The 144,179-nt window shown below is 35.6% G+C and overlaps 1 protein-coding gene across 1 annotated transcript; it reads left to right on the forward strand.

The window, feature by feature from the left end:
- Positions 1 to 695: 695 nt before the first annotated feature.
- LOC150098704 (BSD domain-containing protein 1-like) lies at positions 696 to 104,439 on the forward strand. Its single transcript, XM_090405154.1, has 9 exons — positions 696 to 801; positions 13,791 to 13,842; positions 36,630 to 36,746; positions 49,255 to 49,410; positions 71,408 to 71,578; positions 77,438 to 77,579; positions 88,365 to 88,856; positions 91,063 to 91,181; positions 104,159 to 104,439. Exons 1-9 carry the CDS (start codon positions 782 to 784, stop codon positions 104,186 to 104,188), a joined length of 1,299 nt encoding a protein of 432 aa, XP_090261280.1. The 5' UTR covers positions 696 to 781; the 3' UTR covers positions 104,189 to 104,439.
- Positions 104,440 to 144,179: the final 39,740 nt, after the last annotated feature.

Raw genomic sequence — 144,179 nt, forward strand, 5'->3', positions numbered from 1 at the left:
TTGAACTGCCCACTCAATCTCCAAAAGTTAGATAGGGCTAAAATGGCCTCGCCTACTCCCCGTATATGGAAATAAAAAGTCGTTAGCTGATTTGATATATATTGCTTTTCCTTTTAGAGAAAGATGTTGGAAGTTTTTTTTCCGCTTGGTTAGACTATAATAAATTTAGCTTAATCCTTTATCCAAGTGTAAGCAAACAAAGTTTGTGCCTGAAGTAGAGTAATTTAATAATAAGGTGAGCCAGCTTTTGGCAACTCGTATAGGTAAATATGACTTCTCCATTGTTTCTTCCTTAGTATCACCACTTCTGGGTCTGGTCCCCACTTACGAGACCTGAATAAAGGTCGAAACTGGTCTGGGTAGTGGCCCTTCCCTTAATGCATAGCTTTAAGGGAAGGGCCACTACCACTACCAAAACATATCCTTGCGGACATGTGTCCGCAAGGATATGTTTTGCATTATGAGAGATACTAAGACAAGTAGTGATTAGAGCTTGGGCCACCTTTACCACGAGTTGCCTCAGTCCTGAAGATACTTCAGGCGCAAACTTTGTTTGCTTACACTTGGATAAAGGATTAAACTAAATTTTTTATTGCTTTTCTTTCCTTCCTTCTTCCCTATCTCAATATTATGTTATTGTACATAATTACGTAATATTTGAGAGTTTAAATAGCAATTGCCCTCTATCGGACACATAATGAAGTAGACAAGTTTGTTTCCGTTTGCCTGTTGATGGTTAAGTCGATGGAGTGGTTTTAATTTTGTTTGTGTGGTGGATGTTATGGCTGGTGTAAAATCCAGGTATGTCAATCCGAGAAATGTAAATACTCATACAGTAGGAGCTGCACATAAATTAAAGAAACTGGCCTTTGCCACGTTGGTATGCCTTGAGAATAAAACGTTTCTACTTCATGCACGTACAGTACAAACAAGGAAACATATGAAAACCTTATCAGATAACATGAAAATGACTGCCATACATTCGTTTTACTTAAATGCAGGCCTTGTGTACTTTTCTGTTTTTATCAAAAGGACAAACTGATTATTGGCAGAGTAGAAGGTATTATTTGCTACTTCAAATAATACCTTCATATTAATAATAATATATCAAATCAACAGACAAATATGTCTTGTGTAGATCGCAGTTGAAATCCACTAGAACCCAACCTTTCAGTTAGGGAACACGCGTAAATATGACGTTTTCCCTCCCTACGAACTTTCGGTTCCTCTCCCCGCACGTTACAAGTTAAAAAGTATGGAAACAGTTTATTGCTGTTGTTTAGATTCCTCTGTGGAGTCCTCGGATGTGTAGTCGGTAGCCCGCACTAGCTCATAAATGCCAGTTATATTTCTTACACTAATTCATTGTCCATGCACTCACTACCATGGCTGCAGAAATGCCAGTTATATTTTCTTCTTTCATTCATTCATTATCTATATGCTCGCAAATACACGGCAGAAAAATCCACACCTCACTCACTTGTCAGCCACACTTCTGTTAACTTTCTAGGATCATCTCTTATTTTTACACACACACAGTTTTTCCCCATTCCATTACAAATAGTGGACAGAGTTAAAATGTCCATTTTATTGTATGCAAAATGTTGACAATTTCTTTGATACAAGGAAATCATCAGTGTACTTTTTTTCTTTAATACTGCTTTTGCACCATTCAGAATTTGTATTTTGCAGACAGGCTGTGAAATACAAATTCTATGCCTATCTACTGCATCTCCCATTAATCCTTTCACTACTGAGAATATAGAAGCTAGTCAAACTCTACCTGTAGGCTTATTCTTTTATAATTTTAATTAAAAGATCACTTGTAAAACTTTAGTTTTTTTTCAATTCAAAGTTAACCAGAATTGTGACAAATAAATTGTTTTATTGAAAATTTTGCTCAATATTTTTATACAGTATTGATCATGCTGTATCATCTTCATCATACCAAAATTTAGCAAGTATATTTTTTGAAATGGGGGCAAGAGTAGATACTTAGGACATCCAAAATTTGACACACACACACAAACATCTGCTCTTTATCTTCCCACCCTCCATACACTTTCAGTGTATGTGTATGGAAGATTTGATAAATTTTTCTTATGAGCCATTTAAAAATCTGCATATATATATTATGTTTTTCACCTTATTTATTATTATTATGGGCTACTCTGAGGAGTCCTTAGACACATCGAGGGAAGCCCTAAATTTTTGAATGTCAAAAACTATCTAACATTTGTGCAGTATCTATCATACTTTGCTTTGAACTCATTCACAGTCATGGCATCCACAACAGACTCTGGCAACCTATTCCACTCATTCAAAAACATTGTTCCAACACCTTGCTAACATACTCTTACTCAGTTTCATGGATGGCCCCTAGTTCTCCCACCACCAGACCTGTTCTGAAAGCTTTTCACTGAATTAATCTTGTAAAAATCCCTCAACCATATCACCCTCTTCCACCTATCAACCAGTTTCTGTAACCCACAAATCGTCAACCTGTTCTGGTAAGATTCATTCCATAGACTGCTACCATCTTGGTCACTCACCTCTGGATCTTCTCCTCCTCATCACCAAGAAACCTTGGCACCCAGATCTGCATCCAGTAGTCAAGATGAGGTCTTATCAAGGCTCAACAAAGAGGAGCAATAATCTGCTTGTCTCTTCTCATCAAAATATTCTTCAGTAACCAAGTAATGTGATGAGCTGCTTTAGCCACTTTTGCTGTGTGACCCCAGCTAGTAATCTTTTTACTCCAAAATACATAACATTACACTTTGCTACATTAAACTGACATCCATTCTTCTTTTCCCAGTCTGCCAATCTAGCCAAATCATTCTACAAAATTTTGACATCATGTGTTAACTGTTATCGGCAAATAACTGAACAGTTCCTCTCAGATCCTTTCCTATATTGTTAATGTACGCCACTTAAACAGTAGCGGTTCTAGAATAGACCCTTGCAACACACCACTAGTCACAGTCTTTTTGGACTCTACTCCTGAATATTGCAATTTACTTGGTACAGTGTTTGAGACTTTAGAAACATGAAAGTGGAACTTTCTGTATCAGTTCAAGTTCTAACAGAAATATTCAGCAAAACTAATCATGCCTGACCTGCCAGTTGCTTGTACTATTCTTATGGTATTCTATTACATAATTGGTTTTCATTATTGGGTGGTTGATCTATGTCTCTTTCTTGATGATATCATTCAGTTTTTATGATTTATGGTCAGCATGCACTCTTCTCATTATTTTTACTATCCATGGGAAGACCATGTGGCATATTGACTGGGAAGTTTCTTCTGCTATAGGCAAAAGTGCAGATATTTTCCTCCTGCAGATAGACAGAGAATCACTGAGATTAAGTGAATTATATTCATAATAGATGCCTTCACATGTCCACAAAATTCAAACATACTTAAAAATTGTCTCAGTAGAGATTTTTTAAATGTAAAAGTTTTCTTAAGAATACTCGAGATGTAATGATGCCATTTTTAAAGTGCTCAAGATAACTCGAGCTTAGCAGTGAAAAGATTAGCAATACTATCTGCATTCTTTTTCTGTAGATTAGAAACAAGCTTACAGTATTTCTCCATCTGGAGCATTCACAGTAGTCTTCTTTCATAGAAATAATATAAAGAATGCTTCTTTGGTCCTGTGACTCTTGTCATGGTAAGAACCATAGACCTGAGGAAGATGTACAGATTAATTTTTTGATTCATGTTGATCTTCCTTATCATTGTAGCTTGATTTTTAGTCAGTGAAAGCATACACCACTATCCCAAGTGATGCTGTACACTATTATTCATGAAGAACATTACTGGAAGCATTATGTAGAGTAGCACACAAAGAAGTAGAATTCAGTAACTGCTATCAGGTACTTTGAACTATCAAGTACTTTGCCAGTGTAGAACATTAAAGCATTGGTATGAAAAATAAACATTAGTATCTTTAAAACTTTCAATGAAAGCAGTAATTTTTTTTGTCATCCTTAATTTATCATATTTTTTATGAAAGATTTTTTTTAATTTTTAAATGCTTTTTAAGATATTTAAAATGTTTAGGTAGTGTGAATACAATCTGAAAATTCAAAATTTTTCTGAGATGTTTTGACTTATTTTTTATTATTGTTATTATTTATTAGATTATTTATTACTATTATCCACTCTGTGGAGTAAAGTGATTCATCAGTCCACATTTCAAACTGCACCTTAAATTCATTTACACTCAAGTAATATATTCTGCTCACTCTCCCCCCCCCCCCTTCCAAAGAGCCTGGTTTTCACTTCCTCCCAGGATGACCGTTTGTTCTTTTCATTTCTTATTTCTGTGAAAAATCTCTGCATTGATCCGGTGCAAACCCTTCACCAATGTGCATATTTCAGTATCATTCATCCCCCTCCTCCTCCTGTCTCTCAGATCCTGCAGATGGCATTCCTTAATATGTCCCTATACCTAGCATTTTGGAATCTAGCATAGCACTTTAAACATTCTCCTCTGGAATCTTTCCAAAATTTATTCCTTCTCAAAAAAAAGATGACCAAATTAAGTATTGAGATGGTGAATTATGTAGTGGAGTTGTGTGTGTGTATACACGTGTATGTCCTTCCACGATGAACCTTTGGAGGTGTCCCGTAATAACAGTAATAAAATTTCTAGCCATTTCTGGAGTATTTGCATATGGACAGAAAAAATGAATTTAATGAAACAAGTTGTCATTTTCAAAGGTTATATTGTTTCTATAAATGTATTATAACTTTGACACACCATTTTTGTACAGAAGTACCAACAGTGTTTTGAATATGTAAATTTGTTATGATGGTTCTCTGATTCAAAAAATGAGAGGAAATAGGTCTAGGAGCAGAGCATTGGATAGAGGAAAAGTAGGAGAGGTGCCATTGAAAGAAGAAGAATGAAGTGAGTAGTGAGGGAGTGTATGGAAATTCAATGATTTGGGGTGTGCAGAGTAGAGTATTAAAGGAGTACTTGCCTAGAGTGTGTGACCATGGCAAGTAAGTGAAGTGAAAATGTGGACAATGATGGTTGGTAAATATGGTCTAAGAGATAGTGTGAATTGTGTAGCAAACAATTTGAAATTGATGTTAGGGGATTGTACAGTCGAAATGTATGAGAGGGAGATAGTGGATGTGTTACTACAGTATAATGCAGAGTGGAGGAGAAGAGTAGTGATAATGAGGTGATAAGAGATGGATTGCACTTGAACACAGAAGGATGCAGGCATTTGGAGAGACATGTTTTCTGGTCAAATTTTGAGTGTGTTAAGGCAGAGAAAAATTAGAGTTGCAAGGGTGGAAGATAATAGGGATGGTTTCTAGTGGCTTGAGAAATGAGAAGTATATGTTATATTGCACAGCCAAGTGGAGTCTATGGACAGTAATAATAGCTGTGTGAATACTGACAGTGCACTGATTTTTCTAAATATAAATGCCAAGAGCATTAGGAATAAAGGGAATGAGTTTGTGTCATTGATTGACTCAATCCCTCTGAAGATTGTTGGTATCAGCAAAACTTAGTTGACAGGAGGAGTAGGATGTCTTGAATGGGATAGAAATCAAAATATATTTTGGCAGAATATGGTAGATTAATGGGGTGGTGGAGCGCTACTTATTGTAAGAGATAAACTGTGCCTCTCATGATGGAGGATCAGAGGGAAAATGACACTAATGGCTTTAAGAGTATATGATGTGTGTTAGAAGTGGATAGGACAAGATATTTAGTGAGATGTTTTGCTTGGACCAGAAGGTATAGATGGTGATGAGCAGGAAATGTTCGAGAAAATTAGTTTGGCAAGTGCAAACCAAGTGATAATTATGGGTGACTTTAACTATAGTAGTATAAACTGGGCAGAGGAAGCATATAAGGAAATTGAAAATTTTTGTAACACTTCTTGAGGGACCACTCTCTTAGGCAGCATATGGTGAAGGAAACATGAGGATCAAGAATTTCAGACTTGATCATAGCAGAGAATATGATAGTGACTGAATGTCATACTTGCCCTTGTTGATGAGAGTGACCATGTAGTCCAGACTTGGAGAATCAATAGGCATTCAAGAATGTGAAGGTGGAAGGAATTTATGTGGAATTATGAGGCAGGCACTATAATATACTGATACCAGCTTGCAGCAGTACAGTGGATGAAAATGTTTGAATTTGGTTCAGTAGTGCTTGGAAGATAGTATAGAAAAATTTATTAATAGCAGTGGAAGATTATTTACCTGAAGTGAAGAAGATAAAGCAAATTGGAGTAAAATGGATAACTGGGGATATCAAAAAGGAACTGCATGTGAAAAGAGGTTATGAAAGGCATATAAAGAGAGAGGTGGAGAATAGTTATATTGTAATTATTTGATTATTTATTTAATTTGTATTGTAGACTTGCGCCATTTGTAATAGCCTTTATTTTCTAGTTTCTCTTATCTTTAATGAATCCCCCCCCCTACATTGACATCGGTATCTGCTTGAGTTTAGGTTAAATTCTCTCAGAGATGGTAACCTCTATTCTATGCCTCAAGTATTCTAATCTTAAAACTCGCATCTGATACTATAACTTGAACTTAGTCTGCTTGTAATTCCACTTAACTTACTCCCCCCCCTCTGAACTTCATAAGGTAAACTCTTATATGTGCTAGTGCCATAAATTAAGGAAAAAACCTCTAGTTAAGGGCAATCCTCAATTTAGATTGCTGTTGCTCATGCTTATTAGTCCTTGAAAATTTTATATTAGTCAACGACTGTGCCATCAAGGATTATGTAAATTTTTTATTTTTTGCAAACATGAGAATTTTTCTGCTAAGCACATATAAGAACCATTTTGTTCATTCATCTCAAGCAACTCTGAATTGTACTTTACTTGGCTGTCACTTTACCTTAGTCACACAGGTCCGATTAGTTTTTGTGAGACAGTGCATTGGTTAACAAAGATCAGGCAAGCTACTTACAAAACATATTTATTTTAACTAAGACAAATATTTTACAAACAGCAATGGGCATATCACGTGCTTGAATCACAATTTATGAAGTAAAGCTAATCACTTGAGACATTAAACAAAGAAATCTCACACTCATCATAAGATGAGTTATTTATCATGTGAAAGGTCTTTATCCCGTAAAGCCTTTCATTCAAATTTTATTAAATTTAAGACAAATTATATGTAATACTTCCTTTGTGTTAGTTAACACAAGCAACATACCAACTTATACCATTCATTTATGCACATGCAGACTAACGCTCTGCTCTCTAACCTCTTTGCTATATGTTACAATTGATTAAACAGGACTAGCATCAATTATCTATACAAACAATCTTGGACAGTAACATAGAGCAATCTACTTACTAGCTCTCAGTATCTTGTAAAGTCCTAGAGTTTTCGAGGGTTATGGGTGAGTTCTGCTGGCTCCTTCCTCATTCTAGTGAGACAGCAATTGGGTACTATTCGACAGTTGTCGTCTTGCAATTTCTCTCTCTTTGAAAAGTAATATAGTTCTTCGGTGACGTTAGGGACTACTCCGGTTTCAGCATGGCAGCTGTTACTTTCGTCGGAGAACATCGTGGAAGGTTTTTTTGAATACGCCGGCGTCCTTCCCAAAATCTCCCAAGGGACTCCCCTACTCTCTTCTCCCAAGACTCCAGAAAAATGCGAAAAAAAAAAGACTTTTTTGCCTGCCAATCACAGCCTTTTATATCATTCGACGTCCCTTGTCTTACCATCCAAACTTCCCAGATTTTCTGGAAGTGCCCTGTGTCACCTACGCTTACTTTAGGTTTTGGCAGCAAAACTGCTATATTTCAGTGACCTTGGAGATTATACCTTCAGTATACTAATATAATCCTGTCTAATCCTTTTGGTTACATATATTTGTAGTTCTACATTCAGATATTTTCACAATATAATACAAAGTTTAATACATTAAAGCAGGTTATATATGACCTATGTAAAATCGATATAGGTGAAAAAAAATTTTCTTTATTTTACCATAAGAGATTTTACAATATGAAGAATATAAGGTTCTGGCTAGGAAGATTTCTCTCCTTATATTAAGGAGAGAAAAATTAGAATATGAAAGGAGACTAGTGCTGCAATTCAAGAATAATCCCAAGGAGTTCATGGGCTATGTTGCCACTAAAGTAAAAAATGATTGTAGGTGGATTGATTACTTTGCTGGTGGAGATGGTAGAGGGATGAAGGATTAGAAGTGAATGAAGAGGATGTATTCTGAATACTCTAGATAAAATTTTGCCACATTTTAAGGTAAGGGAATGTGCTAAAGAACTGACCCTGTCATTAACCTGGCTGTTTAATGAAAGTTTTGACTTTAATAAACAGCAGAGCAAGTTCCTGAGCAGCAGGAGGGTAAGATAATACCATTGCATAAGGTGGTGGTAGAATGGAGGTCTCAAACTATACCCCAGTTTATATTTCTTCTGTGGATATTAAAGAGTTGGAAAAAATTCATTCATATAAAAGGCAACCAAATTTAGTGGTAAGGCATGCACTGTCTTTTATATATATACAGGGTGTTCGGGATAAATTTGACATATTTATAATTAATTATATTTTTCCGTAAGTTACATGTATTAACACACACTTCTCTTCATTTAAAAGTTTGGACCCTTCTTCATTCATATACAAGATGTCAGAAAGGATGGATAGCTGGAACCCACCTGAATCATGGAAGAGAATAACTTGTATCATGATGATTCGTGCCCGCCATCAAAATAAGGATATTACGACTGCTGCCCAATGCTCCCTGAATACAGTAAAAACAATCAGGCATGAACTAGAGACTTGCAATGGTGACTACGAGGATGTAGCAAGAAGAAAGATCCCTAGCAGACGATCTGATTGCGTTCGTACAGCAGAATTCCTCGCAAATCTGCAGGAACAGGTGTTGAAGAACCCTGGCATTGGAATTTGGGCTTTGTTCGTGGAGTTGCTAACTGTAGTCAAGCCCTGGATAACAAGGGTAGCCAATGGTAGGCCGTATGTATGGCAGCAGGATTCGGCCCCTTGCCACACCTCTGGGAAAAGTCAAAAATGGTTGTCTGAAAATTTCTACGACTTCACCAGTCCAAATGTTTGGCCTCCAAACTCCCCAGACCTTAACCCCATGGATTATTTTGTATGGGGCGCAGTTGAAAAAGACACCAATCGCACTTCCAGTAATACAAAAGCCCAGTTAATGGATAAAATTAAAACAGTTTTTGCGGCCCTTCCCAGGGAGACTGTAGCATCAGCTTGTTCGAGGTTCCGAAGCAGAATTGAAGCTGTGATCGATGCTAATGGTGGTTATTTTGAGTAAATCTTGTTGATAGTATTGTAATTAACTCTGCCTGTAATGTTTTTTTGTCAATTCATTAAATTTAATAGATACAAAGAAGATTTTCTTTTTCCTTACGAAACTGTCAAATTTATCCCGAACACCCTGTATATATATATATATACAGGGTGTCCCAAAATTCACACAAGAAGTAATTTTGATAGAAAACACAGGTTTTTAATTAAAAATTGTAATTTCTTATTGATTCATAAAATATACAGTATAGGGTTATGCATGGAATAGCATATCGGGTAAATGGCCTCCACGGCTTTGCTGGCACATATGCACTCTTTTGTCGAAATTTTCCATGCCCGTTTTGCATAAATGTGGCTGAATTTCGTTGATACAGTGCTCAATTTCCTCCTTCAAGGCGTGGGTGGTCATGGGCTTGTTGGCATAAACCTTAAACTTCAAAAAACCTCAAAGAAAAAAGTCCAACGGCATTAATTCACATGATCTGGGCGGCCAATTCTGATCAACAAAATGGGAAATTACACGACCAGGAAATGACTCATGCAGTAATTGAATTGTTTCTCGGGCTGTATGGCATGTGGCACCGTCTTGTTGAAACCACATGTCGTCCACATCCATATCTTGCAATTTAGGCACAAAAAAACTGGATTATCATGTCGTGATAGCGAGCACCATTAACTGTTATTGCCTTACCAGCCGCATTTTCGAAGAAGAATGGACTGATGATGCCTCCACCCCAAAATCCGCACCAAAGAGTGACACGTTGTGGATGCATTTGTTTCTCAACAATCACTCGTGGATTTTCTGAACCCCAAATATGACAATTTTGTCGATTAACGAAGCCATCAAGATGAAAATGAGCCTCATCGCTGAAGATGATTTTGTTCGAAAAATAAGCATCCACTTGTTGTTGTTCTATAATCCATTCAACAAACTCTCTTCGCTGTGTGTGATCATTTTTAATAATCCTGAACTGTCAGCTGTCACACTGTCTTTTTTTTCTCGTTGGCAACACTTTACCGCACAAATGGCGCTAAATTTAAATCTTGTGTGAATTTTAGGACACCCTGTATATATATATTGTGGAGATATTTTATAAGGTCATGGCCGGTTTTATCATTAGGCGAACCTAGACAATTGCCTAGGGGTGCTAATGCTATATATATATACCGGGTGATTATAAAATAACGTCAAGTGTTCAGAGCCCTCTAGCGAGTAATGTATCGGATGAAACACACCAATATTTGGTAAACGTACACAGTGGAACATGGGGATTCAATTTAATGGGAAAAAAAATAGTACCAAAAGTCGCTAACAGGGGAAATTTTTGCACTGTTTACAGAGTAAAATACATTAATTTGCATTGTTGCGTTTCTTGTGAGCGATCATGCAATAAAAGGAAAAGCCTGTGAGATTTCTTATCATTCGTACGCGAACTGTTTTTCGATGCCTCTTACCTTACGTGAGCATGCTTTGTTAGTCAAACTCTATTATCAGCAGAACAACAATGCCAGTGCTTGTCTTCGTGATTTTCGGCATATGAAAAATTTACGAAAAGGACCGATTAGCGTAACAAACTTCCGAAAACTGATTCAGCGATTTGAAACTAGAACTGGAACTCTAGCAGTGCAGGTAGGCAGGGGACACAAACCAATCATTCACCAACAAGTTGCAGCTGCTATTGTGGAACAGGAGATGACGAATGTGCAGAGTACCAGCAGTGCACGAGCAATATCCCGGCAAACGGATATCGCATACACTACGGTGTGGAAAATCCTACATCAGATGTTGAAGTTTTACCCCTATAAAATCGGTCATGTTCAAGAATTGCGCCCTGGTGATGCGACCACACGAATCGACTTATCTTTGAAATTCTTAGCGCGCATGGAAGTGGATGATGCATGGCCGTGGCAGATTTTATGGAGTGACAAAGCACACTTTTATTTGAACAGCGATATTAACACACGCAACTGTCGCATTTGGGCTGCAACTAATCCGCACGTGTGTCTGCAGATGCCTATCCACTCACCCAAAGTCACAGTGTGGTGCGGATTTACGGCATCTTTTATCATCAGTCCATAATTTTACAAGGAAAATTATCAAAATTGACCAGTGACCTGTTCCGTCAATGCGAATATGCTACAGAACTTTGTGGTTCCACAACTGCAGCAAAGAGGATGTCTTGATTCGACCATCTTCATGCAGGATGGTGCACCACCCCACATCGGACTTCAGGTACAACTTGTTTTGTGACAACATTTCTCTGACAGAAGAATCATTAGTCGTGCATTTCCCACTCCATGGCCACTGAGATCGCCTGATCTCAATCCTTGTGACTTTTGTCTGTGGGGATTTCTTAAAAGCATTGTGTATCAAGGACATGTACCCAATATTCCAACTTTGAAAAATTGAATAACGTTACACGTGAGGCAAATCAATTTTGATATGTTGCGAGCCACTGTGGAAAATGTCGTGCACCGTATGCAGTTCCTGGAACATCAGAATGGTGGTCATATTGAACCTCATTTGTAATTAACAATTAACATCATGAAATTGATGTGTGCTGTCTCTCATTTGCCATTTAATCATTCATTAGTCACACCTACTAAAATTAATTTGGCAGCACCAAAATTTCTCTTGTTGGCGACTTTTGGTGCTATTTTTTTTTTTCGTTAAATCGAATCTCCATGTTCCACTGTGTACATCTACCGAATATTGGTGTGTTTCGTCCAATACATTACTCGCTAGAGGGCTCTGAACACTTGACGTTATTTTATAATCACCCAGTATATAGACTTATATATAAGACTATATAAGGACGCTAAGACTATATATAGAGAGACAGTGTATAGGGGCGCTTAAATTTTCTTTGCCTAGGGGCATCAGATCCCTCGAACCGGCCCTGTATTGGGTACCACATGACAAGTTGGCATTTAAGTTGCAGCATATGGGTTTGGATATCAGGTTAGTGGATTGGATTGGTAACTGGCTTCATATATCAGGGAGAAGAAAGGTCACAGGTAGGGTTTAACAGGAATCATTTCAATACTGGGAACTTTATTGTTTTAACCTTTATGTCAGTTTCACTGGTGTGCAGTGAGATATTCAGTTGTTAGCATATGATGTGAAGCTTGGGAGGAGTGGATATCAGTAATAGTGCTAATATGATCCTTTAGGAGAATTTGAATAAGTTGGATAGCTTGACAAATGAGTGTGGATGTTGTTTAATGCAACCTGATATAAGGTCTTGAATGAAATACACCTATTAGAAGCTGCATACTCTTGGTGGAACTAGAGGAATTGGAGAAGGCAAGAGATCTTGGATCATTAGAAATTTTAAGTTTAGAGAACATAGTGAAAAGGTGGAAGCTAATTCAGAAGACTAGACGAGATAAAAGGGAGGTGTTTCCATTGTATAAAGCCCTGATCAGACTGGTTGTAGGATTTAAAGGGGATCATCTAACCTTGAAGAGGGTACAGAGGCAGATAATAAAAATAATATCAGGCCTGTACAATGTTGGTTATGAAGATAGACTGAGGATAGATACATAAACTGCAAAGTTTGCATACAAGATGAAGGTATGATGCAATTGAGACATTTAGTTAAGAGGTATATTCCAGATTGACACTGGGGAGATTTTTTGTATGGTAGAACAAGGGAAAGTAACAAGGACAAGGGAACCATTCCTAGAAGTTGCAAAAAGTGGTGAGTAAGAAGGCAAAAAGTTTTTCCCCTATTTGTATGGAGGGTGTTGGACCATAATTGCATTGCTTGATTGGGCAGTAAGAATGCAGACATTGAATGACAAACTTTCTGTTGCCTAAAATGGGCTTCCTTCCCTCAATAAATTGGATGACTCCATAGAGGTCCTGAATAATAATAATAATAATAATTATTTAAGTTAAGGGATATTACATCCCATATTGTTTCTTAGCCGAATAAGAAACTCAAAGAGTTTCATGCCGAATATAGAAACTATATAAAGTTCGGCGATTCCAAGCATAAGTAAATACCTGGATAATGCAGCAACTGACCCTTGAAGGTAGTGCAAGCTGAGGCAACTCATAGAAAGGGTGGAGCAAGCTCCGATCACTATTCTTGATATTTACCCATAATGTGAACTTAACTCCTAGGATCTGTATTATTGTTCAACATTATGAGAGAAGGTCACTACCCAGACCGGTTTCGACCTTTTTTGAGGTCTCATCAGTGAGTAGGTAGACCTAGTTAATACCAAGTTTGTAGCGAACAGAACTTGCATTCCTTCTATGAGAAGGAATATAAGTTCATGTCGTCGAATTGAAGCCTTTGGCTCTTCATTATAATTAATAATAATTATTATTAACAGACCTCTGTGGAGTTATTTGAAATGTGTTTTATTAAAATGATTAAAAAAATACACATTCTTTTTTTTTCTCCCTTTTAAATATGTGGTGACTATTTGTGTATACATATATAGTTTGTATTTTTAGTGAAGACCAAGGATCATGGTGGAGTTCCTGGATCCAGTCAGCCAAAGAACAGGTATTCAGTTTAAAATTCTATTTTTTTATGATGACGATTATAAAACTGTTTGGTATGTATCCAAGTATAATTTATATTATACAATAATTTGCATATCATGAATGCTCTGAACTCATGTAGAAAAGTTGATTGAATTGCCTGCAGTTTGATGTATTTAACTCAAAGGTAAGCTACCTAAAAGGGGGGAAAAGTATGAAAACATGGTAATAAAAAGTGTTCTTCAGCATATTGTCTACTTCTTGGAATCAGTGTAATTAATGAATGCTATGAATTTTTTTTTTTTTTTTAATATTTACAAGTACTTTTTATAGGAACTCTCTTTGGGAAAATCAAAATAAGTTTCCCCTGTATAAAATTCATTGGAAAATTATTTACTGTATGTAAGATAAGTATTTTGATGTTCCATGAATTCTTAAGGTTCTTTTATTAAAAAAAATATTACTCTAAAAACTATTCTGTTTTCACTGAAAAATGAGAAATTAAACAAAATAATAAATATCCACCAGATTACTGTAACTCTAATTATGTTAAATAATTGTGGTATTTTGTTTATTTTTGACTGTGTTAAGTGGTGTTGTTTAGTCTTGACTATTATTATGTGATATTCTTTCATAAACATTCTTTGTTATGGCATTGATATCGACTGATATCAATGCGCAAGATTTAGTGTGATGTAACGTGTTTAATATATTCATTGCTGAGAGTAAATGGTTTGTGGTATGAAAGTGAGAATGGAGAGAATATTAGAGAAGAATGAATTGACTGATGTTATGGATATAAGGCAGGATTGTGGAAATGTTATGATGAATGATAGTGCATGAAATACGAATGAGAATTTGAAGGAAGTGGTTGAAAGTAATAATGTTGATGATGAGATGCCAGTGCAGAAAGAAATTGCATATTTATGCAGACTCCTTTGCACGACCAAATGTGAAGTCGAGTGACTGGAGAAATTAATGACGTGTGGTATAGAAGGACAGAGAATGAAAGAAAGAGAAAATGGGAAAAGCATAAAAGTGCAAGAAACTGGGAGAAAAGAGATAGTATTGTATGGGGATTTGATGGTAAGAGTTATACTTAATGAGAAAGTGATGAAAGCATGTTTTCCAGGTGTGAAGATAAAGGATGTTAGTGAAGCTTTAACAATTTGAAAGGAGAGAAGATATGAGAGAGTTGTTAGAAGAAGCAAAAATGAAGAGTAAGAAAGTAACGATTGTGAATCTGTTGCCTTGGTATGAGAAGACAGACTCACAATCGTTACTTTCTTACTTATTTGTCCATTCCATGGACAAATAAGTAAGAAAGTAACGTGCAGGAGGAATGATGTGAAGTGAATTTAATGGATATAGGGACCTGCATATATCTGATGGACTGCACTTAAATAGTTTTGGGATTAGGTGCTTGGAGAAAGTGTTGTTTAGTAAGAGTTTTGAATTGTAAAATCGGTGAAACTAGAGATATTGGGGGGGGGGGAAGCAATCAAGATATGTCTAGTCATTCCATGGACAAATAAGTGTAAGTGCAAGAATGACTGTGTGGAAATAGTCACCCCCTGTGATAAATATGAGTGCAGAAATGATTGTGAAGAGCTCAGTGCAATTTCCCAGGTTTTGAATCTGAATGGACAGGTAATGTTAGTTTAACTACCTTGAGCCCACAGTTAAACTAACATTACGTTAGTTTAACTGTGGGCTCAAGGGGATGTTGAAATGCATATACATGAATGCTTGAAATATGAGAAATAAAGGAGAGGAGTTTTAGGCAGTGGTTAGCTCAACTTGGCCAAAAATTATTGGCATTAGTGAGACCTGGTTGTCAAAGAATGATGTAGTTACAGGGATAGAATGCAATGGATATTGTATTTTCAGAGAAGATAGAGGAAACAGGGCAGGAGGGGTATTAATGATAGCTGAAGAAATTCAACCAACAAAAATAGAAGTTAAGGAAAAATGTAGATCTGATGGAAATGGTTCATTTGAGGCTATCTGGTGTGAGATAGAGGCCAATAAAACAAAATATATTGTTGGTTGCTACTATAGACCTGGGGTTCAGAAGAAGATGCGGATGACATGCATGCAGCTTGGCCAGCACTAGTGCAGGCCAAGCAATTATCATGGGAGACTTCAGCTATGGTGATATAGATCAGAAGGAGGAAATGGCGCATGGTGAAATGGAATTTATACAATTACTTAGGGATAATTACCTGAAACAGCACATGATGGAAGAAGGGACCAGGGGTTAGCGTCTCGGATCTGGTAATAACATCAGAAGATCTAACTGCAGTAGCAATTCTACTTCCGATTGGGGGAAAGTGACCATGCAGTCTTGTCCTGGGAGGTTGCTCAACGTATTGAAATTTCAGTCAACAAAGGGTTTATGTTGAACTACAAAGCTGGCAATTATGACAAACTTAGGAGGCAACTTGCCACAATTCCATGTCATAAGAAACTACATTGATTGAATATCATTAGTACACTGGAAGCAGTCAAACAAGAATTGTTTGAACAAAGCAGTATCAGAGTGTGCATACCCAGGGTCAGGAGGATAAACCGAGTAGTGATTAGCAATATAATTCAGGAGCTGCAAAAAAAAAAAAAAGAAAAGACACTTGCTTGTGCTTTACACTGCTTATGGTCATGAGCAGTGTAAAGCACAAGCAAGAAGGATAAACTAATATGGTAAGAAGGCTAAATCAGATTTTGAAAGAAAATTAACTAAGCAGGTCAAAGTAAATACAAAAGGGTTTTTTCGCTATGTAGCAAGCAAGAGAAGATGTACAAGTGACATAAAAGCAAGAATAGCGATGGGAAGAGATGCCTTTAATAGAATATGGAATTTATTCAGAAGTAAAATGGATAGAAATTTAATGAAAAGAATAATAAAAGGTTATGTGTGGAGTGTTGTCTTATATGCAGCTTAAACCTGGACATTAAGGAAAGAAGAAATTAAAAGCTTCGAGATGTGGATTTGGAGAAGGATGGAAAAAATAAAATGGACAGATAAAATAAATAATGAAGAGGTCTTAAAAAGAGTAGAGGAAGAAAGGAATCTGTTAAAAAGGATAAAAAGAAGAAAGGGAAATTGGATTGGACATATCCTGAGAGGAAATGAAATAATCAGAGCCATTGAAGGAAAAAGACCTACAGGGAGAGTGAGGAAAACAATCCTAGATGACATGCTGAATGGAGACAGATACACAACCTTGAAAGAGAAGGTTCAGAACATAAGAAAGTGGAAGGGAAGTTTTTGCTACTAAAAGAAGAACCTGCTCAATTGCAGAATACTTAAGAAGAAGAAGCAAATAAGAGAAAAAAATGATTAAGGAAAGATAACTTTATTCAATGCTGATGGTAGGAAATGACAAGAGCAGAAGAAGAAATAGTTCAGTTACTAAGTGATCACTTTTCAAGGGTATATCATTCAAGTGGTGACTTTGCAATTACTGAGGTGACAGAGACTGATGTGAGCATTGAGGTTGATGAACTTGAGGTACTCAGTGTATTGAAAAATATCACTGTAAATACAGCAGTGGGCCTGAACACTGTGTCAGCTCGTGTGCTATGAGAATGTGTAAGTGAACTGGCAGTGCCTCTGATAAAGTTGTTTAAGTCTCAGCTCTGGCAAGGTTCCAAGGGAGTGGAAAAAGGGTAAGATAGTTCCATTACATAAAGGGAGGCCCAAGACAGAAGTAGCAAATTACAAACTAATTAGTATATCTGGAGTGGTGGTTAAAGTATTGGTAAAGTTGGTTAAAAGTAAAATTCATGATAGGGGTGGTGGCTGATAGACAGACAGACAGTCTTTAATCATCAGTCTCTTTAATTTGTACATTAATGATATAGCAGAAGGTTTGCAGGGGGATATTCAGTTGTTTGCTGATGATACAAAACTAGGGAGAGTGGTAGATGATAAAGGTGATGTAGATGTCTTGCAGGTTGATTTAAATAAATTGATAGTGTGAGCAAAGCACAATGGTTATTAGTTCAGTGTTGTAAAATGTAAGGTAAAAACAATAGATATTCTTATCATTTCCACAAACTCATTGTAAAACACCAACTCAATAGTTATATTTAAATTATATTTGACAATGCAATTTCAATGCACTTCAGAATGAAAAGATTACACACTTCGCATCATATTGATGAGGCTAGGGATTTGGGGGTGTTGGTGGATAGAGATTTGAAATTTAGAGGACTTATTGCAAAGGTTGGAAAAATAGCTCAGAGGATTATTTGGATGCTGAAGAGCACATTGACAAGTAAAGATAGGGAGGTTATTATTCCTCTTTATAAGACTGATTTGGCTGCATGTTGACTAATGTGCACAGATTTGTTCACCTGCATTTCTTGGGGGATCAGTAGGTGGTGGAGAGGATTCAGAGACGAGTGACCAAGCTGGTAACAGGTCTGGGGAATGTTCCCTATGAGGATAGATTGAGAATGTGTGGGTTGCAGAGTTAAGCTGATAGGTGGTGAGAGAGGGATATGATAGAAACTTATAAGTTACTAAGGGATTCTATAGAATTGACACAGAAGATGGGGAGTAAGGAGAAAACAAAGGGTCATACTTGGAAGTTGTCTAAGAGTGTGGTTAGTTAGGGTGTGCAGACTAGGTTCTTTACTTGGAGAGCAGTAAATGAGTGGAATGGATTGCCAGAGGATGTTGTGAGTATCTCAACAGTGAATAGGTTTAAGAAGATATATGATAGGTATTGTGTTAATGGATAGAGTGGGTCTCCTGTGATGACACTTCTGACTCCATGGAGTACTCATATAAATAATAAAAAATCATAATTATCCCTGTGACAAACCAGATGTTATGACATGCTCCCTAGGGGGATGGAGCAGTAATACTTCTTATTGGGTACCACTGATTTGAAGAAATTACAGACAGAAATTCAAAATATAAGAGAAGGTGATAGAGTGGGTCTCTTATCGTTTCCACAAACTCATTCTAAAACAACTCTATAGTTTGATTTAAATTATATTTGGCAATGCAATTCCCAGTCAATCTAAAACTGCTGCTGAATTTCAAGCTCCTGTCTTTATTTTGTGATCTGATGAGACATGCTCTTATTATTATTTTAAATTAATGGAAACATTAGTATCAACATCTGAATAGATGATTCAATTCTTAAAGGAGACAGACAGGAAAATATCACATTTACACCCAAAATAAATGAATTCAAAAGATGAAAACAAACTGCCATTTATATTTTCTTATAAGCAGATTCTTCTGTATTTGCTAATTGATTACTAAATTTTGCACTGCTGCAAACTTCATTCAGTGGTAATCACCAGTTGCGAATGCCATTCAAATCTCCAGAGTTGATATATAAAATGGTTGTAAATGTCACTTCTTTAGTCATATTATACCCTTTAACTGCTGTGCAACACATAAAAGAATAATGATGAAGGCATCATAAAACAAAAAAAAAAAAAAAACTCTTCAGGATAATTATGGCACCTCCTAGAGAGGGCTGAATTTGATTATATTTGCTGCTTCATTTCTCATAAGTATAATTGTTAATCACTGATTAATATTGCTTTTTTTTTTGTAGTGGTGAAGATAGAGAGTTGTACAGTGGGTGTCCTCCTGCAATGAGTCTCTGGACTCCTTGGAGGTGTCACGAATAATAATAATAATACATATGTCGGCCTGGTTGGCCGAGTGGTTAGTGTATCCGCACTCCAGCCAAAAGGCTGCGGGTTCGAATCCCGCCTTGGGATTGGATGTTTGTGATTGTCTGTGAAAATACTAGTGGTAGTGGTGGGCGGTAGATGCCGTTGGTGTAGCTGTGGTTCATTGTAGTTGGTGGATTGTGGGTGGTGGAGACAGAGTTGTAGAGTAGATGCCCTCCCTCGATGAGTCTTTGGACTCCCTGGAGGTGTCAAGTAATAATAATAATTATAATTATTATTATAAATTTAGTTTAATCCTTTATCCAAGTGTGAGCAAACAAAGTTTGTGCCTGAAAGTATCTTCAGGACTGGGGTAAGATGGTACAACCCTGGGCAACTCGTTGCAAAGGCGGAGCAAGCTAACATCACTCCTATCTCAGTATCTTCCATAATGCAAAACACATCTCCTTGGATATGTATAATGTTATGCATTAAGGGAAGGGCCGCTACCCAGACTAGTTTCGACCTTTATTGAGGTCTCTTCAGTGGGAGACCTAGTGGAGATACCAGGCAGATGCATTAGCAAGGTCATCTCTACCTATAGGAGTTGCCAAACGGTGTGCCACCTTTTTATTAAAATAAACTTACAATATAATTATTATTATTATTATTATGAGGATTAGTGCATATTACTGCATATGAGGATTTGCACAATAAGTGAAAAATAAACTTACAATATAATTATTATTATTATGAGGATTACTGCATATGTTACTCTTTAGTAATTTGGTATTTTCATAGTAATTAAATATTATTAAAGTTATTTTTAATGGTGTAAGCTGAAACTTTGTAACTTTGCCATGAACTTATTAAATGGGCAAAATAACCCAAGGCTCAATAGGATAAAAAAGTAAAGAAGTTTAAAAGGAAAAATTTAGTAAATTAAAAATTAAATTATACCATTTCCATAGAATTTGCATATAGAATACATGTCCAATTAATATGATTCACATAAAGTGAATATAAAAAGTGTATTTGAAAATAAAAAAGAAAAAAGTAAATCAAGTTATGAATAAGCAAGTTATGAATAAGCATATGTAAGGCATATATATTATACATTTTTCCCCTCCAAGCTGAGAAATCTGGTCTTGCAGAACATGGAGTTTCTACTATCTGCAGGATCCTTAGAACAAACACAAAAATTCTTACAAAAATCCTTTCAAATTTCAGAGGCCCTTCAAAAAATGCTGTAAACCTGGGAAATAGTGACTTCAAAATTCTCACTAATAATCTAACATTATCCATAATATGTATATGAATTTTTAATATGTGTGTCACACTAAAAAAATAAATAAAACAGGCATGTAGTTACTAATTTGTGAAAGATGCCAGAAACCTAATTACTACTGTTCCACAGTTCCTAATATTACGTGACTGTCTCAAGAGTGGAAAGTTTATTTTTCACTTGGTCAGACTATAATAAATTTGGTTTAATCCTTGATCCAAGTGTGTGCAAACAAAGTTTGCGCCTGAAAGTATCTTCAGGACTGAGGTAAGGTGGTACAACACCAGGCGACTCCTTGCAAAGGTGGAGCAAGCTATCAACACTCCTATCTCGGTATCTCCCATAATACAAAACACATCTCCTTGCGGATATGTATAACATTATATCAATGCATTAATTAATGCATAACATTATACATATCCGCAAGGAGATGTGTTTTGCATTATGGGAGATACTGAGATAGGAGTGTTGGTATCTTGCTCCACCTTTGCAAGGAGTCTTCCAGTGTTGTACCACCTTACCTCAGTCCTGAAGATACTTTCAGGCGCAAACTTTGTTTGCACACACTTGGATAAAGGATTAAACCAAATTTATTATATGTCTAGAGAGTGGTAGAAAGGTAGCACTTTGCAACCTCTATTGTCATTCCATTCCTGCTTAATATAACTATCTGTTCTTTTTATCTTCGCTTTTGATGAGATACACCTCATGAAATATGTGTTTTATATTAAATGCTTTATTTTTCTTTATGTAATTTACTTGTATAGCAAGTTCATCATGTCTATGAATTATGTTAGTATTAATAATCAAATTCACTTGTGAATCGCATTGGAACTATTCACATAATGAATATCTTAATACAAACTTTTCATTTGTATTCTTGATTTTATTGAACTTATCATTCTTTGCTATCATTACTTTCAGTTGCGATGAACTAGAGAAGATAATAATTTCAAATATAAATAAACACCATTAATATCACTCATTGATTATGTATACAATCAGTTGTTAGCAACTGCTTGAAAAATAACTGTCAGTATGAATATTCGTTTCAGCAATGGAATACCATGAAATGACATAGTTACAATAAATATAAAAATAGAGGAAAACTCATGTAAAAAACTTATTTCATGGAAAACGTTTGCCTAAGTGTCATAGGCATCCTCAGTAAAGGATCATAGAATGTCAAATAAACAATAGCAGATAATTCTAAAAAAAGTACCTAATTTTTTTTTTAGTAGCTAATGTAAGATAACTGGCTGCAATAATTTCCTAACTTTATTTATTGACTGGTTTTAGTTATCTTCCAATGGCTACTAAGGTGGTGCTACTTAGAATCATCAGCTATTATTTGTCCTTCTATGTTCCTGTATTGAAGATGCCTTATGACACCAGGCAAAAATGTTATATTTAACAGATGAGTTTTCCTCTGTTTTTATATTTATTCAATTTAAATATATTGACAATAAGCAGTAGGTAAAGAGATAAACAGCTATCCACATGCTCACAAGTGTCTCTATTATAATGATTACTTTATTCAACCAATCTAATGTTTTAAGAGGGTTTCAATTTTTACTGCCCCTAGGCATTGCCTTAGCTGCTTAGTAGGTTATGACAATACAACACTGACTATGCCAATTATCAATAAGAAAAATCATCAGAAGTGAGGCTGCAGTCACTTTTGCTTGAAGTTGCTGATTCCTGCAGTTGTTGAGGTTTAGGTTTGCTTTGGTGAATAGATATTCTCCAGATTTTGGAGAGTGAAAAGCAAAGTTTTTTTAAAGAAAAATCAGAAACTGAACAAGCTAAATAATATAACGATTATCTGTATTGCATTTGACTGAACTCAGTAAATAATAAAAAATAACTCATATTAAACAGTGAATATATGCTATATATACAAAATGTGGAAAAAGTGGACTAGCCTGCATAGAATACTTTTGGAATGAACTGGAATGTTTACTGCCATTTGATGATACATAAACTGGTCATAGAGAAGCAAGAATGATCCAAAACGCCTGACTCAACACAAATCAATGGAGAGAGTACCTAGAAGGATGAAGTTATGATAAAAGCCAAAAAAGGGCCAACTCATAACTGAAGTGCATGTAATTTAGGTTAAGTTTTTCTAAAATATGATTTTGAGAAAAAGGTTGGTGGCTAATTTGGCAGACCATGCAAATACATATGGAAAAGGCATTACACAATGTCTACAAGGTAGTGATTGGAGTGTGTCTGTGAGCAAGATATAATTTCTTAACTTGACTGTTCCTTTTCTAGATAATGTTAAACATTATTTGAAGAATGAATGAATGAATGAATGAATGAACGAATTTTAGATTTATATAGAATCAGGTGAGAATGTGTTATGAAGAAACAGGCAACATGAAAAATTCAAGTCTGCTTCCTACAGGCTTATGCTTTTCATATTGCTCTGAATGCCCATTTCCCAAATAAGTGGTTGAATAAAAAAAGACCATTTTTTTTGCTAGTCTGATCTTACATTCTTAAATTTTGTTCTATGTGGTATATACATAAATGATATATATATACATCTAAAGTATATATATATATATATATCAAAAGTAATTTCAATATAAGAGTTAAAAGAAAATTAGAAATGCTATAACCAGAGTTATTCTGGAAAGATTGGACTGCACAGGGCAAGGCATTGTTACAGGTGGTCATGTCAAGCTACACATGGAACATTTATTCTTACAGGCACTAAACTGGTTAACCACAAATTTATTTTTTGTTATTTATGATTATTATTTTGATAAATATTAGCAATTAAAATTTCAGCACTTTTTCTGAAATTTTAATTTCTAATTATTTGTAGAATGTATATATACAGTACTAAGGTACTATAGGTTGCTCAACTTATTGTGTATGGGATTATTTTAAAAAAAATAAAAATAAAAAATATATATATATATAGCATTGTATTCACTGTTTAATATGAGTTGTTTTTTTTTTTCAAGATGCATGGTCTGTCCCATAAAACTACTGCTTGGGAAGTATTGCATTATCTTGAAGTGTTGTGTAACAGTTTTATTTTTTTCTTCCAAGTACTACCTACAACTAAAGGTTCAAGCCAGTATCAGAAAAAAATAGACCATTATATATCCAAACTTTGTATTGAACTCACAATTAGGATTAATGCATTCATCCATTAGTCATAAACATGGATTAAAGTTACTTGGTCTATGTGACAATTACTCTGTACAGAGCAATTTAGTTATCCCACTGTGAAAAGATCCCTTTGAAGTTATGCACCGATGCCACTTCTGCTTTGTTTTCCCTTGCAGAGGAAAAGATCATCATCTATATAAATCACATTATGAAAGAAAGTGGTATCAAGCCTGATATTAGAATTGGAGATGTCAGACTTTGCTTTATACAGATGATGATGTACTCCTAAACACATCTAGTGCACTAAATTGATAACCATACCAAACACCCATAACAAATTTGGCATGAAAATCAGCCATAAAAAGACCAAAACTATAAAAATAGACAGAACATAGAAAATTTCAGCTGCATTCTGAATGGAGATCCTATAGAACAAGTAAAATATTTCAACTATTTAGGCACAGTTTTTGGTGAAGATCAGTGGGGGGGGGGGGGAATAACAACAGAATAAATAAAGGCTCATATGGTAGGTGCGAAGCAAATAAATTTATATGGAATAAGAGAGAAATTAGCCAAAACAACACCAAACTAGCAGTATACAAGACAGTGTTTAAACCAGTTTTAAGTTATGGATTTGAGAGTTGCGTTAGAAATAAAACACTTGATCAAAGATTAGAGACCGCAGATATGACGGTTCTGAGAAAAATTAGGGGAGTGAACCGATGGCAGAATCATATTAAAAATTGAAGATATTGGAAAGGAATTTGACATTATTAGTATTCAAGAATATCTAAGCAGAGCTAATCTAGGGTGGTATGGCCACTTAAATAGAATGGGTAAAGAAAGGTTAGCAAAGCAGTGTTTGATGCCAGGAAAGAGACCAGAGGAAGACCAAGGTCTTGTTGGATTGATTCGGTCAGAAGTGCAAAATGTTAGATATCACAATATTGGAGTGCTCACAAGTAATAGATTGATTTGGAGGAAAATTGTTAATAGGTAATTAATAATAATGTAAACTTAATCATGTAGCGCTGTCATAGTAACCTTAACACCCCTTGGGGATACATATCAGGAAATTGATGATGATGTGTTTGTCAAGTGCACACACCAACAGTTAGAACATCATTCATTGCCATTTTATGGTCTGCCTTCCTCCCTTTGTAATTTGGTTTGCTGGTATTCTCTCTTCAGTTTTTTTTACTAACAAATATTCCTCAGGGCTCTCTTATTTCATGACTTTTCACAAACCTCAACCTGTGTTCACAGTTTTTTATATTGTTCAATTTAACAATCAAGACTATAATTCTCCTTGCCTTTCCTGTCATGCACACCTCACTTCTGTAGCATGCCTTGCAAAAAACACTTGGTATTTTTTTTTTCACTCAAGATGTTACTTTTCTTTTCAACTACTCACTTTTTCATCGTCATCGTTTATTCATGTATGAATAGGGAAATATATACAGAAATATTCATATAAAAAAAAAAACTCATGGAGATAAAGTCATTTAAATAATTGAGCCAAGTTGCTCTATTTTATCACAAAATGGATATCCTCCAAACATCATCAAAAAATATCTATAGGTGACAACCCCAGACAAAAAGAATCAAGCTCCCAGCACATTTCTACTGTAGTGATCCCTTTCATCAGGTCAATTTTTTATCAAATAGCCAGAATACTAAGAGCCTACAACATCAGAGTTGTCTTCATACCAACCACCAGCATTAGACAGGTTTTAGGATCTCCAAAAGATAAGGTGCCATTCTACAAATATCCAGGAGTATATTACATTCCTTGCTCCTGTGATCTTGCCTACATCGGACAAACGTCACAAAGTTTAGAGATCAGACAAAAAGAACATGTTGGTGATGTAAACCACAACAGAAGTATTTCTTCCGGCTTAGCACATCATTTCTATACGTCTAACCACATGATAGAGTGGCAAAACAGCTCCATGCCATATTTGGATGACAACTACAGACATCGTTTATTCAAGGAAGCCACAATAGTGTTAATAACTGGCAGAAACCTCAACAGAAATCAGGGTACTATTCTGAGCAGTTCGTGGAAAAACCTGATCCTTTCTCTCTAAATCCATCTGAACTACAGCTAGCCAGTAATCACGTTGCGCATTTATAATAAACACACATGCGTGATAATGAATAAGAACAATAAGTCCTCTCAGTCTCTGTCACGCGAATATGTAACCTTAGTTACTAGATTGTTTACAACGTTTTTATATTCCTTTCAATTTGCATTTACTAGTTTTTTATGCTTTTCCGTCAATGCCTTGAAAAAGCTAGACAGTTTGCTAGCGAAACTGGTAGGCAAAGAATGTAAGATGTTTGTACGCATTACAATATGGTCAGTATTAAAACAATAAGTTTGTATGTTCATAAAGATGCATATTAAATGAAATAAAGAAAAGTAAAACATTACCATACAAACTAATAACTATATACAATATCTATAGTGAAGTTAAAAAAAAGAGGAAAAGATAAAATCAAGTATTATGATACATAAAACTATGAAGATAAATATACAGTTGTTTGCAGATGATGCAAAGTTGGGGAGAGTTGTGAGAAGTGAAGCAGATGTTGTGGCTTTGTGGGGGGGGGGACCTGGATCGACTGTCTGAGTGGACCAGTGCATGGGGATGTCAGCTTAGTGTTGCAAAGTATAGGGTTTAAGAATTTGGGCAGCGGAGATAAGATGCAGAGTATGGGATTGGTGGGATATTTTGGAAGGGGTAGAAGAGATGAGGGACTTGGGTATTGTAGTGGATACAGACTTGAAATTTCATGGATGTTTTGCTAAAGTTGTGAGGATGACACAGCTGATTATGGGAATGATGTGGAGAACACTAACATGTAGAAGTAAGAATGCTTTGATTCCATTGTACAGGACTTTGATTAGGCTGCATATGGATTACTGTGTACAGATTTGGTCACCAGGCTTTCAAAAGGATGATGAGATGTTGCAGAGGGTCTAGAGATGATTTAGTAAGTTGGTTTCTTGTTTCTGGAATGTGGAATATGAGGACAAATTAAGAGAATTCAAATTACAGAGCCTAGTGGATAGAAGAAAGAGGAGAGACATGATCGAGATGTGTAAGTTGGTAAGGGGTAATTACCAGGTTAACGTGGATGCGATTTTTCATAGAATATCTATAGAAGGGGAGAACAAGAAGCCATCTCTGGAAGCTATATAAAGTGAGTAGATTTTTTTCATTGAGAGTGGTGGGTGATTGGAGTGCATTACCTGAGAATGTGGTGAATGCAGGGACAGTGAATGCATTTAAGTCGAGGTATGATGAGCTGTGCATGTGAGAGTGGGACTATCCACGATGACTCTCTTGACTCCATGGAGGTCTGTTGATGATAATAATAATAATGTTATAACTTACTGGACTGAAAGACTAATAGAATTTTTGTCAAAACATTAAGAGGCTACATAACAGTAATTGGTCCTTATGCACCAGAAGAAAACAAACTCCTTTTATAAAGAATTATGGAATGATAGGTAAAACTAACCAAATGGACTGTTTATTATTATTATTGCATAGGCACTCCATGGAGTCCTAAGACTCATCGCAGGAGGCCCAAACAATCAACACAATATCTATCATGCCTTTCCTTCAAACCATTAACAGACAAAGCACTTACAGCTGACTTAGGCAAACCATTCACCATTTTCCAAGTGAAAAATCTAGTTCTCATGCCCTTGCTACTCACATTCTTATCCAACTTCCAGGGATAACCTCTTGCTCTGCATCCATTAGTTAAGTGCAGAAACATTTCCCCTTTATCAATCCTATAAAATCCACTTTCATCATCCTAGAAACCCAAGTGACCAGACTTGAGCAGAGTAATCCAGATGTGGTCATATCAAGGCTACATAAAGAGGAATGATAATTCTCTTACCTCTGCTTGTTGGTGTTCTTCAATAACCAAGTAATTGGAGGGCATAATTCTAAAGTAGCTACCTTGGCTACTTTAGAATTATGCCCTCCAAACTTCAGCTCTCTCTCTATTACTACTACCACTCCCCAGATCCCTGGCTTCATCAATTTCCTGGAGTACAGTTCCCTCAATGTGATTTGGGATACCAAAATTGTAATCTTTGTATCCCAAAATGCATAACTTTGCACTTTTCCACATTAAATTGACATTCATTATGTTTTGCCCATACTATCAGCCTATTCAAATCATCCTGCAAACTCTATATCACCTTGATACCTTACCCAACTTTGCATCATCGGCAAATAACTGAATATCTTCCTTCAAATTATTTCCTGGACCATTTATGTACAAATTAAACAGCAGTGGTCCAAGCAGAGCCCTGCAGCACACCACTAGTCACCTACCTGCTTTCCCCTGGATTCTGTTTCTCCATATATACTTTTTACTATCTGTCCATCAGCCACCCTTTTACCATTTTCATATAAATCCCCTATTTGTTGCAGTTTGCATAATATAGTTCCATGTGGTATCTTGTCAAATGCCTTTGCAAAGTCCAGCAGTATCATTGTAGCCATTCCCTTTATCCAATTCAGCTGTCACTCTATTATAAAAAGTTAGTAGATTACAAAGATAATCACCTGCTCTTCACAAAGTCATACTGCTTATAGAGTATCATATTCTTATTCAATTCCTGAATTCTCTTTCTGACCAACTTTTCCAGTCCACCACTCCTGTGATACTCTTGGTCTGTAATTTGCTACTAGTGACTTAGACCCTCCTTTATGCAAAGGAATCATTTTGCCCTTCTTCCACTCTCTTTTGACTTTGTCAGAGGTGTGACTTAAACAGCATAGTCAAATGCATCGCTAGTTCCTCTGCACATCTCTTAAAATGCAAGCAGATATCCCTGTCCCCAATCCCATGGTTCTATTTGCATTCAGATTCTGCAATATCCTAATTACCTCCAATTCATTAATATCTGTTCTCACATCAGTCCCTGGCACCTCTGTCATAACAATATTTCCACTTTGATCATATATCCTTGCAAAATTATCGCCAGTAGTTCAACAATTGCAAGTTATCCTTCTATAGTAATTCTTCCTCTTACTTGCCACATAGCAAAAAAATTCTTTGGAATTTTTGTTTGCCTGTTCCTATAATTTCTTCTCATAATCTGATTTTGCCTTTTTTTATCATGCTTTTTTTTTTTTTTGCCTATATATGGTAGTAATGTACTATAGGTTGAACCAACCTCTCATGCATGGGCTCAACATAAAAAAATTTCGAAGGTCACTTTTTTTTCCTGATCCTTGTACTGTTCATAATTTAGCTCCTAGTACTGTTAGTAAGTTATCCTCCACAACATTTTTTATGTTACTTTGTTTTGCAGCTCATGCTTAATGATACTACTTGTACTCATCCATCTAACTCCTATCTGATATACTCTCCTGACCTTGAGCATACAGTGTGATATTGCTTCCTCCAGATACCTCTTGACAATTCCCCATCCACGGTGAACATCCTTCCCTTGCAGATCTTTAAGCCATGGTGCTGCCTTCTAAGTGTATCATAATCACCTGCCTTTAGATCCACATATGCCCTTTCTTAACTGGAATTTACACATGCTTTGCTACCTCCTAAGTCAAGATCACATGATCATTTTCCCCAATTGAAGACAACATAGCCATCTTAGTTATGGACAGGTCTTCTGATCCTATAACAAGATCCAACATTCCCATAACCTGAGTCCCCTCCATCATATTCTCATTGAAACAATTATTTCTCAGCAAGTGTATAAATTCCATTTCCTTCTTGCCATGTTATCTTTCCTCCTTCCAGTTTCTGAAGTTGAAATCCCATAATAATTATTCAACTTGCACTTGTTATACTAATGCAAGTCTTCTACATTATCCTGGCACCGTTAGCCAATAGCAGCAACTGATTTTATATTTTGTCCCGTTGGACTCAATCTCACACCAGATTGACTCAAAAGAATTGCCACCTGTCCAACTGACTCCTAATCTTGTTGGCTGCAATTCATCTGCTATCATCAGAAATACTCTACCTCCTGTCCTGTCTATTTTATCTTCTCTGAAAATAATAATTCATCCTATTCTATCCCTGTAACTGTGTCATCTGCTGTTAGCCAAGTCTCACTAATGGCTATAACTTTTGGCAAGGTTTTGGCATTGCACTAACCAATGCCAAAAACTCCTCCCTCATGCTCCTGATACTTCTAGCATTAGTAAAATTAGAAACTTCAGCATCTCTTTAGGCCTCCAACCACCTTTACATCCTGATTTGACTACCCTATTCTATATTTTGCTTGAGAGACTAGATTCCACATTTTTGGTTAATTCACACACTCATTCACTTCATGTTCACACACACACACTCATCTGTATCTGCTCTAATTGCTTTAGTTCTCCTGAACTTTGTGCTTCCCAGTCTCAGTGAACAAAGTTCTCTTTACACACGTAACTCTGAATCCATTTAAGTGCAGTCCTTCAGCATTGTACAGATCTTTCCATCTATCAAACTAATCCATAAGTCCACATGCTCTACATGTGGACTTATGGATGAGTTTGTCCATATTGATTCATTAACTATCATTAACTTTTCAGTTCGCCTCTATCATAGCATGGTGGCAGACTCACAAATTTCTTCTTCTCACTCTTCTTTTTCACTTCTAACAATGTTTTCACATCCTCTCTCATACACTACTTCTCACCTTTCAGGTCATTGGTTCTAGTCAAAACAATAAATTCTTTCACTTTTTTTTTTTTTCCATTCTGACTAGATTACTAATATTATTAATTTTCACACCAGGGAAACAAGATCATAGAATTGGCATAAATAATTATTTGCTTATGCTCATTCTACTGATTATTATTACAATATTCTTTTTGGGCAGAAACAGTTTCGACTGATCTCCTGCTGTTTCTGCAATCATTCAGTCTCATGCTTTGTCCTGTGAAGGACTACATCCAAACGTGTAATTTCTTTATTTATCTTCTGTGTTCTATTGCATATCCACTACTGCAGTTTTAGTATGATCATTGATATTTACATTTTCTACTCTTGTATCATTGTTCTCAGAATAAACATAAATTTTACAGATATGGATGGAAACTATGAAATTTTTTCATTTATAATATGAGAATAACGAACTGTATTTTTGAACGTAAAGAAATGCATAGCCTGAGGATATAAATCAGTTATGTTATTGCAAATTTTAAACTATCTGAGTTAATTAACCCTAGATGTAAGAGTACATCAATGTTTTGAATTAAATTCTAATCGTTATATAGTAATGGTAAAAATCTGATTTAAATGTAGATGGCTAAAATCACAAATCATTGGTTCATGATTATAAAATGGAAAATGCAGCTATAGAAGAAATGTATTGATGAAAAAACAAACTAACACTCAAATATGACAGAGGAGGAATGGAGAAAATCTAAAACAAATCCTGACAAAAGCAGCAACAGAAACTTAGGAATAAGGAATAAATAGAATAGAAAAAGAGGACTATAACTGGAACAGAGAAATGAAAAATATAATAAAAACAAAAAAAAAAACAGTTACCAGAAATGATGTTATTGCAAAATAATAATAAATAAATAAAATGAAATGGTTTGATAATGGAACTAAAAGAGGATATATCAAAACCACAACAGAAAACATAATAAAATACATGAAAAAAATAAGTAAAAGAAACTAAAAGTAGAAACAAAGCCTTAGAAAAAGGGCAACATATTTTCAGCATCTCTGGACAAATAATTAAAAAGTTAAAAAAAATAAAAAAAAAATATATGTGTGTGTGCGCGTGCGCGTGTGTGTGTGTGTGTGTGTGCGTGTTAAAAATACCAAGCCATTTTAAACCTGGTTTTACTAAATTTCCCAAGTAAGCAAACAGACAAACAAGTCAAGTTTGCACCTGCACATATTGGAAGTCTAGCTGACCCTCAAAGTAGTGCAAGACCAAGGCAACTCTTGGTAAAAGTAGAATAAGCTCTGATCACTAATCTTAATATTTATCCTTAATGCAAAGCACATCTCCTGGAGGAGATGTATGATGTATTAAAGGTAAATATTAAGATTAGTGATCAGAGCTTATTCTACTTTTACCAAGAGTTGCCTTGGTCTTGCACTACTTTGAGGGTCAGTTAGACTTCCAATACGTGCAGGCGCAAACTTGACTTGTTTGTCTGTTTGCTTACTTGGGAAATGGACCACCAGGTTTAAAATGGCTTGGTATTTTTAACATTTATTATACCCAAAGTAAAATACTTTCTACATATATATATATATATATACAGGGTGTTCGGGATAAATTTGACAGTTTCGTAAGGAAAAAGAAAATCTTCTTTGTATCTATTAAATTTAATGAATTGACAAAAAAACATTACAGGCAGAGTTAATTACAATACTATCAACAAGATTTACTCAAAATAACCACCATTAGCATCGATCACAGCTTCAATTCTGCTTCGGAACCTCGAACAAGCTGATGCTACAGTCTCCCTGGGAAGGGCCGCAAAAATTGTTTTAATTTTATCCATTAACTGGGCTTTTGTATTACTGGAAGTGCGATTGGTGTCTTTTTCAACTGCGCCCCATACAAAATAATCCATGGGGTTAAGGTCTGGGGAGTTTGGAGGCCAAACATTTGGACTGGTGAAGTCGTAGAAATTTTCAGACAACCATTTTTGACTTTTCCCAGAGGTGTGGCAAGGGGCCGAATCCTGCTGCCATACATACGGCCTACCATTGGCTACCCTTGTTATCCAGGGCTTGACTACAGTTAGCAACTCCACGAACAAAGCCCGAATTCCAATGCCAGGGTTCTTCAACACCTGTTCCTGCAGATTTGCGAGGAATTCTGCTGTACGAACGCAATCAGATCGTCTGCTAGGGATCTTTCTTCTTGCTACATCCTCGTAGTCACCATTGCAAGTCTCTAGTTCATGCCTGATTGTTTTTACTGTATTCAGGGAGCATTGGGCAGCAGTCGTAATATCCTTATTTTGATGGCGGGCACGAATCATCATGATACAAGTTATTCTCTTCCATGATTCAGGTGGGTTCCAGCTATCCATCCTTTCTGACATCTTGTATATGAATGAAGAAGGGTCCAAACTTTTAAATGAAGAGAAGTGTGTGTTAATACATGTAACTTATGGAAAAATATAATTAATTATAAATATGTCAAATTTATCCCGAACACCCTGTATATATAAATAAAAGAATGACCTGAGAAAATATTACAATGTCAGAACTAAAAAAAAAAACAATGAATAAAATTAAAAATAGGAAAACATTGAAAGAAGACGATATAAATATGGAACTTGTGCAAAAATGCAAGTGAAAGATTTAAAGACTTGAAATTTTTAATATGGTTTGGATTTCTGGAAAAATTAATTGAAACAGTTGCTAGCTATTTCAATTTATAAAAAAAAAGGAAATAAAGATGACTGCAATGACTTTAAGGGAATTAGTTTACTGAATGCAGAGATATTAAAAGAGAAGCTAGACAAATTTTTAGAGGACAGACTACTAAAAGAATGGATTCTGAAAAGGCTGATGTTGCATAGGCTGAATTTTTGCTGTACAATTAATAATTGAAAAGAGAATTAAAAAAAAATAATCTTTATAAACTCAAGGAAACTATACAAGCTTGTCTCGAGCAGGCTTTTGCAAACATCCATACTCTGGTGGGATTTGAATCCACAACCTGTTGATTGAAGAAGAGCAGATATGCTATCCACTTGGCTAACCAGGCCAATTCAAAAAGCATCACTTAGCCTTTATTGATTACGTAAAAGCCTCTGGTGAAATTAATGGACAAAAATTATTTATAATATTGGTAGATTTAAATATACCAAATCAACTCTTACATATGGTCTATTCAAGAAATATATACAGGAAATAAATAGCAACAAATTAAATAAGAAAAGAAAGATTTGAAGAAGATTGCATGCAAGTATGTATTCTATCACCTTTTCTTTTTGATATATATATATATATAATTATAACAATTTAAAAACAACACAACAGCCCATTTGGTATACAAATAAACCAGCACACAAAGATATATAATTATTTGTAGATGATCAAATTGTATTAGCTGTATCAAATTTTAGTAAGAGAATATTTACTAAAAACAGAAATATGGCTTTCAAAGAAGAAGAAAACCCAGTAAAAGTAAAATAGTGATAGATTATCAAAAATTATGGAGACAACTACCGTGTTAGAGCAAAACTTTAGTTTAATATAAACCAAACTAAACACCTGCTCTTTACATCATACAAGTATGAAAGAAAATTTAAAGAAGCCTGTGAGATTCTGATTAACTACCCTAATCTCAACAATAATGGTGGCATAAAAATTCCAAGAATTTGTATTGCACATATTCAGCCTACTTAGTTTCCATCATACTTTAGGACTTTAAGCAATTTTCAGCTTTTATTGGAAACTGTTCCACACAAATTGATTGAAATTTATATGTATAATCACATAGTTTTATATATATATATATAAAAAAATATAAACATGTTGCTCTCCAGCCCAATTTAATTTTGTAACCTAATAGATAATAATAATAAGCCTCTAGCTTTGATGTAGTAAAGGTTTTTTTTTCCTTTCTCACCAGAGGTCAGACCAATAATTGTTGTAATGGTTGGGCAGTAACTTTAGCGAACCATGTAGATTGTAGTGCAGCTTGTTTCTTTGTATATATGTGTATGCTCCAGATACCTTGATATGAAGGTCGAAACATCGAGTGTTCATTTTGGTTTATATGAAACTAAAATTTTGCACTAACACGGTAGTTTTCTCCATGATTTTTGATAATGTATTCTGATCACCGTGTAAGCATGAAAGAAAGGATAAAATAGTGATAGATTTTTTTTTATTATTCATATGGGGTTCCCCCCCCCCAATCCTCGACCATCCCTTAGGACTGGTTGAGCCCTCCTAGTGAGGGATTAAGTATGTATTTTATGACTGTAGATTCGTGTGTGTGTGTTCATGGACCAGTTTGCCTGTTCTGAGGGATGAAAAACCCGAGTTTCTGGGTGAAAAATTCCTCTACCTCCATATGAGACCAGCTAACTCACCTTTAGTCGAAAAAGATCAGATAAAGGTTCCTCACTTCACTTGATGGAATTGAACCCAGGTCTTTCCGACCAAAGGGCTTCGTCTATACCGACTGAGCTACGGAGGCTCAATAGTGATAGATAATAAAATATTAGAAAATATTTTCAGATACTTGAGATATGATTTATCATGTGAAGATGAAAAAGATATAGACCTTAAAATATAAAGTTTTGTTAATGGCATAATAATATACTTAAGTCATTCATTTTAGAATCAGACTATATAACTTTATTCATATTTATGAATTTAGGGAGACAAAACATGTGTTGAAAAGATTATTTTACTGATTAATAATAAAATAATAACTTGACGTTTCAACCCCTGTATTGAAGTCATCATCAGAAGGATACATATGTATAAGAACCAAGCTACATGCTGTTTCACTCTATACAGATAGAGCAAATAGACAGAACACTACACAAACACAACATCTAAACCACCTTTAAACCCCCGACAAAATTAAGACACCTACTCAGTTTTTCCAAGGATCCTCTGCCACACCTAGTCCACCCAGGGGTTTACAAAATACAATGCACATGTAACATACCATACATAGGGGAAACAGGGCGAACCATCCCAATCAGGAAGATGAACACAAACAACACATAAAATACCTCCATTTTGGAAAAACCGGCCTTTCTGACCACGCACTCCAAACATACCACAGAATTGATTGGAAAGGTACCAAGTCCCTACACCACATCAAAACCTGGTTTGAGCAGAAATTCAAGGAAGCATGTGAAATGCTCAAACATGATCCGAATCTGAATAAAAACGATGGTCTAACTATTCCAAGAATGTGGAGGACCCATCTGCAACCTTCATAGTAACCACAAAGAAAAATCTCAATACAAGAAAACTTGTATTGAGATTTTTTGATGTCAATCAAAAAATTGAGATCAAATTTTTTCTCTTTTGTGAAAAAATTGTTTTTTTTTTTTTCCTGAACATTCAATAGGAAAAGATTAGTTAACAACGTAGATGTAATTTACCTGTATATAGAGTGCAACAGCATGTAGCTTGGTTCTTATACACATGTATCCTTCTGATGATGACCTCAATACAAGGATCGAAACGTCAAGTTATTATTTTATTATTAATCAGTAAAATAATCTTTTCAACACGTGTTTTGTGTAGCTAAATTCATAAATATGAATGCTGATCACCATGTAACCTTAAAAGAAAGAGTTATATAACTTTATTATATGAAAGCAAAATGCAGACCATAAAGAAAAGAAAGATGAATCAAACAGTAGAATTGAAATTTCTCAAAAAAATAGATACCATGTAGGACCATGAAACAAATGAAGAAATTTTACAGTCTCTGAATATAATGCCAACAAATTATTACATAAGTGAATATAAATAAAAATGAACCAAACATCTAAATCTAATGGACAATAGCAGATTACAAAAATTACTGTATAGATATAAAGTAAATGGAAATAAAACTGGAAGACTAAAAAAGTGATGGCATGATACTTATAATTGTACTTTGAATATTTTTTTAATGTCATGGTTTTACTATTTTGTGATAAATCTATAGTAAAAGTACAAATATGGTTTTCACCAGATTTCACATTTAAATATAACTTAAATGTTAAAATGTATTCATATTTCTCTTGCAGTCCAGCAGAACTCTAGAATTCATGAAACGAGATCTGAAGGAATTTACAGACACTGTACAGACTGATACTACTGCAGCAGTATATAATACCGCATCTGTTTTAAAAGAGAAGTTGCAGGTAAAAAAAAAAAATTCAGTGCAAACTGAATTTACAAGAAATTCAGTTTGCACTGAATTTCTTATAAATTATTTTTAATATCAGATTATCTGTATAAGTGGACATATGTTTATATGTTCTTTGTACATTTGTTTTAATTTTACACTTTGCACTGTTTGTCTTAGTACTATCAAAGCCAAATAACTGAGGAGACCTCCACATCAATTTTCAGGCATGCAGAGAACCCATTGTGGCTTTGATCTAATCCTCACTTTCATGTGGTGCATCCTGTTAGTAGGTATCTACTGGGTTCTGAACGAACAAGGATGGGCCAGCAATTTGGGACTTAGCCAACCAAATTGTACTCTGTTGGCTTAAACCACAAATGTATATGATAGTACCGTTGACTGTTTATACCTAAAATTTTATCCCCCTCCTCAGTGTAGCAATCTTGTTGCCAGTAACACAGTACTAATTTGTAATTAAGAGCTTTTGATTTTTGACATGAAATAGAACAATTCTTTCACTTTCCTTTAATCATGTGGGAACTAGGGCATCCACTGGTCAACATCTGCACACTATGCACACATGTTGAACTAACTTCGCATCCTCTTCCTCCATTCCATTTACTTCTTTTCTTCAGAACAGCCTTCTCCATATGGTTTTCTCTAATAAGCATTACCCTCAGCTTTTTTAAGAAACTTATTAATGGATTCTTTTTTCTCATTACCACTTGTCCACAAACCATACTGGTGTGTTATAGGCCTAGTGACCTCTCATGTGTGGGGTCAAAACATATGGATGAGAATGGAAGCTTCACATCGTTATGTGCTATTGGTTCTTATCGATCATTCTTGCAGTCCCATGGACTTCAAGAATAAACAAGCACTATGGGAATTCAAGCTTCAAATAGTCCTTGTTTATAGAACAGATCAAAACGACAAGGGCTTTTCTGCTGAAGATAAGTTAGCTGATTTCATACAGAAGTGGTAGAAATTTTCCCTCATAGGAACTAGGATTTTTCATCCTCCAGAATAGGCAAACCAGACAGAGAAAAGTTTTTGCACAAACTTAACAGACTATATAGATATGGTTAACCACTCTGTCACTATTGTGATTAACCCGGTCAACTGTTAATGATGCCTTTTGGGAAGACCTCGATTTGAATCTCATTTAGGATATAAGGAACCTTTACTATCTTACTGCATTTACCATGACAGGCAACTAAGTCTAACACAATATTATTATTTATATTTATTATTATTATATTGGCATCTCCATGGAGGCTGAAGACTCATCACAGGAGACACAATCTATCATACCTCTCCTTGAACCCGTTAACAGACAAAGCACTCACAGCTGACTGTAGCAACCCATTCCACTCATTCATAACTCTTCGAGCAAAAAATCTAGTCCTTGCACCCCTACTAACCCCACCTTTATTCAACTTCCAGGGATGACCCATTGTTCTGGTCTCTCCAGCCAAGAGCCAAAACATTTCCCTTGCATCAATCCTATAAAAACTTTTAAGCAACTTAAATTTTTCTATCTTATCTCCTCTTTTTCTTCTTCAACCAACTTCTGCAATTCACACACCTGTCTTCATAGGAAACATTCCACAGGCCACTCGCCATCTTGGTCACTCGCATCTGAATCCTCTCCACTGCTTCCTCATCCCCAAGAAACTCATGGTACCAGACTTGAGCACAGTAATCCAGATGTCGGTGTATCAAGGCCTTATAAAGAAGAACAACTTGCTTATCTCTACTTGTTCTTGTGTTCTTCAACAGCAAAGCAATCTTACGGGCTACCTTAGCAATATGTCCTCTTAACTTTAACTCTCTGTCTACCACCACTTCTAAATCTCTAGTTTCATCTATTTCCTGGAGTACAGTGCCATCAATGTGATACACAGCTTGTAATCTATTTTTCCCCAAATGCATAACTTTACATTTCTCCACATTAAACTGATACCCATTATCTTTTACCCATACTGACACCCTATAAATCGTCTACATCGCCTTGATTAACTATTACTCTACATAATTTCACATCATCAGCAAATGACTGAATATTTCCTTTCAGGTTATTTCCTATATCATTTATGTACAAATTAAACAGCAATGGTCCCAGCAATGAACCTTGCAGCACACCACTAGTCACTTGTTTTTGCCTCGATTCTGCCCCTCCATATACCACTTTTTGATATCTGTCCAGCAGCCACCCTCTTATCCACTTAACCAGTGTCATGTCCATCCCCATTTGTTCTAACTTGCATAACAGAATTCTATATAGTATTCTGTCAAATGCCTTTGCAAAATCCAACAAAATCATCATTCTTATAATAGAGTAACAGAAGTTAGTAAATTACTAAGGCATGACTGACCCTTCACAAAACCATGTTGATCCTCATATAGTATCATATTTTTATCTACCCATTCTTGAATTCTCTTTTTGACCAATTTTTCTGGTACTTTTACCACCACACCTGAGATGCTGATTGGTATGTATTTGCTACTGCAGTCTTAGAACTCCCTTATGCAAGGGAATTATTTTGCCCTCTTTCCTCTCTCTACCAGAGCTGAGACTTAAATTAAACAGCCTAGTCAGAGGCATTGCCATTTCTCTTGCACATTTCTCACAAAACCCCACAGCTGTATTTGCATTGAGATTCTGCAATATCCTAAGAACCTCCAGTTCATCCACCTCTGTTCCCATATCAGTGTCTGTCACATATGTTACATCAGTAACCTCACTAGGATAATATACCCTTGATATGTATCCTATACTCATCCATCTAATTCCTGTCTGATTAACCCAACTTACCTTAGGTATACAATTTAATATTGCTTCCTCTAGATGACCCTTAACTATATCCCATTCACTTCTAATATCCTTACCCTGCAGTGCTTTATGTCATGGCACCGATTTAAGCATCTTCCTAAGCTTGTCATAATTACCTCCCTTGTAGTTCCACATATACCTCCTCCTTCTTGACAGAATATTCCTCTTGTTTTACAATCTCCCAAGTCAAGACCGCATAGTCACCAGTTGGAGACATTGAGGGGAAGGTTAAGTGAAACATATGTAATAATAAGGAAATGTTACACAAATGTTCTTACTACATTCAAGATATTGGTTTTAAAACACTTAACATAACTTGTAATAAATGTTTGTTTTATTTACTTAGTTTTTTAATTAAAAATGCACTGAAGATGAAACATTATCTGGAGGATGAGTAGTAAACATATATATGATTAAAAATTCACGGTCTGTAAAATCATCATCATCATCAAATTCCTGAAATGTATCCTCCAGGGGTGTACAGGATATGATAGTACTACATGAAAAATTTACATCATTACTAAAACTTCCTATCTACAATTTTCTTCCAAATCAGTCTGTTACTTGTCAAGACTCCAACATTATCAGATCTTATATTTCTATCGTCTAAGGCACTTTGTACCGTATCAATCCACCTATATCTTGTTCTTCCTCTGGGTCGTTTTCCTACCAACCTGGCAGAGAACACTTGTTTTGCTAATCTTTCCTCACCCATTCTGTTTAAATGACCATACCACCTGAGATTAGCTCTGCTAACACATTCCTGGATGCTGACAATGTCAAGTTCTTTCCTAATATATTCATTTTTAATATGATATTGCCATTGATGCCATCTGTTCACGCCTCTGTGGTCTCTAGTCTTTGGTCAAGTGTTTTACTTGTGACCCAGCTCTCAGATCCATAAGTTAAAATTGGTTTGAACACTGTCTAGTATACAGCTAATTTAGTGTTCTGACTAATTTCTCTCTTATTCCATATGAATTTATTCAATTGACTGCCTACCATACCAGCTTTGCTGATTCTGTTGTCTATTTCCATATTAAATTTACCATCTTCAGTAAAAATCGTGCCTAAGTAGCTGAAATGTTTTACTTGTTCCACAGGTTCCCCTTTAACAACACAGTTGACATTTACAACAATTCTACCTATTTTCATGACCTTCATACCATATCTATTACAACAGTTATTCAGTTTAGTCAGGGAATCTTGCAAACTTGTAGCAGATTTATTTAGAAGTATAACATCACCCGCATAAAGCATAGAGCTGACATTAACATCTCAAATTCTGATATCATGTTTAATACCACTTTCCTTCATAATATGATCCATATAGATAATGAATAACAGAGGGGATGATGTACATCCTTGTCTCACACCAGATTTAACATTAAACCATCTTCCTGTACTTCCTTCAATTCTAATTGCTGACTTACAACTCAAATAAAGACTAAGTATTGCTTGATATAATGCCCCTTTGACACCATTTAACTATAGTGTATTGAATAGCTTCTCTGTTGGCACCTTGTCATATGCCTTTTCCAGATCGACAAAACTTAAATACAGATCTTTGTTATATTCCCATGCTTTCTCAACTGTTTGTCGTAAAGTGAAGATCTGACCCTGACAGCCTCTATTTGGCCTGAATCCAGCTTCTTCTTCACCAAGCTTTTTTTCCACAATTTTTCTCAACTGTTTCTCAAGTATACTTGCATAGATCTTGCCAGGAACACTCAGTAGGGAAATACCTCTGTAATTCTCACATTGTTTTATTTCCCTTTTTATATATGGGTACTATTAGAGCTCTACTCCAATCATCAGGAATTCGTCCCTCTGTCCAGGCTTTCTGAACTATGCAGTGCAGCCACTGTAGGACTTTTATACCACAATACTTCAGCATTTCTGGTCTAATATCATCTACTCCTGCTGCCTTTCCACATTTCAAGGCCTTTGATGGCTTTTTCTACTTCAAATATGTATATGTATTCCTGATTGTATGCCTGGTTGAGTGTTTTTTACCACTGTGCTATCACTGCTTGTTTCATTTAGCAATTTTTCGAAGTAATTACTCCATACTTCAAGGATATCTTTTTCTCCTGTTTTCATTTCACCTTTATCATCTCTAACTCCTTTTACAGCACTCTTTCCTCCATTTCTAAGCTTCTTCAACAACCTCCAGAATATCTTACCACCTTCTTGATATTTATTTTCTCTGTTCTTGCAAAGTTCTCCCATGACTTTTGTTTAGCTAGTTTTACACAGTGTTTAGCTTTCTTACATTTGTCTCTGTATTCTCTAAGAGCATAAGCCGACTTTTTTGCCAGGAACTTTTGATATGCTTTCTTCTTTATCTTCACTTCATCTTTTACTTCTTGTGTCCACCATGGAGTTCTGATTTTTCTATGCTTGCAGACAACCTCACCATGTGCCTCTCTGGCTGAATCAGAACTCCATTTTCTTCAAGGTTTGCCACTGAATTTCCAAAGGTTGGTTCATTTTCTCAAACTCTTTCATTTTTTCTTCAATAATCTTTGTGTATTTTAGTCTACAGTTCACATCTGTGAGCTGCTCAACTTTTATTCACTTTAAAACTTTCTTACATGTTATTCTTTTCAATATGAAATTCAATTTTATCCTGCTCAAAACTAAATAGTGATCGCTTACAATTTCAAATCCTCTGTACACTCTAGTGTCCTGCACCAGGGAGAAAACATCACTATCAACAATAACATAGTTAATGAGACTTTTCTTATTTCTTGCCTCTTCTCTCCATGTGAATTTGTGCACATTTTTTTGTTGGAACATGGTTTTAGTAATAACCAGTCCATGTCCTAAGCAGAAATCCAAGAGGTATTTGCATTATTATTAGCTTTGCTCTTTTCTCCAAATTTTCCCAAAATATTTTTGTATGTCTGACAATCATTTCCTACTCTTCTATTTAGATCCCCATCATGGACCAACTTTTCCTTTTTCATTGTGTCAGTTGCTTTTTCTAAAGCATCAAAAAATTCCTCCACTTCTACCTTAGTAGAACCTTTTGTGGGATCATAGGCACAAATAAGTCTCATTGTCCAATTCCCCTTTCTGATATTTTCCTACATCACTCTACTTGAGACTGCCTGCCATTCAAGAAGATTAGCCTCATATTTTGTGTTGAATACAATGGCTACTCCTTCTTTTCCTTGATTGTCATTTCCTGAATATAACATTTTGTACTTATTGCTCAGAAAGATCTCACCAGTTTTTTTCTTTTTTGATTCAGTCACCCCTTTTATGTCGATCTGGTACTAATTCTTCATCTAGCTCCATTTCTTTGCCATTCAGGCTTCTTATATTGATAGTACCAATCTTTAACTCTGGTGATGGTGAGTTGGGGTGTGCTTTCAGATTTGTTCCAGTAGCTAACTTTTTTGCTGTTCAACCCGGTTCCCTGGTGAAAAAACAATGGGTGCCTTGTTTAACCGAGAGACTCCCCATCCGACATGAAATTTTGTCATGTCGGATGGGGTACAATGTAGAATGTGGAAGGTATGGTACAATATAGAAAATGTTGTACCATCATTTTCTATATTGGTTTAAGCCAATAAGAATACAATTTGGTCAGCTAAATTCCAAATTGCCAGACCATCCTCGTTCGTTCAGTATCCAGGTAGATACCCAACAGGGTGCACCACGAGAAGGTGAGGATTGGACATTAGGTCAGAAGCCCTGGTCGGTTCTTCGCATTCCTTTAAAGGCTATGTGGAGGTCTCCTCTCAGTTATACAGCTTTGACCCTTAAGCACCCCTCTGTAAAATCACTAGTTTATTATTTATAAAAATAAACACAGGTGACATAGTTTCTATAACAGCAGCTATGTCACTAGTCACTAAATGGTACAAATCAGTATTACTTAAAAGAAAATTAGATAATGCCAAAATATTGTAAGGAAGCACCTTTGTTATGTGTTTATTTAGTCAGCTCTCACTATAACCAACTTGTAAGGGAGCCTCAGGAGCAGTTTGTTATAGCACATATTAGCTATAATGAATTTTCTTAGAATAGTGGGCCTATGGGGACTTGATCAATACCTTTCGTTGTTAGTTATACTGAATGCTTTTGTTATAATGATGTTTGCTATAGTTAGAATTGAATGTGTTATTATTATATGGGCATCTTCATGGGAGGCTGACAGTAACCATTCTTCATACATTACCTATCATTTTTTTTTTATATTAATCCCATACATGAGAGATCAAGAGACCTATAAACACATCAGTGTATCGTATGTGGGGGGTGCAAATGAGGACTGCAATAGAAGTTTTTTTGAAGAGTTGCAGGTTGTGGGAATACTTAATGAGGAAGACAGAGGTGATGGAATAAAAAGAGGAAGATGAGAAGCAGGTTCATTATGTTTGCAGCTGCACAGGAAAGGGATTCTGAGCAGCTGCTGCTGCTCTTATATTAACAATGCATCAGAAAGTGGAGGAATAATAGTGCCAACTTACTAGAGCAGTGATCATGCAAGTACCTGTAGAATAGACACATTGCTGAAATACTGCATCTGTGAGATAGAGGCTGAAGTGAATCCGTAATAGAGGGATCATCAGTGAGCCTAATTGCTCACCTCTGGACAACATCAAAGATTCAAGGGAAGTTTAGGTGCATCACTCTTTTTTTTTTTTTTGGAATAGGATGGATTTGGGATTGCTTCCATACATTGGGATAAGTACCAGATATGTATAATAGATTGTTGAGACGATGCAGGATGGGAGTTAACTCTGGAGCACAATGTTTAAGAACAGCCAGAGAGATGCTGTCAGGACCAGAAGACTTTTTAGTATCCAAGTTATTTAGTAGTTTTCTGATTTCTTTTTGTCAAGAAACTTAAGGAGGCATATGGTGCTTGGATTCTGGTATGGTAGAAGGTGATTTCCCTTGGTCGTCTAAGCAGGAGTTTGAGGGAAAGAGTAATGCCAGGAGGTCAGCTTTATTTTGGGGTGAAATAACAGTGATGACATCAGGATGAGAGAGGAAGCGCAGGAAAGTAGAAGTTGCATCCAATGACCTTAGCAAGGGACCAGAAGGCATGGCTTCCATTTGGACAGAAGACAAGTTTTTTGCTGTTGGCTTTTATGAGATGAGATCTGCTGATAACTGATTTGCACATGTTGTGTGCTTTGGAGTTCTTAAAGTAAGCCACATGCAGTAAGCTAAAGTTTTTCTTCGACTGCTTCAATACACTTTTGATTGAACTAGGGCTTGGAAAGCAGATGAAGTTATGGATTGAATTGGGGAAGATCTTCATGCCAGTGAAAATAATTTCTGTAACTCATTTGCAAAAGGTGTTAGGGTCAGATGAGTGGAAACAGTAGTCACACCAAGAAAATCATACTTCATGAACTCATTGACTAGCAACCTATTTCACTAATTTCTCACTCTTCCAGGAAAATGTCTAGTCCTCATGCCACTAACCGTACTCTTACAATTTTCAGAGGTTGTCCGTTGTTCTCTCTTTCTCTCTTAATCCCTTATATTGAAAAATTTATTCTGCATCAGTTACTAGCCCATTTCTCCAATACATTATAGATTTCATGCATTATCATGCTAAGTGCATTTGCAAAACCTAGCAATAACACTTGGTGTAGCCTTAGAAAGGCAACTATTACTTTATAAAGTCTATTGTATGAAATGAGCAAATTACTACTACAAGACCTTCCTTTCACAGAATCATGCTGCCCTACATAGGGTATCGTATTCCTGTTTATCCATTCTTAAATTCTCTCTTTAAGGAACTTTTCCAGTACCCTTAATTGTTACTTGATTCTGATTGGTCTTGGGTAGGGGGGGGATTCACTTTACATAATGGGAATGTCTTTCTTTCTTTCTATCCCCTTGAGATTCTGGTTAGGAATTGCCAATTCTCTTGCACTTTCTCATAATACAATGACCAATATTCCATCCAGTTCCATGGTTGTATCCACGTTGAAATTTCTTAATCTGTTGCCATTCTTGTATTGATCTCTGTCACATCAGTTCATTGCATTGTCTCCATCTGAAATATTCCCTTGGGCTGAACAGATACCTTTGCATCTTTTAATCACTGTCCCATTCAGACTTGGAGACCTGAGCAATTGCCTTCAGCAAGTTTTGATCTTTCTCATTTTCTCTCTCTCTCTATCACACACACACATTAGTATCCCTGATTTTGCATTTCTGTTCTTTTGCTAGCTAAAGTGAACTGCATCCACTCAACTGCAGTCCATTAGTCATATACAAGTCTTTCATCCATTAGATTAATTTCATACATCTAAAAATCAAGGTATTTCTCTTACACAACCTAGTTATTGATTCATTTGCAGTCATTGTCCTTAACTCTAGCTTGCCATACCCTTTCAATACATTTACAAACTTTATTCTTTCACTCTTCTTTTCACTTCTTGCAGTAACCCTTTTATATCATTTCGTATTCCATGTGAAAGGATATAAAATGCATGGGATCTTTTAAATCATTTGTATTTGCTCAAATCAACTTTCACTTTCTCTTTGCATTCTAAACTGCATCATTAACATATTTAACATTTGCACCAGGAAAGCACAATTTTGTCATGCCCCTAATCACCATGCAGTATTGTTTCTGTATTCCTTCTTTTTTTGCTCTTTCATACCTTCTTACCCCCCCCCGCTTCTCCTTTCTTATACTTTTCTGCTGTATGACTTGAAAGATGTTTCTCCGTTCATTCTAGCTCAGTTTATTCTGTGCAAGATTTTGCATAGGGCACTTTTTATCTCACTACAGCCAACCTCACCATTCTTCTCATCTTTCACCACTACGTTCATGTTATGTTTCTTGTGACTCATACATGTGCCTACATTTCTCTCTATATTCCATACAATACCCATTGTTACACCCTGATAACTTAAGAATGTGAAAATTTCAGTTATCATGATGTAACAAGAGAAGAAATAAAAACCCTGTATGAATAGCTAAGCAAGCATGCTTATTCCTAAGCAGATATCGTTAAGAGCCTTTGAAAGTAACGAATACATAAAATTAAAAGAAAGAAAAATATGCTTGCATCCAAGTAAAAAATATAGCTGAAATTGTTTGTTGAGCTAAATAAAAAAGGAATTTTATTACAGTTGTGATATGATAAAATAAGGTTAAGTAAAGCAAAGAAGATTAGTCATTGGATTTTGTATGTGAGAGGCTAGTTTTTACACTTGAAATAAGAGATTAAAGATTCGAGTTAATTCTTAGAAAATTTTGGAAGGGGGGTTAATTTGGTATAGATGACATAGAGGTTAGCTTAAACAAAGACTAAGCTCAAGCTCATAATTCCCGAATTGAGACTTCGTCACGTGTTAGTCGTGTGCACACGGACCGCAGGATGTTTTGACTGAAAAATGCCACTCTAATTGGTCAGTGAAATTGACTCCAGTAAAGGGGTGGAGAAAAGAAATTGAAGAAGGTGCCAGTAGGGTCATCGTATAAGAGGGTTAGGGAAACCCCCCCCAAAACTCTGAGGAAAAAAAGGGGCTTTTTTCCTCAGAGTTTTCTTCACGAGTCTTCGTATAGGTCTCACGAGGTTTTCCTGAGTGAGGTTAGGAGTTTTCTCCGTCCGACACAATAAGGAAACAAAGTGTGCGAGATTTCGATTCCGTGTTCCTATTGTAAGAAATGAGGGACGCCGTTTAGTTAAAATAAAGAAGATAATGTCAGTGTGTTTCATCATCCAGTGATAGTAATGAGAGAAAAAAATCTATACAAAAGTCAGTGCCCACATGGTGACTTTTACAGCCATAGAATAGATGATCCTATGTATGTCCTTGATTGAAGCATGTAAAGTAAAGATCGTGAAAGCCCATCTTAATGCCAAAGGAAGTTAGGAGTGATAAGTTATAGAAGAGTTCATTCTAGGAAGGTACAATCGGAAAAGGGTAGAAACCAGTGTAGAAGACCCAAGTAAAAAGGTACTGTAAGAATCTCGTGTCAATTCAAATCATATGTAACTGTAATCATTGTTCAATACCAACAGTTGAAGGGATTAATGAGAATTATACTAGGACTTTAGTACATGTCAGACTAGAATGAGAATAAGCTTGTTACCATTAATTAATAAGTATTCATGTGCCTAGAGATTTATGCATTACATTATATTTCATTTAAGAGAGTTTTAAAGGTCAAAAGTGTGTATTAGCTCAGCAAAAGGATAATTTTAATCCATATTGTCATAGTAAGAAAATTAGAGTAACTGATTATATAAGTCCTAGAAAGTACAGAATTATAGCGTGATCAGACCAGTAAGGGGTTAGATAAAGGGTCAACTTGTTCTAGGACTATATATGTTTGTTTATATAGAATCTGTCATGGCGGTATGATCACAATTCCCATATAGGATCTTAGCTTAATACTTGTGTTTAGCTAGTGTTAATTTGTATTATATATTTTTAGTATTGAATTGAGTTTTATTTGATAAAGAATGAATTGTACCATGTTTAAGAGTTCGATAAGCTTTTGTTCAATGAAAATACAGTTGTCTGAGATTGCCGCTCAATGCACCACTTGTAACAACGTACGAACCTAATCACGCGGGGGGGGGGGGGGATTTTGTTAAGTTACAAGATAACGGTCACGATTCCATGTTAGTATTCACACTCAGACATATTTTGGTAATTGCTCCTTGTTTTTGAATTTTATATCTTAAACTAAATGTCCTGAAAGGTGCAGTATAAAATAAATATTTAGGGACACTAAGGGGAGAAGAAGCTTGAATATTTGTATTTGAGTGATATCTCGTATATAGATAAGATTTGGATAAAGACAAGTAGAGTTTCACATGTAAGGATAGTTGAAAGCATAATAATCATAAATTGGGACACAACACCATTTTCATGCCTTTTGTTATAAACATAAAAATTATCTTAGTGATTACTCTTATGAAACTTTACAAATAACAAATTCAAAAAAGAACTTACTAATAGTTAAGTAGGAATTATTAAATTTAAAAACTTAATAAAATAGCAAAACTGATTTCTGAATGGGACTCGGGTTTGACCCAAACCCCATCCAGAAATTTCCAGTCCTCATCTTCATTCCATTAGCACTATCCACTTGGATACTGAATGTTATCAAGTAGGCAGCATTAACTAATGGGTCACTTTTTGTTTAATGTAGATGTGTTGGCAAGCACACAGCATATGTTAGCTTCATTGTATCTGCTTCTCCATCCTGTTGTATGAAACAACCAGGCAACTGATGAATTGATTTTTTAATAAGACTGAAGAAAAATTGTTGTGCACTTTTAATTTTTGTTAAAATCAGTTAATAACCACTGCTTTACATAAAGGCCAAAATGCACTTTTCACTCTGCTATTAATGTATATGTTGAAATTTCTTTTTGGGTGTCAGTGATTTTAGTTGCTCTTTCTGTGTATTTATCATTCTTGATTAATATAATTTTGCACTAATCTTCTTGCCTTTTGTTTATTGAGTAACAGTTGTTAAATAACATATCTTAGGAACCATTGGAACATAAGATGACAGCAGTTGTTTGATGTATTGTTAGAGCTGATGTCTTTAAATCATCAGTAGCTATTAACTCAACTTCAGAAAAAAATTCAAAAGATTTCACTTAAAATTTTTTAAATGAAATTTTAAATGTTAATTTTATCAGATTTTGCTCAGTTGATTTTACTTTTATTTTAGGTAGATAACACTGATTCATTAACAAATAGAGCTGCACATGGTATAACCACAATTTTGGGGACCATAGCTGAAGTATTTTCACCTACTCGAGAGCTAGATGAGGAAGAAGTTATGATTATACAGAATTCTGAGCCTGTTTTGTTGAATAGGTGGCAGGTATGTAGTTTTATTATTTTAACTTTTTTTTAATCATTTAGAAGAAATTGAATATAAGATTTATATTTTTGTCATGAAGCAAGCAACACACTGCTTTATTTTTATACGAAACTAATATTTTCATGTTACAGTAGCCATGGTTTAGGAGTTAATCTACCTTCAGCTCGCTTCTTTCACTGTACTAATTAAGAAATTATCATCATCAACATCATCATCAAATTCCTGCCATGTACCCTCAAGGGGTGTACAGGATATGTAAGTACTACATGAAAAAATTACATCATTACTAACTTCCTATCTACAATTTTCCTCCAAATCAGTCTGTTACTTGTCAAGACTCCAACATTATCAGATCTTATATTTCTATTGTCTAAGGCACTTTGTACCGTATCAATCCACCTATATCTTAGTCTTCTTCTGGGTCGTTTTCCTGCCAACCTGGCAGAGAACACTTGTTTTGCTAATCTTTCCTCTCCCATTCTATTTAAGTGACCATACCACCTGAGATTAGCTCTGCTAACGCATTCCTGGATGCTGACAATGTCAAGTTCTTTCCTAATATCCTCATTTTTAATATGATATTGCCATTGATGCCATCTGTTCACGCCTCTAATCTTTCTCAGGACTCTCATATCTGCGGTGTCTAGTCTTTGGTCAAGTGTTTTACTTCTGACCCAGCTCTCAGATCCATAAGTTAAAACTGGTTTGAACACCGTCTTGTATACAGCTAATTTAGTGTTCCGACTAATTTCTCTCTTATTCCATATGAATTTATTCAATTGACTTCCCACCATACCAGCTTTGCTGATTCTGTTGTCTATTTCCATATTTAATTTACCATCTTCAGCAAAAATCGTGCCTAAGTAGCTGAAATGTTTTACTTGTTCCACAGGTTCTCCATTCACAACACAGTTGACATTTTCAATGATTCTGCCTATTTTCATTATCTTTGTCTTTTTATTGCTGACCTTCATACCATATCTATTACAACAGCTATTCAATTTAGTCAGAGAATCTTGCAGACTTGTAGCGGATTTATTTAGAAGTATAACATCATCCGCATAAAGCAAAGAGCTGACATTAACATCTCCAATTTTGATATCAGGTTTATAACCACATTCCTTCATAATGTGATCCATATAGATAATGAATAACATAGAGGATAATGTACATCCTTGTCTCACACCAGATTTAACATTAAACCATCGTCCTGTACTTCCTTCAATTCTAACTGCTGACTTACAACTCAAATAAAGACTAAGTATTGCTTGATATAATGCCCCATTGACACCATATAACTGCAGCGTATTGAATAACTTCTCTCTTGGCACCTTGTCATATGCCTTTTCCAAATCGACAAAACTTAAATACAGATCTTTGTTGTATTCCCATGCTTTCTCGACTATTTGTCGTAAAGTGAAGATCTGATCCTGACAGCCTCTATTTGGCCTGAATCCAGCTTGTTCTTCACCAAGCTTTTCTTCCACAATTCTTCTCAACCGTTTCTCAAGTATACTTGCATAGATCTTGCCAGGAACACGCAGTAGGGAAATACCTCTGTAATTCTCACATTCAGTTTTATTTCCCTTTTTATATATGGGTACTATGAGAGCTCTACTCCAATCATCGGGAATTCGTCCCTCTGTCCAGGCTTTCTGATCTATGCAGTGCAGCCACTGTAAGAATTTTATACCACCATACTTCAGCATTTCTGGTCGAATATCATCTACTCCTGCTGCCTTTCCACATTTCAAGCCTTTGATGGCTTTTTCTACTTCAAGTATGGATATGTATTCTGATTGCACCTGGTCAGTGTTTTTTATCACTGTGCTGTCATTACTGCTTGTTTCATTTAGCAGTTTTTCAAAGTAATTACTCCATACTTCGAGGATATCTTTTTCTCCTGTTTTCATGTCACCTTTATCATCTCTAACTCCTTTTACAGCACTCTTTACTCCATTTCTAAGCTTCTTCAACAACCTCCAGAATATTTTGCCACCTTCTTGATATTTATTTTCTATATTCTTGCCAAAGTCCTCCCATGACTTTTGTTTAGCTAGTTTTACACACTGTTAGCTTTCTTACATTTGTCTCTGTATTCTGTAAGAGTAAAAACTGACTTATTTGCCAGGAACTTTTGATATGCTTTCTTCTTTTCCTTCATTGCCTCTTTAACTTCCTGTGTCCACCAGGGAGTTCTGATTTTTTTATCCTTGCACACAACCTCACCGCATGCCTCTCTAGCAGAATCAATCAATGTTTTCTTCAGAGTTTGCCACTGAATCTCCAAGGTTTGATTCCTGTTCTCCAACTCTTTCATTTTCTTTTCAATAATCTTTCTGTATTTTAGTCTACAGTTCACATCTGAGAGCTGCTCAACTTTTATTCGCTTTAAAACTTTCTTACATGTTATTCTTTTCAATATGAAATTCAATTTTATCCTGCTCAAGACTAAATAGTGATCACTTCCAATTTCAAATCCTCTGTACACTCTGGTGTCCTGCACCAGGGAGAAAACATCACTATCAACAATAACATAGTCAATGAGACTTTTTAGCCTCTTCTCTCCATGTGAATTTGTTCACATTTTTATGTTGGAACATGGTGTTAGTAATAACCAGTCCATGTCCTGAGCAGAAATCCAACAGATATTTGCCATTATTATTAGCTTTGCTCTATTCTCCAAATTTTCCCAAAATATTTTTGTATGTCTCACAATCATTTCCTACTCTGCTATTTAGATCCCCAACAAGGACCAACTTTTCCTTTTTCATTGTGTCAGTTGCTTTTTCTAAAGCCTCAAAAAATTCCTCCACTTCTACCTTAGTAGAACCTTCTGTGGGACCATAGGCACAAATAAGTCTCATTGTCCAGTTCCCCATTCTCATATTTGCCCACATGACTCTACTTGAGACTGACTGCCATTCAAGAAGATTAGCCTCGTATTTTGTGTTGAATACTATGGCTACTCCTTCTTTTCCTTGATTGTCATTGCCTGAATATAACATTTTGTATTTATTGCTCAGAAAGATCTCACCAGTTTTGGTCTTTTTTGTTTCAGTCACCCCTATTATTTCGATCTGGTACTTATCTAATTCCTCAGCTAGCTCCATTTCTTTGCCATTCAGGCTTCTTACGTTGATAGTACCGATCTTTAACTCTGGTGATGTTGAGTTGGGGTTTGTTTTCAGATTTGTTCCAGTAGCTGACTTTTCGCTGTTCGCCCTGGTTCCCTGGCGAAAACAACGGGGGCCTTGTTTAACCGGGCGACGCCCCAGCCGGCATGAAATTTTGTTGTGTTGTACCATCATTTTTTATTTTGGTTTAACCAATAAGAATACAATTTGGTCGGCTAAATCCCAAATTGCTAGCCCATCCTCGTTCGTTCAGTATCAAAGTAGATACCCAACAGGGTGCACCACGAGAAGGTGAGGATTGGACATTAGGTCAGAAGCCCTGGTCGGTTCTCCACATTCCTTTAAAGGCTATGTTGAGGTCTCCTCTCAGTTATACAGCTTTGACCCTTTAGCACCCCTATTAAGAAATTATTGAAAAATAATTTTGGCATTTGCAGTGTCAAAATTAATTTTTATTATAGGATATATTAGACTAGATCACTATTAAATTCATGTCATTCCTGGCAGCAGTCAGAAACCTCCCTTCTCTGAATCCTTTCAAAGATCACTCTACAATTCTCTTGTTATAATTATTGCAGTATTATAATCTAGTGTGGATAGATGATTGTCATTCGTATTTTAGTTTCATTAAACTCTTAAGGATAAAAACTTTTTATTTAATTTTGAAGTCAGTATTGGCTTTAATCATTAAATCAAGACATCTTCATAAACAAAAAAAGTAAGATTATGCACATGTATGCAGAGGCCCAGAATGATGCTAAACAGCAGGCTGAGTACTAAATGATGTAATCCTACAGTTCTAGTGAGCTATTTTATGGGTTTGGTAAGCAGACTGTGATTTTGCATAGTGTCATAATAATCTCCTAGAGTATTATGACACTATGTAGGTATTATTATGGTTGATAATATTTTTTGGTAGTATTATGGTTGATAATACTATCAAAAAATCGGTAGTATTATCAACCATATTTATTTAGGCTGGGAATGTTATAAAGCTGGATTCCAAAATCATCTGTGTAATAAAAAAAAATATTCCCCCACTCAGTGTGATGATATCAGTAGTATAGAGAAGCTGTGGTGATATTGAACTTTTTTTTATGTTCATGTGGACATTAGCAGTTTTTCCATTGTGGCCAGTTTTCAGGAGCAGGGAATTCTGTAGATAGAGGATGATCAAAATTGATGGAGAGGATTTTCTGGTGAGCATATAAGGCTATCTTATTTTTGGTAAAGCTTGGATGGAGTTTGAATGTTAGTTCTTTTAAGAACTGGTGTTACTTTTTATAGGTGACATATGGGATGATGATGGATTTTTGTGATTTTTTTTTTTTTTTTTTGGGAGGATGGGGAGGAAATTTAAATTTGAGGAGTATTGTTGAGTTTTGTTGATTCTTTGTAAGGTTAGTCATAGACTACGAAAGTGTCAGGGATGTGATTGATTTCACTATGGTCTGAACAGACAGTTCTTGCTCTGTTTGCTTTTTGGGGAAAGTGATGATGGTTGTGTGAAATATAAGGGATATTATTATTATTATTAGACCTCTAGGGAGTCAAGGACTCACTGAGTGAGGCTGTACATCACCCATGCCAACTGTCATACTTTCTCTTAAATTCATTCATGCTAGATGCACTCACTACTTCAACAGAAAAACTGTTCCACTCATTCATTCACAGTTCTGAGAGAAAAATCTAGCTCTCACCTCTCTGTTAACTGCACATAAATTTAACTTCCACAGATGTGCACTTGTTCTCTCCCTGCTTTCCATATAATGAAAAATTTTATCAACCAATATCCTATAACGCCCTCTCAAACGTTTGCAGACCTCTATCATATTGCCCTCTTTCTTCTGTCTACCAGTGTCTGCAGTTCACATGCTCTCAATCTCAATTATACCTACAGGTTTTAGTCAGTTTCCTGTAGACAGAGAAGGATAGGAAAGTCTGCCTCTCCTTGATACTCTAGGACAGGAGTGTTAAACTGGTTTGGCTTTGCAGGCTGGATTGAAGCATAAACTAGATCTTGCAGGCCAGATAAAGACAATTATTCCTATAAACCCTATTCATAGTATTGGTACGTAATAATAATTTGACAAAAAAAAATTCTTTAGATATTTTTTATGTAGACAAAAAGAAATGAAATAAAACTTTTTTTTATGTTAATTTTTGCTACAGCCTCCTGAAACTTGGCTTTACTTCTATTCTACCAGAATATTGAATTTGGAGAGAAGGACTTGGTGGTTGAGCCTTTCATTATCACGTTTTAAATGGTATCAGTTATTCTTCAACAATATTTTGATTTGTTCATGTGCATTCGAGAGAATGATGACTGCTTGCAAACATATGAACTTCTGAATATGGACATTATTCTTGCAGAAAATAGTTTGAATTCAGGATATTTATCTCCTAAATACTGCTAAATGCTTTTATGTCTACTTTTGAAACTCATCCTTAAGAGCTAAATCACACTTCATATATATCATTTCAAGTTAGAGTTCTTCAAGCACAATGTCTATGTCAACAGAAAATGTATCTAGGAAAATGGATAATTTTTGCTTCATTTCATGTAAATCTAAGAACGTTTTTTTTTTTTTTTTTTTTTTTGAAAGTCTCTTCTTAGATCAGAAATTATATAGCTGTACTTTTCATACGGAGAATATTCAACTGATTTCAAGGTAACAAAGTGAAATAAATTCCCTTTCAACATTTGATTGGCCCAAAACTCAAGCTTAATCTCAAATGCTTCAATGCATGAAGAAAGTTCAGTCACTAACTTAGTGCTTTCTTGCATTGTTAGGTTGAGATCATTCAAATGAGACCATAAAAGCTAAATCTTGAATCCATTCAGTTTCTGTTTCTTCAAATTCGGGCACGTTTTTTATTTCATTTCCATGAAAACTTTTATTTCACCAAACAATTCATAAAACCATTTCAATACAATACCCTTATTTAGCCAACGAATATTACTGTGATAGGGCAGTCGATGCGGAATATTGATCTCACTTAAAAAATTATCAAATTGTTGGTGATTTAAGCCACGTGCCCATATAAAATTAACTGTTTTTATGACAACATTAGTGACATGGTTCATTTCAAGAGCTTTGCAGCATAGCACTTTACAATGTATAATGCAAAGCACACCATACAGATGGTGATCTTTGTAGCCTGCAATTTCGATTTTAATCTGGAACTACACCTAAATCACTGCCATTTGCAGAGCTCCATCTGTGGTCAAACTCACCATCTGTTTCCAGTCTGTGTTTAATTTATCTAAAGAGATAACCAAAGATTGAAATGTATCGTCCCCTATTGTTTAGTCTTTCAGAGGTACAGGCTCCACAAATTCTTCTATGATGTTGTCGTGTCCCTACCCACGATTATTAAACTTTCTTTTATCCTTTCAATGAATCTCTACTTATTTTTATTCAAAACTTAACCATGTACGAGATATTACAAAATTCATATTTAAGCTTTTTCTCCCCTTAGTGTCCCTAATGTTTATATTATACTGTGCCTTTCAGGACATTTAGTTTAAGATATAGAATTCGAAAACAAGGAGCAATTACAAAAATATGTCTGAGTGTGAAACTATTATGCAGTCGTGACCCCTTATCTCGTAACTTAACACATTAATTTCCCGCGTGATTAAGTTCATACATTTTTTCAAGTGGTGCATTAGGCAGCAATTTGAGACAACTGTATTATCAATGAATAAAAGTTAATTAAAAATCTTAAAATGGTACAATTCAATTTCTATTATATAAAACACAATTCAATACTAAGAATAAAATTACAAAATTACACAAGCAAATTACAAGTACTAGGGCAAAATCCTATATGGGAATTTGCGATCATGCCATCATAACAGATTTTATACATATAAATATATACATATAATCCTGGAACAAATTTACACTTTACCTAACCTTATACTAGTCAGAATGCTCTATATTTACCTTGGTCATTTATATTTATATTCAGCTTACCTTATCTAAGTTACAAAACAAATCAGTATAGGTTAAACTATCCTTTCGCTATGCCCATACCTACATTTGACCTTTAAGACACTCTCATATGAAATAGCATGCACATACATAAATCTTTAGCACGTGAATGCTTATCAAATAATACAAACTAGTTTACTCTCATTCTACTTTGACGTGTACCAAAGTTCTAGTAAATCCCGTATAGTTGCAATGATTGCAACTATATGGGATTTCAATTGATACAAGATCTTACAGTACCTTTCTAGGATGAACCCTGGTTTTCACGATCTATTCCTTTCGTGCTTGAATTAAGGACACACATAGGATCTTCTATATTATCACTATGGAACTCATCACGTGGGCATGGACTTCTGTATGGATTTTCTTTCCCTTTTTTACGAGTAATGGATGATGAAATACATAGACAATTTCTTCCTTCTTGTAACTATACGGCGTTCTTCGTCTCTTGCAAGAATCGAATTCCCGCACACTTTGTTTCCTTGTTGTGTCAGATGGAGATAACTCCTATGCCGTCACTCAGGAAAACCACGTGTTACCTATACGAAAATTTTGCGAAGCAACTCTGAGGAAAAAAAAAGCCTCATGGGGGGGGGTCCTAACCCCTTTATCTGCATGGCCCCTATCGGCACCCTCTTCAATTTTTTTCTCCCCCCCCCCCCTTACTGGAGTCGATCCTACTCACCAATTAAAGTGGCATTTTTCTGCCAAAAACATGCTACGGTTCCTTTGCACGCGACTCTCACGTGACGACGTCTCACTTCAGGAATTGACCTAAAGCGATCGTCATTTGTTTTAAGCTAGCCTCTGTACTAAATTAATCCCCTTTTTAGAATTTACTTGAATATTTTAATCTCCTTTTTCCAAGTGTTAAACTAGCCTCTCACATACAAATTCTTATCACTAATCTTCTTTGTCTTACTTAACCTATTTTTTCCATATCCTTTTTTTTTTTTTTTTTTTGTAATAAGATTCCCTTTTTTATTATTTAGTTAAATAAACAATTTCTGCTATAATTATTTTACTTGGATGCAAGCATATTTTCTGTCTTTAAATATTTTGTATTAGCAACTTACATAGGACTTTATATTTTTATTTTCTTGTTACACCATGATAACTGAAATTTTTATATTCTTGGTTATCAGGGTTTAACAAAGGTTCCCCCCTTTAAATAAAATTTTTTTTTCTTAAAAATTTTTCTACAAAGTGTTTCTCTTCTCATATCCTGGGTTTCCCCCCTTTTAACATTTTTACAATGTATGCATTATCCATTTACTCATAACTGATGTACTTGGCTTCTCTGTTGTTTTTTTTTGTTTGTTTGTTTCTCCTTCCTCTTCTGACTTAAGGTTAAATCAGAAGTAATTACTTCTGATTTAACCTTAACTACCTCTGATTTCCTTTCAGTTATTGACTCCTCATTTGATGATTTCTTCACTTTATTCACGTGGGATTCATGGTTCCTTTCTTGAGGCTCATTTCCCTTTTCTTTACACAACTCATGAGTTTGCCCCCTTCTTGTAATCTGTCTCCTTCCCAATAGGTATAATTCCTTCCTCACATAATCACATTTAAAGTCATAACTAGACAGAAAATCCCTATCCAGGATCAGCTTGATGTGTGGAAGAGAGGATCCTGGTAGGATCAGAAACTCCTGCTAAGCATATAATTTGAACTCAGGCAGGTATAACTTAAGATTTACAGACTTAGAAGCACAAATCGTAGAAGTTGTGACACCTGATACTCTCCCTCGTTTTTTAAGGTGAATGATATTATCTTTGGCATAAGGCTCTATTATCTTAAAGTAATCCTCAGATATGATGGATGTTTGAGCCCCAGTGTCCAGCAAAGCATTGAAGTGTCTTCCATATACACTGGCCCACCTCCATCTCGTATAGATGCTCCTTTCTTCCTTGTCCCTTTTTCCATACTCTGTTTGTATAAGTATGTGAATCTAAATCTCTATCATAACCTCTACTAGAGTGCTTCTTGCTACTGTAACAATTTTGAGCAAAATGTCCCAGTTCGTTACAACTGAAACATCTTGTGGGCTCTCTACCACCTCTTTGGTCATTAGCTCTCCCTTGATTTTGAGGATTAGCTGTTGCTTGTTGTGGGGTGATTTCGGACAACCTCTGCATAACAGAATCCAATCGATCAAGAAGGAGTCTTTGTAGACGCTCAACTTCCTCTTTAACTAACTTAGTGGTTTCCTCAGCTCTGCTATAATTAGGATCTGGGGTCTTTACAGACAATGTTTCTAGTTGTCTCATCGCCTCGTTTAACCGATCTATAATGGGTTTTTGGAGTATTTCTATTTCTTGTTTCACAATAACCCTGATATTATCTGAATCAGTACATGACTCTGTCAACTTGTTTATTACCTGCCTATTGTCTTCCTCTGGTCTCTCTCTTGCCTTAGGTCTTTCTCTTCTTTCGCTACTCTCTTTATTATGTCCTTGCCCTTTTCTTCAGTTACGTTTATTGACCCTGGAACATGTGCGGAATGGAGGTCTCCAAGCAATTATCCACGATCCTTTAACGCATCGTAACATTCACTTAAACTGGACAATCTTTTATCGAATGCCGTCTCCTTTATCTCAGGTCTGACTCCCTCGCTGAATTTTTGAAAAATGGCCCAGTCCAAGTGAGGCTTTTCTTCACTAAGGACACTCAGGGTACTAGCTATCATTAGTAACCTGTTATGGAACTCAGCCACACTTTCCTTCTCCTTCTGGAAGCACCTCTGGAGCTTCCATAAGTTAGGTCCCAAGGTTTCCAGTTTTGAGAACTCAGAAATTAGGACTGTCTTAAATCGGGAGTAATCCAGGGTTTCCTTGAGAATGGGAGAGGAATACAGGAAAGCTTTAGCTTTTCCCACCAGTTTACTCCGGAGCAAGACTAGCAACTGAAAATCAGTCCATCTTCCAACTCTCCTAAGCTCTTCTATGTAACTAAAAAAATTTAGGGCGTCATCAGTCTCCTCACCCGAAAATTGTGGGAACACCTGCTGTGGGTTAATGTAACGAAAAAATTTGCTGTTATCCATGCCTAAACTACTATAGGGTTCAGTCATACTTGCATCCAATTTACACTAATTTACTCTTTAAAATTTTCAACAAAACTTAACTAAACTTTTGCCTCTCAGTTGTCTGACCTTGGTATCGAGGCTAGCTGGTGAAGAGACGTACTGTTGGAGAGCTCCTGAAAGATTTGTGATTTTTGTTGATTTATTAAATATTTTGTTAGATTTAATTGTGTAATTTTAGTATATTATATTTAGTATAGTATATTGTAGTTTTATTAGTGTAGTTAGTGTGCTAAAGTGTTTTATAACATAATCTATGTCGGGAAGTCGCCACTAGAGGGATTTGTAGTGTTCGTAAACGCTCCTGATAAGATAAGCATTATTTTCAGTTATCGTTGATAAATTTACTTAATATTGCGTAGTTTTGTTTGCCTTGTGTATCTTAGTGCATCTGTTTGTGTGTTTTTGGTGTTTATAATTTATAATTTGATAAAATACGTTACTAGTAAGTATGGCTCCAGTACGAAGGAAAATGGAGGCCAGTAATGATGGTTCGCCACCTTCTTTGAAGAACGGTAATGTAAAGGAGATGATTCAGTGTACTATCTGCGAAATGTACGCTTTGCAGAGTGTGGTTAGATGATAATAAAGGAGTGAATGTGTGTAGAAAATGTAGGGAGAATGAGGAATTGAAGTGTATTTCGGATCGTGAGTGTGATATTTTTGTCAAACTTCAGAATGAAGAAAATAGGGGTATGACAAGAAACGGCGAGGTTGTACCAGAGAATTGTGAGAGTGTGAATGATAGTATTAATGGTTTTACAGAGAATAAAAAAGATGAGATAGATGCAATGAGTGAGATCGCGTTGTTGAATGATGCGATACAAAGGGCAAAACAGCAGCTAGAGCATATGAGCAAAAGTCGACTGATTGAACCAGCCAATAATAAAAAGTATGACAGGAAAAATAGGCATATGAGTGTGAACATGAACAAAATGAAGGATAGAGTGCTGTATGGAGACTCGTTAGTACGAGGTGTGTTAGTAGAGGATTTGACAAAATCGTACCAACCTTGTGCGACCATAAAGGATGTAACTGAGTCTATTAGAGAGCAAAAGGAAAGGGTGAAAGAAATGATTGTTGCTGCAGGTACGAATGATTTGAAAGGAGATAAAATGGAAATGATAGAAGACCTGAATGAATTGTTTGAGGTAGCAAAAGAAAAGAGTGAGAGAGTTAGAATGATTAGTCTTTTGCCACGGTATGACAGTGAAATGTTTAAAAGGAGGGCCATAATTGCGAATGACTTTATGCGTGGGTTATGTACGACGAGTGGTGTGAAATTTGTGGATGTGTGGAGCGAGTTTGATGGGTGAAAGGATCTATATAAGATGGATGGCTTGCATTTGAATGGTTATCGTGTAAGGAGACTTGAGAAAGTGTTGCTGAATGTAGTGGATGTGCAAATTCAGGGAAACTAGATTTATTAAGCGGGGAGAGGGTAGATATACAGTCCTTAGGGAGGCAGTTGAATGCATGAATGAATATAATATGCCCGAGCGAATAAGGACAACAAATCAGAGTGGGATAGTTAATATAAGGCATCAAGGTAGGGTTGGGGCTAATGGGGGTCTTAAATTCATGTACACTAATGCTAGGAGTATTAGGAACAAGAAGAAAGAGTTTTTGGCCATGGTTGGCACTTACAGACCACAGGTTATTGGTATTAGTGAATCATGGCTGACTGTAGATGATATAGCTAGTGGGATTGAATGTGATGGATATAGTGTGTTTAGGAATGACAGGGAGAATAAAAAGGGGGGGGGAGTATTATTGATGATAGCTGATGAGCCACAGCCAAGGAGAATAGAAGTTGAATTGCAGGATAGAGAAAAGAGCACATTTGAGGCCATTTGGTGTGAGATTGTGGCTAGCAGAACTAAATATACAATTGGGTGCTGCTATAGACCAGGTGATGGAAAAGATGGTGGTGACAGTATGCACAAGCAAATAGAAGAAATGAGTGGAAGGAGGGTAATTATTATGGGAGATTTCAACTATGGTCACATTGATTGGAGTGAGGAGAGGACACACGGGAGGGAGGAAGGAATTGGATTTTATGCGGTTATTAAGGGATAACTATCTGCGACAGCATGTAATGGAAAATACTAGGGGTCAGAGAGTGCTTGACCTAGTAATTACATCTGAGGATTTGGCTGTAACAAATATGACCACATTGCCACCAATTGGTGAGAGTGATCATAGGGTCTTGACTTGGGAGGTGGCTAAAGGTGTGGAATTTTCAATTAAGACAGGGTACATGTGGAATTATCGGGCTGGAAAGTATGACAAGCTTAGGAGTTTGATTGGTTCAGTGCCATGGCATGTACAACTGCAAGGACTAGAAGTTGATAGTACATGGGAGGCAGTTAAGAAGTATTTGCATGAAGCAGTGGCTGACTGTATACCTAGAGTCCGAATAATAAATCAAGTAGGGGTTAAATGGATGAATAACACCATTAAGCTTGAGCTGCAAAAAAAGAAACAACTATGGAGGGAATTTAAGGAGAAAGGTGACCGGCAGGCACACGAACGGTATAAAGTGCAGGCCAGAAGGGTAACGAGTGTGGTAAGAAAAGCAAAAAAGGATTACGAAAGAACATTGGCCATGCAGGCTAAAGACAATCCTGAACAGTTTTTTCGATATGTTGCAAGTAGAAGAAAAAATGTATATGGCAGAATGATTTTAAAGAATGCCGATGGTAGGGAGGTAACTGAATCAGTTGATATAGTTGAATTACTGAGCGAGCACTTTGCAAGAGTATATCATCCAGGTGGTGACATTGCAGAAATGAATGAACCAAAAGTTTATACGGGAATTGTGGTGAATGAGGTGGAGGTGAGTTGTCTATTACAAAACCTCAATATCAATAGATCTTGTGGGATTGGATGGTATACCAGCTCGTGTCGTATGTGAAGCGGCTGAAGAATTGTCAGTACCCTTGACCATTCTGTTTAATCTGAGTCTCGGGTCTGGGTTAGTCCCGAGGGGGTGGAAAGAGGGGAAAATAGTTCCACTGCATAAAGGAGGTTCCAAGACTGCTGTTGTAAATTACCGACCGATTAGCATATCAGGAATCGTTGTCAAGGTCTTAGAGAAATCAGTCAAGAAAAGAATACAGGATTGGATAGATGAAAATGGGATATTGTATGGGGGACAACATGGTTTTGTGAAGGGTAGATCATGCCTCAGTAATTTGCTCACGTTTTATAACACAGTAATGACTGAACTGGATAAGGGTAATGGGTTTACAGTGATTCTACTGGACCTTGCCAAAGCCTTTAATAGGATACCACATGGAACTCTAATGAGTAAACTGGAGCAGATGGGGATGGATATAGGGTTGGTGAGATGGATAGGAGCGTGGTTTATTCAGGAGTGGAGTCCAAAAGACGGCTTGTGACTAGTGGTGTGCCACAGGATTCTGTTCTTGGACCACTACTTTTCAATTTGTTCATTAACGATATAGGAAAGGATCTGAGAGGAAGTGTTCACTTGTTTGCTGATGATGAAAAGTTGGGTAGAGCAATTGTGAGTGCACAGGATGTCAAAATTTTGCAGGATAATTTGGATAGTTTGGAGTACTGGGCTAAGGAAAATGGATGTCAATTTAATGTGGCAAAATGTAAGGTTATGCATTTTGAAGTGAAAAGATTAGCATTCTCTTTAGCCATGCAGGCTAAAGAGAATCCTAAACAGTTTTTTAGATATAACAAGTAAAAGGAAAAATGTACATGGCAGAATGATTTTAAAGAATGTCAATGGTAGGGCAGAGCAATTGTGATAGGGAGGTAACTGAATCAGTTGATATAGTTGAGTTACTGAGTGAGCACTTTGCAAGTATATATCAACCTGGTCATGACATTGCAGAAACGAATAAACCAGTAGATTATACGGGAATTGTGGTGAATGAAGTGGAGGTGAGTAGTCTATTGCATAACCTCAATGTCAATACATCCGTGGGATTGGATGGTATACCAGCTCGTGTCGTACGAGAAGCAGCTAAAGAATTGTCAGTACCCTTGACCATTTTGTTTAATTTGAGTCTCGGATCTGGGTTAGTCCCGAGGGGGTGGAAAGAGGGGAAAATAGTTCCACTGCATAAAGGTGATTCCAAGACTGCTGTTGTAAATTACCGACCGATTAGCATATCAGGAATCATTGTCAAGAGCCCTGCAGCACACCACTTGTGACTAGTGGTGTGCTGCAGGGCTCTGTTCTTGGACCACTGCTTTTCAATTTGTTCATCAATGATATAGGAAAGGATTTGAGAGGAAGTGTTCACTTGTTTGCTGATGATGCAAAGTTGGGTAGAGCAAATGTGAGTGCACAGGATGTCAAAATTTTACAGGATGATTTGGACAGTTTGGAGGACTGGGCTAGGAAAAATGGATGTCAATTTAATGTGGCAAAGTGTAAGGTTATGCACTTTGGGGTGAAAAGAATAGCAGCAGCATATCGCATTGGTGGAACCGTACTCCAGGAGATTGATGAGGCCAGGGATTTGGGAGTGTTGGTGGATAGGGAATTGAAGTTTTAGGGGGCACATTGCGAAAGTGACTAAATCAACTCATCAAATCACTTGGCTTCTGAAAAATACTTTAACATGCGGAGACAAACAAGTTGTTGTTCCTTTGTATCGAGCCTTGATAAGACCCCATCTGGACTACTGTGCCCAGTTATGGGCACCAGGGTTTCTTCGTGATGGGGAGGAAGTGGAGAGGATCCAGAGTCAAGTGACCAAGATAATAGCAGGTCTGTGGAATGAACCTTATGAGAATAGGTTGAAGATTTGTGGGTTGCAGAGATTGGACGATAGGCGAAGGATGGGTGATATGATTGAGACATTCAAATTATTGAAAGGTTTCTATAAGATTGATCCAGAAGATTTTTTTTGAAAATATGACTGGTGGTGGGAGGACTAGGGGCCATGCATGGAAGCTGGGCAAGAGCGTGGTTGACAAGGGTGTTAGAGCTAGGTTTTTTACTTGGAGAGTGGTGAATGAGTGGAATAAGCTTCCAGTCTGTTGTGGGTGCTACGACCGTGAATGAGTTCAAGGCAAGGTATGATAGATACTGTGTCAATGTCGAATAGTTGTTCTTGACATGATGTTAGGTTAGGGCTTCCCTCGATGAGTCTGTCGACTCCTTGGAGTTGCCCGGAATAATAATAATTTATGTTGTGTCCCTACCTACGATTAATAAACTTTCTTTTATCATTTCATGTGAATCTCTACTAATCTTTATTCAAAACTTAACCATGTACGAGATATTACAAAATTCAAATATTTAAGCTTTTTCTCCCCTTAGTATCCTTAATATTTATATCATACCGTGCCTTTCAGGACATTTAGTTTAAGATATATAATTCAAAAACAAGGAGCAATCACAAAAATATATCTGAGTGTGAAACTATTATGCAGTCGTGACCCTTTATCTCGTAACTTAACACATTAATTTCCCACATGATTAGGTTCATACGTTTTTTCAAGTGGCGCATTAGACAGAAATTTCAGACAACTGTGTTATCAATGAACAAATGTTTATTTAAAATCTTAAACATGGTACAATTCAATTTCTATTATATAAAACACAATTCAATACTAAGAATAAAATTACAAAATTACACAAGCAAAATACAAATACTAGGGCAAAATCTTATATGGGAATTTGTGATCATGCCATCATAACAGATTTTATACATATAAATATATACATATAATCCTGGAACAAATTTACACTTTACCTAACCTTATACTAGTCAGAATGCTCTATATTGCTATAATACCATGGTCATTTATATTTATATTCAGCTTACCTTATCTAAGTTACAAAACAAATCAGTATATGTTAAACTATCCTTTCGCTATGCCCATACCTACATTTGATCTTTAAGACGCTCTCATATGAAATACCATGCGCATACATAAATCTCTAGCACTTGAATGCTTATCAAATAAAACAAACTAGTTTACTCTCATTCTACTCTGACTTGTACCAAAGTTCTAGTTTATCTTCAACTGTTCAGTAATTAACAATGATTGCAACTATATGCGATTTCAATTGATACAAGATCTTACAGTACCTTTCTAGGACAAACCCTGGTTTTCATGATCTATTCCTTTTGTGCTTGAATTAAAGACACACATAGTATCTCCTATATTATCACTATGGAACTAATCATCTGGGCACGAACTTCTGTATGGATTTTCTTTCCCTTTTTTACGAGTACTGGATGATGAAATACATAGACAATTTCTTCCTTCTTGTAACTATACGGCTTCATCGTCTCTTGCAATAGGAATACGGAATTGAATTCCCGCACACACTGTGTTTCCTTGTTGTGTCAGATGGAAATAACTCCTACGCCTTCACTCAGGAAAACCGCGTGTGACCTATATGAAAATTTCGTGAAGAAACTCTGAGGGAAAAAAAAGCCTTGGGGGGGGGGGGGTTCCTAACCCCTTTATCTGCATGGCCCCTATCGGCACTCTCTTCAATTTTTTTCTCCCCCCCCCCTTACTGGAGTTGATCCTACTCACCAATTAAAGTGGCATTTTTCTGCCAAAAACATGCTACGGTTCCTGTGCACGCAACTCTCATGTAACGACATCTCACTTCGGGAATTGACCTTGAGCGATTGCCATTGTTTTAAGCTAGCCTCTATACTAAATTAATCCCCTTTTTAGAATTTACTTGAATATTTTAATCTCCTTTTTCCAAGTCTTAAACTAGTCTCTCGCATACAAATTCTTATCACTAATCTTCTTTGTCTTACTTAACCTATTTTTTCCATATCCTTTTTTTTTTTTTTTTTGTAATAAGATTCCCTTTTTTATTATTTAGTTAAATAAACAATTTCTGATATAATTATTTTACTTGGATGCAAGCATATTTTCTGTCTTTAAATATTTTGTATTAGCAACTTACATAGGATTTTATATTTTTATTTTTTTGTTACACCATGATAACTGAAATTTTTACATTCTTGGTTATCAGGGTGTAACAACGTGCATATCTTCATATGCACATCATAGAAGCTGCGTTAAACAAACGATTACCTTGAATAAAAATACAAAGCTCTGCCACATCAGCAATGTCAGTGCTTTCATCAATCATCATCATGATACGTATCAAAGATTTAGGCCTAGTATGGCCTGTTCCAGCCTTAGAAGTCATCGTTGAATCGTTTAAGAGGACGTCCTGGTTTTCTTTTTCCTAATGGCTTGTATTTTAAGGCTTGTTTTGGTAATCTTTCTGTTTTCATTCTTTGAACGTGTTCCATCCATCTATGTTTATATTTTTTAATTTTTTCAATTACTGGTTCTTGGTTTAATTCTTTCATAATATCTTCGTTTCTTTTGTGATCAAATAGGGTATGTATACTTTGCAGTTTTTCTCATAAACTTCATTTCTGCTGTTGTTAATCTTTGTTTGTCTTTTTGTTTTATTGTCCAGATTTCGCTTCCATACATTAAGACCGGTAGGGCTAATGTATTGTATACTTTTAGCCTGGTTTGTTTTTGAACTAGGTTTGGTTTAAATATAGAGTTAATTACTCCTGTTATTTTTAAATATTATGCAATTTTTATGTTTATATCTTTTTCATTTTCATAAGTGATCATACATCCTAGGTAGTTAAATGAATTCACCTGTTCTAAGATCTTGTTATCTAATACTATTTTAGTTCTTGCTGGATCTTGTCCTTTAAAGGCCATAGTTTTTGATTTTTCCGTTGATATTATCATACCATAATCTTTGGATATCTCATTTAGATTTAAAATAGCTTTCTGTAAGTTATCTTCAGAATTTGTAATTATTATTTGGTCGTCTGCAAAGAGGAGAGTGTTTAAGTTAACTGTAGGTGAAAGTTTAATTCCTTGATGTAAATTTTTACTCCATTTTATTATTATTTCATTTAAGTAGATATTAAAAAGAGTTGCTGAGAGGGGACATCCCTGTCGGACCCCTTGGTTTATCTCTCTTGTATATGATAGCTCATGATTTAATCTTATTTGTATTTGATTATTTTCATATATACTTGTGACAGCTTTTAGGATATTATTTGGTATTTGTCTTTCTTTTAATATGTTTCTTTTAACTTTGTCAAATGCTTTTTCAAAGTCAATAAATGCAATATGTGTTTCTAAATTATATTCTCTTCTTTTCTCTATTATTAATTTTAGGCAGAAGGCTGGGTCTATACATGATCGTCCTTTTCTAAATCCATTTTGTACCTCTAGAATAAAGTTTTCGGAATATTTCATTAGTTTGTTATTTAATATTCTGCTGTATATTTTGTAACATGAATTTAGTATACTGATACCTCTATAGTTTTTAGGGTCATCTCTATTACCTTTCTTAAAGATAGGAAGCTTTCATCAATGGCAATGGAAATGCAAGAAAAGAATGAGCTTTATTCTTAAGTTGCAAGTTTAAGTTTTCAGAGGTATCCATGATACGTTCTGAAGTAATATTCCTTGATAATGATATATCTGAAAATTATTGCCATTTTTCAGAACAAACTATCTCTAAAGCCTTTTAAAAACTGACTGATTCTCTTAATTGAGTGCATAGTTTAACAATTTTTTCTTTGCAAATCTTTCCACTATAATCTTTAAATTCCTTTTCATGATTAGTTTTATTATGTCATTACACATTGTACACTTTAGCAACAGAAATTTGCTTATTGCAAATCAAGCAGATCAGTTTATCATTCAATTCGACAAAAAATATAAATCTGTCCATATTTTTGACTATTCTACATTCAATATCAACTTTGCTTTGCTTTGGTATAATGGGGTTAGGTATATATAAAATTTTTACATAAAATAATTTGTAAAACTAAAATTATCTTTATACACACACACATATACTTTTTTAATGCAGCTTTGTTAGTGTGTTCATTCTGTGGCGTAAACAAAGCTCCGCAGCAAAAGGTTAAGCTTTAACAAGTTTATCTTTAACCCTTAACCATTAAGGGTTAAACATAAACTGTTTTATGACCTCTATAAGTATATATTAACAGAATAATTTAAAATTAAAAAATAATAATAATAAAATAATTTTTTTATATAAAATTGAGCCGCAGGCCATATCGAACATGACCGTGGATCGAATCTGGCCCTTAGGCCAAAACTGACACCCTTGGATCCAAAAGTGTCAGTTTTGATGTGCATTAAAATTGCTTCTACTATATCCATATCTATTCTAATATATCCATATTAGAATAGATAGAGAACATATCAACACAGTGATGACATTTTCAATGTCAAGTTCTTTCCTGATATCTTCATTTTTAATATGATATTGCCATTAATGCCATCTCTTCACTTCCCTAATCTTTCTCAGGACTCTCATATCTGTGGTCTCTAATCTTTGGTCAAATGTTTTATTTCTAACCCAGCTCTCAGGATCCATAAGTTAAAATTGGTTTGAACACCATTTTTAACTTATGGATCCTGATATACAGCTAATTTAATCTAATCTAATATTGTATACAGCTAATTTAGTGTTTTGACTAATTTCTCTTTTATTCCATATAAATTTATTCAGTTAACTTCCTACCATACTGGCTTTGTTGATTCTGTTGTCTATTTCTATATTTAATTTACCATCTTCATTAAAAATCATGCCTAAGTAGCTGAAATGTTTTACTTGTTCTATAGGTTCGCTATTCACGATGCAGTTGATATTTTCAATGTTTCTGCCTTTTTTCATTGTCTTTGTCTTGTTATTGCTGATTTTTATACCAAATTTATTACAACAGTTATTCAATTTAGTCAGGAAATTTTGCAGACTTGTACTGAACTTATTTAAAAGTATATCATCTGCATAAAGTAAAGAGCTGAGATTAACATCTTCAATTTTGATATCAGGTTTAATACTGCTTTCCTTCATAATGTGATATATATAGATGACAAATGACAATTGAGATAATGCACATCCTTGTCACACACCTGACTTAATGTCAAACCATCTTCCTGTACCTCCTTCAGTTCTAACTGCTGATTTACAACTCAAATAGAGAATTCGTATTGCTTGATGTAATGACTCATTTATATCATATAACTGGAGCATTTTGAAGAGCACCTTTTCTTGGCACCTTTTTCACATGCCTTTTCCAGATTTACAAAATGTAAATGCAGATGCTTGTTATATTCCCATGAGTTCTCAATTATTTGTCTTAAAACAAAAATCTGATCTTGACAACCTTTGTTTGGGCTGAATCCAGCTTGTTTTTCTTCAGTCTTCTCCTCCACAATTTTTCTTAGCAGTTTCTCAAGAATATTTGTATAAATCTTTCCAGGAAAACTCAGTAGAGAAATTCCTCTGTAATTTTCACATTCAGCTTTATTCCCTTTTTTTTATGGATGGGTACTATCAGCGCTCTACTCCAGTCATCTGGAATTCGACCCTCTGACCAGGCCTTCTGAATTCAGAAGGCCTGAATTTTAAAACCTCCATATATTAGCATTTCTGTCAAATATCTACTCTAGCTACCTTTCCACATATCAGATTTGTGATCAAGTACAGATATATATTCCAGATGACATTTCTGTTGAGTGTCATCTATCACCATGCTGTCACTGCTAGTTTCATTTAGTAATCTTTCAAATTAATTACTCTATACATCAAGAATATCTTTATCCTCAGTTTTCATGTCTCCTCTATCATCTCTAATTCCTTTTAAAGCTCTTTCCTCCATTTCTGAGCTTTACAATACCCCCCCCCAGAATATTTTACCACCTTCCTGATATTTATTTTCATTGTTCTTACCAAAGTCTTCCCATGACTTTTGTTTAACTAATTTTACACAATGCTTTGCTTTCTTACATTTTTCTCTGTATTCCCTAAGAGCACGAGGTGACTTTGCTTGCCAGGAGCTTTCGATGTGCTTTCTTCTTTTCCTTGACTACGTCTTTAACCTCCTGAGTCCACCATGGAGTTCTGATTTTTCTATTCTTGCAAATTACCTTACCACATGCCTCTCTGGCTCAATCAGTCAAAGTTTTCTTTAGGATTTTCCACCGAATCTTCAAGATTTGGTTCTAGTTTTCAAACTCTTTCAGTTTTTCTTGAATAATATTTGTGTATTTTAGTCTACAGTTTACATCCGATTGCTGTTCAACTTCAATTCATTTCAAAACTTTCTTACACGCTCTTCTTTTCAATATAAATTTAGTTATTTTTTATTTTTGAGTCAACAGCAAAGTTTTGATTTTTCTATCCTACCAGGGAAATATGATGAATCTGTTTAACTTCACCACATGCTTTCCTGGCTAAATCAAATCAATTTTTTCTTGTGTTTTGCCATTAGGATTATAAGGGTTGGCCATTTATTTATCCTTCCTTTAAAGTAATGTGAACGCACTAAATTAAAGCTGCCTTAAGATACTGTAGTTTATTCTTACTAGAGTGACCACTGTTATAACAAACTCACTAAACTCCCAACCAAATTCCTGAGGCATGACTAAAGAAAATTCACTATAGCAAACTGTTCCTGAGTTGCCTACACATTTCCGTGTAATAAGAGTGAGCTGCATGGGTAATTATTCTAATGATATTATTCAAATATCATTATATTTAAATATACTACTGTATTAAAGTAGAATATTAATACAAGATATTAATCATGATATTATAAGTGTTACACATGTGTGTTGAAAGAAACTTTAGGAGCGCTAGTATAAAAAAGTGTCAAAAAATAAGAATACTATTTGAATATTAAAGAAATTTTCTTCCCTCTCATTCTTTCTTCAATTATTAGAAACAGATACATACCATCTGTACAGATCCCAAAACTTTCTCACATGAGCCTCAAGCACCTCCTGAAGAGTATGAATCATGGCTTGAAAATTTTAGTTTAGAATATTGTGAAGATGAGATAACAAGGGTAATGACAGATTACAGTGATGTAAGGTTGTTATATTCAAAGCTGGTAAGTTCATTTAAGTCTGGTATATTATTTTTAATCATGTAATTTTTTATATGACAAAGTGGTAAGCTTGAATGGTTGGTGAACATGGAAATTTGGAATAATTTTACAAAATATGAGTGAACTCACAAACAGGTTTCGTAGCGATAATATTAATGTAATGGATAACAATGGTAGGTTTTGACAAAGATTGTTTATTCAGCCATAAGTTATAGTTGAATGAAATAATTTTAATGTAATTTGCCAATGCGATTATCTGCCACTTTCCCTCACAACCTGATCTGTGTGGGTGATGAACAGCAGTGGAGATAGCGTGCCCCCTAGTCTTACACCTGATTTTACATCAAACCATCCTACTACCTCCTTAATTCTAACTGCTGACTTGCAACTCAAATATAGACTATGTATTGCACAATACAGTGTCTCATTTTACACCATGTAATTATAATTTTTGAACAGCTTTTCTCTTGGTACATTATCATATTTCTTATCCATATCAAATTTATATACAGAATCTTGTTATATGTCCATTGTCAACTATATGCCTTAAAGTGAAAATGCTATCCCATCAACCTCTATTTGGCTGGAATCCAGCTTGTTCTTTGCAAAGTTTCCCTACCACAATTTCTGACCTGGAATACTGAGTAATGAAATTCACCTGTAGTTCTCACGTTTGGTTTTATTTCTCTTTTTATAGATGGATAGTATAAGCTTTATTTTAATCGTCTAGAATTCAATCCTCAGACCAGGCCTTCTGAATTATGCAGTGCTGCCACTGTAAAACTTTTAAACCTTTATATTTGAGCATTTCTGGATGCATATCATCTACTCCAGCTTTCTATCAAGAGCATTTCAGTTTCTTGATTTTTTTTTTTTTTTTTTTTACTTCATGTACTGATATGTCCTTCTTGTTGCATTTTTCTGGAGTATTTTCAACAAGTGATTCTCCCTTATTTAACACACTTGTTACCTTATCATAAAATGCAAGTAAATTGCTAAAAACAGGACCTACCCTGTACAAATCCATGCTGACCATCATAAAGAATGCTATATCCATCAACCCAATCCTGTATTCTATTCCTTACCATTCTCTCCAACACCTTGACCACAACTGCAGTTATACAGACTGGTCTATAGTTGGAGACTTCTGCCCTAGAACCATGCCTGTGGAGTGATACTATTTTGGTTTCTTTCCACTCCTTAGGAACCCTACCCACTGCAAGACTTTCATTAAATAACCAGCTCAAGGGTATAGCCAACTGTGGTGCACTTTCCTTAAGAATATGTGGTGATATATCATCCATTCCCACAGCCTTATTCTGTGGGAATATCTAACCCAACCAACAACTGATGCGCCTCCAATTCTCCTAATGCTTGCCTCTTTTATTTATATTGCACAGCATCATTTACACCAGTATAATATATGCTGATAAAGTGCTTATTCAGTAATTCCACTATATCCTTTGCAGCTGTTATTCTGCTGCCATGACTATCCACCATTGTTAACCTACCATAATTATTTCTTTCTCTTTCTTGCCATATAGCAGAATATGGCATATGTAATCTTGAGTTAACCTTGGCCTTACCAGCCAATATCCTGTCATACTGCACCTTTTCTTTCTTACCATGCTCGTCACCTTTCTAGCCTGCACTTTATGCTCTCATGGATCCGATCACCACCAACTGTCTTGTACCTCCTCCATAACATTTTCTTTTCCAGTACAGCTTGCTTAATTTCACTGTTCATCCATTTCAGTCCTCTATTTATCGCTTAATCCTTGGTTTGCAGTTATACATACCAAGGATTATTCCAACTTCCCTTCAAATTCACTCCACAGATTTACAAATTGAACCCTCTTTGCCTCACATAATTCAGCCATCTTACTATTCATTATCTCTGCTCTCCTTCTCAGTTCACTGTTGTCATATCTGGGTAACAATACGCCTATGACTATGACACTTTCATAGTATATCAAAGAACACCAGAATTTAGTCTCCTTTTTCTATTTAACTCATACCATTTTTTTCCTCAGTAGAATATTTGCAGTTGATCAGCTTTTGGTCACATTCAACAGGAAGTTTATGACACGACATGAATGTTTGATGCTTTAATGCTTTACATGACACGTTTGATGCTCTTCATGACACATAAATCAACTACCCAAATCTCTCATTGTTTGAAATTTCTTACATCCGTTCCAAGGAATTTGGAAATTTCTCTTGCCTGCATTTGCATTGCTTGGGATGTAATAGGCAATACTTTTGCTCATGTTTCAGTAACAATGTAATATGGCTTCATCTACTTATATCTTCCTTTCTTAGGTCCCATAGAATACTTAGCTTTTCTTTGCAAAAGAATATGAAACTACCATTATTTCTCCATCAATGTACATGTATAAATGCTTTAGCAATACCAAATTTATGGCTCACAGATCTGTTTCCATATTTTTCTCCATACATAATGTTTCTTTGCAGTGGCATCATAGTGTAGTATTTTAATGATATTTCAAATGGCAATTGAGGATCCAAATGTTAGTTAAACTCAACATGTGACACTCAGCTGAAGTGAGAACAGGATAAACAGATGTGTGTGTGTGTGTGTGTGTGTGTGTGTGTGTGTGTGTGTGTGTGCGCGTGTGTGCGTGTGTGTGTGTGTGTGTGTGTGTGTGTGCGCGTGTGTGCGTGTTCTGCTCATTATAACAACTATTGCATGACAGCCCCTCCTCCCCAACAATCACTCCTCCTCCTCCTTCCCACATGATGATTTACCATGTTGATCCTGCTCTACAGCTGTTATTTTACTTTGCATTGTTTTGCATAGAAAGTAACTTTGGATATGTTCATTCCGTGTCAGGACAAAATTACACAAACAAAAAATTGCACATAGATAAAAATACACTAAGAAAAAAATTAAAAGGAAAAAATACACAAGTAAGAAATTACTTGTGTATTTACACAAGTAATTTCGAAATTAAGAAATTAAACAAAATATTACACATAGATAAAAATACACTAAGAAAAAAATTAAAAGGAAAAATAGGAAAATATTTACACATGTAATTTCGAAATTATGAAATTAAGAAATTACACAGGGAAGAAAAAACAAAGAAAAAATTACACAAACAAAAAATTGCACATATATAAAAATATACTAAGAAAAAAATTAAAAGGAAAAAATACACAAGTAAGAAATTACAAATAAAATAAAATTTACCAAAAATTGTACAAAATTTATAACCAGCAAGGGTTAAATCACGATTGTAGATTTGGGCAAGGGGATTAGGGAGGTGGTTGAGTTGGAAACTCAAAATGATGTAGTGATTAGCAACTCTAATTAGTACTTACCTCAGATTTACAAGGAATAATTTCCTAAGGTAAAAACCAATCGACAATTGTTAATCACCATGAACTGCTGAAGAATTTCTAAGAATTGTTTGGGTGAAGGTATATAAGTAAATTTTTGTCTTACATTCTTCAATGACTCGTAATACAACTAGTGTATAATGTACGACTTAATAAATTTCGTGATTAATTTTTTAAAATTAATTTTTAATTTACTTATGGCTGATTTTGAGTACAGCGTTAGTAATAAAGATGGTCAAATTATAATTTACAAAGGATTTGAGTTTGTTCTTCACCGTGAAACTGCTATCGGAACTATTCATTGGCGTTGTGCAAAGTTTAGAACTTTACATTGTCGATCGCTGCTCCATACCAGAGACAACAAGATTATCTGTGAGTCTTCAGACCACTGTCATGTTAACAACACTTTTGAATCTGAAGCTCATCAACTTGCAAATCAAATGAAAAGAAAAATGTCGAATCCAGGCGCAATGGCTCGTGCAATTATAACTAACAGTTTATTGACTGTATCAGACGGATTAAAAGTGTGCCTACCGAAGAAGAGCTCCATGACGAGGCGATTAAATAGATCCAAAGCTAAAACAATCAGAAACGTTCCATCAAATCCAGATAACAAAAATTTTGAAATACCAGAGAAGTACTCTAAATGGATTATTCATGATTCCGGGGCAGAAGATCCAGAACGTATAATACTAATTGGTCACAAGACTCTTCTAGATCAACTTGTAATTAACGATTTTTTGCTAGCAGATGGTACATTTTAAAGTGGTTCCAGAAATATATTATCAGTTATACAGTATCCATGTCCAATATGATCCAGGCATCGCTTTTCCTTGTCTACCGGCTCTTCTACCAGGGAAAAAGGAAGAAATATACGTGAAGATGCTGAACATGTTACTGGAGAAAATTCCTCAAGCTTGACCATAAAAAATTTTGACCGATTTTGAAACAGCAGCAATGAATGATTTCCGTACCGTGTTTGAAAACATCGAAATTGGTGGCTGCTTTTTCCACTTATCACAATCTTTTATACGCAAAGTAAATGAATGTGGACTAAAATTTCTGTATGAATCCAATTAGTCATTTGCAGTACACATTAAAATGTTACAATCACTTGCACTTTTACCAGTAGAAGTGTTAGAAACATTTTTAGAAGTTGCTGATCTGTTTTCTAATTTAGATGAATATAATGAACAAATCGAGCAAGTTCTCCTTTACTTCGAACATACATATGTTTGTGGTTGACAGCTCAGGAACGGCACTTATAGCTCTATTCAATATTTCTACTTGGAACCATAGATACCCTGCAGCCAACTGTATAACTAGAACTACAAATTGTATCGAAGAATGGCACTATGGACTTCAGTCGCTCTTTCAGTGTTCCCATCCAACTGTTTGGAAATTTTTGGATAACATTGTTAAAGAATTTTCTTTACAATATACAAACTATTTGCAACGAAACCCAGGATGTTGTAGGTACATTTCATTAAAATAACGTATTTCAAATATTGTACAAAATTACAACTCTAATAGACGATTGAATTTTTTACGTTGTATAGCTTATATGACTTAAGTGTTTCTTGTTTATTATATTTTAAAATAAAAGTAATTTTTGCAATATTAAGAAAGTTTATGTGTTTAATTTGACAACAAAATACCAATAATATTTTAATCAAATTAAAGTCAACAGGTGGGTCTTATAAAGTATTACAAAATTAACGGAACTCTTATCTGAAAATAAATATAAAATTCATCATAAAAATTTTAAAACTCTAAAGTAAAAAACTTCGGTGTGAATATTCAAATTTGTGTAATTTTTTCTTAGTGTATTTTTATCTATATGTAATTTTTTCCCTGTGTAATTTTGGCAGTGTAATTTTAACATGTAACCATTCATTCATGGAGGATCATAGGTCTCAAGTGTTACAAAATTTAAATATCTGACGATTTTATCTCCTGATTAATTGGTTTCACTTAATGTTTTTCTGAAAATTGATCTGTCTTAAACAGATATGACAGTTTTTATCCCTGCTCAGGTTTTTCCTATCAGATAAACCAGTCTGTGAACACTTTAGCAAACTATTAGCACATAGAGCTACCACCTACTTAGTCCTGTTGTGATTGGGTTTCAGTGTTAATGAAAGTATAAGGATTTAAATATGATGATAACTATTCTTGTTTTAATACATCTGATTATCAAGCTAGAGAAATCCTTAAATAACCAAGGTTTTAACTACAGTTTCTGATTTAAAAAAAAAAAAAGAAAAAAAAAAAGATATGCCTGATTGAAAAATTGTGCAAACAACTTATCATGTATTTACACAATATCCCACAGTTAAATAATAATTTGTTAATCACATTAATATTTCTTATCAGCTGCAGGTATAGCATGCATCATTTTCATAATATTAGCAAAATTTCTATTATAGTAGTTTACCCACAAATAAATAGTAAAATAAAATAAAAAATAAAAATTATCTATTTTCCCTACCCTTGAAGGTTCCTCTGTCAGTATCTCACCTGGAATTTTGGCAGCGGTACTTTTTTAGAGTTCACCAGCTCAAACAAAAAGAAGATAAAATAACTGAAATCTTACACAGAGTAGACAAATTTTCAGAAAATGAAATATCCTGGGATGAAGGTGAGGATCTTAATACAGTAGAATTTTAAAAACAAATCAATTAGATGTGTGAATTATTCAGTTAATTACTTCTGTAGTGGTAATATAGTTTCTTTAATTCATATCAGATCATATCATAATATTACTTGTTGTATATCACAAACTGTATATCAAATATAATATATTTATTATGTTTTTGTTTTTCATTTTATTTGCATTGCTCTCCGTTCCTTAAATTGCAGTCTTAAGAAATTTATGTTGTATTTGAAATGCAGCATAAACTATTAAAATATATCGCATTAGCAAGCTGGTCAAGATTCTTTCAAAAGAATGAACCCATCTTTGAGTACATTCCAATTTTATCATGAGGCTAATATATTTAGACTAAATAAGCTCTCATACTTTCTTGTCTAAATTTATCAACATAAAAATGTTCAATATATATTGGACTATTACACGTACAGTCATTCAATGTCTGTAAAGACAATCAGAACCAAAAAAGTAAAAATTAAATAAAATAAATTGATTGATGAATCCACATATTAAAGAAATCAGTTTTTTGTGGAAAGGTATTTGTCAGACATACTTTGTCTTGCATAACACTAAACCAAGAAAAGATATTCTTCACAGCATGCAGAAGAATCATTGTAGAATAGTGTGAAACAAAATTCCCAGAACATGTAAATATTTCCTCACAAGAGATTCCGTTATAGGGAAGACAGTGCTGTTCATGCAGATTAATAATGCATATTTGTAGAATTATTCAGGTTAGCTTAGAAATGTTTATAACTAACATATTAGAAATATTGCTCAAGAATTTACCAAAATTATATAGAATATTCATGGCACACAGCAAGTCATAGTTTTCACAATTCTTTCAGGAAAATAATCCATAAAACAAATTTATATATATATATATTTTTTCTTGTATGTTTCTCCCATCCTAACGGTTATTTGAACTAATATATGTGCAACCAGTTGATAAAGGGGTATTCTGAGTGAAATCATGGAGGGGGGGGGTATTTTATCATCCTGTCCTTTAGATGGGAAATTTTTTTTTAGGTTTTTACTTGCATTCAGTAAATTATCAGTGGTTGTTTTTACTTGTCAGATCCACAAAATTTTTCCAATCTCTGCTTTTTAACTGGGGTGCTTAAAGGTCAAAGCTGTATAACTGAGAGGAGACCTCCACATAGCCTTTAAAGGAATACGGAGAACCGACAAGACTTCTGACTTAATGTCCAATCCTCACCTTCTCGTGGTGCACTGTGTTGGGTATCTACCTGGATGCTGAACGAATGAGGATGGGCTGGCAATTTGAGATTTAGCCGACCAAATTGTATTCTTATTGGCTTAAACCGAAATACAAAATCATGGTACAACATGACAAAATTTCATGCCGCTTGAGTCTCGCCCGATTAAACAAGGCACCCGTTCTTTTCGCCAGGGAACCAGGGCAAACAGCAAAAAGTCAGCTACTGGAACAAACCCTAAAACACACCCCAACTCAATATCACCAGAGTTGAAGATTGGTACTATCAACATAAGAAGCCTGAATGGGCAAAGAAATGGAGCTAGCTGAAGAATTAGATAAGTACCAGATTGATATAATAGGGGTGACTGAAACAAAAAAGACAAAAACTGGTGAGACCTTTCTGAGCAATAAATACAAAATGTTATATTCAGGCAATGACAATCAAGGAAAAGGAGTAGCCATAGTATTCAACACTAAATACGAAGCTAATCTTCTTGAATAGCAAATAGTCTCAAGTAGAGTGATATGGGCAAATATCAGAATGTGGAACTGGACAATGAGACTTATTTGTGCCTATGGTCCCACAGAAAGCTCTACTAAGGTAGAAGTGCAAGAATTTTTTGAGGCTCTAGAGGAAGCTATTGACACAGTGAAAAAAGAAAAGTTGGTCTTTGTTGGAGATCTAAATAGCAGAGTAGGAAGTGTTTGTAAGACATACAAAAATATTTTGGGAAAATTTGGAGAAAAGAGCGAAGCTATATAATAATTGCAAATACCTGTTGGATTTCTGCTCAGGACATGCACTTTTTTATTACTAACACTGTTCCAACATAAAAATGTGCACAAATTCACATGGAGAGAAGAGACAAGGAATAAGAAAAGTCTCATTGACTATGTTATTGTTGATAGTAATGTTTTCTCCAAGGTGCAGGACACCAGAGTGTACAGAGGATTTGAAATTGGAACTGATCACTATTTAGTCTTGAGTAGGATAAAATTGAATTTCATATTGAAAAGAATAGCATGTAAGAAAGTTTTAAAGTGAATAAAAGTTGAGCAGCTCTCAGATGTGAGCTGTAGACTAAAATACACAAAGATTATTGAAGAAAAAAGGAAAGAGTTTGAGAAAAGGAACCAACCTTTGGAAATTCAGTGGCAAACCTTGAAGAAAACCATGATTGATTCAGCCAGAGAGGCACGTGAGGTTGTCTGCAAGCATAGAAAAATCAGAACTCCATGGTGGACACAAGAAGTAAAAGATGCAGTGAAGATAAAGAAGATCGCATATCAAAAGTTCCTGGCAAATAAGTCAGCTTGTGCTCTTAGAGAATACAGAGACAAATGTAAGAAAGCTAAACACTGTGTAAAACTAGCTAAACAAAAGTCATTGGAGGACTTTGGCAATAACATAGAAAATAAATATCAAGAAGTTGGCAAAATATTCTAGAGGTTGTTGAAGAAGCTCAGAAATGGAGGAAAGAGTGCTGTAAAAGGAATTAGAGATGATAAAGGTGACATGAAAACAGGAGAAAAAGATATTCTTGAAGTATGGAGTAATTACTTCGAAAAATTGCTAAATGAAACAAGCAGTGATAGCACAGTGGTAAAAAATACTCAACCAGGCATACAGTCAGGAATACATATTCATATTTGATGTAGAAAAAGCCATCAAAGGCTTCAAATGTGGAAATCTTATAGTGGCTGCACTGTATAGTTCAGAAAGCCTGGCCAGAGGGACGAATTCCCGATGATTGGAGTAGAGCTCTTATAGTACCCATATATAAAAAGGGAAATAAAACTGAATGTGAGAATTACAGAGGTATTTCCCTACTGAGTGTTCCTAGCAAGATCTATGCAAGTATACTTGAGAAACGGTTGAGAAGAATTGTGGAAGAAAAGCTTGGTGAAGAACAAGCTGGATTCAGGCCAAATAGAAGCTGTCAGGATCAGATCTTCACTTTACGACAAATAGTCGAGAAAGCATGGGAATATAACAAAGATCTGTATTTAAGTTTTGTCGATTTGGGAAAGGCATATGACAAGGTGCCAAGAGAGAAGCTATTCAATACGCTGCGGTTATATGGTGTCAATGGGGCATTATATCAAGCAATACTTAGTCTTTATTTGAGTTGTAAGTCAGCAGTTAGAATTGAAGGAAGTACAGGAAGATGGTTTAATGTTAAATCTGGTGTGAGACAAGGATGTACATTATCCTCTCTGTTATTCATTATCTATATGGATCACATTATGAAGGAATGTGGTATTAAACCTGATATCAAAATTGGAGATGTTAATGTCAGCTCTTTGCTTTATGCGGAATTATGTTATACTTCTAAATAAATCCGCTACAAGTCTGCAAGATTCTCTGACTAAATTGAATAGCTGTTGTAATAGATATGGTATGAAGGTCAGCAATAAAAAGACAAAGACAATGAAAATAGGCAGAATCATTGAAAATGTCAACTGTGTTGTGAATGGAGAACCTGTGGAACAAGTAAAACATTTCAGCTACTTAGGCATGATTTTTACTGAAGATGGTAAATTAAATATAGAAATAGACAACAGAATCAGCAAAGCTGGTATGGTGGGAAGTCAATTGAATAATTCATATGGAATAAGAGAGAAATTAGTCGGAACACTAAATTAGCTGTATACAAGACAGTGTTCAAACCAGTTTTAACTTATGGATCTGAGAGCTGGGTCAGAAGGAAAAAATACTTGACCAAAGACTAGACACCGCAGATATGAGAGTCCTGAGAAAGATTAGAGGCGTGAACAGATGGCATCAATGGCAATATCATATTAAAAATGAGGATATTAGGAAAGAACTTGACATTGTCAGCATCCAGGAATGCGTTAGCAGAGCTAATCTCAGGTGGTATGGTCACTTAAATAGAATGGGAAAAGAAAGATTAGCAAAACAAGTGTTCTCTGCCAGGTTGGCAGGAAAACGACCCAGAGGAAGACCAAGATATAGGTGGATTGATACGGTACAAAGTGCCTTAGACGATAGAAATATAAGATCTGATAATGTTGGAGTCTTGACAAGTAACAGACTGATTTGGAGGAAAATTGTAGATAGGAAGTTAGTAATGATGTAATTTTTCATGTAGTACTGTCATATCCTGTACACCCCTTGAGGGTACATGGCAGGAATTTGATGATGATGATGTTGTTATACTTCTAAATAAATCTACTATAAGTCTGCAAGATTCCCTGACTAAATTGAATAACTGTTGTAATAGATAAGGTATGAAGGTTAGCAATAAAAAGACAAAGACAATGAAAATAGGCAGTATCATTGGAAATGTCAACTGCGTTGTGAATGGAGAACTTGTGGAACAAGTAAAACATTTCAGCTACTTAGGCACGATTTTTAGTGAAGGTGGTAAATTAAATATGGAAATAGACAACAGAATCAACAAAGCTGATATGGTAGGAAATTAATTGATTGGATTCATATGCAATAAGAGAAAAATTAGTCTGATCACTAAATTAGTTGTATACAAGACAGTATTCAAACCAGTTTTAACTTATGGATCTGAGAGCTGGGTCAGAAGTAAAACACTTGACCAAAGACTGGAGACCACAGATAGGAGAGTTCTGAGAAAGATTAGAGGCGTGAACAGATGGCATCAATGGCAATATCATATTAAAAACGAGTATATTAGGAAAGAACTTGACATTGTCAGCATCCAGGAATGCATTAGCAGAGCTAATCTCAGATGGTATGGTCACTTAAACAGAATGGGCGATGAAAGATTAGCAAAACAAGTGTTCTCCACCAGGTTGGCAGGAAAATATCCCAGAGGAAGACCAAGATATAGATGGGTTAATACGGTACAAAGTGCCTTAGAAGATAGAAATATAAGATCTGATAATGTTGGAGTCTTGGCAAGTAACAGACTGATTTGGAGCAAAACTGTAGATAGGGAGTTAGTAATGATTTAAATTTTTCATATAGTACTATCATATCCTGTACACCCCTTGAGGTTACAATACAGGAATTTGATGATGATGATTTTTAACTGCGATTTGAATTCTCAATGTGTGTACTTTTTGATTTCTTATATGCATTTTCAGACAAAAACATTTTTCTTCTAGAGCTGACAACTAATATGGAGGAGAACTGTTGATAGGAGATTATTAATAATGTAAACTTAATCATTTAGTATACTAATATATTATCTCAGTATAAACATGAATTCTATAAAACACTAAAATTCTCATATCAAAACTTATATGAATTGCTATTAAAATTGACAAAATCATATCCTTGGGGAAAATAAATTCCATTTAATTGGCATGTTCCAGTTATTTTTATTACCCAGCTAAGTAAATTGGTTAACATAAAACAAAATTGAAAACTTTATAACCACTTCAAAGTGACATATGAAAATTTGTGCACTTTGAAGTGGTTATAAAATTTCGTTCCATTTTAACCAATTTACTTAGCTGGGGGCGGGGGAACTAGTGCCTCACCTCTTAAATATATCCATTTTATTTTTCCAAAGGATAATGATCTTGTTAATCTTAATGAGAATATTAGTGTTTTATACAATTTCAGTTCATAACTCTTTTCTTGATTAAATTGTTGTCATGTTATAGTGGGACAGTACTACGATTTAGTTTATTACTAATCTCCTATCAACAGTTTTCCTCAAAATTAGTCTATTAATCTTTCTGATTATATTGCATCATATCTAATTTTAAAATTGGACAAGGTCCATATAACCCATAATGAACATATTAGTTTTTGCTTTAGTTATCAAAATGCTGTTCTCTTTTGAAAGTTAAATGTGACTCGCATGAAATGAAGGCCATATAACTTGCTTTCATCAAAATACAAAATTATGCAGCTTCAATTTAATTTTTAAATTGATTTCGTTTGAAATGCCTCAAAGGTGCACAGAATAAGTTAGCAGCACATTACTCAGGTCTCATCATGCAGGAGTTATATTTTCCCCAAAAAACTTGCATCTGCATTAATTCAACCTTTGTAACTTCCTGGGTCTGGCTCCTACTGATAAGACCTCAATGAAGATCAAAATGAGTCTCTGTATTGGCCCTTCCTATAATGGTAAGCAGTATACACTTCTGAAAGGAAGTGTGCCCTTTCCAATATCATTAATGTATAGATTAAACAACAATGGCCCCAGCATTAAAATCTTGGGCCCACCACTAGTCACCTTAAATCTTAAATCAGATTCACACCTACCATATGCCACTTTTTGATATGTCTGTCAGTTCTCCACGTATCCAAGTCAAGAGTATATTCCAAATCCATTTTCTCCAGTTTATGCAACAGCTTTTCATGTCATATCCTATCAGATTCCTTTGCAAAATCCAACAGTATCATAGTGTATTCATTCCCTTTATCCAACTTGGCCTTAACATTATTATAAAATATGAGCGAATTGCTAAAACATGACCTTCCTTTAGTAAACCCATACTGTTCCTTACCGAGCTTGTCTGTCTACCCATTTCTGTATGAGAGTGCTTACTAACTTCTCTAAAATCTTCACCACCATACCTGAAATATTGATAGTTTGAGAGTTATACTTGCAGTCTTTGCACTACCGGTAATGGAATTATCACACATTCTTTCCATTCCTGTGGCATCTTTCCTGCCCTAAAACTCAAATTATACAAACATGCCATGGTCTAGCCAGTTTCGCTGAACATTCCTTTAGCACACATGCTGATATCCCATCTGTTCCAATTGTTGAATTCTTATCTAGGTTATGCAACAGATCTAGAACCTTCTCCTCATCCACCTCTATCTCTTCAGCAGTACAATAGATCAGACCAGACCAGGTATGATAGAATAGATCTTGGTGAAGTGAGCACTCATTATTTGAACTACTTCATCTACTTCTGATACTAAGATACCATTTGCTTTCAGAAGTTATTCATCCACAGTCATTCTTTCTTTTACTTGTGGCATAACGGTAAAATTCTTTTGGATTGCCTTTAGCAGCCAATTTCTTTTCATACTCCAACTTGGCTTTCTGTACAATACTGGTAACTTTTCTGGCCTGAGCTTTATATATTTCCTACTCCTCTCTTATGCTCACGATATTCCTTCCACACCACCTTCTTATCTATCTCTTGTTTAATCTGAAGTGAAATAGATTGCATATTTATTTCACTCCCATTCTGTTTGTTCTTTGAACTCTAGGAACACATTCAGATATCACATCATTTAAGTATCTTTTCATCTTCCCATGCAGTTGTCAAGAATTCTGACAAAACATTGTGACAATCAAGGCTCTCTTGCCAAAGTATAAATCAATATGCTTCTGCTTGCAGGAAACATATCTGAAGCCCAGTGATGATTCTGCACTATGAAACGTAACTATCATCTGTAAGAATGGACCTACCTGTGAAGAAATTGCCATCATAGTGGGGAGCAACACTTCCTTTCACCAAGTCTCGCTTAATACTATCTTAGAGGTAGTTGCCATCTGATCCTCAGTCAGAACTCTTATAACAGCATGCTACATCAACAATTCCCCTGCAACAGATATCTCTCTGTATGACTTAGATAATCAACTTTTGACATATTGCAGTTTCACCCCCTTACTTTTAATGGGGGATTTAAAAGGAACACCACTATGGAATAGTGCCCAAACAAGCATCAGAGGAAAAGTTGTTGAGCAGTTGCTTAACAATATCTCCTTCTTGAACATCAGAAGCAGCACCTTCTGCATGCCTATTGAACATGCACTGGCTTAATTGTCGGCTTGCTGTCTGTTCAAGTGGGAAACTGAAGACAACTTATGTGGGAGTGACTATTTCCCTGTGATATCAACCCTCTTACATAGTCAACCATGTACTACTTCTCAGATATCACAATGGAAAATTGAGCAAGGTGACTGACTCACTTTGTCTATTCTATCTTATAGAATTCGTTTCTGCAACAGTCAGCTTATTTCCTGTCAGTGATGTGGTGAACCACATGACAGAATGTATTACACAAGCTGCATAACTACAATTCCTAGAACATCTAGTCAGTTTCCATGTCTCCCTAAGCCATGGTGGAATGATGATTGCACAGCAGCCAGGGTAGCGCAGAAGAAAGTACCTGTCTTCCACAGATACACCACAGAAACAAACCCCATTGCTTCTGAATGTGCTTGAGCATGAGCAAGATGCATCTGTTGTCAGAGCCATAAGCCTGAATCATCCAGTATACATTTTCTGTAACAATATCAACCAAGAGCAAAGAAGTGTGGGATAAAATCTAGAAACAAAAGGCAGATACACCACTCACCACATTTGGGGAAATTGCTAGTAGTACATAGAGGCAAATGAATCACCTTTGTCACTTCAACATCAACAGATGTTTCTATTATACACTACAAAAATAAAATCCATGCTAGACCATCCCATTTGGCTGTCTGTTTTTTGCCCATGGCTTGCGAATCAAAGCTCTCAATATTGAGGTAGCAGAGATGCCACTGAATACACATGAATGCTGTCATGGCATTCATATGTACCACTGTGCAGTTTATCTTTCTGCAAGCTACCCAAACATTCTATCCCTTCTGTTGACTACCAGCAGCTCTTTCAAACACATGGAAGGGAATACTCTGCTTTTGTGACTGCTTACATTGATAGTTCAAAGTCAAGGCCCCTAGTGGGATCTTCTGCTCCCTTCCCAGATAATATTTTAATGCAAGAAATGGAGACTTAAAGACCATTAAAGACTGCATTGCTACCAAAGGTGCATAATATATTCAGACTCATGAAGTTCTCTCTGGCAATAAGATGTCTAGAGCTGCAGAAACATTCAGCGTTTTCTTGAATCCAACATGTCCTCTATCAGTTATGAAAGCTGTATTTGGATGTATACATCTGTTGAATTCCAAGCTACATTGGGATTAGAGGAAACGAGGTTGCAGATACTGCTAGATCAAGTAATTTCTTGCCATCTGCCTGTTCCATACAATTACTTGCAGATTGTGAGACAAACTTTTATTCCATTTACAGTCATCATGGAATAGAGAATAAGCTCCATCAAGTCAAATTTGAAATCATATTGTGACAGTCTGGTCTATGCATGGATTGTAAAGAGGAAGTTGTCCTTGCTTGCTTCCTCATACAGTGTAGTCATCTTACACACTCCTTCCTATTGAGGGGTGATGACCTACCTGTCTGTGAGTTCTGTGGTGACAGACTAACCATCAGCCATATTTCAATTTACTTCTCCCATTTCATCAATGAGGTGCTATTTTAGCTGTCTTCCTAATCTGTCTGCACTCTATACACCCAAGCAGATTTTTTTAGATTCACCTTTTGTGTTTTTTTTGTGTTTAAATCTTTACAGTAAATCAATATTTTTCACTGTATATAGACTGTTTACATTATTTTTATTTATGCAATGTTGTTTTTGTATATAGGTTTTTAATCCTGGTGTTTTTATCTATGTTTTACTAACTTTTTTTGCACTTGTTTTTCATACTTTTTACACTTATTTCTGTACACATTTTACACCTACATTTTTACACACTCTTATCCATACCTATTTATGTTTCTGTTTGTTTATCATGTTATTTTTACCTTGTCTACTGCTTTGACTTTTATTGACACAGTATCACCATAGTTGTTCTTGCTCCATAAAACTCTAAACAAACAAATTACTTACCCTCACCAATGCTACGGTGCTGATCTTACTTCTTTTTGAACACATTCACTGAAGATGCACTCAAAACATCCAACAGTAGCACTTTCCACATACTCGCCACTCACCATGAAAAGAATTTCGACCTCACATGCTTCTTAGCTACACCCTTAGTCAATTTCCAGGAATGACTCCCAAGTTCTGCCTGCACCAGCCATAAGCTGCATTATATCATTTATTAGCAAAGCAGTTTAATGCCAGGGTGACAAGAAAAGGATTAAGAGGAAGACATTGTCTAGGTGGATTAACACAGAAGTACCTTAGAAGGCTGAAATATAAGATCTGACAATTTTTGGTGTCCTGACAGATAACAAACTAATTTGAAGGAAATTTTCATTCTTCGATTTCCAACAGTAATGTGTAGACATAATGCTAAAAAATGTGTATATATGAAAAGCACCTGAAGGCCAACTGGTGTGTTTGTGAGACTGCCATTGTCACACTCTTTTTAGTGCCACTTTTTCTACTATGTATCCTCTTGGAAATTACCCTTAAAAAGCATTGAAACAGTGCTATGCATATTCTAGATATTTCAAGAAAGAAATATAATCTGTTCTAAAAATCAAGTGGATATTAGATCCAGCATTATTTCAAAGCTGAATGTAGAAAATATGAACGTTTCATAAAATGACCAGAGAGCTTATGGCAATACACCTGCCGGCATTTATGACTTGTCCTAGTGCGGACCATTTAGAAAACATGAACATGATTTTTATAATTTTGCATCGCCAAACTGATGCCTTTTGGCTCTTTATTTTAATAAATAATCTGTTGTTATTCTTTTCTTTACATTTGTATTACTTCTCTGTATATTAAAATAAATTTAACATTTTGTATTCCCTTGTTTCTGATTTTTTCAATATAGATGAAGAAATGTATGAATCTTTATCAAAGAATTATTCATCAAGCTCTTCCGCTTCTGAATCTCTTAAGCCTATTGAAAGAGTAAACACCATGAGGATAGGAGAAGATGAAGAATCATCACCAACCAATGCAATGAGTATTGGAAATTCATCTGTTTCTTCTGAGTCTTTACAGTCAAAATTATCCACAAATCTTGAAATGTCTTCAGGTTTAGCTGATACTGAATTGAACAAGTCATTAAATTACCAAAGTGCATTACATGATGTGGCCTTAACTGGGAGTGAATCAAAAAATAAACAGGAAACATATCATATAAAGAACCTAACACATACACAGGGATTCACCGATTCAGCCAATGATTCTGTATTGCCAAAGAAATGTGACAGTATTAAATCTCTTGAATCCCAAATAGGCGGTGAAGCAGAAGCTGACTTGGCAGCTAATGTATCTTCTCCTGATATATCTCCAGTTTCCAGTGATTTAACCAGCCGAGGTAAGGCATATAAGTGAAAATAGTTTGTTTTTATTTGAGTAAAAATATTTTTTCATATCATAAATTTAAAAATTGTAATGGTAGAGCTCAGACAATAAAAAAATAATAATAAAATAAAATAAAACCTTACTTATAAAGGATTCAGTAATATTGGTGAGAATTCAGTAAAAATAATTCTACCAGCTGCACAGAAGCAATCTCTATCCCACGCAGATATTTTTTCTTTATTCTTTTTTCTTTTTCTTTTTTTTTTTTTTAGTTAAGAAAAGTTTATCATGACTACTGATATGTTACATAAAGAACTTTTATATACACTGGTGTCCAAAAGCTAAGGACAAACTGTATTTTTAGCTGTATATGAAAAAATTTTCATGACTACATCTTAAATGTAGACATAAATTTATTGCCAGCATACTGATAAATTATGTTACACAACAACTGTGTTATAAATTTTGTGTAAATTAAATTACAATACATTTTTGGCAAAAGATTCCCCTCCAGAAAACATGTTTGTTTTCTGGAGGGGAGTTTTGAGCAGCAATGTTTCTCTATTGCATCCTAAATCTGTTCTATGGGGGTTGAGATCTGGGGGAGCATGCTGTCCACTCAAGTCAGTTAATATCCTTTTTCTCCAGAAGTAACTCCACTACTCATGTACATTGTGGTGTGGCATTGTCATTCATAAAAGTGAATTCTTCATCCGCATCACCATGGAACAATCAAACATGACATTGAAGAAATTTTTTGCAATATCATTCACCGACACCAGCACTTGTAGCTTGGTGTGTCCATTAAGCATAATATGGTGTCATAGAGGATATGACACCAGCACCGCCACATCCTCTATCCCTTTCAAGAACATTCTCGCAATTGTAAGCAGTACCACTTTCATGCCAGATCAAGTGTCATCTAAAATAGGTGGAAAGATTAAAACGACTCTCATCTGGAAAGAGTACATTAGGCCACTGGTGTCTTGCAATTTTTATGGATACAACACTGAAAATGTGCTCTACAAAGAGCTTTGGATTAAAGGACACCGACTACAGGTCTTCAGTATATAGCCCTACTTGTCGCAGAATTCTTACCACAGTTTGTCGAGATATACTTATATCTGTGCTTGAATAGAGCCGACTTACAATCTGACCTGCGCTAGTGTGCCAGTTACATTTTGCTATTATAACCAAAAATCTGTCTTCATGCTCCATGGTAGAGCGAGGGTGACCTCTTAGCAAACATCTAGAACACATTCCATTCTGTCTGGATACAATGCTATGTGAGATTCCAAACTTCTGGCAATATCAGTAATTCTGTGGCCTTCTTCAAGCTTTCCAATAATTCTTTCCTGTGTGAAATCTAGATAATGTTTTTGAGACATTACAAGACATCCAAGTTGCAACTTTATTCCTTCACAAAAAGAGCTTCCTTCAAACACAGTTCGCTTAGCACAGCCTTTTTCCTTTTATCCTGTTGAGTGGTACCATGTGATCCCTTTGCATACCATTCAAAATTTGGATGTGTACCCTGCTTTCTACTCATAATTGTCAGTTATACAAATTGCCACAAGCTGATTCATCTGAATTTGCAGTTGTAATCTTCAGAAATAGTATTCATCTTTTGGACACCAGTGCATATATACTGTGTGTGTGTGTGTGTGTGTGTGTGAGAGAGAGAGGAGGGATCGGGAAGCAGAGTAAGCTGTTGATATTCTTAAACTGCTAGAGGTTTAAAAATGCTTTTTGTGTGGGGGGGGGACTATTCAACAGAATTATGTATTACATCAATTTACTGCTTTTTTTTTTAACCATAGTTTATATCGCAATTGATTCCAAATAATTTATATTGGGCTTTTATACATTTTAACAGCACACTTAATGCATATAGTTAAATTAATTCATTCTTTAAAGAAAACTTTTAGTATGAGGATGCTTTCTTAAATAAAAGATGAAAAACAAATGTTAAAAGATTAATAAATTCAATAATATATGCTTTTAATATCTGCACATTGAACAAAATTAGAAAAATGCAGAAATTCATGATGTTTCTGATATCGATAGTGTTAGAAACTGCATTGCTAAATACTGAAAAGAACAGTAAACAGAACTTGTTGAATTTTCAAATTAAAAAAATACAACTGCACTCACTTTTATTAATATAAATATATACTAAAAAAATATATTTTAAGTCTGAATAATTTTTGGTTTTTTAGATGGTAGCATTGGAGATGACTGGGAAAAGGATTTTGACTTTGAAGTAAGTGAATCAGACCTTGTAAAAATGGAAGCAGCAACAAAATCTATAATCAAGGATCCTACAGAAGCAAATGAGGTACTGAGATCTTAAGTCATACTGCTTTCATCTCAATAATTTCAATAATGCTTATTTTTAAAGAGTAGTAGGCAAACATTCTATACCTCCCTTTTAACTAATTTTAGAGTAAGGTGAATATTATGGACTTTTGTTTGTTCTACTTTAGCTTATCCATCTCCCAGAAAAGACAGAACTTTATTCAAATTATTATAATAATTTATATGATGTTATATACGATATCATCATCAGCCATTGTCGATCCACTGCTGGATGAAGGCCTTTCCAAGATTAATCCAAAACTGTCTTTCGATGGCTCTCCTTTCCCATGTCACTCCTGCAAATTTGATGATATCGTCAATCCACCGTGATTTAGGTCAGCGTCATGGCAGTTTTTCCTCTCGTGGAATCCAATCCAGTACTTCTTGTGTTCGAGTAACATGACCAGCCTATTGCCACTTCAGATGTTTCATTCTTCTACGATGTCAGAGACTTTGGTTTGATTTTTTATCCATGTATTCCTTTTGTGATCCAATTTTGCAATACCAAGCATAATTCTTTCCATACTAAATTGTGTTGTTCTTAATTTTTGATTATATAGGATATAATTTTATATAAATACAGTACAGTTCTGCAGAATTCCTTAACTAAATTGTATAATTACTTAGCAGATATGTCATTGAAATCCAGTAATAAAAATACATACTATGAAAAGTATGTATTTTTATTGGGCACTTTAGTGAAATTCTGATGTCAGTTAAGTGCCTAAATCGACATTAGATTTAACACAGCTGGTATGGTAAGAAGTCAATTGAATACATTTATATGGAATAAGAGAGAAATTAGTCAAAACAGTAAACTGGCTCTACACAAGACCGTGCTCAAACCAATTTTAACTTATCTGAGACCTGGGTTAGATATAAACTACTTGATCAGACTAGAGAACACAGACATGAGGGTTATTACAAAATTTAGGGGAATGAACAGATCATCGATTGCAGAATCCTTCTAATATCTTCATTTTTAATATGATTCTGCAATCGATGATCTGTTCGCTCCCCTAAATTTTGTAATAACTCTCATGTCTGTGTTCTCTAGTCTGATCAAGTAGTTTATAATTGACAGCAAGAAAAGACACCAGAGGAAGATTGAGATCCAGGTGGTTTGATGCAATTAGAACTGCCTTAAAAGGCTGAAATGTAAGTGTTAACACTATGAAGTGCTGACAAATAACACTCATTTTGAGGAAAATTGTCACTAGGAAGTTAGTAATAATGTAAATTTATAATTGTAGTACTTACTACTTACTTATCCTCTTCGTGCCTCATGGCACATAAGGCTGAGATCCATTTCTTCCAGATACCGCTCTCTCCTGAGCCACCAGTTTGGTTTCTCTCTAGCTCTTCCAGCCAGCCAGTCCTTTTTAATTTTCAGTTATTCTCTGCCAAGTCAATTTAGGCCTTCCCCTTTTTTGTTTTCCTTCTCGGATCCATGTCAAAGTCAATTTAGGAATCTCTCTGCTGTCCATTCTCAATACGTATCCATTTCTATCTCTTTTTTTTTTTATTTCATCAGTGATGCTTTCTTGCGCAGTCAGCTTATATAAGTAATAATTTGTTATATGTTGGGGCCAAAATATTTTAATATTTTTTAACTGTTTAATAATTGTAGTACTATCAATATATTCTCTATACCCACTTTGAGGGTATGTATCAGGAATTTGGTATCATAACTTAAATCATAGTGCTACAGAAAACAGGCAGAACAAAATACTTTGACAAAAAGAATACATTCAAATTTTGTACTCAATATAGCATAACACAGCTGGATTTGGGAGTTGCTGAAGGAGGTGGAAGAATTCTTTTTAAGATCCAAGATAGAATTCATGATTTTGCAGTGCCTAACTTGGCAATGCAAATCATGCATTCACTTTAGAAGAAGTTTAAAATAGTGATGGAAGAACTAATATTCGGGATCATTGTATGGAGATATTGGGATGACTTAGGAATATTTGCCTATGTTAGTTCACTACTGTAAGTTCCTCCCATATAGTGATTTAATGATGTCCACTTGAATGTGCCCACAGATTTTGAGATACAGCATCCATCCTCTCCCCTCACAGGATAGACCAAATTTCTATGGCATTAGATGATGGATAAGGTTTGAGAAACACCACTTTTTGCTTGTTGAAGACTTGAACAGTAAAGTCCTGTATTGTTTTCTTCATTTTTTCCATCAAGCAATATTTTTTTAATTTGTCAGACATTGCAAAGACCCAGATTTTCATTTGTGAATAGTGCAGCTTTAATATGGTTATTTCTGCAAACCAGCTAATAGGTATACTATCCTTAACCTTTTTAGGAGGCTTCTAGAGGCAGCAGGTGAATAATTTTAAAACATCAGTTCTACCAGGTATGCCTGGCATGAGAACAAATAGCTTTTATAGAAGGTGAATAAATCTGTAGTACCTTATTACTATGGATTTTTACTACTGTGAGCTAAGGATTTTTTTATTTTATTTATTTATTTTTTTATTTATTTTATTTATTTATTTTTTTTTTTTTTGCATAATCCAGGATCCCTGCTTGGAACTTTATCAAGCCACTTCAGCATTCAGTAAACAGAGCAGTTATTTCATGCCATGTGATAAAATTAATATTCTATTCTGCCTAAAGAACAATATGTGTTAGTTTTTCTTATATAGTAAAACCTGTGGAGTATTCATAAGTATAAAATAACAATTCATTTCTTTGCCGAAATGAAGCTTATTAGCTCTTTATACTTAAATAAAATAACAATTTTCATCTTACGTATCATAGGGCATCTGATGATGCCTTATGATACCTATCAAACAACAATAGGAACTAAATTCAGAAAAACATTAGTGCTCATTATTAAATTGAAATCCCTCTCCGTATACAGTCACATATTTATGGATTGAAATGATTGGGATATTAAAAAAAAAAAAAAAATTAAATATAACAGATAATTTATTTTGGGAAATTGTTATCATGAGGATAACAATTTTCCAAACTTTTGGAATAGTGAGACAGTCGTTCTGATTAAGATTGGATCTATGACATAAGGCTTCAGCACTTTATATAAACGTTCATGTTTATATATGGATCTATGTAATAGTTTAGTATTTTGCCATTGAATCCTGTGATTAACACTTTCAATTCCATGTTGTGCAAGGCCAGATTTGTTAGGTTTGATGAGATGGATGTTGTCATGATGTTCTTTTATAGATCTTCCTGTTTGTCCATAGTAAGATAAAATTGCACTCAGTATGTTGATAAAACTCTTCAGTATTATGATTTAAAAGGTGGAATATAGTATACAATGATAAAAAGAATTAACAATGCAAATTTGGTTGAAGGTATAAATAAAAATTAACATTGGTGATTAATGGTGAATAATATTTCTTCGCACAATAAGCATAGTCCGTCAAATTTGGATAATGTAGCAATTCTTCAAAATTGTTCTTACACCTGCTCTCGTGTTGTTGTTATTATTATTATCTGAGACCTCCAGGGAGTCAAGGGAGGCTATAAATCACCCAAACCAGCTATCATACCTTCCCTTAAATTTATTCACACTAGATGCACTCACTACCCCTGAGGGCAAATTATTTCACTCACTCTCTGGGAGAAAACCCCTAGCTCTTACCCATTTCTTGACTCCAAATAAATTTAACTTCTATGGATGCCCCCATGTTCTCTCCCCACCTTCCATATAACGAAAAAAAAATTTCATCAGTTGATACCCTATAACACCCATTCAAAAGTTTAAAGACCTCTATCATATCACCCCTCTTTCTCCTGTTAACCAGCGTCTGCAATCCACATACTTGCAATCTGTCCTCATAATCTAAATCCCATAATCCAGATATAATCTTTGTAACTCTTCTTTGCCATTTCCACAGCTTCTTTATCCACTTGGAACCTAAGAAACCAAATTTTCATTCAATAATCCAGGTGTGGTCTTATCAAAGCCTTATAAAGAGGCACTTTGGACTTAAGTTATTTACCAAACTTGTTACCTTCTCCAAAAGACAAACTTACACCAATGATACTACCTGGCATATATGAAATACCATGTTCTTGTAACTTATCTTACTATGGACAAACAGGAAGATCTATAAATAAATGTATCTCTGAACATCAAGACCACATCCGTTTCATCAAACCTCACAAATCTGGCCTTGCACAACATGAAATTGAAAATGTTAATCACAGGCAGGATCCAATGGCAAAACACTGAACTATTTTTGAATGCAGTAAATATTTTCATTAGTTATCTCTGTTTTCATAATTTTTGTCTTTATATTTGATTTTCATGCCAAATTTTTAGTTTTTTTTACTTTTAAGTAAACCTGCAGATTTGTACTGGATTTATTTAGGCATATAAGATCTGCATAAAGTAAATCGCTGAGATTAACCACTATAACATAGAAATGCTTTTATTCTTATATTAACATCTCCAAGCTTGATAACAGGTTTAATTCCACTTTCCTTCACACTGAAATCCATATAGATGATGAATAACAATGGAGATAGTATACACCCTTGTCTTAAACTTCATTTTATATCTCACCCATCTTCCTGAATCTCCTTCAATATTAATTGCTAATTTACATTTATATAGATTGAGTTTTGCTCAATATAATGTCCCATTTACCCCATATAATTATAAGATTTTGAATAACTTGTCATATGCTTTTTCCAGATCTACAAAATTTAAATACAAATCATTTTATATTTCATTGATTTTCAGCTGTCTTAAAGTGAAAATTAGATCCTCACCACCCCTTTGACCTGAACTCAGCTTGTTCTTCAAATTTGTCTTCCACAGTTTTTCTTAGCCCCTTCTCAAATATGCTTGCATAGATGTATCTGTAAGTCTCAGTAGGAAAATTTTCTCTGTAATTCTCACATTTAGTGTTGCTTCTCTTTTTTATAGATGAGTACCATAACAGCTGTACATCCCACTATCGAGAATTCAACTTTCTGACCATGCCTTCTAAATTATGCAGCGCAGCCACTGTAAAATTTTTGTACCTTCATATTTGAGCATGTCCAGCTGCTTTTCCAGATTACAGGTTTTTGATATGTATTCCTAATAGCATTTCCTTGGAATATTTTCTACCACCATTCTGTCTCTCTCTCTCTCTCTCTCTCTCTTTCTTTCTTTCTTTCTTTCTTTCTTTCTGCTCCCTCCCCATAGGGCACATGTTTATGGTGGAGGAGTCCTCCCAATGATAGTACTGGCCCTTTTCATTCTTCCTCTTTTTCATTACTTTTCTTCCCATATTCTCTGCTCTACTTCTGAGTCTTTTTTTTTACTATCCTTTATTCCAGACCACACCATCACTAAAATCCAACGCCCTGCTGCTGTGTTGCAATGCGGTGTGACCTGTAGTCATCTGGAAAGTGGGGGATTGCACTACTAATTTGGCCTCTGTTTCAGCAAGACAGGCAGTACTGGATGGCCTGGCCAGGATCAGTCAGCTAGTAGGCTTGCCTACATAGTTCAATGGTTGTAGTAAGTCTCTCACTCCATGGTTTGAGGTTGGCATCCAAGGCTTACTATTGTGCTGGTATATCATCCGGGGTTGCCCTGACATCCCATTCCCAAGCGCAGTCATTGCTTGCTGGTCAGTGGACATCCATGTATGACTCCATGGTGGATAAGGAGTTCTGGTGCTGAACCAAAAACTCCATGAATTCTTCATCCTCAAACAATTTAGGGGCTTAACCAAGTACTGATCCAAATGCTGTACAACCAAGTACAGCATTTTTTACTTCTGTTGCCAAATGCTATACAACCAAGTACAGCAAAGGGTTTAGAAGGACTGGCAGGAACTGTTAACCAAAACTGTTAAGAAATTACATTCTGGTGATATCCTTATAGAAATATCATGTCAGCAACATTCCAAAAAACTGCTGGAAACAACATAGTAACACCTCATAAAACATTCAATTCTTGTAAAGGAGTGATATCAGAATGAGATCTCCTTGATGTTCCTGATGAGGAGATACGTTCAGAGCTAAAAGATCAAGGAGTGACAGGTGTGAGATGCATCCTGATACATAGGGATGGTCACCTTGTTCCAACCAGGAACATCATTCTTTCTTTTGATACACCTAAGCTTCCAACATCTGTAAATGCTGGGTATCTCAACTGTCCTGTTAGAGCAAAGATCCTTAATCCACTAAGATGCTTTAAATTTCAGAAATATGAGCTTGTCCAAACTGCCTGTTGTGGCTCTACCACCCATGCCTGATGTAGTAGTAAAGAGCGTGATAACAAATCTTACTCTGCAAAAAATAAAAAAAAAATAAAATAAAATAAAAAAAATCTAAATGTGTCACCTGTCAGGGAGATCATCCAGCTTACTCTCATGCACGTCAGAAGTGGAAAGATGAAAAAGAAATACAAAAAATTAAAATAGAACAAAACATATCATATCAGGATGCAAAAAGAAAGTTAGACATCACCACCACCACTCAGAGATCCTCCCTCATATGCTGAGAAGGCAACAGTTAAGAAAATGTCAAGCGACTCAAACTCGTATGTCTATTCCACCATCTGATAATTTCACCATAGCTGAACGTTACGATCGTGAGTGCTTCTCTGTTGAGCACATCGATCACATGACCTACGGTCTTACTCCAGAGACAACTCCACAACTGGTTCCATTCGATGAGAACCCGCATGTCAAAAAAAATTATGGCAAAGATATCACTTAAAGATAAACTACCAGAGAACCCGACAGAAAAAATGGATACTTTGGTATCCACTGAAAGTAAATTAAACTTGCCAACTGAACCTGACACATCCAGATGTATTGAATATTTTATCAGAGGAAGAAATGGACACTGGCCGTCCATACTTCCCAAAAACAATTGATAAATATTAACCTGACAAAGGTAAGTCCTCAACCTCCTGAAAACCACACAAGTCTATAAAGCCAAAGCAATAGGAAAATTTTTACAATGTAACTGTTGTATCAATGATGTTTACTTCTATTACCCTCCCCTAATATTTCTTCCATTTCGCCTTGATCATTTACTAATTTTACGCTTGATATGTGGTAGGGCTCAGATTGACTGTTCCTTTCGGATGTTGAAGCTATTGAAGAATTAGTCTGGTTATTTCGATATTCTTCATTGCCTCTTTCAGTCAGTTTGGTCGGCCCGACTTTATTTTCATTTTGCATTCTCTCTTCACGTGATTTCTCATCTCATTTCTAGAGAAGTCGCAAGAGAACTTGTACTTCTCAAGAAAGTTAGTTCCTAAAATAATCTACCATCTCGGGCAAGATGTCCTAGGGAGGACCAGTAACTCTTGCCAAACACACAAATTAAACTCTGTTAAGTATATTTTAACTCTAACTTTCTTGGTCGCATAAATCTCGGATGTCAAAATCCCTGATAATTTGATCAGTTTCTTTAGTTTATAAATGCCTCTCCATATATGGGATTTTATTCCTTGAAAATAATCTCCAGTTATGACAGAGGCCTGGGACCCAGTATCAAGTAATATGTCACAAGGTGATCCTCGTACCTTTCCTTTTATGATCATAGTAGACTTCCTTTGGAGTTCACGATTCTTGTGCCTCTCTCCTCCATGGTTTATTTGCATAATATGAGGAGTGTGTACAAGATTTGACTCATATCTAACATTTCCATTGGAGGGTCTTTTTTCTAAAACAGTTGCAAGCTATGTGCCCATATTTATTGCAAACAAAGCATTTGGGAGGCTCCCTTCTGTCTTTTACCTCATTATTCCTCTCTGTTTGAGGTAGAGTTGCTTTCACTCTTTGCTGTCATTGCCACCAACTGCTGTATAACAGTATCAAGTCGGTCCATCATAGGCTGTTGTAGCCTTTCTACCTCCTGTCTTATTATGGTACGTAATTCCTCCATGTTTGTTGGTCCTACTTCTTTCGGGATGTTCATTGTATTGTCAGTCACTTGATTAATGCTGACTGATTTTTCTCTTTCTCCCTCTCTTTCACTTTGATCCTTATTAGACTTGCCCTTACATGTGCTTGAGCCCTTTTCACTCTTGCTTTCGCAAGAGGATTCATTAGCCTCTTTGATAACATTAATGTGTCTGCTAGTAGAAGCAGGACAAATGTCTCCAAGCCTCTCTTCCTTTTCCTTCACAGTGATGAAACATTCCTCAAGATTTGTGATTTTCTTTTTATAGGTGGTCTCTTTCAGTTCTTCTTTGATGCCTAACCTAAATTGATGAAACACTGCCTAGTCGAGGTGAGGTTTATCCTGTATTGGAACACTTAGACTGTTGGCAATTGTCAGTAACTTATTATAATACTCTGTCACATTCTCCTTTTTCTCTTGAGCACATCTCTGCAATTTCCAGAGATTAGGGCCCAGACTTCTTACTCTGGAGAACTGGGAAATCAAGGTTTCCTTAAACTTCGAGTATTCTAAAGTATCCGTAAATATTGGGGATGAAAAAGAAGCTTTTGGCCTTACCGACCAGTTTTCTCCTGAGCAGAATAAGTAGTTGGAAGTCTGACCACCTTCCAACCTTTCTCAGCTCTTGGACGAAGCTAAAAAAAGCTAAAACGTCATTTTCTTCTCCAGAAAATTGCAGAATGACAAGTTGAGGATTTTTGGTTATGGGAGTGAAATGGACAGCTGTTGGATGAAAGAAAATGTAGAATTTAAAAGTTTATTAATTCTGGGTCATGCTCCAGGTCATCGACCTTACATTGGTGATCTTATCCCAAGATCAAGGTCATGTTTCTCCCTCCAAACACTACTTCATTGATCCAAACTGATGGATCAGGGAGTTCTTGCAGTGTTTAAGGCTTATTATCCACGGAGAACTTTTTCACAAGCCATTTCTGCCACAAGGTAATGATCAGACTCGTGCAATTCTGGAAAGCATCCAACATTTATTATGCTATTTAAAATATTGCTGGGAGGCTTGCTGGAAGCTATTAAAAATATTGCTGGGTCACTTAAGGCTCCCAAAAATTTTTGGGAGGCTTAAGTGACCTCTTAATGTATGAGTAGCATATGGAAAAATATATTAAAAAAGGTTTATGCATGATTTTGGAAGTTTTGAAAAAAATGAAGATCTTTGTAAATTGAGTGACGAAATAGTGGACCTAGCAAACAATCTGAATCTCGAAGTGAATGATGACAACATAGTTCAACTCATAGAAAGGGCCTCCCCCGAAGAGTTGACCAACGAAGAATTGGTTGAACCGGAGGAACAACGTGTTGCAGAAGAGGGAGAACGAGAAAAGGAAGAGGGAAAAGATAAACAAGATGTAGTTAAACAATTTACAGTGAAGGGTCTTGCAGAAATGTTCTCAAAATGGCTGAAGACATGGACCCCCAATGTTGAACGCTACTTATTAGTTAAAACGAAGGTATATGATGTGTTTGCTTGCTATAAACAAATTTTTGATGAAAAGAAGAAGAGGAATAACAAAGCACATTGGACATTTTAAAAAAAGAATTTAAAAAAAAAGAAAGAAAGATTACACCAGACACATAGGGAAGGTAATGAAGATGTGATTGTGAAGGAAAATTTGGGTGATTATTCTCCTATTTTATTGTGGCAGTAATGCTAGTACAGTTTTATAAGGTTTAAAAATTAAAATGACAGTATACTTATTATGGTTAAGTCCCTAACCCCTATAAACTCTGTTGATTTAATGTATCGACTTACGTCCTGCTGGATGGAACGGAACCCGGACATAAGTCGAGGGATGACTGTATTGGCATTCTAGTCAATGTAGAAAGAGAAGAGAGGCAGTTGTTCTTGCTAGGCTCTGCATAGGTGCAGTCATCTTACACATTCTTATTTACTGAGGGCTGATGATTTTCCCATGGGTGAAAAATGCAATACACGTCTTACTGTTTGTCATATTGTGGTGGAGTCCCAGCACTTTACTCGAAAGAGGAATGAAATTTTTACTTATATTCTAGCAGATGTTATCAAACTTAGGCAGCTTGTATGACATTTTTAACCTTCTACAAAAAATTAATTTGTACAAACACATTTGACTGTAATTTTGTTTATATGTAGATACTGCATTGCTTAACTTAATTTTTGTACTTGCATATTATTTACTAGTTTATTTTTGACTATTTATGTAATGTTGTAGCCTTTGACCTTGTGCATTGCTGCAACCTTTGCAGTAATTTTATTTATATGCAAATACTCCATTGTTAAACTTAATTTGTCTGCATGCATATTGTTTACTAATTTCTCTTTGTCTATTTATGTACTGCTGTAACCTTTGCTACACCGTAGTATGACCTTTGCTGTTCCTGCGCCAATAAATCAGCCAATCTATCATTTCTTATTTTACTCTAGACATCCAGAATACCTTTATCTTCAGTTTTCATGTCACTTTTATTATTCCTTTTACAATACTGTGTGATATCCATTTCTGACATTCTTAAATATCAGAACATTTTGCTACCGTCCTGTTATTTATCTTCTTACCAAAGTCTTCCCATGATTTTTGTTTAGTTCTTTTACTCGCTTACATAATTTTTTTTCTATATTCTTTCAGAGCACATATGTGATTTACTTGCTAGAAACTTTTGATGCTGCTTTAACTTGCAGACAACTACAGTAGCTACCTCTCTTGCTGAAGCAATGTTTTCTTCAGAATTTGCCACCAAAATAAAATTGAATATCATTCTAAAAGCTGCTGAACTTTGATTTGTTTTAAAATTTTCTTAAACACTTTTCTTTTCAGTATGGCATTCAATTTTATCCTGCTGAAAACTAAATAGTGATTGCTTTCGATTTTAAATCCTCTGCATACTTGTATAACTAGCATGAAGATATTTCTATCAACAATAACATACTCGATGAACCTTTCTTATTCATCATCTCTTCTCTTCGTGTAAATTTATGCACATTTTTACATTGAATATATGGTATTAGTAATGATTAGCAGGTACATATTATTATTAGCTTGCTCTTTTCCTCAAATTTTCTGTTTCATTTCCTTCCAACTTTGCCATTTATATCTCCAACAAAACCTTTTCTTTCAGCTGCCTTCTCTAATAACATGAAATATTTTTCCACTTCTTTCTTACTAGAATCTTCTGTGGAACCATAGGCACAAATAAGTCATTATCTGGTTCCGATTTTGAATTTTGCCCATCCCTCTGTTTCAATATTTTTGCCCCATTCCTCTGCCTACCATTCAAGCAACTTATTTTTGTGTTTAGTGTTGAATTCTATGGCTACTCCTTCCTTTCCCTAATGTTTATTGTTATTCTGGATATAACATCTTGTAGTTGATAATTCAGAAGTATCTCACCTGTTTTTGTCTTGTTTCACTAACACCAATGATGTCAGATATGATACTTCTCTAATCCATCTGCCAGTTCCACTTCTTTTTTGTCAATGCTTATGTTGTTCTTACAGAATTTTGCTGATTGTTGGCTTAAGTTTATTCCAATAGCTGACTTTTCACTGTTTGCCCTGGTTGCATGATGAAAATGGCAAGGGCTTTGCTTACCAAGATTTGGCATGGCTTTTTTTTTTTTCTGTACTGTCATTATCTTTTGGTTTAAGCCGATACAGAATACAATTTGGTCAGCTATATCCGAAATTGGCAGCCCGTCTTCATTTGTTCGTTGTGCAGGTAGATACTTATTGATGAGGTGCACTATGAGAAAAGTATTGGACATTATCTTGTAACATTTCACCTTAACACGGGCTTTCTGTTGTTATCTCAAACATGCATCACCTTCTTTGAATGGTTTGTCAATTGTTAAATTTTCTTACCTGTTTAATTTGTAGTCTTGGTTTCACTAAATATGTATTGAGCAGTTTAGTTCAAAAATATTTAATGTGTTAATGCATTTGTTAGAAACTTTTCTCACTTTAATTCTTTCTAAAGTAATGGAGAAGCCCAATAAAGGTGGACTTCTGCACTATCTGTTACTCTCTTAACTAATAAAAAATTGAAGTATGGATTTGATGATTAACAGATCTTTTTACTTGTGTTACCTACATTTACAAAATAGCTATTTCATGTCTTCAAAGAAAGAACTCTTTGAACACCTTCATTCAGTTTGGGTTGCTAACACAGACGTATGGATAATCTGATATGATCACTATAGTTTGCATACATAGTTTTATTTATTTTTTTAGTGAAGAACATTCATGTTTAGTAAACCTTTGATTATTTTCATCATCATTGATTTCTTGATAATGTGCCCTCAAAGAGAGTTCAGGCTACTATGACAGTGTTACATTATTAATAATCTCCTATTAACAATTTTCCTTCAAATTAGTCTGTTACTTGTCAGCACTCCAGTATTGTCGTATCTAACATTCCATTCTTCTTCTTCTAAGGTACTTCTGACTGAATCAATCCACCTAAGCCTTGGTCTTCCTCTGGGTCTTTTTCCTACCATCTTGGCTGTTTTGCTTACCATTACTCTCCAATTCTATTTAAATGACCATACCACCATACAATTAGCCCTACTCACACATTCTTGAATGCAAATATTGTCAAGTCCTGATGTCTTCATTTTTAATATGATTCTGCTATTGATGTTATCTATTCAGCCCCTAATTTTTCTAAGAACTCCCATATCAGTGGTCTCTAATCTTTGATCAAGTTTATTTCTAACCCAATTCTCAGATCCATAACTTAAAACTGGTTTGAATATTGTCTTGAATACTACTAGTTTGATGTTTTGGCTACTTTCTCTTTTATTCCATATAAATTTATTCAACTTACTCTCCACCATACCAGCTTTGCTTATTCTGTTGTCTGTTTCCAGATTTAAATTGGCATCTTCATTAAAAACTGTGCCTAAATAGCTGAAATATTTTACTTATTCTATAGGCTTTCCACTTAGAATACACCTAAAGTTTTCTATGTTCTTGCCTATTTTCATAGTTTTGGTATATTTTCATAGAGTTTTTTATTCAAAATAAAACTTACTTTTTTCTTATTGTTACCTTTCTAGGGAGAAGAGGAATGGGAAAGTTGGGAATAAATTATCAGGTTGTGGTAACTGAAATGAAATTCACACACCCTTATGTATACATGTATTATATACATATTCAGAATTTATAATAATCTGTTACTTTTGGCAGGTAGTAAATAAAAAAATTTTGAAAATATATGTGTTACCAAAAAGATGTTTCATATACTATAGATGAAGCCAGATATTGTTATATATTAAAATGTTATTTTTATTATATTGCTTTTTCGTTTGTTTAGAATAAATTTTCTAGTATTGCCATATGTAGAAGTTAGCTTTAATTCTTCTTTCAAAAAAATTATTTTTAAATCTGCAGAATTTAAAAATCCTTATACATGTGCAATACATACTAAATACCTTAAAATTTTTATTTATTACATCAACTTACCTAATCTAACAAGTAAATGTCACTTAATATATGAGTTCTCTCATACTATATATTAAGCACACTACATAATATATGGCATGCTGCAGTTATCTCTTGAAGTAATAATTGCAGCAAGGATTTTCAGAGGGATCCATTAATTTTATCTTATTATCGATTAAAATATAATCTCTGAAAAAATTATGATTAAGATTGTACTTTTATATAAAAGAAAAAATAAATCTTTTTCTGGAAGGTTGATATCATGACATTATTGTCAATCCTGGGTATCCAGTTTACTGTGAATATAGTGTGCTTGTCATGTTGAAAAGTTTATCATTAGAATATTTAATAATTGTTTTAATATTTCATTTCCTGAATCAAATTATATTTCAAAATATAGAAATGTAAATGGAAGATGAATAAATTATGAAATTTACTTATGTGGAAGTAAATATTTGTTATTCTGTTGTATTTTGTCTCTTTAACTGTTCACATTGAAAATGGTCTTGAAACTAGACCGAAAATTTAGCTCTTAATAAATATTTATTTCCAACATTAAATGAATTCCATAATTTATTTACATAGAATAAACCAACTTTATATTAGGAGACATTTTTGAAATTATGGATTCTACAACCGTGTTAAAATAACTCTTTTTATTATCCTGACGTTTCGATCTTCATATCAAGATCATCATCTGGAGCATACATAAATAAACATACAAGACAAGCTGCATTACATTTCAAAACCGCAAGCTAGAGAAACAATGATTTGATCACATGCTATTCACTGACATGTCCTCTAGTGGGGGAAAAAAAAAAAATTTACATCAAGCTAGATTTAATTTATGATTACATGAATAAACATTCTTTGCTTACAGATGGTTTTCCTTCCAGTAACAGTGATGTCCTATTTCTATTATTACAATTGTTATTTTTGATTTAAAAAAAAAAAAAATTATAAATTACAACATGAATAAACATTCTTTCTTACAGATTTTTTCTTTAACAGTGATGTCATATTTTTTTAGTATTAAAGTTATTTTAGATTTAGGATCCTGGATTTTCTACAGTCCTGTTTATAGTTGTTCTTAGAGAGGAAGGATTCGTGGGACGAATATATGGCTTCCATATGTATGGGATTTTTAGACCATCATTGTTGTTTAGATTGGGGTGGTTGATAGTGATCTCACAAGCTTCCTTAAATTTGCATTCATACCATGTTTTGGTGTGATGTAGACAACTAGTGCTTTCCCAGTCAATTCTATGTAAGGTGTTCAGGGTATGATCAGAAAGGCCAGCTTCACCATAATTATTATATTTGATGTGTCGTTTATGTTCTTTTTATCTGATCAGAATTGTGCGCCCTGTTTCTCCTATGTATGGTATATTGCAGGTGCAGTAAATACGGTGTACTCCAGGGTGAGCCAGTAGAGGGAGTGGGTCTTTGGACGAGTTGAGTAAGCTTTTTAATTTTGCAGGAGGTTTAAAGGTGGCTTTGAGGTTGTATTTTTGTAGTACTCTGTTTATTTTGTCTGATGTCCCTTTAATGTAGGGAATGGTTATAGTTTTACTGTAGTCTGGTTTGTCTTTGTTTTTTATTGCCTTTTTTTCAGTGCCTGTTCACTGGAGCAGATCTTCAGAGCCCTGTTTTTTAGGGTATTGATGACACCTAGTTTTTGTGTTGGGTGGTGGTAGGAGTTTATGTGTATATATTGGCCGGTATGTGTCAGTTTCCGGTAAACAGTGAAGGAAAGATGCCCGAGGAAGACGTGTGACAAGTGTATCTAGAAACGCCACTAAAAGAAAGGATTATATTAGGAGAGATTTATATTTGTTATATTAATGAATTCATTAAGTAATGTATAAGGCAGTGGCTATAATGTGTAAGCATTAACCAGTGAAGTCATCCTAATTAGGATATAATGTCTGAAACCCAGATCTCCAAACATAATTAGATTTCTCCTCTTGAAAAAAGTGTAATACTTTCCTAGCTTTCACCACAAATACATCACACCTAAAACCTATTCAGCTCCCAAAACACTTAGTGTTCTTTTTCTGCTTAAGACATATCACCTGTACAACCTTTAACACTACATAAATCCCAAATCCATCCAGCCTCATATTACTCACACATTTGATCTGGTACACCAAAAAAATTTCCTAAAAATGCTTCTTGGAGCAATCTAGCTAATTGACGATTTCTCTCACAGATTCATACTAATTATTCCATCACTGATTTTTTTTATTTCTGTCTTATGAATCTTCAAGAAGTATTTTCATATCCATAAAAATCTTCTAGAGGATCAGTTTTATTCACTGGCTACCATCATTTCCCCACCTTCGTCTAAGAATGTAAAAAGTATGAGCAACTGTTGATCAACATCCTCTTTTTGCTTCAAACCTACCACGCTAACTTTTCTTTCTTCTTTTTCATTTTGATTCCATCTTTCTCTGCTGTTTGAACATCATCGTTATCATCATGAAATTCCTGCGATGTACCCTCAAGGGGTATACAGGATATGATAGTACTACATGAAGAACTTACATCATTACTAACTTCCTATCAACAATTTTCCTTCACTGCCTCTAACTTTCTGTGTTCACCATGGGGTTCTGATTTTTCTATCTTTGCAGACAACCTCACCACATGCCTCTCTGGCTGAATCAATCAATGTTTTCTCAAGGATTTGCCACTGACTCTCCAAGGTTTGGTTCCTGTTCTCAAACTCTTTCTTTTTTTTTTTTCTTGAATAATGTTTGTGTATTTTAATCTACAGTTTACATCTGAGAGCTGCTCAACTATTATTTACTTTAAAACTTTCTTACATGTTCTTATTTTCAGTATGAAATTCAATTTTATCTTGCTCAAGACTAAATGGTGATCACTTCCAATTTCAAATCCTCTGTACATTGTAGTGTCCTGCACCAGTGGGAAAACATCACTATCAACAATAACATAGTCAGTGAGACTTTTCTTATTCCTTGCATCTTTTCTCCATGTAAATTTGTCATTTTTATGTTGCAACATTGTGTTAATAATAACTAGCCCATGTCCTGAGCAGAAATCCAACAGGTATTTGCCATTATTATTATTTGGAGAAAAGAGTTTTGCTCTTTTCTCCAAATTTTCCCAAAATATTTTTTGTATGTCTGACAATCATTTCCTACTCTGCTATTTAGATCCCCAACAAGGACCAACTTTTCCTTTTTCATGGTGTCAGTTGCTTTCTCTAAAGCCTCAAAAAATTCCTCCACTTCTACCTTAGTAGAACCTTCTGTGGGACCATAGTCACAAATAAGTCTCATTGTCCAGTTCTCCCATTCTGATATTTGCCCTCATCACTCTATTTGATATTGCTTGCCATGCAAGAAGATTAACCTCGTATTTTGTGTTCAGTACTATAGCTAAACCTTCTTTTTCCTGATTCATTGTCTGAATATAACATTTTGTATTTATTGCTCAGAAAAATCTCACCAGTTTTTGTCTTTTTTATTTTAGTCACCCCTATTATGTCTAGTATTTATCCAATTCCTCAGCACTCCATTTCTTTGCCATTCAGGCTTCTTATGTTGATAGTACCGATCTTGTACTCTGGTGATGTTGAGTTGGGGTGTTTCAGGATTTGTTTCAGTAGATGTTTGAACAGCCTCCCTCAAAGACTACAACCTCCAGTTGCTCAAGAAACATATCAACAGATGCCTGCTTTCTTGCTAAACCTCTTACCTATATATGGCACTAGTAATAAATTTAGTTTAATCCTTTATCCAAGTGTGTGCAAATAAAGTTTGCGCCTGAAAGTATCTTCAGGAGTGGGGTAAAGTGGTACAATACCGGGCGACTCCTTGCAAAGGTGGAGCAAGCTACCAACACTCCTATTTCAGTATCTCCCATAATGCAAAACCCATCTCCTTGCGGATATGTATAATGTTATGCATTAAGGGAAGGGCCACTAACCTTTGCAAGGAGTCGCCTGGTGTTGTACCACTTTACCCCAGTCCTGAAGATACTTTCAGGCACAAACTTTGTTTGCACACACTTGGATAAAGGATTAAACTAAATTTATTATAGTCTGACCAAGTGAAAAATAAACTTTCAATATGGCACTAGTGTGTAATAGATTTTGCAGGGTGTTTTTGTATGAAGGTGATTTTTTTTATTTTTTTTTTTTTTATTTAAATAATTAAATAAATAAATAATGAAGATAATCTCAAAGTATCTTGAGTGAAACAGTTGCTAAATTTTCTGGAAACTTCATAAATTTTCAAACCATATATTATCCATCTACATGAAAATATAACTATTTTCTCATAACTTCCATATAAAAAAAAAAAAAAAAGTCTTCCAGCCCTGATATCATTTTCTCAGTTGCAGTGGTGGCTGGTAGCTTGAAATCGTGGGGGTGCTGCAACTTTCGAAATATATATGCACATTGTAAGTACAGTGTATACGTGTTTGGATAAAATATCAAAATTATGGTAAAAAAAAAATGTATTTTTTTTTTTTTAAATGAAAAAATATTGTTTATTATCGATAAAATTATACAGCTTGATATAATTCAAAATTACTTAAAAATAAAATATATTCTTGTTTTGTTTCATGAAAAAATATTGTTTATTATCAATAAAATTATACAGTTTAGTATAATTCAAAATTACTTGAAAATAAAATCCATTCCTTTAATTGTAATTAAAGGAATGGATTTACAATTTTTGGACATTACAATTAAAGGATTTAATTGTAATGTCCAAATATTTAAAGAGACGGAGTAAACACGATAAGCACTACGAACACTCTACTACTGGCACAAACTGCATATAAACAACAGTGGAACTGCATGACAGACACTGTCGCATTACGCTAATAGCTCGCACTCACTATGATGTGCATATACTTGCACGCATAGCAATATGACACTGTGGTAAACACAGTGCTGCTAGTGTCCTTCGCCCCTCTACGATGGATTTTTATTATTTTTTATACAAAATAATGGAATTGTATAGGATTATTGATGATAAAATTAAATATTACAAGCAAAAGATTGAGAAAAATTGGGGGTTCTGCAGTGCCTATGCACAAGCCGCCCCTGCTCAGTTGTACTGCAAAGATTACCAGCCCTGTGTTCTTTATCTTCTTTTATTGTCCACTGGCATTTATTCAGCAGCATGGAAATAACTCTAATATATTCTTAAAATAAATAAAATCCACTAACACCTTTTATTTCCCAAAGGGAATAGACCTAAATGGGCAAGACCATTTAGCCTTAACCTTTGAAGACTAGTGATCAGTTAGCCTCCATCCTTAGTTGACCCCAGGCTATTTGTGAATGTAAATGGCACCTAGGAATATATTCAACCTATTAAAAATAAAAAAAAGATTAGATAAAAGTTTGCCAGTGGGCCATTGATCCATTGTCCTCACTTTACCTTCTCAAAAATAAATAACTTGAAAATAAAGCAAATTATGTAAGAAATAAATACTTAAGAGGACATTATTAACAGTCAGCTTAATTATTTTAGTAGGGAATCTTTTACTCTCAATATACTGCAAATCTGCTGTGCATCGCCAATTTCTGGATATATGTCTTACAGAAGTTTGGAGAAATCCACACTTTACAAACCTGGTTGGCTGAGTGATTAGCATATCCACTCTAACTATCAGGCTGTAGATTCAAATCTTCCTGAAGACATTTGGTGATTATCTTTAGGCAGGAAATTAATTTCTTTCCTGGTGTTAGCTACCACCACCATCTCACTTATTAGAGCTTGAAAAGTTCCATGTTTGGTCTCCAGAGCAGTGTTTCCAGACTATTTAAAAATAAATAAGTATATCTACTCTATACTGTAAAATGATGAGCTCAAATTGGAAATGGATGTAGGCTGTAACGTTTTTGTCGCGTTATTTAAAACATTTTGAAACTCAGGGGCCACCCTGAGTGTCGAGTCATCAGAATTCAAGGAGAACCAGTCTGGAACACGAGAGTTTGGGTGCCGTAGGCGGAGCCCCCTAGTATATATATACAAATTGATGAAACTGGGGGGGGGGGGGGTTCCTTACTCACCCACACTACAAATGTCTGTAGGTTTACAAATAACCTCTTGTGGATGGGAGCCATACATATATATATATATTAAAAGCATTATTGAGAACAACACAATTTAGTATGGAAAGAAGTAAGCTTGGTATCACAGAATTGGATCACAAAAGGAATACATGGATAAGAAATCAAACCAAAGTCTCTGACATCATAGGAAGTGCGAAACATCTGAAGTGACAATGGGCTGGGCATATTGCTCGAAGACAAGATCAATGATATACACAAGAAGTACTGCATTGGATTCCACAAGAGAAAAAACTACCATGACGGCGTCCTAAATCACGTTGGATTGATGATGTCATCAGATTTGCAGGAGTCACGTGGGAAAGGAGAGCTATGGACAGACAGTTTAGGAGTAATCTTGGAAAGGCCTTCATCCAGCAGTGGATCGACAATGGCTGCTGCTGATGATATATATATATGTATCAGTGGTATCGTGTACTACTCATTTCGGTTGGGTGTGCTGTCATGTGGGTTATGCTACCCACGCTACAAAATTCATGTCAATTTGACAGTGTGCATAGGCTGTGTCCGCAGAAAATTTTCTGGGGGGGGGGGGGGGGAGGCAAAGCTTGGAGACATAATTACATCAATAAATTTTTATAATTATTGATTTATTCAAATAATTACATCAATAAACGTATTTTAGCTTTTTTTTCCTTTTTGATGTAATTATTTGTCGATGTAAACTATAAATACATTATTTTCATTTTGTATCGATTTTAATGAACTTTAATTCTTGGGGGGGAAAAAGGTATTCAGAATTATATAGTTTTTAGCACAATTTCATATATAAAAAAATAAAAATCAACTAATTAATCCTAAATTAAATTATTTCAGTTTAAAAGCAAAAAAATCATAAAACAGGTAAAATAATATTAAATTACATACACTTACCTTTTAAAAATGTAAGTGTATGTAATTTTTCTGTTTAAATTTGTTTCACTAGAAATTTACAATTCACACTTCACTCAGTAACTCACTAGACACAAACTAACCACTCACTGTTCACAAATCAGAAAAAGATGAACCAAAAACAGTAACAGGCGTTTTATTGCTGCAATAAAATACATGTTCTATGGTTACCCCGCCATGGGTTGAAACAGGCCAACTCATATACCGTTAAAAAACTTTGCAACCTCAACAGATGCTATACTGCACAAGCAAAAGAAAAAAAACAATTAGCATTTTTCTCCTAACATCCACTTTCAAATTTTCAATTCCAGAAAACATGCGTAACAACTGTTTGTAATATACATTGGATATGAAAAGCGCTCAACTCATGGCAAGTGAAAATAACCAATCACAGATGCTAGGTGTTGAGTGAGCTCAAAATTTTAGCTCACCCGGCCCTGCCTTCTCAGTGCTTTAAAAATATTAGAAAGCTAAGAATTTGACCCGCTGCGCCCTCTTTACATCTTTTCAAATGGCTCAAAGGTATATGCATTTCGAAAGCACACCCAGGCTATTAACGTGAATGTGATGCAATGTTTACACCTGAAAAGTTCCTACTTCTTGAAGCACTAAAGCTTTATTATCCTCCTGAAGAGGACAATGAAGCATTAGTCCAGTATATTGTGTTCAATTTTAGGAATCACACAAAGTCTGCAAACAATTGGGGGAGTCTTTAATGGGAATAAATGCAAAAATATAATATGGGTGATACTGATATTTTATGGATGAGCACCGCACACCCGGAATATTCACCCCTGATATGTGTAATATTTTTTTCTATCCTGTCGCTACTGCACTATTGTAATAATATGTTATTATTTATTACTTGTAATGTCTTTTGCTCAATACTTTCTATATTATCTATATCTTTATATGTCATTATTCTAATTTATTTATCTTTATACTTTATTCTAATTAGCTGTGTGCGCTTTCTCATTTACTCTACTACATACTATGATTATCCATCCTTCGCACTACGAGTCATGCCTAAGATACTAGAAAATTTATTTAATTTAGACTGCTCCACTAATATCATTTAATTAGCATAAAACTCAATAATACGACTGGCAGATTTCTCTCTCTCTAACACAAATTCCCTCAATAAAACTTTACACAAACAGTCGTCTATTCTTTTGCTTAACTTTATGCTTCAGCTATCTCACTTAGTTTCCCACTCACAAGTCCAGTTTATTTAGAAACAGTGCAGTTGTAAATAAACAATCAGCAACACTCTTTTAACAAAAAAATCAAAACACATTTTTATTTACATTACTATGAAATATACACGAATTTAAACATTAGGGAGATTGCTTTCTCTATCCATGTATAAAAATTCTTTAGCATAAATCAGAACCTTTTTACTTCAACATTAATTAATCTCTTTAACTCAAAAACTTATTTACTCTCTGCTTACAATTTTCACTTATTAAACTTCTAGTTTACTTGCAAAGTGGTTAGCTACCTCTGTTAAGTTACCTTTACAAGCTTTATATCAGTTTCAAATATGCCAATAGATTCTGTTAATGACACTTCTTGTTACTGTTAATCTAAATCTTAAGTGTCCAATTAAAAGACATAAGAGGAATTGTACAAAGGTATATAACTTACAAAGGCTCTGTATTGCACATTCAGTCAAAAGCCTTTCACTAAAAGTTCTATGGCAATTCTTTTAATTCAGATCTCGAGCTTCCTCAGGCATCAGCAGTGTCTCATCGGGAACATACCGGGCTGCAGACTCATACAGCTCCGCAAAAATGTTGCTCTCCCACAGTGAAAAGAATAAAAACTTCAGAGCGAAAGTGCTTTGGGTAATTTGCCTCGCCTTTTCTCCTCTGTTTGGGCTCACCAAAAATGCCTGGACGACTGCCTCCTCCACTAACTCGAACTGCTGCCAATTTTCAATCAGGATTCCTCTCTTTAGCATCTGGAAACCTTCTCTTCTACGGCATTTGGGACTTCTCCTGTTGGCAATTCTGAGCCCTCTCTCTGGCCTGGAAGCTCTGTCTCTGCAACTGCCGGAGGCCATTTCTCTGGCGACATCTGGAATCGGGCAGCCTACTCTCTCTAGCGATTTCTGGATCCGGGAAGCCCTCTGTCTCTCTGGCGACGTCTGGAACCGCGTACCCTACTCTCTAGCGACTTCTGGATCTGGGAGGCCCCATATGCTTCGCTCTGTCCCTTTTTATTATGCCTTCTCTGAGACCTTGCACTAAGTTTGTAACCCCCGAAGAATTCGGCATAATTCTTTCATCTTAAGTTTCAAGTTCGGCCCGCTCTTTGTTCTCTTCTGTGCCTTCTTTTGATTGTAAGTTGCCGGCCATCAGAAAGTTGTTTGAACCTTTCTGACTGACTTTGGAGGTGTTTATGTGCAGAGCTTGTAAGCCTTTCTCATAAACACAAAGTTTATAAACAACCTTTCTTATGCTGCCATGTAGATCTATTACATACAGCTCCAGCGGCAAAAACATTGCCTTTTTTTTTTTAACACTCTAACATATTCTTATTAAAGGAGTATATACAGTTAATTTCCAAAGGGCTATTTACAAAACATCTAGTACAAAATATACAGAAACAAACAAGGTTTAATTTTACATCATTCTTATGGGACTTGACCTAAGTAAAAAATCGATGTAATGTGCTTTGGAATATTTAAGCTACAATCGAGTTTTTACATATGTATATATATGTGTGTGTATATATATATATATATATGGCTCCCATCCAAAGTATGCAATAAAACTGTTTGCACTACATTTTCAGAGCATTTGATCAGGTTTGACATTCTACACAATAGATAAGCCAGACAGAATACACAATACATTATTATTATTATTACAGGCAACTCCAAAGAGTCCTTAGACTCATCGAGGGAGGCCCTAAACATCGTGTCCATCACAACTATTCGACATTCACACAGTATCTATCATACCTTGCCTTGAACTCATTCACTGTCAATGCACCCACAACAGACTCTGGCAGCTTATTCCACTCATTCACCACTCTAAAAGTAAAAACCCAGCTCTAACACCCTTACTAACAACACTCTTGTCCAGCTTCCATGGATGTCCCCTAGTCCTCCCACCACCAGTCCTGTTCTCAAAAATATCCTCTGAATTAATCCTATAGAAACCCTTCAGCAATTTGAATGTTTCAATCATATCTCCCCTTTTCTGCCTATCAACCAATTTCTGCAACCCACAAATCTTCAACCTGTTTTCATAAGGTTCATTCCATAGACCTGCTATCATCTTGGTCACTCACCTCTGGATCCTCTCAACCACCTCCCCCATCAAGAAGAAATCTAGATGACCAGATCTGGGCACAGTAATCAAGATGGGGTCTTATCAAGCTCGATACAGAGGAACAATAACATTAAAATAATTTTAATGTTATTGTTCTTTAAAGTATTCTTCAGCATCCAAGTGATTTGATGAGCTGATTTAGCCACTTTTGCGATGTGCCCCCTAAACTTCAACTCCCTATCCACCAACACTCCCAAGTCCCTGGCCTCGTCATTCTCCTGGAGTACAGTTCCACCAATGTGATATACTGCTGCTAATCTTTTCACCCCAAAATGAATACCCTTACATTTTGCTGCATTAAATTGGCATCCATTCTCCTTAGCCCATACCTCCAATCTATCTAAATCATCCTGCAAAATTTTGACATCTTCTGCATTCACTACTGCACTACCCAACTTAGCATCATCAGCGAACAAATGAACCGTTCCTCTCAGATCCTTCCCTATATCGTTAATGAACAAATTAACGATACAGGCCTGTGACTAATGGCACACCACTAGTCACAGGCCGTCTTTTGGACTCTACTCCTGAGTAAACTACTCTCTGGTATCTCTCCATCAACCACCCTAGTATCCATCTCACCAACCCTATATCCATTCCCATATGTTGCAGGTTACAGATTAGACTTCCATGTGGTATCCTGTCAAAGGCCTTAGCCAGGTCCAGCAGTATCACTATAAACCCATTACCCTTATCCAGTTCAGCTGTCACTGTGTTATAAAACCTGAGCAAGTTACTGAGACATGATCTACCCTTCACAAAACCATGCTGTCCCCCATACAGTATCTCATTTTCATCAATCCATTCCTGTATTTTACCCTTGACTACTTTCTCCAAGACCTGATCGGTAGGTAATTTGCAACAGTAGTCTCGAATCCTCCTTTATGCAGTGGAACTATTTCCCCCTCTTTCCACCCCCTTCGGGACTAAACCAGACCCAAGACTCAGATTAAACAATAAGATCAAGGGCACTGACAATTATTTAGCCACTTCACGTAAGACCCGTGCTGATATACCATCCAATCCCACAGATGTATTCACATTAAGGTTCTGTAATAGACTATTCACCTCCACTTCATTTATCACAATTCCCATATAAACTAATGGTTCCTTCAACGTCACCACCTGGATGATATACTCTTGCAAAGTGCTTGCTCAGTAATTCCACTACATCGACTGATTCAGTGACCTCCTTACCATCGTCATTCCTTAAAATTATTCTGCTGTATACAGTTTTTTTTTTTTGCTTGCAGCATATTGAAAGAACTGTTTGAGATTCTCTTTAGCTTGCATAGCTAGTTTCCTTTCATAATCCACTTTTGCTTTTCTTACCACTCGTTACCCTTCTGGCCTGTGCTTTATACCATTCGTGTGCCTGCAGGTCACCTTTCTCTTTAAATTCCTTCCACAGTTGTTTATTTTTTTGCAACTCAAGTTTAATGGTGTTATTCATCCATTTTACCCCTACTTGATTTACTATTCAGACTCTAGGTATACAGTCCACCATAACCTCCTGCAAATGCTCCTTGACCACTTCCCATGCCCTATCAACATCTCCTAAGCTTGTCATACTTGCCAGCACGGTAATTCCACATGTACCCTGTCTTAACCGAAAATTTCACACATTTAGTCACCTCCCAGGTAAAGACCCTATGATCACTCTCATCAACATGGTCATATTCATTACAGTCGAATTCTCAGATGCTATTACTAGGTCAAGCACCGTCGAATCCCTAGTATTTTCCATTACATGCTGTCGCAGATAGTTATCCCTCAGTAACTGAATAAAATCCAGTTCCTTCCTCACATGTGTCCTCTCCTCCTTCCAATCAATGTTACTATAGTTGAAATCCCTCCATAATAATTACCCTCCTTCCACTCATTTCATCAATTTGCCTATGCATACTATCACCACCATCTATTTCATCACCTGGTCTATAGCAGCACCCAATTGTATATTTTGTTCTGCTAGCCACAATCTCACACCAAATGGCCTCAAATGTGTTCTTTTCTCTATCCTGCAATGCAACTTCTATTCTCCTTGGCTGCAGCTCAACAGCTATCATCAACAATACTCCTCCCCCTATTTTATTCTCCCTGTCATTCCTGAACACACTATACCCCTACACATTCTATCCCACTAACTATATCATCTTCTGTCAGCCATTTTTCACTAATGCCAATAACCTGTGGCCAAGAAGAGCCAACCAAGGCCAAAAATTCTTCCTTCTTGTTCCTAATACTTCTGGCATTAGTATACATGAAATGCAGAGGTCCATTTGTCCCACCCCTATCTTAATGCGTTATACTAACTATCCCATTCTGATTTCTTGTCCTTCGTACTGGCTCAGGCACATTATAAACATTCTTACACTCAATTGCCTCACTGATGTCTGCATATCCACTTCTTCCCCTCCTTAATAGTTCTAGTTTCCCTGATTTTGCACATCCACTCTCACTTCACTCAGCAACACTTTTTCCAGTCTTCGCACACGAAATCCATTCAAATGTAAGCCATCCATCTTGTACAAATCCTTTCGCCAATCAAACTCACTCCACACATCCACAAACTCCACACCATACTGTCTGCATCATCTGTGCATAAAGTCATTTGCGATTATGGCCCTCCTTCTAAACTCTTCTCTGTCATACCGTGACAACAGACTCACTATCCTAACTCCGTCACTCTTTTCTTATGCTACATCTAAAAATTCCTTCACGTCCTCTCTCATATTAAATTTATCTCCTTTCAAATCATTCGTTCCCGCTACAACTATCATTTCTTTCACCTTCAGCTTCTGTGCACTAATACTCTCACTTACATTCTTAATTTTCGCACCAGGTAAGTACGATTTAGTCAAATTCTCATCTATCACACCTCTTACTAACGAGTCACCGTACAACACTCTTTCCTTCATTTCTGAAACACTCCCAATCATAACGCTTATTATTCCTTTTATACACTTGTTTGTTTCTGTTTGCCGAGGCACTCGGGAAAGAGTTTTGCAGTCTCTCCAACTGCTGCTTCGCCCTATGTATTACTCCCCGTAACCGTGCGATCTCACTCATTACAGCTAATTTCTCTTTTTTTTTTCATCATTCAAACCATTTTCTCTCTCTATATAATTACTTCCACCCTCTCTTTCATCACCGCTCTCATTGCTATCTTCTACAACATCGCAATTTCCTGTCAAACCACTATTTCCTCTCACATTCTGGCTTTCTTCTACAACTATCTCACGACATGACCCACACTTCAATTCCTCACTTTCCTTACAAATAATAATACATAATCGTATCCTTAGTTGCTTTGGCCATAATTCCAAATGATAGCATCAATGTCTCAGCAAATTACTACCATTAATCTACCTTTCATAGCCCGATACCCTCTTAAATTTGGTATCGGGCTTTCTCTCTGGTCAGCACCAGGTATCATGGTGAATAGCTTCCTCTCTTCAAACTTCTCTGCTAGTGCAGGAGAATCCAGTACAATGTTCTATTACCAAATCTTTTTCTCCTATATGTAAGTGACTACTGACAAATAATCTTATCCATAGTTTTGTGATAATAGTACACTATTCGTTCTACTTATTTGACTTGACACTTTGCAGTATGCTAACATTCCAGGCTTCAGGATCTCCTGTAACCAATGCCTTAAAGACAGATCTTCATGAGTGATGTTTGTGTTGTCTGGCAAGGTAATTTCTTACTAAAAAAAAAGTTGCATTGCAAATTTACATCATTACTAACTTCCTATTTACAATTTTCCTCCAAATCAGTCTGTTACTTGCTAAGACTCCTACATTATCAGATCTTATATTTCTATTCTCTAAGGCACTTTGTACCGTATCAATCCACCTATACCTTGGTCTTCCTCTGGGTCGTTTTCCTGCAAACCTGGCAGAGAACACTTGTTTTGCTAATCTTTCCTCACTCATTCTGTTTAAGTGACCATACCACCTGAGATTAGCTCTGCTAACACATTCCTGGATGCTGACAATGTCAAGTTCTTTCCTAATATCCTTGTTTTTTATATGATATTGCCATTGATGCCATCTGTTCATGCCTCAAATCTTTCTCAGGACTCTCATATCTGCAAGCTCTAGTCTTTGGTCAAGTGTTTTACTTCTGACCCAGCTCTCAGATCCATAAGTTAAAACTGGTTTGAACACTGTCTTGTATACAGCTAATTTAGTGTTCCGACTAATTTCTCTCTTATTCCATATGAATTTATTCAATTGCTTCCTACCATACCAGCTTTGTTGATTCTGTTGTCTATTTCCATATTTAATTTGCCGTCTTCACTAAAAATCGTGCCTAAATAGCTGAAATGTTTTACTTGATCCACAGGTTCTCTGTTGAAAATGTAGTTGATATTTTCAACGATTCTGCCTATTTTCATTGTTTTTGTCTTTTTATTGCTGACCTTCATACCATATCTATTACAACAGTTATACAATTTAGTTAGGGAATTTTGCAGACTTGTAACGGATTTATTTAGAAATATAACATCATCTGCATAAAGCAAAGAGCTAACATTAACATCTCCAATTTTGATATCATGTTTAATACCACTTTCCTTCATAATGTGATCCATATATTATTATTATTATTATTCCTGACACCTCCAAGGAGTCTAAAGACTCATCGTGGGAGGACACCTACAACTGTCTCAACCACTACACCGAACCTCTACTACGAATCATCTCCAGCAATGCCATCTACCGCCCGCCTCCACCACTACTACAACTGGTATTCTATGTCTGTAAATTGTGTGTGTTCTGAAGGGCTCATTTGTCTGTATGCGGGATGAAAAATCTGAGTTTCTGGGAGAAAAAACCCTGCTACCTCCGTATGAGATCGTCTAACTCACCTTCGATTGAAAATCGTCCAGATAAAGATTCCTCCCGTCGCGACTAGAATCGAACTTAGGCCTATTCCAATCCAGATAATGAATCCTATTCCAATATAGATAATGAATAACTGAGGGGATAGTGTACATCCTTGTCTCACACCAGATTTAACATTAAACCATCTTCCTTCAATCTAATTGCTGACTTACAACTCAAATAAAGACTAAGTATTGCTTGATATAATGCCCTATTGATACCATATAACTGTAGCATATTGAATAGCTTCTCTCTTGGCATCTTGTCATATGCCTTTTCCAGATCGACAAAACTTAAGTATAGATCTTTGTTATATTCCCATGCTTTCTCAACTATTATCGTAAAGTAAAGATCTGATCCTGACAGCCTCTATTTGACCTGAAACCAGCTTGTTCTTTACCAAGTTTCCACAATTCTTCTCAACCGTTTCTCAAGTATACTTGTATATATCTTACCAGGAACACTCACTAATGAAATGCCTCTGTAATTTTCACATTCAGTTTTATTTCCCTTTTTATATATGGGTACTATGAGAGCTCAACTCCAATCATCGGTAATTCTTCACTCTGTCCGGGCAGAGTGAAGAATTACCGATGCAGTGTAGCCGCTGTAAGACTTTTATACCACTATACTTCAGCATTTCTGGCCGAATATCATCTACTTTCCTTTCCACATTTCAGGCCTTTGATGGCTTTTTCTACTTCAAGTATGGATATGTATTCCTGACTGTATGCCTGTTGAGTGTTTTTTACCACCGTGCTATCACTGCTTGTTTCATTTAGCAATTTTTCGAAGTAATTACTCCATACTTCAAGGATATCTTTTTCTCCTTTTTTTCATGTCACCTTTATCATCTCTAACTCCTTTTACAGCACTCTTTACTCCATTTCTAAGCTTCTTCAACAACCTCCAGAATATCTTGCCATCTTCTTGATATTTATTTTCTATGTTATTGCCAAAGTCCTCCAATGACTTTTGTTTAGCTAGTTTTACACAGTGTTTAGCTTTCTTACATTTGTCTCTGTATTCTCTAAGAGCATAAGCCGACTTTTTTGCCAGGAACTTTTGATATGCTTTCTTCTTTTCCTTTACAGCCTCTTTAACTTCCTGTGTCCACATTGGAGTTCTGATTTTTCTATCCTTGCTGACAACCTCACCACATGCCTCTCTGGCTGAATCAATCAGTGTTTTCTTCAACGCTTGCCACTGAATCTCCAAGGTTTGGTTCCTGTTCTCAAACTCTTTCATTTTTTCTTCAATAATTTTTGTGTATTTTAGTCTACAGTTCACATCTGAGAGCTGCTCAACTTTTATTCGCTTTAAAACTTTCTTACATGTTATTCTTTTCGATATGAAATTCAATTTTATGTCCTGAGCCGAAATCCAATAGGTATTTGCCATTATTATTAGCTTCGTTCTTTTCTCCAAATTTTCCCAAAATATTTTTGTATGTCTGACAATCATTTCCTATTCTGCTATTTAGATCCCCAACAAGGACCAACTTTTTCTTTTTCGTTGTGTCAGTTGCTTTCTCTAAAGCAACTGAAAAAATTCCTTCACTTCTACCTTAGTAGAACCTTCTGTGGAACCATAGTCACAAATAAGTCTCATTGTCCAGTTCCCCATTCTGATATTTGCCCACATCACTCTACTCGAGACTGCCTGCCATTCAAGAAGATTAGCCTCGTATTTAGTGTTGAATACTATGGCTACTCCTTCTTTTCCGTGATTGTCATTGCCTGAATATAACATTTTGTATTTATTGCTCAGAAAGATCTCACCAGTTTTTTTTTTTTTATTTCAGTCATCCCAATTATGTCGATCTGGTACTTATCTAATTCCTCAGCTAGCTCCATTTCTTTGCAATTCAGGCTGATTATGTTGATAGTACCGATCTTTAACTCTGGTGATGTTGAGTTGGAGTGTGTTTTCAGATTTGTTCCAGTAGCAGACTTTTCGCTATTCGCCCAGGTTCCCTGGAGAAAACAACGGGGGCCTTGTTTAACCGGGCGACGCACCATCCGGCATGAAATTTTGTCATGATGTACCATCATTTTGTATTTTGGTTTAAGCCGATAAGAATACAATTTGGTCAGCTAAATCACAAATTGTCAGCCCATCCTCGTTCGTTCAGTATCCAGGTAGATACCCAACAGGGTGCACCACGAGAAGGTGAGGATTGGACATTAGGCCAGAAGCCCTGGTCGGTTCTCTGCATTCCTTTAAAGGCTATGTGGAGATCTCCTCTCAGTTATATAGATTTGACCCTTGAGCACCACCTTAATTTATAGATATGCATAATATTTTTCAGTAGTGTAATCATCTTCAGTCTTGTATTCTTTCTTAAAATTTGGGAGGAATGCTGAGGATGTGTATGTAAGTTCAGCTAGGATGTGTAGATGTAATAGTGATAAGAATGTCAGTGAGCGCTGTTATGAATATGCTTGAATGGATGGGATACACTTTGGGTTTGCTTATTTTGAGTGGGATGGGGGAGAAAGTTGTCCATTTGGACCAAGAAGACTGTAGATTTAAATATAAGAAAAAATGAGGAGGTAATGTTAAACTATACACAAATGCCAAAAGTATTAGATGAAAGTGGTTGAGTTTGTTGAATATCTTGTGACCTAAAATTATTGGCATTAGTGAAACCTAGGTCTTGGTTTTAACCAGAATTGCAAAGGATGATGTGGTATTTTTAGGAATTACACAAGAAATAGGAGAGGGAGTACTACCAATGATATCATGTGACTTGAGTCCAGTTATGATAAAAACACATGAAAGCAATAATGGTAATAATTGCCTCTGTAGCATCGAATTTTGAGGCCAAGGATGAAATATATGGTGGGGTGTTGCTATAGACCTGGCAGTTGGGTTGCTGGGAATGAAGAAATGCATCACCAAATTATCCTGATGAGTACTAAATGAGTAATTTTCCCTGGCCTACCCTGGAGTGTACTGTATTCAGTGAATATGGTATAGGATAAGAATTGTGCATCCAGTTTCTCCTATATAAAGCAAGCTGAAACTAGATGCACAATTCCTACCCAGAAAATTAACATAAATGACACATTAAATTTAATAACTATAGTAAATCTGGCCTTTCAGATCATATCCTGAATACTCTACATAGATTATTCAGGGTATGATAATCTATGTAGATTATGAGTTTAAATTTGCACTCATACTATGTTTTAGTGTCAGTGCAAATTTAAAGAGGCCTGTGAAATTATGTTAAAGTATTGATTATGCCACCACTATTGCTATATTTAAAGTATTAAACAATAATACAAATTGTTTTCTGACCTTGTTTATAAAATATATAGGATATAGCTTTGCAGATTTTATTTACCCCTTGCTAGAGGTCAGGCCAGTAGAACAACAGCTAATCAAATCATTGTTACTGCAGCATACTGCATACTGTTTGAATTGTAATGTAGTTGTCTCTGTGTATATATATATATATATATATATAATGTGTGTGTGTGTGTGTGTGTGTGTGTGTACTCCAGATGATCTTAATATAAAAGTTGAAACATCAGAAAATTAAACTAATTATTCTTAACAGGGTAGTAGTCTCCATAATTTATCAAAATGAATCTAGCTCACTCCCATCAGGATCAATTGCCACAATAAAGGAGTTCATTTCTCCTACATTATTTGTAAATAAGGCCAAATCATTAGCATAACTCAAATCAGATATTCTAAGATTCTTAGACTTTAATCAGTCCTCCTCTTACTTCGGTTATTATTTTAAACCATTCACCATGTACTTTATCAACACAAGCCTCACTGTTATCATATAAAGCAGTCATAATGCTAATAAGTTTATCAGGTTTGATATTTTAAGGATACTTGTGACATAAAGATTGTATAATATAAGCACGTACACACGAGAAAGATATTTATTAGCCAAATATTTCGGTCTGAAAATTGCAGACCATCTTCAGTGGCAATACAAGAACAGTTTTAAAATACAACGTGGAATACTAACAATAGATCATTTATAAATAGAACAAGCTGCGTGATGTTATATCACTAAGTATTAAAGAGAAATATTTTTAAACAGAGACATGATTGAATTAAAAATATTAATTAATAATTTCAATAATATAACATAAAATTAATATGAATTAATGAATTATCCTGATTAGACTTTCCCAGATTTTTGATACAGATATACAGTCATTCCGATTCAGGTTAGGACGATGGAGTAAGGCCTCTACGCTTTCTTTGAATAAACGTTCAAATTTATAGCGAGATCTATGTAAGAGGCGAGTTTTTGACCAAAGGATGTTGTGGTTAGTTTCTATCCCGTGCTGAGCCAATCCAGAATTTTCGGGTTTGTTGTGATGAATGGAGGATTGATGTTCTTGGATTCTTTTTTCTAGAGAGCATCCAGTTTGTCCAAAATAGGAGAGATCACAGTTGCAGGGAATTTGATAAACTCCAGGAAGATGTTGAAGCCCTTTTCCTTAATGTGCCGTCCATCTGTGGACTGAAAATTACTATTTTCAGTCCACAGATGGACGTCAGATCATATATGTGCTTGTAGGTTTGACTGATCTCAACTAATACTAGTGGCATTGGAGTCCTGTCTCTCCTGGTCATTCTGCTGACCTTTATGGGTGGTAAATCTTGCTGGTGTAGATCTGCAGTGATTTCTTCTGTGGAAACATCTTCAGACATCTCTATTATCAGAAAAAAACCTCACTACCTTGAGGTTTTTTTCTGATCCTAGTGAAAAAGTGTGGTACTGAATACCTCTGGTATTCAATTCGGAGATTAACCGTCGATAATCCATCACTGTCCTGGGTTGGATTTTAATACCGTCTGTGACATTTTTCACTTGGCTGTATGAGATCTGTTGATTGTACATTGTAGTCCTTAGCGACATCCATTTATTCTTTTCACGCAGAATAATTGGGGATATCTTTTCCCTTGAGGAGGTAGGAGAGTCCGGGACAGGACCATCTTCCATTCCATCAGCATTGGGTGGTTCAGAGGCTGCAGTTTTGCGTTTTTGGTGAGCATGAACTTCCTGATAATCAGTGTGATCTGAAATGGGATTATCCTCAGCAGTTGTTGCTATTTCGCTGGCGCTGTCTTGAAGAAGTTCTAAGAGTTGAGAGTCATCTGTATCAACTTCTTTTATTTCATGAACTACAACTTTTCCTGGCCATTTTGTGTGAAGCAGATTGCCTACATGTTTAAATATTGCCAGAAGCTGTTTAAAATTTAGTTCTTCGTACGGTGCATCCATGGTTAGACCCAAGCCTTGTTCTGTAGAGCAGGACATGTCTTTCCCTTTCCACAATAATAAGTAAACAGTTTCTAATGAAGTGAATGAAGCAATGAAAGAATGGCAATACTAATGGCGGTAGGCCTAGTGTATCGCCTTTGTTTTGAAATTTGTTGACTTACCTACGTAGCTGATTCTTTGGTGTATTAAAAAAGACCTCTTTGAAAAATAAACCAATTGTTTATAGTAGTAAACTAGTCAAAATTCCTTAAATCACATTTTATATCGACTATCAAAATCCAAACTCGATCGATACTGCCATCTTGAAACCAATCGAGATCTTTTTTTTAAAAAAAAAAAAAAAATCAAATGTGTTCTGTTTTATGTTTAAAATATTGATTTCTTAATTTTGGGTTCGTCTTATACATGGAAAAATACAGTATATATAGATTTCATAGATTAGGTTTTCACAGCCACTGGAGATGTTTTAAAAATAACTTATATAACTATATACACGTATGGTAAAACAGAAAATAAATTATTTATTTCTAAAGATACTACTAGTTTTGTGCATTATGCAGAAGTGAAAAAACAGATATACATAAAAACATTGAGCACGTCTACCAAAGTTTTCAATTATCAGCAGATTGTTCTTATTTGATTTTATATATATAAAAATTGATGGTAGTTCTTGATGGAACTAACAATTTAGTGACAAATATAGTATGTGAGGGAATATGAAAAATTTGTTGAAAGCAAGAAAGAAAAGTGAGAGTAATAAAAACTGTTGATTTGCTACTAAGATACAACAGTACCGAGCTAAGGATGGCATAAATGAGGCAGTATCTGAATGTATCCCTAGAGTTAGCAGATAAGTATGGTGGGACAGAAATGGATGTGCAAGCAAGAAATCCATAAGAAGAAAATCATGTGGAAGGAATATCGCAAGAATAAGAGTGAGAGGAGTTATGAAATATATAGAGTACAGGTCAGAAAATAACGAGCATTGTGCAGAAAGCTAAATTGGAATATGAAAAGAAATTGGCTATGTAGGCTAAAGGGGTCCAAAAGAATTTTGTTATGCCCCAAGAAAGAAAGAAAGAATGAATGAATGTGGAAAATAACTTTACTGAATACAGATGGTACTCTAGTATCAAAATCTAATGAGATTGTTCAATTAATCAGTGCTCGCTCTGCTAAGGTATACCAATCAGGTGAAACATGGTGCATGCTACTACATTGGATAAACAATTAGAGGGCATGAGAATGCAGTCGAAAAGCTGTTGCACAATCTGGATAAGAATTTGGCAATATGGAAAGATGGAATATCAGCATGTATGCTACAGGCATATTCAGTCAAATTCGCTAGGCCTTTGACATGTTTGTATAACTTGAGTCTCAGCTCAAGAAAGATACCACAGAAATGGAAAGAATGTATGATAATTCCATTGTACAAGGGTGCAATAAATTTAACCACTGACCTATTAGTATCTCTGGTGTGGTGGTGAAAATTTTAGAGAAGTTGGTAAGAACTTGCATACAGAAATAGGTAGAGAGATAAACTATAATCTGCAAGGAACAGTATGAGTTTACTAAGGGAAGATCATGTTTTAGCAATTTGCTCATATTTTATAACAATGTTAAGGCTGAGTTGAATAAAGGAAATGGATACAATATGATACTGTTGGATTTTGCTAAGGCATTTGATGAGATACGACATGAAAGGCTGTTGCATAAACTAGAGAATATGGGTTTGGAATATGAACTCTTCTCTTGGATAAGTGGATAGTTGACAGAGATATCAGAGTGGTGTATAAGTGGGTTTGGATCTGCAGATTTAAGGTGGCCAGTAGTGTGACAGGGTTTAGTGCTGGGGACATTGTTGTTCAATCTATATGTTACCGCTAAAGTGCGAAAACCGTTAATGTGCACATTACCTAGCTAATCTGCAGATTAACTGATTTGCTCCGTTAACGTGCAGAATCAAGAGTTTCCGCATTTTACCTAGGTAATGTGCACATTAACGGCTTCCATATCGTTAAAGTTCAAAAGTTTGTTTCTCTCATTTCCTTTCCCTACTCCTTCCCCCCTCTCCCTCCACTTTTAGTTTGGTTTTTTAATAAGTAAACATAATTTTATCATATGTTTTTTTTTTCTTAATTGTAATAATATTTTAAACCGTTTGATTCCTTGTATTATATTAATTGATTGATGATTGATTCTGTCGACTAATTTGTTGATTGTTTGATTGTATTAACTTGATTCTTTAGATATCGAAAAATAAATAAATAACATTATCTTAATTTAAGCATACAGAAACGTTGCTGTTGTTCCAGCAAAGATCTTATTTTCACTTTAACGAGTGCCTAGTAGGTAATGTGCAGATTACCTAGGTAATTTGAGAAATGAAACAATTTTCTGCACATTAACGGATCACCGTAGTTAATCTGCACAACACCTAGATAATCTGCAGAATAACTGATTTCTGCACTTTAGCGGTAACATATACATTAATGATATTAGAAGGGTGTAACAGTAGATGTGCAACTGTTTGCCAATGATGAAGATAAGCAGGGCAATCATAGTTGCTACTGATATCCAGCACTTACAGAATGATTTGAATAGGCTGGAAATCGTGACAAATGAAAATGGCTGCAGATTAATGTTACTAATTGTAAAGTGGTATGAGGAGATTTCCAATGGCATATTATACTAGCAAAGTTTCACAAAAACTGATGAGGCTAGAGATCTTGGTGTAATGGTGGTTTAAGTTCAAATGCCACACAGCCAAAAATTGCAAATACAACTTTAAAATTGTGATATTGAAGCAAGCTTTCACATGTAAGGATAAGGAAGTGATTTCTCTTGACAATACACCAATATGGTCTCCTGAGTTCAGAGGGGATAAAGAAGTGGGAAGAGGACAAAGAAGAGTACCAAAGATTATATATAGATTATGAGGACAGATTGCAAGTATGTTGATTCTAATTTGTAGGAGAAAGAGGGATAATATGATAGAGGTCTACAAAGTTCTGAATGGGTGTTATAGGATATTGTCTAATGAAATTTTGATGAAAATGGAGAGAGCATTTGTTTGTAGCTAAGAAAGGGGTAAGAACTAGATTTTTCCCTCACAGAGTGGTGAGTGGAATAGTTTGCCTTTAGAAATAGTGGGTGCAAGGTATGACAGCTGGTTTGGGTGATGTATAGCCAGTCATGTATAAGCTAGTCAATGTTTTAGGGATTAGAGAGAGAGAGAAGCAAAACAAAAATTATTTGGACAGTGATGCAATGCAGTTTACTACTGGAAGAGAATTGACAAAAAGGCTGGAGCAGCCGCTTCCAAATAATGATCCAAATCATGATAAGAGACTAAGGTAAAGGGAAATGAAAACGAGTAAAAGAATAGTTGAAAATGAATAAAAACTCTTGGTTTAACAACATGGCAGGGAATTCAGCTTGAGAGAATAATCATGATGGACTACATGAAGTTATTAATAAGATATCATTAATATCTACAGGTCTCATTTTCCAAGTAGTAAGCATATCCGCTCTCCAGCCAAAAGGCTGTGGGTTCGAATCCAGCTATGAGCATGGATGTTTGTGATTGTGAAAATACTAGTGGTGGTGGGCAGTAGATGGTGTTCGTGTAGTTGCAATTCATTGTAGTTGGTGGATTGAGTGGTGAAGACAGTTGTAGAGTAAGTGTTCTCCCTCGATGAGTCTCTGGACTCCCCGGACGTGTCATGTAACAATAATAATAATAATAATGTGGGGGGGGGAGAGAATGGAATGAAATCATTAAAAGATGAACATGAGAACAGTCCAGTTATCCTTAGACTTCATATAAAACAACAAGATATGAGATTACTGCAGAAATATTTACATTAAAAATTACATCAATCATCATTCTATAAATATTCCATCCACCATTAATCTTGAGATTACAGGCATAGAAATTCTCACGTGTACGGTAGGAAAACTAAAGATTTTCGCAGCATATAATCCCCGCAAAAAACATTACTGTTTTCAGATTTGAACGCTGTACTGGTCAACAGGGAGCCTGTCATCATGGCTGGCGACTTTAATGCCACGCATCCTATCTGAAATAGCCGTTCCTCAAATAAAAATGGTCACATCCTCACTAACTACTCTGGATCCAACAATGTGGTTGTGGCAGGCCCCACAGCACCTACCCATCACAACACATACGGTCGGGCTGATGTACTAGACATAACTATCCTACAGAATGCAAGACTCCAGTACAGTGTAGTGACACTAAATGATCTTTCATCTGACCATAATCCCATTCTATTAAAGCTGGGAAACCAGGATAACCTGTCTCCTCCTCCCCCCCACTCATATATACCTTGGGATAAGCTATCCAAGGTATTCCCAAAATATATCGGTCCTGTACCATTGATTAAATCCACAGAGGAAATTGAAACAGCTATAAAGGATCTAACTAAACAAATAAACACTGCCGTTGCAGCAGTAACTATTTCCAGAACTACCCCCAAATCTAACCACTTGGAGAAGACATTATGAACTTGATCAGAGAAAAGAACAGAGCAAGAAAAAGATATCACAATACGCAAGCTCCTCAAGATAAAAGAATCTTAAACAGATTCAACTCTGCAGTTAGAGATGCCCTCACAGCGCACAGAAATCAAATTTGGGAAGGAAAATTAAATTTGATCTCTCCTGATAACCACTCCATATGGAATCTTATCAAAAACATCAAGAATAAAAACAAACCTTTTTCCCCTCTCCAAACAGACACTGGCCTTATCCATATCGATGCAGACAAAGTCGAGGCAATAGTAACATCTCTAGAAAAGCAATGCAAACCCTCATATGACCATCTAGACTTCAATCACATATACAAGTTCCATCAACATGTCAAATCTTCACTCAAACTTTCTATCACATGCCCTAGTCAAATTGCACCCACATCATCTGTAGAATTATACGACATAATCAAGAAGCTTAAAAACAAAAAGGCTCCTGGACCTGATGGAATCACAAACAGGGTGATAAAACTACTACCCCGTATAGCTATTGTGCATCTGTATAAACTCCATCTTGCACTACAAATATTTTCCTTCCCACTGGAAACTAGCAGATGTAATCCCAATCCATAAACCTGGAAAAGACCTGTAATCATCTCAAAACTAGAGACCAATTAGCCTCATTTCCAACCCAGGAAAAATTGATGAGAAAGTCATTCTCACTAGACTCCAAGAACTAGTGCACAAACTAAACATTCTTCCTGAGGAGCAATTTGGATTCTGACAATTTCACAGTACTACACAACAAGTATACAGATTAGTAGAATATGTCACCACAGGATTTAACTGGTGTCAATGCACTAGGGCTGTTTTCCTTGACATAGCCAGTGCATTCGACAAAGTCTGGCATTACAGCTTGCTATATAAAATGATAACATCTGGAATACCATTGGAAGTGTGTGGACAGACTTATGTGTTCGTCGAACATGTTGTTTATTATTTTGACGGTATAATAGAACACAGAAACTAAGTAAATAATTAATTTATTAACTTGATGCTGATATTTCGCTGGTATTATAACCAGCATCTTCAGAGCACAAAAACACTGTTTGTCACAATACGCGAGACTAAAACAACATGGTGTATTTCAACAAAATTGTAGCAGCAACACAAAGACTAGAGTCCTGATTTTGGCGCCCTCTATCTGGAAAAAAAAAAAAAAAAAAAAAAACGTTGCTAGAGTCCTAGAAAAGTGCTAGTTTTTTCTTAATATGACTGTCTCCCAGATCTTCGGCAAGTTGATACAGCCATATTTGTTGAGATTTGGAGTGTGTTTTAGGGCTTCTGTCGCCTCTAAGAACAATCTCTCTGATTTATATGGGTTTCTGTGTAGTACTTTTGTGTTTTTCCAGTTGATCCTGTGTGCAGGGGTATCCAGAGCATGGTCTGCTAGGCCCGACTTCCCATAATGATATTTCCGGACGTATCGTTTATGTTCGCTGATGCGGATATTCACAGTTCTTCCTGTTTGACCGTAGTAGGCTTGATTGCATGAGCAGGGTACTTGGTAGACTCCTGGATGTGATAAAGGAGGAATGCTGTCCTTGGGTGAGCGGATGAGGGTGGCTAATTTGCTACATGGTCTGAATGTAGTGCGTAGTTTATGTTTATTGAGAATTCTTGAGATCTTTTCGGATGTACCTTTAATGTAAGGGATGGTGACTGTTTTGTTGTAGTTCTCTGTGGTGGATGGTGGGAGGGGTTTCTTAGGAGTGTTTAGTATTTTGTTTATTTTTTGTGGATTGTAGCCGTTGGCCAAGAAGGTGTGGCGTAAGTGAGTCAGTTCAGCAGTGAGAGCCTTGTCATTTGAACAGATTGCTCTCGCTCTATGGGTTAGCGTTTTTAATATGCCATATTGTTGAGAAGGATGATGGTGTGATTGTTTGTGTAAGTATCTGCCTGTATGTGTGGGTTTTCTGAAAACTGAAAATGATAAGGAACCATCTGGGAGACGTGTGATGAGTGTATCCAGGAAGGGCAGACAGTTGTTGGCTTCCAGTTCCATAGTAAAGTGGATTTTTGGATGTTGGCTATTTAAATGTGCTAAGAATGTTTTCAATGTCTCAGGGCCATGTGGCCAAATAGCAAGCACATCATCAACATAGCGTAGCCAAAGTGTTGGTTTGAGAGTGGCTGTATTGATTGCTTGTTTTTCCAGGTGTTCTATGTAAAAGTTGGCTGGGGGGGAGAAAGGGGGGGAGCCCATGGCTGTCCCATCAATTTGTTTGTATATTTTCCCTTTCCATGTGAAATATCCTGCATGTATTGTGAATTTGAATAGTTCAAATATATCAGGGGGGGAGTGTGACTTCAGTAGATTGAGGGTTTCTATTAGTGGTTCAAAAACTATTCAAATTCACAATACATGCAGGATATTTCACATGGAAAGGGAAAATATACAAACAAATTGATGGGACAGCCATGGGCTCCCCCCTTTCTCCCCCCCTAGCCAACTTTTACATAGAACACCTGGAAAAACAAGCAATCAATACAGCCACTCTCAAACCAACACTTTGGCTATGCTATGTTGATGATGTGCTTGCTATTTGGCCACATGGCCCTGAGACATTGAAAACATTCTTAGCACATTTAAATAGCCAACATCCAAAAATCCACTTTACTATGGAACTGGAAGCCAACAACTGTCTGCCCTTCCTGGATACACTCATCACACGTCTCCCAGATGGTTCCTTATCATTTTCAGTTTTCAGAAAACCCACACATACAGGCAGATACTTACACAAACAATCACACCATCATCCTTCTCAACAATATGGCATATTAAAAACGCTAACCCATAGAGCGAGAGCAATCTGTTCAAATGACAAGGCTCTCACTGCTGAACTGACTCACTTACGCCACACCTTCTTGGCCAACGGCTACAATCCACAAAAAATAAACAAAATACTAAACACTCCTAAGAAACCCCTCCCACCATCCACCACAGAGAACTACAACAAAACAGTCACCATCCCTTACATTAAAGGTACATCCGAAAAGATCTCAAGAATTCTCAATAAACATAAACTACGCACTACATTCAGACCATGTAGCAAATTAGCCACCCTCATCCGCTCACCCAAGGACAGCATTCCTCCTTTATCACATCCAGGAGTCTACCAAGTACCCTGCTCATGCAATCAAGCCTACTACGGTCAAACAGGAAGAACTGTGAATATCCGCATCAGCGAACATAAACGATACATCCGGAAATATCATTATGGGAAGTCGGGCCTAGCAGACCATGCTCTGGATACCCCTGCACACAGGATCAACTGGAAAAACACAAAAGTACTACACAGAAACCCATATAAATCAGAGAGATTGTTCTTAGAGGCGACAGAAGCCCTAAAACACACTCCAAATCTCAACAAATATGGCTGTATCAACTTGCCGAAGATCTGGGAGACAGTCATATTAAGAAAAAACTAGCACTTTTCTAGGACTCTAGTAACGTTTTTTTTTTTTTTTTTTTTTTTCAGATAGAGGGCGCCAAAATCAGGACTCTAGTCTTTGTGTTGCTGCTACAATTTTGTTGAAATACACCATGTTGTTTTAGTCTCGCGTATTGTGACAAACAGTGTTTTTGTGCTCTGAAGATGCTGGTTATAATATCAGCATCAAGTTAATAAATTAATTATTTACTTAGTTTCTGTGTTCTATTATACCGTCAAAATAATAAACAACACCATTGGAAGTGGTTCATCTGATCAGATCGTACCTCTATGATAGGCGCATGCAAGTTAAGTTAAATGGCACACTCTCGACTCAAAAACGCATCTTGGCTGGTGTCCCACAAGGATCACTACTGGCACCAACTCTTTTCTCCATTTATATGTGTGATATTCCGCACAACCCACTGTCATCTATCAAAGTCTTATATGCAGATAATACAGCGATATTAGCCAGATCTTTAAAACCGCACCTAGCAATCAAAAAACTGCAGGAAAATCTACTGATAATTGAACAATATTTCACCAAATGGCGACTCAAAATAAATCCTCAGAAAAGTGTAGCTGTACTGTTCGCCAGAAGATCAATACTTCCTACTGGAGACGTTCTCCTGTTTAACACAGAAATCCCTTGGCAGTCTGAGATCAAATATCTTGGCATATTGCTGGACAGAAAATTGACTTTCAGCTCCCATATCAGTCACAATGTCTAAAGACATCAAAAATCATTGCACAGCTCTACCCGCTAATAAACAGAAACAGCAAATTGAGCACCAGAATCAAGCTACTTATATATAAATTGATGATTCGTCCTATATGCTTTCCGGGCTTGGAGTCATACTGCTAATACTAATATCCTCAAACTACAACGTGTGCAGAATAAATGTCTCAGAATAATCCTGAATGCACCATGGTTCGTACGCACTGTGCAACTTCACTATAGCAACTAAGTTCTTTTCAATAGCATCTGTGCATCCTAATAATCTAATTCAACTAGCTGCAAATTACGACGCAACAGATTACACCAAGTACAAAAGACCAAAAGCTATTTTAAACTGCAACCTCAATGATTAATCCTCAGGCCCACTCATGGTGAGCAACAGGCTCATTAATATTTTCCCTCTCACAGTTTTCCTCATCAGATAGTGGGGAATATGAAAAACATCTGCTTCACCCTTTAAGCCAATAAAGTTAATCGATTTTTTTAAATATTCAAAGCATATTTAATAATTAGGTAATATTTTTAAGATACATACTAAGAAATTGTGCATCACTCTTAGTTCCAGGTATATCATTTTCTTCATTATTTTTTATTTTTAGACATTTTTATGGGCTAGTGCTTAAAATATTGTTAATGCATTAACTTACCCCGCGAGTTGCAGACATATGAATGCTTTCAGAGTTCTGATTGGCTTATTCAGAATCAGCCATTAATGACATCAATCGATAGAGTTAACAAAGGCTAGTGATTGGCAGAAGCCTGTTCACAGTGACAAGGTACTGGCAGGTTCGCCATGGCAACCGCGGATCTCTCAACCAGTTACCCCGTGTATAAGACAACCCCCAATTTTTGGTCTAAAAATTTTAGAAAAAAAAGTATCTTATACACAGTAAAATATTATATACAGTAAAATGTATGTATGTGTGTGTGTGTGTGTAATGTATATATAATATAGTACATATATACATATATGTAATGTATATATAATATAGTACATATATATGAGGAGTCTGAAAAGTTCTGATAAACACCTAGAACAAAAATGATATTAAAGCAACTGATATAACCACAAGGAAGAACATATCTAAAAACCCTTTAACTCCTACGTTTCATCAAATTGTAATAATTTGTTCTTTTTCTTTTAGGATATATATATATAAGACATGTCAGAGGTCTTCAAGAAATTCGAAGACACAGAAGTGTAGGTTGTCATCAGGTTTTTCATGCTGCAAGAAAAGTCTGCAAACAACGGAGATTCACCAAACTTTGTATAAGACTTTAGGGACTGTACCCCATCATATCAAACAGTTGTCAGACGGGTTGCCGAGTTTAAAACTAAGCATTCTGAGACAACAGATGTCCCCCAGGCAGTGGTGTAGCTAGAGCTTTTGCTGTCCCTCCCAATACACACCAAAAATACTATAAAAAGTCAACATGACGTATAGGGAAATAAATTAAAATGCTGTGTTTATTTTTTAAGTAAAACTTTAAAATGTTATATTTCTTGATTTTCTGTTAGCAAAATCATCGATGACATTGGCAAAGTAATCAATTTTATTTAGAAAAACTCCTCTCCCAACTAACAACACTTGCAGCAATCGTGAGGAAAATTCGCAACAGTATTACAATATTTGGAACTGAGTTCTCAAGACTGTATTTTAGAATTAACTGTAAAAGTTCAAAAAGGTTCAAAGTGCCGCCCCCAGGTCAGGAAGGCCTTCCACGGTGATCACACCTGAAAACATCGGTGCATTCCATGCCGTGATCCTTGATGATAGATGAATACCTGCCAACAACATTGTAAAGATTCTGGGGATATCCAGAGAATGATTTGGAGTCATTATCCACCAACATCTGGACATGGAGAAGCTCTCAGCAAAGTGAATTCCCAAAATGATTGAATGCTGACCAAAAGAGAGAAGATATTCTGTCATCTCAAGGGATTTTGTGTCATTTTGAGAAATCAGGTGTAAATTTTTTGGCTCGTATTATGACTGTTGATGAAACATGGCTTGATCACTATAATCCTGAGACCAAACAACAGTCAATGGAGTGAAGACATGAAGGTTCTCCATGGCCAAAGAAGTTCTGATCCCAAAAATGGCAGGTTCTTGCCATTGTCTTTTGGGATGTGGATGGTGTAATCCTTACCAATTACCTCAAAAAAAAAAGGTAAAACTGTTACAGCAGCAGTTTATTCAACAGTTCTGAAGGAGGTACTGAAAGAAAAACGCCGGGACAAACAGCAGAGGCATGTTGCTTTTGCAGGACAATGTACCTGCTCACTGCCCATAAAATCCAACAGACAGTACACAACTTATGCTTTCAATGTCTGCCTCACCCACTCTATTTTCCAGACCTGGCTATTTCCACATTTCAAGAAACACTTGAAAGGAACAAAATTTACCACAAATATGAAGTCATATCTGCAGCTGAGAAGTGGTTTGTGCAACAAGGAGAAAGACTTTTTTTCTCAGAGGATTGCAAATGATGCAGTGGCATTGTAACAAGTATATAACACTTTGTGGGGAATATGTAGAATAACGTGTAAGTTACATGGTTCTACCTCAATTCCTTCATAGTGATTATCAAAACTTTTCAGCACACCCTTGTGTGTGTGTGTGTACATTTATTATTATTATCCTTAAGACCCCATGTAGTCAAAGACTCATCTAGGAGGTCCTTTTGTCATAAACACTGCTCATCATACTGCACCTTAAACACATTCAGTTCTCTTTAGATACCACTCGGACAAAGCATTCTAATTATTCTCAACTCTGTATGCAAAAAACTTGCTTCTCACTCCCTTGTTCATACCCTCATTATACAGTTTCCATAGATGACCTCGTATTCTCTCCTTATCTCCCACCATTTTATAAAAAACCTCTTCAACATTGATCCTGTAACAACCCCTTACCAACTTGTATGTCTCTATTATGTCACCCCTCTTCCTCACTTCAGTAAAATTATTGAGACTACAACCATGTTAGGAATAATTACTTTAATTTCTTGACATTTCGACTTTCATATTAAGTTTATCATCTAGAGCTTAGGTTACCAACGTGGACGGTAACGCCCCCCATTGGACGCTGAAGCCTTCTAGGGGTGCTATAGTGGAATGAGAAGCATTTGCGGGCGTTCAGGCGGTCTAGGGGTCAGTGGCTCTTTATAGAAGAAATTAGTAATATATATTTAAAAATTTATTTTCGTGATTTTGCAATCAGATAATCATTTAAAATTTAAATATTGCATTTTAATTCATCTTATGCCCGTCTTACAAGATCAATTTGTTTATCAATTTTCTATTTCGATTATTTAATCATTTGAAAATTTACCATGTCAGATAGAAACAGATGTATCCACGCAGCAGACGAGTCTTAACTAGTAGTATGTCGGTCGACTATTACGTAGGTTCAGTGACTTGTTCAAAGCACGATGGTATCGCAAACAAGTCAATGCATGCAAGTTGATTTGGGCTAGATTTCAAATCTATAAATACCAGTGGTTTAGGAATAAGTTTCATTATTTTTTGTGTGCTTTGCCAACAATCATCAGTTGAAAGTGTGATAGATAAGTGGAGTCATACAAAGTGTAAATTAAATCTTTTATTTTGTGAATATTATAATGGGGGGGGTGCGTTACAAAATTTATGTCTTGCAAAGTGGGCGGTGGCCCGAAAAAGTTTGGCAACCATACATATAAAGATATAAACTACTACCTTAGTCAATCAGCTCTGGACCCTTTCCAATATCTCTTTGTCTTTTTGAAAACCAAGTGACCAAATCTGTACACAGTAGTCCATACGTGGCCTAATCAGAGCTTTGTACAATAGAATCAGAATTGCCTTACACCTTACCCCAAGATCTCTTATTTTCTCTACCTTCAACAATATATCCCCACCAAGAGTAAATTCTACATTCCATCTTTGTTTTCCAAATTTCAGAACCTTACATTTTGCAGCACTGAAAAATTGATATTCCCACTCCCATGGCTATTTATTCAGTCTGTTCAACTCTTACTCCTCATAGTTTGTCCCAACTTTGCATCATCTGCAACTTTATATCCCCATTCAAATCTTCCCCAATATCATTAACATACAGGTTTAACAGCAGTTACCCTAAAACAGATCCCTGATGCACACTAGTGACTTTCCTCTTGGTTGGGGATACATGCATGTGTATCCTGTTACTTACTTCTCTGCTTAAACCTTGTAAAATGGAAAAAATAATGAAATTTTATTTCTGCTCTCTTAATTACAAAATTAAAATAAACTTGCTTACACTTCGAATGAAACTTAAATGCTGTTTCAAACAGTGCTGGAACCTGTAATCATAGCAGACAGTGCTTCTTAGAATAAAAACAAATGTGTTCCCTTGTTACATTTCTAATGGAGATTGTGCATGTCAGTTGTTTGTTAGATGCAGAGAGAGAGAATACAAATATATATATATATATTCTGGAATATAGTAATGAATAAAAAAAAAAAAAAAAAGATTGTCATTGGATGGTTATCTATGGAAGACTCATCATTGAACTAGAATAAACTGAGATATTTAGTAAAAGTATTTTTACAAATAACTATAAAAGTAACTATTTTATGAGTCATGAACTTTGTTGATATAATGTTGTACATAATTTAAGCTTTTACTTTCCTTATTTCCCTCTTAAGTCCAATGAAAGTCAGTTTCATTACTTAAGTATAAAGAGCTAATAAGCTTCATTACTATTTCTCACTCTGGGGGGAAAAAAAAAAAAAACTACTTAGAAAAAATGTTGATGTGGTTATAGTTGTTTCTTAGTGAGGTAACTGATAGACTATTTCACATAGAAATTGAATTTGGTTGCTAAAGTTCATGAAGGTAAAATATGTGCTGTGTTCGTTTATTTTGGATGTTTGTCAATCCAGAAATACTGCTTATACAATTTTCTTTAACTGAAGGATTATTCTTGTAGGTTGGAATCACACCATCACCATTGGAATTCCTCTTTATTTGTCCATACAGGATAGACTTGTCAGATTTGATTAGCAAAAGTGATACCACAGAAAACTTATTTTGTTGCTGTTACTTTTTTTATATGATCTTAGAAAATCTTTGAGCTTAGATGGAATCTAATCATTTTAAATATTTTACTCCCTTGTATCAACTGAGAGAATCAAACTTACACATTGTAACAAACTGCACAAAAATCCTGAAGAAAGATCCAATAGGCATGATGATATTCTAAAGGAAATCCACCAAAGCATGTTACTAACTGTAATAAACTATTCTTGCAGTCCCTATGAGTTTGGCATAGTGAGAGTCAGCTACAGGGGATTATAATTAAAGTTCATTTCAAAAGGCTGTAACTGGGTAACTATTCAGCAGAACGATTTAATATGAAATGTGTGGCAATGGAATTTTATTTTATGCAAAAACCATTAATTCTAAAAGTTGCCACTAAGCAATATATGGTACTGCAATACATGTAGTGAAATGCTGTGACCGTACTATTTATGCAAATGACAAATGTCTTCAATGGCATATGCTTTGAAAGAAGCTTCTATAAAAGCAAATAGCTGCAAAATGTGTCAGTTCATTGCCTGTGGGCAGTTGTGTTAAAGCACAAATGTCACCATTACCGAAGGATCATGCACTTCTCATGAAGTTATTTTATCAAAATAGCCGCTGTGCCTTGACAGCATTGCAAAAGCTCAGAACATTAAAGAGATTAAAAATGACTCCTCTAACCAGTGGCGACTCGTAGCTTGAAATCGTGGGGGTGCTGCAACTTTTGAAATATACATACACACTGTACTTACAGTATACGTGTTTAGATAAAATATCAAAATTATGGTAAAAAATTTTAAAAAATTAAACATGAAAAAATATTGTTTATTATCGATAAAATTATACAGTTTGGTATAATTCAAAATTACTTAAAAATAAAATATATTCTTGTTTTGTTTCATGAAAAAATATTATTATCGATAAAATTATACAGTTTAGTATAATTCAAAATTACTTAACAATTACTATAAGAAATGCTATGTCTTTAATTGTAATGTCCAAATATTTAAAGAGACGGAGTAAACACGATAAGCACTACGAACACTACTACTGGTGCAAACTGTATATAAACAACAGTGGAACTGCGCGACGGATAGTGCTGCATTACTCTAATAGCTCACTATCACGTGCATATGCTTGCGCGCGTAGCAATATGACTGTGGAAAACACAGTGCCGCTAGCATCCTTCGCCCTCCTAAGTGCTACAAGATGGATTTTTATTATTTTTTTTTTTTACAAAATAAGAGAATTGTATAGGATTGTTGATGATAAAATGAAATATTACAAGCAAATATAAATAAATTAATAAATATATTTATATATCGAGAAAAATTGGGGGTGCTGCAGTTCCGCAGCACCCCCAATAGGCCACCCACAGGGGCGACTTATGCATTAGATGCTCGTGCCTATCACTGCAAATGATTTGCATAAAATGATCTGGAAATTTGAAGAGACCAGTTCCTTAGATTTCAAACATGGCAGGGATGGAAGCCCATCAAATGGCAGACAATGTAGGAAGTAGCCACAGAGGAAGAAAGGATGCCAAATATAGAAAGCAACAATGCACAGTGTATTGCATTGTCTTTAGACAAACCCCCTAAGTTCGTTTTACAAAGTTGTAAAGCAAATTCTGCACTGTTTTCTTTACAAGATTTCCCACATTCAGCAATTGCTAAATCCTAACTGGGATGCACAAGAAACATTTGCCCTCCAGTTTTTTGCTCAGACTGAACTGGATGATGACTGGCCATGGAACATTCTCTAGCCTGATGAAGCTGACTTCTATCTGGATAGTGCTGTGAAGCACACACCTGCAGACCCACATGTGTGACAGATTCCACTTATCTCTGAAGGTCACTGTTTAGTGTGGTTTTATGGCAGAATTCATTATTGGACCTTTCTTTTTTTTGAGGAGCTCAGTCGTGCTGGTCTTGTTACCTGTACTGTTAATAGTGACCATCTCTTAGCCAATCAACTGATTCCAACACTTCAACAGTGCCATTGCCTGGATTCAAAGTTTTTATGCAGGATGGTGCCCCTCCTGAATTGCCACCTCTGTCAAGTAGTTTCTTCAGACATTTTACTGAGGACATAATCAGCTGCCATTTTTGTGTGTCCAGCATGCTCACTGGATCTGAGCCTTTGCAACTTTGGCTGTGGGGACATCTCAAAGGTATTCTCTATCGCGGACATATGGCCAACTTAGTGGACTTCAAAGCCAGCATTATGTGCCATATCCACAATATTTCAAACGAAACTACATTCTGTGGTTGAGCATGCCATTTTGCGATTTAAGCATGTTGTTGACAATGAAGGACAGCATATCGAACGTGTAATCACACAATGCACAATGTGTACCCTACGTTTTAAATTAGCCACCACGGTATTGCAGTGGCATGTATCTTCCTTGTGGCAAATTTTAGAACTAACGTTTTTGACAATTAGTTACCCAGTTATAGTCTTTAATTACCCTGATGTTAATTAAAAGTACTTCTTTAAGTATTCAAATGTTTGAAGAGTAAGATAAGTGATGTGATATCCTAGCAGTGTTATCTTTATCTGCTTTGGTGATGATACTGTTTTCACATTGTTTTTAAAGAGCAGTCAATTCTGCATGGGATAAGTTTCTATTCGGAAGCTTTGCTGACTTTAAAATTTTGCTATATCTAGCCTGAATTTATTGGCAGTGTTAGGCAGGAGACGGTAGATGCTAATTATATTTTTGCCATAATTTGCAGGCTGGGTATTTTCTTTGGAGTTACGAATAGCTATTGCCAATACCTGAGAGCTTTGACATCCTCTCTCTTGAAATGATGACATTACTTTCATTGCAGGAGATAGCTGCAAATAATTTACTTGGCTAAATTATTAAACTTTCAAAAGGCGAGGCCGTTTTAGTACTAGCTTTGCAGACATGGTGGTTCAATCTCAACCAGTATTCAGTCAGAGATAGCTAGCCGAAGACTAATTATATGTGGCATCCGATGAAAGGACTTACAAATGTTGCCATCTCGGAACCTCACACTAACACAATAGCTATTATCTGAAACTGTGGGTTCTATGGTCGATTTTCTTGAATTTATGGGAGAACTGTAGCTGGGCAAATATTGCTTCTACTGAGCTACACATCATTCTTTTTAAATCAATTAGTGCCTTTTATTCCCTTATAGGGAGTAAGCGAGGCTGTTTTAGCTCTTGGAGCCAGTGGGCAGTTCGATCTCCACCAGTAGCCAATCGGAAATGTCTCGCCCAATACTGTCGCTAATTTTTAGTAGAAGACAGTAACGAACTTAATTCTCAAATGCAATCTAGACTTAAAGTAGTATGGTCAAATGAAATAGAGATATTTTTATGCGTTCAGAGATATACTATTATGTTACCTGCATTTTCTTCGAAAATTCCATATTTATTTACCTTAATAAAGCACTTAAATCAGCTTAATGATTAAGGAAGATTTCTCACACAGATAGTGATATAAGCCCTTAGAGTAATTAGAGTAAAAAAAGTTGAGAACGAAAACAAATTATGCTGGTACTAAAAAATTATAGAATATTATCATGCTGATAGTAGTAATGTTGTATAGTTGAACTAAGGTGGACAGTGATTTGTAGTGGAATAGTGTGCCCTCCCATGGAGGTGTCACAATAATCTTAATAACTTCATGTAAGTTAAAATGAAGATTGATTGATTGATAAAATTATGAAGTGAATATGAAGATTTATTCTAAAAGCTAAAACTTTATGCATGAGTTTGGATCAAGTTATAAATTTTGAAGTTTGTGGATTTACACTGATCAGAAAGAAGTCAAGACACAGCCGTGTATTGAAAGAAACAGCTGTGGCGTCCATTTTAATAAAATGTAGGACTTCCTTTCGTGCGATGACTGCAGCAATCCTATGAGGCATACTGTTACACAAGCGTATGATAACAATCAATAGGTATTTTGGGCCACTTCCTGTAGGAATGTAATGAGGTCCTGAACTGTTGTGGGGTGGACGTCCCTTCACTTCGATCTACACTCCAGTTCATCCCACAGATGTTCAGTAGGAATAAGATCAAAGCTCTTTGGAGACCAGTCAAGTGCAATGACGTCCATGCCCACAGACTACACATTTACAGGAGCAGCATTATAACAGTGCATCCTCTTGCTCAAAGAGACAGTGGCCATTTCGGTAGAAATTCCTCAAAGCAGGAAGAATAGCATTGTCCAAAATGTTCAGATACTTCTCGGAGTTCATTGTTCGTGGTACCACAAACAGTGGTCGGAGGCCAAACCGGCACCTGCGAATTTCGTAGTTGGGTGTATGCACTCTGAGTGAAGATTTACTGGACATCTGCTACACCCACACTATTCCATTCATAGCACAGCTTTCCAAGCTTCCACGTCCCACTGTACATGCTCTTTATACCAGCGAAGACAAAACCGTATGTTGGTACGGGTAATGTGGGACTTGCATATTGCGTTCTTACCATGGAAACCCATTGTTATGCACCTCAGTTTTGAATGTTTTTGTGTCAATTAGCATTCCGGTCACTGTCCGGAAATCCACATTTAGCGTGCAGGCCGACAAATGGCGGTTTTTATATCTTATATCTTACATAGCAACCTACGGTCGCGTTGGGTGAATATGGTTGGTCATCCACTGAGAGTAGATCTTGCAGTTGCTCCCTGTACTTCAGTATGGACATCTCAGTATGGTATCACTGGTTTGGCCTGGGGATGGTCCATTTTCTAAACATTTACCTGTACACAGTAGCACTGACTTGAGAGCATCATATTCCTACAAATTATACTGCTACAAATATGTGACTTGTTACATGGCACGATGCACCTTGCCCATAGTACACGCGGTCCATGTCATTTTGTTCGTTGACTTCTCTTCAAACAATGTGTGTGTCTGCAAAGTTCTCTAACATTAGGAATAAAATGATAATTAAAATTATCTTAGCTTTCAAATATTACGCGATTATTTTTGTTAATAATGCTATTATTAGTATGCTATCAAACAAATGATAAGTTCATCACACAGCCTATCACTACAAGCCGACAGATTGGTTTCTTTGAAATGCTATATTTTTCCACGATCTGAAATTATGTTATTAATTCCATATCGTGGGAAATATCCAATTTATCAGACTGCAAAATTTACGGTATCTTTAACGATGTGAACATCAGGCAAGTTTATGCATCACCTCATATCAGCTTTCTTTAAAAACCTTAAATTTCCAAGAAATATTCGTTTTTCAAGACAACATGTCACTTATTCATATTTATTATTACGTGAAATCTCAATTACTCCGACGAATGGCAAACGAACACACAACTGTCTTCATTATATAATCTTCTATTTACATATTAT

Source organism: Typopeltis vanoorti, chromosome 15, assembly GCF_054136105.1.
Source record: "Typopeltis vanoorti isolate ZY-2024b chromosome 15, IOZ_Tvanoo_1.0, whole genome shotgun sequence".
Classification (NCBI taxonomy): domain Eukaryota; kingdom Metazoa; phylum Arthropoda; class Arachnida; order Uropygi; family Thelyphonidae; genus Typopeltis; species Typopeltis vanoorti.

What these genes read in the sequence shown, in the direction of transcription:
- LOC150098704 (XM_090405154.1), top strand. Translation starts at nt 782, where the DNA reads ATGGCTGGTGTAAAATCCAG. An exon ending in ATGGCTGGTGTAAAATCCAG is followed by an intron (nt 802 to 13,790) that starts GTATGTCAATCC and finishes TTGTATTTTTAG; the next exon opens with TGAAGACCAAGGATCATGGT. An exon ending in CAGTGATTTAACCAGCCGAG is followed by an intron (nt 88,857 to 91,062) that starts GTAAGGCATATA and finishes TTGGTTTTTTAG; the next exon opens with ATGGTAGCATTGGAGATGAC.